This window comes from Xiphophorus couchianus, chromosome 17 (assembly GCF_001444195.1).
Source record: "Xiphophorus couchianus chromosome 17, X_couchianus-1.0, whole genome shotgun sequence".
Taxonomy (NCBI): domain Eukaryota; kingdom Metazoa; phylum Chordata; class Actinopteri; order Cyprinodontiformes; family Poeciliidae; genus Xiphophorus; species Xiphophorus couchianus.
The window spans coordinates 11599792-11726591 of NC_040244.1; the positions used below are offsets into that span (position 1 = coordinate 11599792).

Here is a 126800-nt window from a genome sequence, read left to right on the forward strand (position 1 = left end):
GCAGATACAAGACAGAAGACAATCGCCAAAAAATAAAAATATTCTTCCAAATAATGACCATTTTCACATTCATTAAGTAAAAATTAACAGAACTTTTTAGTAGTCTTTTGTTCTCATGAAATTACCAATTCGTTCAGTATATTTGTAAAAAAGCAAACCTCTATGTGTCTTTGATTTTGTCTACATCTGTTTCGTAAAAAGGATGCAAAACTGGGTGCAGGATTGCCCCTCATCTGTTAACCCGATGGCCATGCTTGCTTTGTATTTAATAAAATCAAATTCTGCAACAACTTGGCGAACAAATCTCAGACATTTTGCCATAAGCAACTTCAAAGTTGAACAAGAAAACTTTGGAGTCCCTGATGGCAACGTGGTCCGTCAGGTCATTCTTCATCACAAGAAGGAGACCTCTATAAATCAAAATAAGCTACTCCTCTTGTTTTCTTAGGAGAAGTAAACAAAATGTATTTTGCTTTTCCCAGTTAATACAAAACTGAAGTTGCTTTTCATCATGACAAAATTCAAATGTTGTCTTTCTTTCCACAAATAATTTCAACATTAACCCCAAGGTAAGAGTGTAGTTTCTTCTGGTTAAAACCCTGGTATGGCAACTGTTCATACTGAGACCAATAGGTTTCATAAATTCAGAAGAAACTTATTAATGTCGAAATAAACTTGCTTAAAGAACATTGGAAAATCTGTGTTTCTTCAGGGGCAGCTACTGAGCAGTTAGTTATTTTCTGTTTTTGTGTTATGAAAGGGTTCCAAGTCTCACTAAAAATACCAGCTGATCATTAAAACATGCTTCTGCACATTTTCCTTCCAACTTTCAGCAAATATAAATACATCACCAACTGTATCCTTTGGGATTTGTAGAATGGTGTCTGTAATGGAGCTTACCTAAGGCTTAAATGCGACGCATAATTGCATGTCTGCACGTATGAGTAAATATGTTAATGGCTGTTCTTTCGAGCTAGAATAACAGTTACAGAAGTGGTTGTGGGTGGCTGGATAAGGGCGCTGCAGACATTACACTCACTAGGCTCAAGCATTTGCTGTACAAGGCGAAGCATGGCCAACACCTACTGGGCTTCTTAGTACGACTAATTTCAAACACAACTCTCTCAAACTCTCCGTCAAGAGCACCAACTCTGAAAACTACACTAAAACCCTAAAATATCTCGATTTAGATTTTCTGTATAAACACCGCTAGAGTGTAAACAAAGCAGCTGACATTCTACATTATTTCTACTTCACTGAAGTGTATCAAATTGTCAAGGACGTGTAGCTAAAAGTTCTGTTCAGAGCTGTGAAAACGTACTTCATCTCAGAGAGTTTATATATGTTTTGATTTGTCACACGTGAATATTTCGAATCAAACTAATTTCACACAAAGAAAACCTGAGTGAAAACAAACTACAGTAATGAAAAGATGCTTTCCTTTTTCAAGGAACAAAAGCTATCCAAACCAACCTGGCATGATGTAAAAAAATAAAATAAATATTGTCCACAAGTTTTATTTTGCCACAACAGCAAAAATTACCATGCAACATTAACATGAATTGACAATCTTTGCACAAGCATTGTCTGTGGTCTAATTGTAGCCACTACAAATTAGCTTTCCCTGGTATCTTTGTTCACAAAACTGCATGTGAATTCTCAGAATGGTCATCAAACAAAAGTGCTTCGGCTTACTGTATTTTTTCCCCTTTCTAAGAACAAAGTGTTCACTAAGAAATGGAGGCAGAGGGAGTGAGAATGATAGGAAATTAAAAAAAGAGGGTGAAGCAGGTTAGACAGAGCCGGATGAAGGGGAGAAAAAACCTTAGTGAGGATAAGCAAGAATAAGAAATGAGATCATGCTAATTATCTGTCACCTTTAGCCCTATGGCAGTTCTTAGCTACTATTGCTTTCATACAGAACTTTTCAAAACTCCTAGCCCAATGTGTTAATATGGCTCAGTGTACACTGTCTTCAAGGTGTTGAAGCTCTGGGCGTGTGCGTGGAGGTGTGGGTGTGATAAAGTCTACTGAGGATGCTAAACAAAACAAAAAAAAGGAGACAATTACTTCCAATTGTTTCCAAATACTGAGGTACATGATGGTACATGATTGTTGTTATGTACCTTAGCATACAGATTTAAAATGTTGCTTTCATTAAGTACCTGTGCAACTTTGAAGTTTTAACGTGAGAACACGAATAACACAGTGCATCAGATATTACAACCCCACTATTCCTACTTTTGTATTCTTTCTCAAAAAACATTTAGAACTAGCGGTCATTTTCCATTCTGACCATGCCTTTCCTCCTGTCTGCTTTTATTCTTAATGTACAGGGTTTTTCTCTCCCACCCTCAACACTACCATCCTAAAATGGCTCCTTGTTCTCTTCAACCTCTCTCTCCCATGTTACACAATCAGATGTTCCTCTGCCTGCCAGAGATCCAGAATATCAATAGACCAATAGACCATAGCGCTCTGTCTCCCCGTTATCCAAATCTTGTCTGCAACACACATGCACAGAGTGTCTACACTCTCGTAAAGTATGAACCCAACCATAATATGATCTTATAAATTCATGCATTCATATATAATCTTCAGCCGAACATGCTGTAGAAGTCATAAAACACCCCACATCTGCCTTTAGACATTCAAATAAAGACCTATATAGAATACACATCCAGCTCTTCTGTAGTAACTTTCACACCCATAGCAGCAGGCCTCTTATCAATTTGCACTTAAAAAGCAGTTTTACCTTTCCCTTTGGTGGTTCCGTGTCCCCAGCTACTTTCATTGCTATTTTCATACCCCCACCTTTTTCTTAAACCACAATTTCTTACTCCGTACCACCTCCTGTCATGCTTCAACCACTCTACCCACTCTTTTACTTTTAAAGCTGCATTTCTCTTTCATTGCTGCCAAAAGCAGGCAACGGTGCGCTTCTCTGCATTTTATCTTCACACAAGGCCACACCACCTGTGGATCAATACCATGTAGAGACCACACAAGCTTTCTTTGTCTTTTTTTATTCTTTGTTGACATGTGTAGTAAACCTACAGTATTTGCGCACCTAACCTTTTCTTACACTGAATAGATAAGCGTAATTTGATCAGTTAGAGAGGGGAAAGGTGGAAAAAGACATAAGGGAAAATAAATGGTGTGTTCCATGATCTACAAATCATAAAAACATTCCTGGCAACACACTGACCAACAGTTTACAAACTGTAAAAGGCAATGCATTATATATGGCATATAATATGTATATTGTTTTTTATGTGAAGGAAAAGCTTTCCGCATATTGTTTAAAATATGCATAAATCAATACGTTACAGTGCATATTTTGTAGGTATACCCATTACCTTTCAGTGAGAGAAGTGATAAGGTCAGTTTATTGATGTTTCTCAGCTTGTGTTTATAGTTCAGGACAGTGTAGGCAAACACAAATATGGGGTCATGAGTAGCAATTCTACTCAAAATAGCCAGCAGATAACAGAAGAGTATGCTAATCAAAATCAAATCTATTACATTTAAATACAAGGTTGAAAGAGTTTGAAAAACTTGTGTATGGTTCAGAAAGCGCACACAATATCATAAAAGTAATCTTGTGTAAGAAGTAGAAACGGGATGGCTGGAGATATCTGGGGTGCAGTAACATTGCAGTTGGGATTTTTATTCACAACTTCCATTAAAGAGGCGCTACGATGCACTTTCCAGGGACATAGTGCCATTTTATAGCCCAATCAAGTAGCTGTGCTACTTTCAGTTGTTATACAAATGCGTCATATATACATTTTACACTTTGAAATTGGCTCCAAAGAGGGGGAGCTATATGTAAAGCAGCACTTTGTATGAGAAGGCGCTTAGGCACCCCTGAAAGGCTGCCACAGGAAATTCAAGGGTTTCTCAAACATGCATGAATGAATCAAGGTAAAACTCCATGTATGTTTTAGATGGCTTTATGCTGGGTAATGTGCATATGCTCATTTTGTAATGTGAAGATGCTTGAATTTGTATCAACCTATTTTTTTTTTTTTTTTTTGCGAAAATGATTCGTTCTCTCTTACATCAGAAATGATAGATTTTTAAAGCGGGTTACAGGCTTACAGTTAGCATGACCACACAAATAATTATGAAAACTGATCCTTTGTGCTAACTGACAACTCTTGAGTATGGTTTATCTAAAACGGCTGCTGTACACTGTATGGTGTCAGTGGTGGGATAAGAATATTTTAGCAACAAAATCAAAAACATAAACAACCATGAAAGGATGGAATGAATGATAAAACTTTACAAAGTGCAACGGTGTTGGGTTTTGGAGGGAGCTTTTTATTTTACCCATTCACCATTTTGTACATTTGGGCTTTTTGTACTTTTTGGTAACAAAAAGGAACATTCTGACAGGTTATTTCATACAGAGGCTTCAGTAAATTGTACCTTTTAAAATACAATCTATTCAGTGGTTCATTGTTCGCCAATAAATAATACCTAGCGGCAGGGAGTAAATGCCTTGATTCTTTTGGATAAATCTGGGATCATAATCTGTATTCATAATCACAATAGATGGAAATAGAGTGTATATTTGTTCATTTAATTCAGAAGATGTTAATCAAATGGCAATAGACTTAGAATGCATCTACCCAATTGCAGATTTCTTCAGATTTAACTTTTGTTATTCCAAATGTTTCATAAAAGATGTTTTAATTTTGAAAGGTGATTTAATTTATCAAACAGACTAAACCAACCAGGCCCGATATGGGAAGTAATTGCCCTCTTAAGTTAATAACCGGTAGTAGCACCCTTGGTGGCAGCAACTGCCATCAAATGGTTCTAATAACTGGCAGCCAGTTTTTTACATCTTGGTGGTTCGTTACTAATGGCTTTCTGACATTTTCACAGTAATAGATGTCACTTACTGTTTTTCATCTGTTCAGTGCAGGATGCTTTACTTTTGAGATATTATACCACATCATAATACCAGAAAGGTTCTCCTTAGGTCCACATTTTGCATCTACACACACCATCTTTGTCTGTAAATCACTGCCTACCAAAAATGTCAACAGCTTCATAATTATCAGTCTTCATTTTTCTTTAATCAATAATGCAATTCTATCAACTCATTGGCAATTATCCTGAACATGAGCACAGAATGCTTGTTTATGGTTACAAAATGGAAGAAGGTTGGAACTAAATGTCAATGAGAGGGTAGAAAATAGAGGTAAGAATATTTTCTTTGAATTTACCCAAATCTGTTATACTGAATTACAATCCAGTCCTTTTAATTACTGTATTTTAATTCACTAATTAAAATTCTACATGAAGAAAAAAGGGAAGAACTATTGTTTCTACAATAAAAAAAACAGCTCTACAAATGATTGAGAAATTTTACAATACATTGCTAATCTCCAAGGCAGGATGGTGGGGCATATTTTCTGTTATTGCAATTTACTAACTTGAAATAAGATTCTATTTTGCCCTAAATATATGCAATGATTCCTGCAAGACATTACAATTTGTATTGTGCATTCTTCCTATGTACTACAAACTGATCAATCTAAACAGTATGATTTTAATTATATAGATGATCTCACATTGCACTGCAAATAAATAAGGAATTCTATTGGTTTTAGATACAACTGCAAAACATTTGAGTGACTTTAAACTTTGTAATACTTACAATTCTTGCAGTTTAAATATGAATTTTTAGTAAATTAACCTGTTTCTCAGTGGTTACCTTAAAGCAAAAATACTTCGCATTTGCACTAATTTAAGATTTGTGTATTTGCATAAAAGTAATTCCATCAGAATATTAAGCATTTATTCTGAGGGTTTGCTCATGGTACAGAAGTATTATATTGTCTTCTCTTTGCGTCCAAACTGTGGGTGGATGAAAAGGCTCGCAAATCCTCCTCAGCTGCTCCTGGAATATTTTTTTCCACAGACTTTTCCCTGATGAAGCCTTCACATGACACTCAGACTTTAATTCATCACATTAATTATTTCTCTTCCAAATTACAAACAAGTGCATCAGTTCACCATGGCTGCCATCCATGGTGCCGACAACAAGATCATTTACTTGAGAAATGGAGGTACATCAGAGTTTTTACACTTGCAATCTTTTGTCATTTATACAAGTACGACACAGTGCAGCATTGTGTCCTGCATGGCATGTTTAAGGTTCATTATGATGAACTTAGATGTTATTAAACATAGTATCTCACCTTTCTGTGAGGTGACAGCTCCACAGATGAATATTAATAAGAGTTTAGTTTCCAATCACCTTCTAATAGTTGCTATGGTGAAATAGCAGGTAAAAATTCAGTTCGTCCTGAAATTGTAAATTTCAAGATGTCTATTCAGCAGCTAGATTTATTAAAAAGGGTGAACACAAAAAGAGTAAATGTAAGACAAGATAAATGTTTTGTCTTACATTTATCTTAATTTGTCTACCAACCCTGAATAGGAGTATCTAGTCTACTTCAGATCAACATTAGATTCTTTTTCTTCTTTTGCTCTTTCCTTTGTTATTTTGTTTGTATTTCTTTTTAATTCCTGTAAAGCACTTTGTATTGCCTTGTTGCTGAAAACGTGCCATATAAATAAAATTACCTTTACCTTCAGGTTTATATGGGCTTTGAAAAGTCTGACTATTCTGCAGCAGGTAACACTGAGTGTTAACAGCAAATGCACTGTCAAAACTCCAGTCTAGGGTGACTCTTTAAATACATTTCCTCAAAAATCTGAATCTACTTTGCCGCAATTTTGCTCTGAAATAATTAAAGTGCAACTCAGAACATGACGCCATTCCAAACTGGATCAAAGTTTGTGTTCTAATCTCAATTTCCCATGGAAATCAGTCCTAAAAGATGTTCACTGATAAGAGTGTGAGATTGGATGGCCCAAATTACAAAATCAAAGATATATTCAAAGCAAACGGCTTAAATCTTTCTTCCTGGTTAAGCTTTTTAATGAATTAAAACATCCTACAGACACTCCCTGGAAAGGAGACAAGGGAGCCATTTCGCAACATGATTCACATTCTAATTAAGAAGACAAGGCATTAACTACTCCAACAGCTGGCTGATAAACATTAGCTGAATCTGTCTTGACCACCCACAGCTGCAAAACTGAAATGAATTCACGTCCAAATTAGATTAAAAACTACCACTCACCTCTCCGTTCCTAACTAGAAGTCTTGAAGGCAACTTTGTAGTGTGTTAGTGTGAACTTTGTAAAATAAGTGTATGAAAGAAAATAAACGACCAAGTGTATGTCTTGGTCGTATGACCAAGTATGCAGTCTTCAACAAATTAAATGTATTTATCTCATAATATACAATCATTTACTATTCATAAAGCTATTTTCAAATCAGTAATCAGTCATAAGAAATATGTGTGACAAATTCTATACCAATAGTAATCTAAGCAAATTATGTGCTCAGAATTAAAGTATTTGTTTCCATTTCCTTCTCTGTTCGATAGATGCTTTAATTATTGGTCTCAAGACTAATCATTGTTGGAATTACATGCATTACAATTGCTGCCACTTTTCAGATAGTTTCTTTTACTTGTACCGTTCGCTTGTCTCTACAGCAGTTTAACACTTTGTGTGTGAAGTGTTTCTGACTTTGACAGTGGGTGACGTGCAAAAATGAGAAACTGAGACTTTACAAGCTCCCGTCTTTCCCAATGGTGGAGCACGAGCATTTGCTCGCCCCGTGTTACCATGGCAACAGCACCCCATTAGGTGGCACGAGGGTGAGCGAATGAATGGGCAGGCATGCGGACAGAAAGGGGGAGAAGTGGAGAACAAAGGGAGGGGGGCACAGAGGTGATGGAGATGGAGAGATGGAAGATAAAACACAAAGGTGTGGAAAGGAAGGAAGGAGTTGTTGTCACTGCAGAGATGAAAGGATGGAGAAAATAAAAATGGTTGATAGACCTGAGATAAAGGTGGGATAAAAAAAAACTTGTGAACACAGAGGACAATCAAAATGATAAAAGTGAACTGAACCTTCAAAGAAATGCTACTTGCTATATGTTGGACACATTTTTTAACAATTTACATCAAACACATACTGTATGCACAAAACTAATCTCTTTACCTGTGCAAGACTTATTTTTCTAACTACTACAGGGTCCTTAAGTTTAGCTTTTTTTATTATCTGTTCTTTAGAGAAATCCGTACTCAAACGATCAATTTGAGGAACATAAATTAACATTTATATGGAATATTATAAAGCAAGTAAGTCTAGAATATGAATTGGAACCATTTACCTGCTGCAGTTAAAGAATAAAGCTTGTTTTACATTTATTTGAAACAATATTGGATCTGGCATTGTTAATGACAGAACAATTTACTGAAGGAACTTGAGAAACCAAACTTTTCATAATTCGAATTAATAGTCTGTAATCTTTAAAATATTCTAGAGTCTTCACAAGGGGGGGCAGAGATAATGCATGCAAGCTGAATATAAAGGAATATAAAGGACTGTTATTGCTTTTTTCATTAAATTGAATGATTTTCCATTATTACAAAACTTCATTAATACATTAAACTTCATTGCAATGTTTCATAGACAGAATGAAATTGGAATTTGTGTTTGACTCTGACTTTGACTTGATTTATTTAAAGCTGCTTTTGAATCTGTGCTATATTAATAAAATTTGATTTTGCTTTCCTCCAGCACACTACTTCAGGTTTTTAATGTCACAAGTTGACAGGTAAAAACATGATCACACGTTGTGTCTTAATCTGGCATTTGTCTTCTTTTTTCCCGCATTTTATTGCATCTGCGCCATCTTACCTTGTACATCTCGTTGTTCAAACGGCACAATTATTACAGATGGGTTGAATAGGTAATTCACAAGTTAAATGGCAGCCAGAGAGTGATTGTAGTTGAGAAGGTGGCGATAAAGGTGTCAAAGGATAAAGTGTATACATGAGATAAGTAGAGGGGGAAAAAAAGAGGGGGCAAGAGATGGGAAGAGAGGAGATAGTGGGGGTAATTGAAGTGAGGGACAGGCGAGACTAGAATGCTGATGGAAAGCAAATAGAAGGATAGAGCAGAAGAACAGATAAGATATGGTCTGGAGTCATTCAGGTTGGTTGTAGAGCAGAAATTGGCATTCGGATCGCTCTGCTGCACTCTGCACCAATTTGCATGCTTCTATGCCACCTATAGGCTGCGCAGAGGGGATGAGACGATGAGCAGCGAAGGGAGGAAAGCAACAGAGGGGAGGAGAGAGGAGCAGCTGAGTAAAAAGGAAACATGCAAAGAGAGCTGAAGCTGGGAGGCACATGAAAGGAAGCAGAGGAGATTTGAACTAGAGGAGTGATGTGTGATTAAAAGAATGAGGAGCTGACTTTTGATAGACTCCTTTTCCCTTTATGGTTGGTTTATTTCTAACCCACCTTGCTTTGCTGATCTGAACAACTTCAGCTGCACAGACTTGACTTGCTTTATGCCACAAAAAAAGAGGCTGACCAAGAGACTTAACACATGTCTCTTGTGACAAAAGCAAGGGGATTTAGCCTTAAAGTTCAGTTGTACGATCATTCTGAGAAAGACCGATGGTATTGTGTTTCATTTTAGATGTTCATGTAAAAAACTGAATGCTTCTTTAAAATTTACACTGGACATTTAACGCGCACAACAAAACTTCATAGGGACTAACTGGAACTTTATGTTTTGGTCAAATGAGAGTAAGATTTTAGTAACAAACATCCTGGGAGGAAATTGGTGTAAAACGACTGACTACGTGTAAGGCACCTGATGCCCAACGTTCAGTAAAAATCCAAGATCTATCAAGATCAAACCCTGGGAACTTTGCTAAGGTGCCTAGCATGTTGAACCTCTTGAAATACCAGGACTGTTAAGAAAAAACTCACAATAGGTCATCATTGGGTTTTTCAGAAGGATAATGATCCGAAATATTTTTTTACACTGACTAAATGTACTTGAATTAAAGATTGTATGTTTTCTAAATATTCCACTATGAGATAATGACAATGCAATAAAGTATGTATTTATTGTAAAGGCTTGGGTGTTGTTTTTTTTTTTTTCACACAAGGCACCACCAATTAATTTGATTGCTCAAAAGACTAATGATGAATATGATGAATGAACTGTTTGTGCTTTGTGAACTTGGTGTAAAACTCGGCCTTGCCTCCAAGTCACTCTAATTATTATCAGGGTTACTACCACACACTGGGTTTTTCCTCCCATTAGAGGAACAGCCCCCAGCTTCAGTATCCCCCAGCAAAACAAAGTCAGTGGTTCAACTCATCCCACAAGGATGCGGAGAGGAGCACGTTTTATTTCAGACCTTCTTTGTGTCATTGTTAACGTATATGCACAACGATGGGATTTTACACTTTGTCCCTTGAAGTGTGACATGTGGTGAAGCAATGATGGCAGAGGCTTGATAATTAGATGAAACACTGTCTCATTCTGTTTATCAGCTCTCTTTGCGATTGCTCCTTTTCACAGTCTCAATCCCATGACATGACTATCTCTGTATGGTTGCTGTCTGTGTCTCCACTGCTGTTACCCTCTGGCTCCTTCCTATTTTGACAAACTAGGGCATGAAAATAAGCTTCCACGTTGCCAGGAGAATGCTAAATACAAGGCTCCTTTTCTTTGGCTGTGATTCTTTAATCAACTTCCTCTTATCTCAGCCCTGCATCCCTTGTTTCTCTCTTTTCAGAATGTAATGGAGGAGAAATCTCCCCTCTGCCAACATCCTTTTCTCTCAGCAGCCCTCCTCCGCTGTCCCTCGCTTGCTGGTTCATTTGTCCACCGTTGCGTTTCTCACACTCTCTCAATCTTCAAAATTCGTCTTGCCACCTTGCTTATCCTCCGCTGAGCTGTCGTTTTCATCCTCATTTCCTCGTCCTTTCTTTTATCTCCCTTTCGCCTGTTTCCTGCCTCTTTCTTCTGCACCGAGTCTCGTGTCATTTTTCTCGTCGGTTTTTGCTCTCGTCTCTTTTCACGTCTTTCGGTTTGCCCTCATTAAAGGTTTGAAATTGCGCAAGTATATGGTGGGCTTCACACCAGCAGCTCAGTGTGAGAGAGACGTGTATGGAAAAATTATTCACATATTTAATGATTAAAATTGGCCGTGTCAAGCCATGCTGCAGCTCTTGAGTTTTCATCTGTCTCTTTCAGTTTTTAGCAGAAGACTTAGCCAAGGCCAACACGTTTGGTGATGATCATATTTTTCGACTAACAGATGTGAAAGTGATATTTTTCCAACTTTTTGAAGCACAAGTCAATTTTGAGCCTCCAGTTTCCAATGAAGTTAACTAGTGGGTATGGCATGGAGGTTCATGCCATCTGCTTAAACGCAGCATTTTTTTTTTACAAACAAATCGATTTCTTTGAGCACAGAGATTTTTATGAGGTTTCAGTTACTATTTAAAACCCTTTCGTTTATGTGTCCAAAAGTATGGAGGACGAATCCTGCTATAATTCAGAAAAAATACAGAAATAAATAAATGCTCAATAAATTAGCATACAGTTATCAAAATAATAAATAAAAGTTGGCAGTAATTAAATTATACCGTAAGCATAGTGTACACATCTTTGTTAGTGTCTTTATTTGATCACCTTTGTAATAATTACCTTATTTAACAGTTAATTTTAATCTTTATTGGTACTTTTTAAAATGCATTCTTGTGTATGTTATTTTTGTCTGTCTTATTTTTCTTTGTATTATTTACCACATTTTTTCCAACGCCATGTATTTCTGCCTGTCCTTTCTACATCTCTGTGTGCACTTGTGTCTCTTTATGTAAATTAGTTGGGGTTGTGCCATAAGGCGCCAACTTCTGACTATTGGTTGGTTAACGTTAAGGGTCCTACATGGCTGGACTCAAGTCAAACTGTCAACGCGCGGTTACATGGATTCAGGACTGCATGACTCATTAGCAGAACTCTGGAGAACGTGACTGTAAACTCAAGAAGTGATTCAGCCATTTTATTCATGTGTGTTGGACCAGAGACACATCTAAAAGTTGCGGGACATCGGACTGTGAGGCCTGAATTTGAAAATTATTGGTCTAAAAACCATTAAAGTTCATGCAGAAAACATTAAGCGGTTTTGTTTTCAACACTAATAATCTTTATGATGCTAGCTTAACTTCTGAGTTAGTGTGTGGTTCTGTCATGAAAGAATGTATTCCAAAATCACTACAGTTTCGATTTTCAGCATGAATACGTTTCCTTTTCACGTAGTCTGTCAATCATTTTGCAGGTTACCTTAAAGCTCAGCTAATAATGCTAAAAAACAATTTCACCGTGTGTTTTATGTTATCCTTAGAGAAGATAATTGATGTTTTCAGCTGCAGAGAAGTGGTTTAAAGTTGTCTGTCACTGAAAGAAAATGTCTCAAATATCCTATTAAAAATGTCAGGTCGGAGAAAAGCTTGATTTACATTTTCCACTTAAAAGTTTTTCTTTTTGAGAGCCAAACTTAAAATGGAAGATATGTCAAGTAGTTTTATTTGGATACCGCATAATGCAGGCATACATATTCTCAAAAGTATTCTGGCCATATGCCTATCATGTTTACTAGGGTTAATATATTTTTTAGACCAAAATTATATTAACTAGGCCAGTTTGAGAGAAAACTAATTAGATTTTCCCTGAAATATTCTTTGGCAACTATGAAAGTTGAAATTTTACAACCAACACTAACCAAAATTTAAAATGGCCATCTTGCACATACTAGTAAGTTGTAATAATCTAAGTCATAACCCATTCATTTCAATCAGTGCCTTATTTGATGTAATTTATGAAAATACAGAATAAAAAAAATGGGTATTAAAAGGTTTTCTTTATGCCATAGGGATGAAGCACAAGTAGAAGGCAAAGCAATAATACCAAAGTCTGCAACACCATCTCCATAACACACTGCCTCAGCCACTAAGCTTCAAAGTACACTGTGCATGAAATTTAGTTTTCTTCTGCTAACTGTCTGGACCCTAAAAGAAAATTTTTGCTTTTATCAGAATTAGAAAGAAATGACAAAATGGGTCATTTCTGTTTTGACCAACCAGTTCTTTGACAAATCATTTATCACGTGAAGTTGTCGCATAACTGTGCTGGTTTCTTGTTGACATCTTGCCATAAAATAGCAGTCTAACTGATCGAGTAGGTAACTGTAGAGCTTTGATCAGTCTGGAACTGATTATTGGCTAAGTCCATTTCAAATGGTAGTTTTGTTACGTTCACACTTTTTGGGTTGGTTTCCATGTCAAGGTATTGAAAATCATACTTTTCTATCCTCTTGTTTTCTTCTCTCTAATCAACATTTGACAATATTTTTCTTTTTTTTCTGAGAATGTTGGACAACAAATTATACTCATTTTCAGATGTGAAAATAACCAAGTCTCTTGGTTTTCTATGACTCTACTATAGAGGAAGTAAGTTCATTGCAAATATATGATTTCAACTAGAAAACCTGACATGAATATTTCTATTAAACAGCATATTATGTCTAGACAGATAGAGAGCCTCATTTTTAGGGCTGCTCTTACTGGCAACTAGAATTACTTCGCAACACTTCTTACTGCCATGGTATATTTGCTGAATTAAGAGAGTCTCCCACAGTAAGACTGTTGCATTGTGGACTTGCAAATGAGTGAAAGGAAACTGATTAAAAGAAGATTAAGGCTTATCATGTCTTAATCAGCTGTATCTCTACTCCTCTCTGTCCTCTGAAAATGTCCCCCTTTTATTCCATTTAGTGCCTGGCTCTAGCTTGGTTTCAAATCTTTTATCTTTGCGTTAAAAAATAAAAATAAAAGAAAAGGCCTGTAGCAATCACTCCCCTGAAAGAGTTCAAACTGGTGTCAAGCACCAGCCCTCCCACTTTCCCCAATTTCTCTCTCCCAGTGTGGTCAAACAAGCTTTATCAGACATTCAAAGCAGGTTCTGCCTTCACTCTTTTTAATGTTTACTTTATTAATGTAGAAAATAAATATATTTTAGACATATTGTGAATTTCTTATGGTTGGGATACAGTAGTATGTATGAATGAATTTTGCTTGAAAGCTTTTATACTTCCAAAATACATTTAAAAAAATACTGGAGAAAGTACGAAACAGAAAAAGGTTGGGTTTAAGGTTTCAAGTACTTCAGATTAAAAAAGAGAGATTTAGGCCCAAACTCAAATATTGGACATTATTTCACAAGCTGGATTAGTTGGCACTATTGTGATTAAAAGATATCTATGCTGCACAACCTACAACTTTATTTTTCTCACTAGACACACTATATTCTGTGGGAGGAATTCAGATATTATGAAAAAATGGAGCTGACCATAGCTGCAATGAAAATTGATAGTGACACATGGTCAAATTAATAATGTTACCAACACTTTTTTCTATTCATATTTCTTTGCAAGTCACATAAATAAAAAAGAAAGCTTTTATTTTCTAGAAATGACACATTTCTAGTTCAACCTGTGTCCTCCATAAAGGTTTTGCTCAGATGATGTTTAACCTTTCCATATGGGAAGCTGGTAATTTAAGTTCAGCTTGTTGGGAAAACAAAGCAAATGAAGGGAACTTTGTAAAACATGACATCCAGTCATGTCTTTAAAGTATGATTGTTCCTATTCTGAATTAGGATTAATGGTGTTGAATTCAATGCACAAGTTCATCAGGAAATGGTACATTAACCATCATGTTACATCACTTTTTATTTTCATTTGCCATGTTTAACGATCAACTGTCCATGTTGGAAATGTCAATGTCTGTAAAAGGTCACATGATCATTAGCTGAAGTAAGGAAAAAAGATCTTCAATTCAGACAACATAGCTTTATTCCTGCAACTCTCAGCTTCTTTTACATGGCGCGTGTGATCTATAGTACATATCCATCTGGATTTTAGAAAAATGCACTATCCTGGCTTATCTGTTGATCAAACTTTAAATGCTACATTGTTAAATATGTGACAAGGCATTAGTAGGACATTATTATTCCTGTGTCATTGAAATGAAATGAAGAAAAGCAACAGTGTGTCAGAGCTATTAACGCTGTTCACAAATGGTGACACCAAGTGAGATATCAGTGATATGAATATTTGGCATAACAATAATAAAATGGAAATCTTTTCACCACTGACTAGGCTACTAGAATTTGTCATTGTAAACCTACAAAATAAAGTTAAATAAAGAAAGACTTGGCTCCTTTCAGGTTTCATTTATATTATTTACAAAGATGAATGTGCTTAAGAACGTGAAGAATGGCCTTCTCAATACTTGCAATCCTGAGGGATTTTCTGAATTCTTTTATTATCGGGTACAAATCAGCTCAGCTTTGGATCAATAAGATGCTCAAATGCAAAAAGGCATCGGACCAAAGGTAAACAGGCAGAATTTCCCTCCAAGCATGAAAGGAATCGTTATCTATTTTGAATAATATGGTAACAGAAGGTCATCTTTTCCTTTATGTGTGCATGTCGGCTGATTATTTCTGGGGGAAACAAAAGACCTGCGGACAAAGAAAGTAATCCCTGTGGAGCCAGAAAAATCATAAAAAGAATGTGTTTCATTACTACCATCCCAGAACAGCTTGTTTTGAATTGTGTCTTGTTTAATTAGTGATGATATCAGAACATAAAAGAAGTCAAGAGATGTGACCTACACCACAAATCTGGAGAAAACACAAAAGTGATGGAAAGGTTTTATGATTCAGTTTGAAACTAGATTCTTGATCATCATGTCTAATTTTACCTACATATAAAAGACAGCACCAGATTCTACTGCAAAAAGTTTAATACAGTTTCAATATATTTTTTTTATATCTCAAACAATTCAAGTTAATTATTAAATTTTTAAAAAGCAGGTTATTATTTTTCATAAATTTAGCTAGTTTAGGTATACCATCTCTTCCATCGGAGCACACCGCACACTGGTTCTGGGAGAAATTCACTCGAGTTTCAAATGTGGCGTTAAATTGCCCTTTTTAGTTCTAGTGTGGTATGAGTGTCTCATGAGAATTTATGTTAATATTTGATATGTTAATGTTTGTTTTGCTTTCAGCAAATAAATAATGCAAAGACTTGAACTGAACATTTGTGGAGTGGTTTTTTCCCCTCGTTGCTGCACTTAGAATTGTTCTCTGAAGATTTTTCACCCTATATTACGTGTTGTTTTCAGGGGAAAATATATATATATATATATACATTAGTAATAATCCTATCATGTGAGTAAGCTTCCTAGTACAGAGTAGTATGTGTTAAAAACACTTATTTTACCCTAATTTGGTAAACCGTAGCCTGATCTTTATTTACTTATGGCAACAATACATTATATTATAGCTAGTATAAAAACTGCCACTACTGGCGGCCTCTAGATTTATCAGAAAATATAACAGTTAAAGAAAACGATAGGCTTTCAACTCTGAGCAGTCCTTGATAAGAGTAGAGGTGATGTCACACTGTGTGTATGCAAAAGCAGAAGCAGTAAAAAATAGAAAAAGTGATCAATATAAATGGAAGAGTCTTAGTGTACCCTTAACTCAACATTACCGAAACCAGCATGCTCTATGATAACTCAATAGGATAAGATACTTCAAAAATGTTTAGCCTTGTTATCAACCAAAATTGTTTTTTTCCCCTTATAGTAGCAGGTTGAGTCAATAATTAAAATGTCTCTGTAGAAGTTGTTTCCCTTAAAAGAGCTTCTTTTACCTTTATATTTATTTTGATGTCAGTTTTTAACACCTCACTAATACAGAAAATAACTGCCTTCTGAGTGGCAACACTGTGCTTGGTTGTGGTGTATTCACCATACTTAGAAAGATTTTTGAATTTCTGATCAATCTTGCTTTATATGTCAATGTCTCTTGCACAAGCCAGAGTTTGGACAGTTCTGTTGAGAAAAAAAAAATCAACTGAGATATGAGCACATTTGTTTCTGTCACTCTACTCCAGGCAAAGGTACTGTAATAAGCTACCTTGTCATACTTTTCACTTGTAGCAATATTATATTTAACATTCTTATCCAAAATGGTGGTAGAGTTTGGAGAGTTGAGATGATAAACCCAGAGTTTCCTTTCAGAAAATCTATGATATGTAGTTGGGAAGTTACTGGAGTTAGCACAGCATGAACCAGTAAGACTGCAACTATAGATGATTAACTGAGGAAGTTTATCAAAGAAACTTTTTTCCTCTTGTAGATCATGCCAGAATGATATGGTATTTTCTTTGGACAATTGTTTTCTTGAGTTTTATATACACTACAATCACTATTCCTTGAAACATTTTGAGAAAATCTAGGGGCTGTCATGGTTTTATAAGCTTCTGACCAGTTAATTCACAACATTAGAGATGTATTTTAAAATATTAAGCATGTTTCTTCCTTGCTAATTATTTTCACATGCAGGAAGGGGTTTAATTCATCACAGGTTCTGTGTCAAATGTTTGACGTTTTGATGAGAAAGGTGCAGATCAGGCACAGAACAGTAAAAAACCTCGTCAACACTCTATGAAGTTGGTGAAAGAGGGATGTTAGCCACAGTGAAAAGATTGTGCAGACTTGTACGGTGGCCTGGAAGGGTCAACAAAAACGCCACAACACTCCAGACAAAACGGCATGGCAGCAAAAAATCACAACAGACAAAATGAAGCTGAGGTGAAGATGGCAATGTATAACTTACGTCTTAGCATTCCTTGTTACTGTTGTGACTTTTTGATGTGATGTTGGGGCTTGTGATTTTGTTGGCCATTCTGGGCCACCGTAGAATTGGACTGAAAAGCCACTCAGAACAACGATTCCTTACACCAATACAGCATGAAGATGTTTGGTCAACAGTCAATGACCATCATTACATTTGGAAGAAAAAAATAGGGGAAAATAATGTTTCAGGAAGTTTAACACTGGGCGATATGATTAACAACGTGGCTTGATGACAACAAATGTTGTAATGGTCATCACAAAACCTCATCTTAGTCCACAGAAAATTTGTAGCCACAGCTAAACAGGTGTGAGAACGGCCCAAATATGACCTAAATAAGGAAAATATACATATGGTTCTGACTTTAAAGGTACAAAAAGAAAAAGAAATCTCTCATTCTTGCATTTAAGTACAAAGAATTTTGATAATCCTAAAATATCTAAAAAATATATATATATATTTTTTTCATTTTAATAAAAAAAATATCTCTGTGTATGTAACTTACGGCTTTGAAACTAACATTCATGTGCTGCAGGTCAAAAGTAAGAAACCAAGTAATTATTTGTGGGAAGACTGAAACATTACAGTTTGCTTCCATTCTACAACACATGAGCTTAAGCTATTTTAAAAAGGAGAAACAATAAATAACATCCTGGATTTACATTTACATCACAAGCTGTAGAAAGCACCAGTTCATTAGGACATAATTTAACATAATGGCTATCCCTAAGCAAGTGTTCATTATTTGCTTTATCTTTTAATGAAACAGAAGAAGAAATAGGCTTCACTCCACCTAATTTACAGTGATGAAGAAGCATCTGCTCTGTGAGTCACAGCCTGTGATGGACCAGCATGGCTAAAGTTTGATAGATCTTTGTCTAATGAGGGTGGAACAGTTTTGACCTGTGCGCATGTTGTTTAGTCTCAACTCGGGCGCTGTAAATAAACACTTATTAGCACACTTACTTTTAATCAACTGGCTTAAAACATTAATTAGCATAGGATTTTTATTAACATGGAAGTGGGGCACCAGCAACTCTCATTAAGTGAATGAAATGCTGACTTGTTTGCCGTTCGCAGTATGATTTGATGTGACATGACAGACTGAGAAGAAAGCAAGGAGGATGGAGGGTTTAATATGCAAATGATCTACACTTAATAAACAACAAATATGATCTCCTGAAGTAAAATGTCTACAGCGGTGTTTGATGTTAAGAGTTTCTTTAAACTTTTAGATATTACTTTGAAGTTATCCATAAATTCACCTTAGGCATTTGTATAACATATTTCTTTTAAAAGTGCTAATATAAAGATGATTAAAAATATAAGTAGTGTGTGTGAAACTGATAAAGCAACCAGAATATGGAACTTCAATGTGACTCCCCCAACCAAATAGCTGCATTTTGCTTTGCCAATGATGGGAACTCAGTTTTTCCCCAAGCACAAACAAACAAACAGACTGCAGTGATTTAAGAAGTCCGCTGCACCTTTCACAAGACTTAAGAAATTACAGAAGACTCTGCTTCATCAGCTGAATACAGGTGGCCTGGAAGAATGTTATCTGGACAGCCTGGGCTCCCAATCATACAATAGTACAGCTGTGTAATGGTGAAAGTAGACACGGCCGATAACGAGTAAAGTGAGGACGGGTTGACAGAGAATGGTTCAGAGTGTTCAAAAAAGGGGTAAAAATTGAAAACGGTTTAAAAAGTCTAACCAAATAGATAATTCTGCTTTACCATCTGTAATTTTTGGTTGTGGAATTATTGTTTCTCCGTGAGATTAGGAATAGAAAGTGAGAAAGTTTTAGGAATGTTTACAGAGAAGTGAAGCAGATGATAAATAGTTCTGAGGATTACTAGGAAATACTATCAGAATTCAAGGTTTCCCCCAGAAAACTGGGTAAGTCTGGTGGTTGGGTGCTAGGGCAGTCATCTATGCAGCGGCTCGTCCTACTTGTGAATAAAAACTTTTTGACAAGAAATTTGAAAATGTCACTTGATAATAATGTGTTATTGAAAAATTAACACCTGAACACCAAATATAAAGTCTTAAAAAATGCAAACATTTTAAAAAGACTTAAATAAATAAGCAATGCTCAGCCTGCTGGGGGCCTGGAGGCCCGCCAGGCTTATAATACACTGGGGGAAACCCTGGAATTTACTTTTACCCAACACTGCATTTGTCTTTTATCGGGCCTTAAAGACTCTCTGTCCTTTCAGTCAACATGAGACAGGATGTTTTAAACAAATGTCTCCCTGGTTGCCTCAAAACTGTGGAAAAGTCTATATAAGACTTTTCCACAAGTCTATATAAGACTTTTCCACAAGTCTATATAAGACTTCTGGAGTCATCTGGGCTTTAAAGAACCAACCTAACCCGTTGGTTGATGTAAAAAATAGAGATTTTAACTCATGCATTATTTTACTGTTATGTCTTTTTTTTCCTTCTTTTTTTTTACTACCCTTGCATTACTATTATCCTTGGGGTGCAGCGTTTTGTTGCAAAATATTTGTTATAAAGTGTTATTTACAGTTTACCAAGGGCACAAGGAATTTCATAAAATACAGTACTAAAACATTCTGAATGTTTAATAGCTATGATTGAGGGATCATAAAAAAATGTATTACAGCGTACTTCTTGTTTTGTAAAGTTTTAGTTATTAAACTGTTCAGACCTCTTCCATGAACTTTTTATAAATCATGTTTTTTTTTTAGAAATGCTTGAAATGTTCTCTAAAAAGAATGGCAAAAAGGGTTTTTTTTAATTGGATTTTTTAAATTCATTCTACTAAACCATCTCAGTGAGAAGTGGCTATGTCAATGTCAAAATCTGACCTTAGACATAATTATTGCAAATAGTTATAGTTCAGCCTGTCACAAAGTGGATCAAGATCTTTTATACAATTCAGAAAATAGCCCTACGCAAGAAACAAGTAGAGAGGTTTTATTTTAAACGGTGCACAATATTAGCATGCCACATGCTTTGTCAGTTTGCACAGGACAGAATGAATCTCTTTTGCAATCTACAGGCAGGAAACTGTGCCGTACCTAAGATCTTTCTACCTTTATTCATCTGGTGTCAAATAGTCATCTTTTACTTTTGTTCATGGATTTCTATTTTCATTTGATGCAAATCAGCCACATCCAGGCTGCTCTCTAAGGTGCAACAGCTGGGAGCCCATGCATATTTATTCATTGGTTATACCTTTTCCTCTTTGTAAGGCAGCAGGTGGAAAACCCGTTTTCTCGCAAAGACTTTCCCCTGGTGTTTCATAAGGCTCAGTTAGTTCTTTGTTGTTCACTCCTTGTGGTTTAAATAGGGGATTGCAATATTCGTAAGCGCCTGTAATGCAATTATTTTTATGAGTAAAAAAAATTATCTATAAAAGAACAGTCACTTCACTTTCACATGAATTCTAGTTGAGATTAAGTATAATGTAAAATTAAGAAACAACTATATCACCATGTCGCCTGAACAAACCAGAAAAGAAGATTTGAGAGTCTTCGGATCTTATTGAACTGCTATTTTAGGTTTACATTTTTTTTGTGTGTTTACTTTGAATTTCAGTTGACAGGCTTCCTGACATAAAGGACATTGTTGTTTCTCTGTAATAATGTTTTGCGTTTTGACAGACATTTCTTTCACTTTCTTTACCAGACTTTTCTTCCAGCTTTCCCCTTTGAAAAAACTCCAAATGTGGCCTGCTAGATTCAAGTCAGGCATGAGGTCAGGAGAGGCTTTCACTGTCTTCTCCTTGCAAAGTCTTCTGAGAGTGCAGCTTTGTAAGCGTAATCTTGCTAGAATAAGGCCCTTCTGCCAAACTTTTAGGAAATAGACACCATGTCTTGGTTGTGGTATCTACAAATGTCATTGCTTCAACTCTGGTTAGTCCCTAAAGAAACCTGAAGGTGTATAGTCTTTATAAATAATATTTTTTGTTGAACTTTAAAATCTGATTTGACCGTGGAAAGAAAAGCCAATAATCATCAGATTTTATTTCATTCTACAAAAGAGCCAGGGAAGCTTTTCTTTAGGAGCTGCCAAGAGTTGACGTTTGCAAGGGTGCTTTGCTTTGTCCGAGCTTTCGCGGAAATAAAGTAGATTTTTGTAAATGCACATTTGTGAATCTGCAAGTGTTTAAAGGGCTGACATTTTCATTGGTAAACCTGAAATCCACCTCACTTCCACTTCAGGAATTAGGAACTTTCAGTAATTGGCGTAGCAATGCCTCAGCTGTTTGTGAAATCGACAAAGCCCGTTAGATCCCATTTTTTTTGGACATGAAATGTTTCAATCAATTAAAAGTTTCAAGACAAATTTTGCTGACCATAAAGAACAGACAAGGGCCCATCTCACATTATCCACAAAATATTCTGATCATCCTTTGACTTTTGGGAGAACGGTAGACTGACGGGACAAAAGCGGAACATTTCAGAACGTGTCTACCCAGTTACATCTGAACATTGATAATAAATTAACTCTTAATAGTTTGCAAGCTGAAATGTCATACTGGCTTTTTTGCGAGCTTCTGCTTCAACATTTTTACATGATATCAAACGTTTTTTGCAGTCAGTTACTTCTGAGTATATGCACAATAGAAACAGCCACATATCTGCTGTTTCATAATCATCCCCTCACAGGGTTTTTGCTGTTTAATTCGTTGGTTCCTAAAGTAAATCTTGCTCTGCCATGTATGGAAATGTGTTTATTTTTCATGTATGAATTCATGTTGAACATCTATGTTGTGTTGGGAACATTGATTGACAGGTCTGCTTTGGTAGGGTTAGTCTGCCACTGAGCAGAGGCCAGCTGAGAAAAGGTTGACTCAGCAGGGAAAAATACAAACATTTCTAAAACAGTCAACCTACACTTTTGAAAACAACTTAGACATGCAGAACAGATTTCCAGATCTCTAATATTTCTGAACCTTTGCTCTTAAATTCAAATGACACACCATCACATTGTGTACACAAATATAGCAAGTTAGATTTTTAAAAAACAAAACAAACCCTGCAGCAATACAGAGTCTTCCTTTATAAGTTGCTCTTTTGTCTTATAGTCTCACAAGCTTAAGCTTGCATAATATTTTTTTCCTCTTTGTTAACTTTGAGGTCAAGTGCATGATAATGATATTCTAATGAAGTGCTTAGATTCCACTAGTTTGGCTCCACACTTAAAAGCACTCGACCAATCCATTTTAATTAGTTGCTGTGTGTGAATACAAGAATCTTCACTCTAAAAAACCAAAACAGAAGTACATCTTTTGACCTTTGTGTTCCTTAACAGTCTTCACTCTGTTGAGGAAAAGGTAACAGCAACTAATGAGCTGAAAAATTACATGTTACTGTAATTTTAGAGTGGTGTTTGCGCTAAGCATTTATTATTATTTATTTTTACTGTTGTGTCCTCTACAATTTTTGGTATCTGTAATAAAGATATGTAATGGTCTGAGATAAAATTTCTTTCAGTAGCATAATTTTGCACTAAGTATTTTAGAAAAATCTAAGCTTTTCTTTGACCAAATTTTAGGGAGTAGGTGTCCGATGTTGTACTATCGACACACTTTAGCATCCCAATAATTTTCCCTTGTACGACCACTTTATGCTAAAAGGACAGTGCTTGGCCTGTAAATAACATTTCACAAAGGTGTGGCATACATATTCATTTCATCTAATGTTTGCATCTTATATGTTATGTTCTCTTCATTTTGTAAAGGGGTTGTGATAGTCACAGAAGACTGCTCATGATATCATACACTAGTTAGAATAGTTAGAGGTGCCAGTAACTGTACTTTTATTAATAATGTGTGCGAACATGAAGAAATTATTTCTCAGTGGCAATTTATGCTAAAAGAGGATTTTTTACACGTTTAAAACAGCAGCACCAAAAGGCTTTGAGGGCCCGGTCACTGGTCAATGCTGTGCAGTCTAAACTTGCTTAATGTTTATTAGTATGGCCGTTTCAATCTACTCTTCCACATATAACTGGGGAAAGGCCTTTTTGTGTGAAAACAATTTTTCCTACAGACACTTGCTATGGTTTTTGCACCTTTATAATTTACAACTAAAGTAATATAACTAGTTTTTAATGACAAATTAATCTATTTGAATAGTGATTCCATTCTCTAATATTCATTCAATAGAATTCAGTGGTACATATTCACTTCCTTTTCAAGAAAAATAAAACTCATTCTGGTATTTTATTACTATTGAAATAAACTAAGGTATCAAATAAAAAAAAAAACTGCTTTTGATGGGCTAATAAAATTTTTTCCCCTAAAGTAAGATTTAAATTGTACAAGACCACTACAATTTAACATTATGGATCATTTTAAATTAATACTGTCGAAAATGACAAATATCAATAATGTCACAGTGTATGTGACATTACTGTCACATACACTGGGATAGGTCTTGTTTTTATTTTTGTATGCAATGTTTGGTGAATTAATGACTTTATGAAGCCATTTCTTTATTTCCATATTCCCTGCTATTTTTGCCATGATCGATCCTCCATATAAAGCCAAACAGCTGAAGATAATGTTTAAAGACGTATTTTATGGCGTTGACAGCAACAGCCAAATAGGAGAATGCAAATACTTTGCATTATTACCTGAACTTAAGTTCTACTTAAAATATTTAAATTAAGTAAATTGGATTAAGACCAGGGGCTGCACAGTGGCGCAGTTGGTAGCACTGTTGCCTTGCAGCAAGAAGGTCCTGGGTTCGATTCCCGGCCGGGGTCTTTCTGCATGGAGTTTGCATGTTCTCCCTGTGCATGCGTGGGTTCTCTCCGGGTACTCCGGCTTCCTCCCACAGTCCAAAAACATGACTGTTAGGTTGATTGGTCTATCTAAATTCTCCCTAGGTGTGAGTGTGTGTGTGAATGGTTGTTTGTCCTGTATGTCTTTGTGTTGCCCTGCGACAGACTGGCGACCTGTCCAGGGCGAACCCCGCCTCCCGCCTGGAACGTAGCTGGAGATGGGCACCAGCAACCCTCCCGACCCCATTAGGGACAAGGGTGAACAGACAATGGATGGATGGATGGATGGATTAAGACCAACTTGAAATGAGAGACAAGTGTATTAAGATATAAATTCCCGTCAATGTGGGAGAATTTTCAATGAGGTTGTTTAAAGATAATTGCAAATTTGCTGGACCTTCACATTTAATTTGTACATATTTCTTTTTTTTTTTTAGTTTACACCATCTCGTTTGAACCTACTTCTACACTAGATCCCTTGGCCATATTGCAAAACTGTTCTATTAAATCATTTTCATAATTTATTCTGTCATTCCTTCATTACACCCAGACACACAAACGTTATGGTATAATTCATCATGACTATTACTCCATAACCGAAGCTCTCTCTTGTCATTTTGCTGCAACAATGGGTATTCAACTAACCAATTAAAAGGCTTAATATCTTATCAGGCGGCAGCATATTAGTATAACAAAGGGGTTTTGACTGCATACACATGTATGTGCTTTTGTCCGGTTGCGCCCTTTGAGGTGTGGTGTGTTTTGTGTGCAGGTTACAGTTGGAAGGTGCACAAAATGAAGTCTGTTATGATGCTTTTGGCACCACTTGGCCCTGTGAAACAATGGTCAGCAGAGCTCCCAGACGCTGCTGCCAAACCATTTAATGTTAATTAAATACTGTGTCCATTACCCTGTTAATTTTTTTCTTATTGGCTTCTGTCATTCCCCATAATTTTTCATACCTCCCTCAAATCTATCATGCTTCTCACATTCTTTGGATTGAGCATGCTGGTGGAAAAGCTTGTTTGCTTTGGAAAAGCTAATTATACTGGCTTAAGGGACAGTAGAGGGAAAGCCTGGCAGGCAAAATTATCTGGGTAACTTTGCTGACTGCCTCAGTTGTTGACTGCAAGCCTGACCGACCACCAAATGACAAGAAGATTTGCAGCCAAATGATTGGTTTGCTTTGCAATGCAGGAGGGTGATTAGAAAATTCCCTTTATTGCAGGCTAGGTAGCTCATCATCTAGTTTATTCTATATACTTGTCTGTTGAAATGGATGTTTGCATGACTATATTTTATGTAATGTTTGCCACCTATATACATTACAATTAGTCATATCCAGACCAGCAGCTCAAAGGGAATGTCATGAACCATAAATTAATTTATGTAGCCAGACAAAATGCCAGAGAGATAGAGCTGCAAGATGCAACAAAAGCAGACGTACGCAGTCTACCGCATCCCATAGTTATCATCAACATGGCAAAGAGAAAAAGTGTCCAGGGATAATCCTCTTTAATTGTTTCTTCTGAGAACTATGCGTAAAGCAAGGAGCAGGATACGGAAGAGTGAGACAGAATTTCTGCACATTCTGAAAAAGTATGAAATTTAAATTTTGTAATTTTTTTCCCTGTAGATATATGAAGCAAGAAAATAAGATCAAGATTTGTATTGGCAGACTGCACTGCTTTTTGTATTTTTAGGATTCCTCCTTTTGTTGAGTCCTGTCTTCCTTTATTTTGTCCTTCATTCTTTCCTTGTGTCCTTCCCTCATACCAAAGACCACATGAGAATTGCAGCTCACTTTGTTTACCCCTTTGCAACCATAACTTCATTGTACTCCAACAGTTTCCACAGTCATTTGACTTTAATCTAAAGAGAGCAGCTTTGGCTTTTGTTGGAACTGTAGATTCCCTTCATTAAGGTATAATTGACAACTCTGCTGCTGCAACTAGATGATGCCATCATGTCAACAAGGAGCAAAGACCCTAAATGTTTAATATCTTGCTGAGCAGATGCCATTAAGAATTAAGGCTGTTCCTGATCCAAAACTGGGTACAAGTACGGTGTGCCTAATAAAGTGCCTAATAAATGTGTGTGGAAAAGCTCTTCACAGGATTTGATGTTTAACAACATGCATTTAATTTCTGCATGTGTGGACCCAGGTGAAAACCACTTAAATACAGCAACATGCAGGAAGTTAACAATAAGCATATACACAGCTGAAAAAGATTCAGATTTTGCTTTCCACACATAAATGTTTCAGTTGTAGTCCTCCTTGGCAGCCACAGTTCCTATAAAACATTTACAGTGAGTCTCTAAATGTTGTGGAGGAATTTTGGCCAGCTCTTCCTTAAAGAAAGTTTTGGTTATGGTCACAGTGGACGGTTTCTGATAGTGAATAATATGTCTATTGTCCACCCAGAGAATCTTTGTCAGATTCAAGTTGGCATTGTTTCTGCAAAATCCTTTTGTAATTTTTTAAGCTATTTAGAGGTGAACTTGCTGGCAATCTTGCAACAAAATGACACAGCTCTGCTATAACTCTGCTACTTATAACGTAAAACATTCTTGACAGAAAAACAAGGAAAAATGAGATGGTCTAATGTATGTGCACATACCATGCTTGTGTGTGGCTGTAGGTGGGAGTATTAGCAGATTTACCCCAAAGGTTAACAGTTTTCATTGAAAAGAGCCAAGCTCAGCTATCTGACGAGCCTGACAGTTGCAATTCCAAGAAATGACAACCAAGTTAATCAGGAAAAATTGAAAGGGATTAGTCTAATTTAATTCTTAGAAAAATAGGGCAGTTCCCTTCCTTAGACGTGGAAAGGTAAGGAACAGAATTGTTCTCAGTTTCAGCATTGAAACTGAGGAAAATGCAAAATGGATGAAAGAGTGCAGTGAGGGGCGTGCCGTGGTGGCGCAGATGATAGCACGACCACGTTTGGAGGCCTTGAGTCCTCGACGCGGCCATCGCGGGTTCGATTCCCGGACCCGGCGATATTTGCATTTTGTCTTCCCCCTTCTGCTTCCCCCTTTCCTGTCAGCCTACTTTCATATAAGGGACACTAGAGCCCACTTTTACCCCTGGAGGGGTAAAAGAAAAAAAAAGGAAAGAAAGAGTGCAGTGAAACAGTATTTCTCTCCTTTTGTATTTCTTCTTTTTGTGTTATTTGGCAAATTTGCTTCAGATTAAATATCCTTTCATATCCTACAAAAATACCCTAAGTAATGACAACATGACTTATTTATTTAAGGGGAAAACAACTCAAATGAAACTGCCTCTGTGTGAAAATATAATTGCACTCTTTGTTAAACAGACAATTAACTGTGATTGTCCACATTTTTAATTCAGTTTCACCATCACAATTCCAGAGCTAATTGCTACCAGACCCGACGAATCAAGAAATCGTTTAAACAGGATCTGTCTGATGTGAATTAATAATAGGAATACATTATGACCTGAACTATGGAATAGAAATTGGAAAAATAAAATGAGAATTTTTTGACACCATCAGCTGAAAAACAGCTACAAAGACATTTTCTAAGCTTTGTGAGTCCAGTTAACCACATATGCAAGTCGTCATTCACAATTGGAGAAAATGTGGAGCATTGGGGAAACCTTCCCAACCTAACCAGGAAGTCGAAAAAACACCAGGACGAGATCTAAAGCACTAAAGTCTCACTTGTCTCAGTTGAGTTTTCTCATTTCATTTCATCTGATGTAAAACCAACTGCATTTGGAAAAAAGGACATCATGCCAAAGTCAAACAAACCGTAGCGATGGTAGTTTAATGACCTAGAGCTGCTTCGGGATATAGACAATTTTTCATAATTTATGAAACCACGAATTCTGCCCTCTGGCAGAAAATCCTGAGAGAGCTTCTCGGTTATGCAGTAGAAAAATATTCCAAAACACCCAAGCACGACCACCACCGCTAAATGGATCAACAAAAGAAAAAATATTTTGGAGTGGCCAAAGGTCTGGACATGAATCAAATTGAGAAGCTACAACTTGACCTTCAACAGGCTGTCCGTGCATGGAAATCAATACATTTTACAAACAAGAGTCAGTGTTAAATTTCTCAGTGATTTGAAAAACTCAGTTATTATTGATGCTAATGGCGGTTTTTGGAGGCAACCTAACAGGCAGCTGTTGGGTTTTACGGCTTTTTGTTCTATTTACTTTCTTACTCTTAATTGAAATCATTTGAAAAATCCTATTTTATTAACTCCACTTTCTCTGATATTAAAATGTATTTTTATGTTCTGAAATATTTAAGTTCAACAAAGTGGAACAAACATACTTTTTTTTTTTAAAGCACTGCATAAGATTCAACAATTACCATTAAAATCGATAAACTATGGTCAAAGGTAAAATGGTAGAGAGAATAATTATTTGAGGTTGTGATTTCAATACGTTTTGCATATCTACCTGTAGCTGAGATAGCTTAATGATGATCTACAGCACTGCACCTAGCAGTTGTCAGGAAACCTGCTAATACTTGTAATGGTATAATGAGAAGTGTATTTTTCTTAAGTGATAACTCTTTGCTCTACACAACTGGGATTTCTCAGTTTTGGTATTTTCCTTTAGAAAATAACAGGCACTGACTAGAAGGGATAAGAAAGGATTGACCAATTGAATAAAGTGAAAGAAAACCAATATGTGTGGAAACTGAAGGACACAGGCAAAGGTTGATCAAGTAAGAGAAAAAGCAGGTGGAAAGGAAGTAGCTGACTGCAGGAAAGGAAAATATTTTCAGGAAGCTAGATTGATTTTTTTATAAGTTGGGAAATATATGTCAATATAGTCATCTGTATATCCTGAGGCAATGTTACAGAGGGCAAACAGTGGCGTTTATAGCTTTTAGTAAAAATTTAATCTTGCTTCTTTACTGAGGTTTCTACAACATATACGTTGGTTTCCTCACATTTTTCCAGGGGTTAAATGTTTTGAGGGCACTGATGGGAAATAATATTTTGTAAAAGAGTGACTCTGCATTCCAGAGTGAATCTTTTATTAATCTATCTAAACCACAACTATCTTTATCTTCTACCATATTTGAGGAAGATGGGCAAATAATTTGTCCAGACTATTTCCCTTCTTCCTTTATTCCCACGTCAAGACTTTTGGCAAGATTAAGGAAGTCACTGGAAACAAATGGATATAATGAAGCTGGCTATTCAGAGTGCCAGCTACATTGGAAGCTGAGTGGAAAGAAAAAGTCTCGTGTAAAACCATGCACAAGCAACATCCGTCTTTGAGAAGATTGTGTTACAAAGCCGATAAGTCACATTCTGACTCCTTGTTCTTGAATAGTTTTCTACAGAACCAATACCTGTTTTTTTCTGTGAATTTACATATCAAGATGTGATAAACCAGGCAATTTACAGAATTTATGTTCTACACTAATTACCTTGTTCCTGCAGGAGTGCTCTTATGTTCTAGGGACACAACCGCACCTATCGCAACATCGGACCAAATCAATCAGACCGTAGAAGCAGTAATCTCAGATTGTCTGTGCATCAGTGGTTTAAAACCCATAGACTGCCACTCCAAACTATGAGGGAATGCATAGGTAGACATGGATTTTAAATTAACCGGCCCAATACAAACTCGCAATAGTACATGGAAGGGATAAAAGGAAACAAAAACTCTGATGACGATTACAATCAGCTCTAAAAAGACAATTTCTGGGTTTCACGGTTGTTATGCTCTGAAATAAAATTAGATTTAACAGCAGAATCCAAAATATTTTTATAATATCAGCGTATGGGTGGCAGCTCATAAGAACAGAAACCATACACATTGCAAATTGTGTATAACAAAAACTCAGAGGTTTAATAGCCGCCACACACAGATGTATTCACAACAACAAATGTTGCATTCTTTGAACCAGACTTAACAAAAGAGTCTTACCTGGACTGTTGCTCAGTGGTCCAAAGACCTCTTCTCAGGTAGAAGTAAATTTAGCATGTTGTTTGAAGACCAAGGTGCTATAGTCTGGAAAAAAGTGGAGAAGCACAGAATGCAAGTCAAACAGACTGAATTTAGGCTTTTCATCAGCTTTAAGTCAAAATCTTGAAAATGAACAGAGTCATTTTAAATACGTCGCTCTGTAGAAAATAAGCTGTTATTTGGGGGTGGGGGGTTTGGCATGATTGTAGAGAGTGCAAATATTTTTATCTGGGACACTGTACGGGTCAAGACATGGTGACCAGGTCAGATTGTAATGCTGAGGAAGAGTGTTATCTCACAGAGCAGCTGACTATACTGTGAGACGGCAGGAAAGATAGAGAGGTTATTTAGCTGACACCATGCTGTAGCATAAGCAGCTCATGTGGTGCGCGAGTATAATTCTCTGTGTATAATTCAGAACAGTGTCTGGACAATCTTAATCTATAACGCGTCAACAATTATCTAATTAGGGACAGGAAATGGGTCATGTCGTCATATTAACGATCCAGCTGTTGTGATCTTGTTGACAACAAGATAAAACAACCTTTGGCTGAATTGATTGTCTTTTCTCTGCTTACACTAAGCCCTCATCTGACCATTTTTGACCAAGTCACCATTATTTTAATAAACTACTTGCAGAGAATAATCAGCTGGCTCGCGTCTTTCTTACTTAAATAAGTATGCAACATTTTTAAAACTTTACACTACCGTTTAAAACCGCAACACTTTTACCTAAACGATTCAGTCAAATAACAGCAGAAAAAAAAACATTGAATTTCTGAGCGCTCCTAGATCAAAATGAGCCACACAAACTTGCACAGACACACACACTTATAAGTGGCCCAATCAACTGTATATTGAGGAAGCCATCCTGAGTAGCATTATGTAGCTCTTGGCTCAGCATTTTCTTCACTAACAAAAAGGCAGGGAGACAATTGCTCACTACAAAAGTCCACTATTGACCAGACACTTGCTGAAATTCATATATTTTACAGGCTCAAAGCCAATTTGCAAAACAAACAAAGATTTTTCAGTTAGGCTGTCTGGAGAAGAAATACAATAACTGGTGTGGAAGGAACAAATAAATAGAACCGTACTTTTTCTTCTGATCAGTCTTAAAGCACAGTAGGTATCCAAAATGAACAAATGTTTCTGAAAAATGTACACTTACTTTATATTAAAGTAACTTAGGAATGTTCCAAAGGGATTTTTTTGGCCTGAACATGGGAAAGTGATGCAAAAACCAATTGTATGTGTGGCATTTACTATCCTTCTGTCAAATTAATTGGCTTTTTGGAGTTACATGTGGTAACTCAGAGATTTTGCATGCGTCAGACAAGAGTGAAATTTACTAGGCAATAGCTTAACAGCGCCCTCTGGCGACTTTCAAAACCACACTTAGCTTACTTTATTTCAGAGCCATGAAATTTGGTACACTTGAGGAACATCCTATCAATAGTCTCTTGCATTCATGTTGCAAAAACAAATAGGTAATTAGCCATCTTGCAATTTTGGTGCCGTTTGGGACGTTTATAGGCTCTGCATCTGATTCAGCGTCTCAGAGGTTTTAAAAATCTCGGCTTGAAAATCAATGAGCCAAGATTATTTACAGAGGACATTTCAGCAACAAGGCAGTTCAAAGTGCTTAATACAATAAAAGACACAAGAGTAAGGTGTCATAAAAACAACATACAGTTAACAGAACTGTTGAGTTTGCTCATAAGGCATGGGGTTTAACAAAATCCTGATCTTTCATACGTGTTGAAAGGGCTTGCACAGGGGGCCAGGCTTTAAACTTCAACAGAACGTAAAAAAAAATCCTCTTTTGTTTCATACAAGCAAATTAATTTTGACTTGTTGCATGGCACCAAACCATGAATGTCTGCTTGTTTTTTCTATCCGACAGTGTTGATTCAATCTTCTGCTCCTTAAAGATAAGCATAGCATATAAACGACTGGTTTAAGTTCTCCATGATCTAATGCCTTCCAATCAAAAGTAAACTTAGAAACTAGCTCAATAGTTGAAGTTGTTGAAAAAAAATTAAATAATAAAAAAATATGCTTTTTACTATTTAGATTTCTCTTCTGTGTGCATTATTTATCCCATAGGGTCATTTAAAAAGTGTACACTGGGATCAGAAGTGTTCTACTGCATAAATTACTTTTTGCCGTAATCTCACCATTTAATTTAGTATTTTCGCATTGAAATAAATCACCTGATCATCACTGAACATTCAAAGTTGAATATATAGTTAACCTAGCGCAGCAGAAGCTTCCAATATGTTTGCTGTACATTTTCAGATACATAGAAAGGCAAGTATTTACTTAACTGTGCATCATAAAGCATTAAAACAGATAACGAGTGATGGGAGTAGAGACAACTACCGTATAGTTGTGATGAGGCACTATAGTTTTATCTGTGCTGTGTCAGAGCTGAGGTTGTGTTTGACCATCATCAGAAAAACAGTGAAAAAAAGTTGAAAAGGTATAAAATTTGTGTTTCTCCCAAAGGCAGTAAGAAACCCCCATTGGTCAGCAAAACTTGCTCGTACGTGTCAAACTGTCTTGTTAGCCAGTCTGCCATATGTATGAGGGTGGGCGTGTGTGTGTGTGTGTGTGTGCGTGTGCGTGTGCGTGCGTGTGCGTGTGCGTGTGCGTGCGTGTGAGTCAGTGAGAAAGTGTTGGCAAACTATATGTTTTTTACCATATGTGAGCAGGACTTCATGAAGGCGTGCTTGAAGGGTGGGTTTAATGATGTCTTATACCGGAGGAGAAAAAGTACATATGGCATATTTTTCTGGAAAGTCAGCCAAAAGGAAACTTAAAAGAGGTACACCATAAAATATTACAAGAGGATTTTCAGTTGCCTAACTCTGCATGATGAAAAGTGGTCTGTCAAGAATCACCTACTATCTCAGTCTTCTCATTAAGCTGATGTCGTTTACTCTTGGCACGATTAAAGCTGAGCTTTTCAGAACACAGTCAGAATAAGCAATTATCTCTGGTGAGTAGTGTTGTTTGATATAAAACATGTAGAGCTAAATTTGTTGTGTTTTCAACAGTAGACAAGACTAGGCAATATAAACACTATTAGTTAGAAAATGTGAGCAGCTCATGAGATCCTTTTACCTGAGAACTGACTCGGGTTCTAAGAAGTGTTTCTAATAATTTGTCGTTTCATCCGAGAAATTATAATTAAAGAGAGAAGATATGCTGGATGCTTGTGACAGACTGGCGACCTGTCCAGGGTGAACCCCGCCTCTCGCCCGGAACGTAGCTGGAGATAGACACCGGCAACCCTCACGACCCCATTAGGGACAAGAGTGAACAGAAAATGGATGGATGGATGGATATGCTGGATGGATGGATGGATGGATGGATGGATGGATGGATGGATGGATATGCTGGATGCTACATCAGACATCTAAGGTGGAGTAGAGAGAGAATATGTTTGCAGGTGGAGCAATAAGTCCCTCCAGCAGGTCAAGTTTAAAGGCGCTATGCTAAGAATAAAACTAGATCTTTACAAATATTCTGTTGTGCCATATCTGTCCTATGAGAGGGATGTGGTCAGTTCAACATTTAAGCTCAAATTTATTATAGAACCAAAAACATTTCTAGAAGTGCATACATTTGAACAATTTCGTACTCGCAAAATCCCCCCAAATGTAACAAACCTCTTAATCCTCACTCAAATTCCCTTTGTACTTGTGAACTAGTCATTTTATGGATGTAAGCCAGTTTATTGTGGTTCTGTTTGTTGTTTTAGGTCAGTTGAACCAATTCTAAGAGAAATGTTGAGCCCTGATTAAACCAAAATAATTATAGAAACTTCTGAATATAGACATTTATTTGACTTGCATTGGGCTGTGAGTGAGAGTTGAATGAAATTGTCCATAGTCCCATGGCAGGCACCTGCTTTTCCTACCTGGAAAAAAACTGGGTCTGGAGAGACCCAAACTGCAAAGCAGCAAAATTCCAAGTTTCTGCAAAAAGTAGCATTGATGGGAAAAGACTATGGTTTGTAAGTAGAGTATCAGATCTGAGATGAGTAATACAGCCGTTCGAGCAATTCCAGACAGTTAAGAACCTTCTTTTGCAGGAAGAATGCAATCAACGTTCCAATGCAAACACTTAGAACCCCTTTTTTATCGTAAATAAAATTTACGCATTTGCAAACATATTAAGTTATCCAAAGGACAACAAGCTTTGAGAATAATCTATCACATTAAAGATATGCAAATGAACAAAGCAAGAGCAAAGCTTTTCTTTATTCTACCAAAATTTCAGTTAGGTATTGATCATGTGTGATTAGCTCGATGGGGTACAGATAAAACCTTTTCACCCTCCCTCTGATTACTACTGCATTTGCTGTATTAGTGGCTGAATAGAGGAAAAATGGCACCTTAACTCAAATAGGATAGCAGATTTTCTCCTGCATGTATATAGTACAATGTCATTTGTGAATCTAGAACAGAAAATAAAGCAAATAGCATTAAACAGTTCCAAAAAACAGCTTGTTTCTCTCCCGAATGTTTTTAAAATCTATATGGACCAACTTCATATATAATACTGTTTGTTCTCTCATGTTTTACTTTCAAAATGGATATCATGAAAGTGTATTTTAGGAGAACTCTTAAACACGAACATTTCATTTCACTTTTACTCCTTGGGAGAGCCAAAATTGGCATTAGCTTAAATTAGCAACATTAGGTAGGTGTGTGTGTGTGTTTTTATTAACATGCACGTGCCAAGGGGGAATAGAAAGCAATTTAATACTGAAAGTCTGCAAATGTATTTGAGTCATAAAAAATTATCCTTTGATTGGTCAAAACAAACCTGGCGGCACTGTGACATTTCCTAATGTGCGACAGGCTTCAGAAAAACACGATTTTAAGAATTTTCTAATCTGCAGCTTTTATTCTTTCTTACCCCGTTCACAGATTTCTACAGATATCAGAGTCGAAGCTTTGAGAGGCATGGATTTTCTTTTTTTTAAATTGATATCAAAGGTTAGGCAGAACTATGTGTTCAGAAGTAAATGGGGAAATTACCCTTTACTTTTGGCTTTCTAAGAGCACTTCAGAAAATAGGGCAATAGTGTTGTTTATGTCTCAAATGGAGAATAAAAGCAAAACGACAAACACTTCCTGTTGATTTTGTGTCCTAGAAAACAGTATAGAGAAATATTTTCCAGTTTCTCCTGTTAGAGGAAATGGTAAAATACCACAAATTGAACCTAATATTTCATAGAGATAAATGTCAAATAAGGTAATGTCCCCTGTCCTGCAGTGCATAATAACAGGGACATCCTTCAACAAGAGCTTTCTAGCATAATACTGAAGTTAATACATAGTCCTGTGAAGTAGTATCCCTACAAATTATATCCATTTGTCTTCTTTGTCTCACATACAAATTTCACAAAATTTTAATGGGATAAATAAATTCAAATGTAGTTTTCCTCTTTTTAAAAAGAGGAAAAAAGCTATCCAGACCAATCTGGATATATATATATATTTTTTTTTATAAAAAACATAATTGGATCCAAAATCTACTGCAGAACCTCTGAACACAAATTGAACTTACTTGAAAAAGTAGTTTTTATCTAGATTTGTATTTGGAAACAGGTTTCATTGATGAAAATAATGGAAGTTTAAAAAAAAAGAAAAAGAAAAATGTCATCCCAGCTCAGCACCCACACCCTATGCAAACATGCAGTTGTCATTTTCAACAAATAGTCAAAGTCAAAAAATAATTTCATTTTTGAAAGCACGGCTAATATTCATTCAAGCAACACTACGTGTTCTCTGTCCAAAAGCTTTCTGCACTGGGCCAGTAACACAAAAACTATACCAGCATTAGTGGCATTCCATGCCATGCCTGGAAACGTTGATAGAATTTGTATTGTTAGCAAACATCTACTAATGGCTGCTTTGCATGGGCCGGCTCAGGAGATTTAGGAAAACAGCACCAGAGAAAGAGCACAGAAGGGAGCCTGAGGTTTAAACTGGGAAACTACGGCAAGGCCTGGACTGTGGACGTGCTTGAGTCGTCATAGACCTTCATCTTCAGAAGAAAAATTGTAATTGGATAAGTCATGTGCATTCACACTTGGAAGAATTTGAATTCAAATGCATTCACATTTAAAGGTTTCACTAACCGGTTATCTCACCCTTGCACAAATGTCTTCAAGCATTTGTGTTAAAGTCATGCCACAGCATCTCAATTGGATTTCATACCAGACTTTGACAAGAACAGTCTGCATTTTTGGCTGGTGTTCATGACTGATTCATGTTTTTCATATATATTTATAAATATTTCTATAAATGGACAATGGCTCTCATTGTGGCTAATTGAGTTTTAAAAAATTCTTTAGCTTGGGGCATGTTGCGTTTCTTTTAGAGATTGCTTTGCGTACTTCAGGTTTTTTAAGAAACTTTCTAATTGTACTGGTGAAGAACTAATCAGAGTTGGATTAACGAGTGAATTTCTAAAATATGTGGTTAATCATATTAAGACTTATCAGTTGTCAGTGATGAAGCAAATTTACTCGAGTACTGTACTAAAGTATGGTTTTTGAGAATTTGTATTTTATAAGACTAACATTTTTTGGAAGACATTACTTTTATTCCACTACATTTTAATGATAAAAATTGTACTTTTTACATCACTAGATTTTTCGAAGGGCTTTTGTGATGCATTACTTCTGTTGGCAGTGTTGGTGTATCTTTACACACGACACCCCCTATGTGTCAGGAGGTGATATGCAGCTTTAAACCAGTTTTAAGAAGTTGAAGAAGAAGAATAATTTTTGTCCTGCTAGTATTGCCTTATAAGTCTGGCGCTCAGTAGTAATGATGGTTAGGTCTGGTATACACATGTCTGCCAGAGCATCCATGACATAAACCTAGATTTAAACCTAGATTTATGTTAGTTGAGATAAAAAACTTGGTATTATTTTAAGTGTTTGCAGCATTAAAACTAAATCACAAACAAAAGTTTTTTAAACGTGAATTAGACATGTTTCAGCTCTATTACAGGTTTTTCTTGAGATTCTGATTAGTTCTCCTGATTTTAACATTTTAACATCTGATTTAAGACACAAGTTAGACTATTCTAAACGTTTAGTTGCTTTGTTCTGTTAATCGATTTTTTACCAGGAATTGTGTTGTACAGAAATGTTTCTAGTTTATTGTAATGTGTTATTTGAAATTCAGCAAACTTGTACAAATATTACAAATAACTACCTCAGTGCAAAATGTTCCCCAAAATAGTAGAATTATCGCTCCTGAACTCATCACTTAATGCTAGGCTCTACCAAAATCTTTCTAACCCTTATCTTAAAGACTAAATGAGACAAAAAAACTCTCTGAACGACAACATAAAACTGCATTTTACAAGACATCTTGATCTGAAACATTTAAATGTCAACTAAAAAAACAACAACAACAACAACAGAGAAGAAATCTTTAAGGAGATTCCTATATGCAGTGTTTCTTTTAAAGCACTGCATATAGGAATTAACTGCTGACACCGTGTTTCCCCTCTATGCAAACCAGGGACAATCGTCAAGAGATATTTGATCAGACAGATGGACTTGAATCCAACACTAAACAGATGGCACAAATTTGTTTATAGCTGCAGCCACTGAAATAGCCCACAGATACAAAAAGGCCATCTGGATGCATGTAGGTTTTTCAGCATTTATCCATCTTTCATTTTCAATTACTATCCAGGAATCTAACAAAGTGGTCCACTGATGGGGTACTGGTAAATGAGAATTTAAAAAAACAGTAACTGTTGAGCATAGCTGACATTTAGCAATTACAGTTTATAAAAAACGTTACATCACTAAGAATAGGACTCCTCTGCTCCTAGAAAAAAAGAAATCACCTTATTACACGAGACAGTAAAATATTTCCTCCATCAAGAACACTTTTTAACATATTCTTGTGCAATTGCTTGCAATAGACAGCTGATATAGTTTCTTGCAAAGGCATTCATGACCCTTAGAAGCTTTTCACATCCTGTCACATTACAACCACAAACCTCAATATTATAAAAGTATGTCAAACTCTGAAGAGTGTGGCATGTACTTGTATTGTGGCTTTTGATCAACTCCAAACGTGACGATTTTTTGTTTTCCTGTTGGAATTATTAGCTTTTCTCATCCACTTTTTTTTTATTACTAAAGGATGGGATATATAGTATTACTTTTGTTTGCTCTCTAATGCTCTCCGAGAAACCTTTGAGGCCTTCAGTGAACAGTTGTATTTCTACTGAGACTAAAATTACCCACAGCTGGATTTTCCCTCAGACCACTGGTTGAAGTGGATTTTATTTAAGGCCAATGGGGGGAAAAACGCGCTCAACGAGTAAAAATGCTTCTCAAATTTGTGAAAATGTTCAAAAATCAAGTATTTTTTCCTCCCACTTCAGAATTGTGCATTTATTTGTGTTGATTTATCACATAAAATCTGAAAGTTTATGTTTAAGGGAAATTAGTTCTTTTGTAAGAAACTTAATTTTGTTTAGGTGTTTTAAAAGGATACAAAGAAAAGAAATGCTTTGACTATGCTGGAAATTAAAATGCTGACATGTAGGTGTCTAAGAAAATAAAATAAATATTAAATACATGTCCAAAATGTCAAATATTAATCAGAGGAACTGATTCCCCATTCAGGCTCTGTTGGGAGTCTAATAAAGGGCATACCACTGATGGTTCTGTCATGCAAGGCTTGGTGTCAACTCTCCAAACCTTTCCACCAACCTGGATCCTGCGCTCACACTGTGTTTGACCTATGAAATGTTCTGTCAGTCTCTTTTGATCCCTGCGTTTTGTGTCATTCAGCTGCGTCTGTGTGGCAAACTAACTTCTAAAGTGCCGACTCCACCTCCTTTACTGCCTACCTGTTTAGTGGAAATTGGAAGTCGTTTGTTCAGATCATCCCTAAATAATATAACACGGAATTCAACACTCATTTCTCAGTCACTTCTGACAGCTCAACAGACCCAGATAAAGTCAAATGAGTCGAAATTGAGAGGACACTTATAAACATTTTCATGAGTTTAGCACAGCACACATATTCATTCAGATCAGAGTATTGGCACACTTCATAAATCTATCTATAAACCTCAATGGCCTAACCATCCACACTTTTTTCAAAAGAAACAGAGGTCAAGCTGGCCTCCTCTGATTTGACTTGCTTTATGTTTGCACAGCGAGAATATTCAGGTCTAATGGAGTCTACGGGTTTCCTTTGATGTCTCTCCACGACGAGATAATGACTGACTGTTCAGAGAGACACGGACAGTTTGCTGTCTGTTCGAGACCAGAGACGAAGAGAGAGCTTTAGAGCATCAGGTCCACCATATGGCCATCTGATTTTTCTGCAGCAAGGACCAATCTGCTGAACCTGTGGGAGCTTGGCTGTCTGCACCTCAGGCTTCATTTCAAAGACATCGAATATCAGTGAACCAGTGGGAGAACTTTTTGCAGATGCCGCTGCCTCTGTGCCGTTACTCCTGGTCAAATAGCCCCCATGTTTATCAAAAGAAAGCTGTTGTAATTTAGAAACGTGTTAGAAGTTCTGCATCCTAAAATAAATATCATTCGCAACGAAATGAGTGAGAGGTTACAGATTTTATTTAGCATCTACTGGTGACTTGCTGAACAGATAGGAGAGTATTGATTTTCTTACTCCACACTCAGCAAGAAAGTAAGAGTAGAATATTTAGGAAAATGTCAAACAGCTCCCCTAAGAAATGACACAGTGAGGAATCAGTAACATGTATTCCCCATTGTACTTGTCTTATTGCTGAGCCTACCACAGCAGCCACAATCTGGACACAGTCAAACTTGATATTCCATAATTATCCCTTATTGAAGCCCAGCCTGTATACATCACTGGCATACCAACTACTCATAATATTTGAATTTCTCCTGCAAATGGCTCTCTGTCACATTATGACGTGTCCAGGTGTTCATTAGCAGAAAAAAAAACATACTGATTATGACCTTTTTCATCAAAAAGGGAAGAAGAAGAATAGGATTTCTGAGGCACAAGTTGCATTGCTTCAAAATCTGATATCCCTTTAATTTAGGCAGCATTTAGCTTTGTGGTTATATAATGAGAATACTGGAGAGGAGTGAGATGAGCAGTATGAGAGCTCTACAGAAAAATTTACATATTCATTTTTTTACACATTTCTCAAAAATAAAACAAATGAGATTGCAATGCATGCCTGCTTTTGTACATTTTTAAGCACATTGACCATACTGTATATATAAAACTTATTTTCCATGAATCTATAACTTGTTCATTAATTAATTGGAGCTTCCAACTATCAACCTTCTGCTGCCTTCTAACCATTTATTCCAGCTTAACAGCGACATAGAAAATGGAAACTTGTTCAGGTACCACAAGAGGGACTGACACAACTTATTCCAACCTAAACAACAAAGTAGCCAAGATCATCATAATTCTTTATAAATGACTGTAGTTCTGTCCCCCAATGCTGTGATAGCAAAGGACAGGGAAGACAAAAAGCTCAAATCAAATCTACACTTATGTACTTTAACTTTATGTACACGTGAGCATTAGCATTTAAGCACAGCTACCTGTGACATTAAGCAAAAATTAATTAACTAAGCTATTTTTTTAAGGAAACATTAATTTGGCAGGGGGCATGCATTTGTCAAGTGATTATTCTAATGTGTTCAGGATTTTTTTCATTTTATTTTAACAGAGGACACCACTTTGGTATGCATTGCATTACCAAAGTGCAAATATTTTTATGCATTAAAATATATTGATTATAACAGGTTTAATTTACCGTATAGCCCTTAAAAGATTACTCACACATGACAGTTTCTTGAAAAATCTAATGATATAATTGAGCATTACGTCAAAATTTTATTTGACTTGACTTTACCAATCTACATGAAATCTGTGCCAGAAAATAAGGAATATGCAGCCTTAATGCTTTTTCACACGTTAGCTTTTAAAACGCACCGTTCTGGATCAGGGTGTTATTCTGTTGAGTTAAAGTTATATTTATTAATGTAATTCTAAGATTTTGTAAAGCATGAGACTCTCTTCTCCAAATCAGAACAACAAAAAGTAAACGTTTTAACGTGATTATAATCTAAGGGTAATTGCAAGTACATACATCCATTCTGAAAAGCCTTGTAACAACCAAAACATTGCACAAATGAAACCTGAAGTCTGTTTCAGTGTATTTTGCAAGGAAGACAAGACAGTTGGAATGCAACTTGTTTAACCAAGCATGTAGAAGAAGAACCTGGTGGGAAATACCCTGCAGGCAAACTCCTGTTCACTTCTTCAGCTATGACTTAAAGGTGGATGGGAATATAGTGAGGCCACGCATGCATGTAAAATCAACCAATTACAGCACATTTCTTACAAAACAAGATGCGAGTGCAAATTGAACAAGCTTCTCCAGCTAATTTTCTCCATCCATCCATCCATCCATCCATCTTCTTCCGCTTATCCGAGGTCGGGTCGCGGGGGTAGCAGCTTCAGAAGGGAGGCCCAGACTTCCCTCTCCCCAGCCACTTCTTCCAGCTCCTCCGGGGGAATCCCGAGGCGTTCCCAGGCCAGCCGAGAGACATAGTCCCTCCAGCGTGTCCTGGGTCTTCCCCGGGGCCTCCTCCCGGTGGGACGTGCCCGGAACACCTCACCAGGGAGGCGTCCAGGAGGCATCCTGACCAGATGCCCAAGCCACCTCAACTGGCTCCTCTCGATGTGAAGGAGCAGCGGCTCTACTCTGAGTCCCTCCCGGATGACTGAGCTTCTCACCCTATCTCTAAGGGAGAGCCCAGCCACCCTACGGAGAAAACCCATTTCGGCCGCTTGTATCCGCGATCTCGTTCTTTCGGTCATGACCCAAAGCTCATGACCATAGATGAGGGTGGGAACGTAGATCGACCGGTAAATCGAGAGCTTCGCTTTTTGGCTCAGCTCTCTCTTCACCACGACGGACCGGTACAGCGCCCGCTTGACAGCAGACGCTGCGCCAATCCGCCTGTCGATCTCCCGCTCCCTTCTTCCCCCATTCGTGAACAAGATCCCGAGATACTTAAACTCCTCCACTTGGGGCAGGACACCCCCCCTGACCCGGAGAAGGCACTCTACCCTTTTCCGGCTCAAGACCATGGCCTCGGATTTGGAGGCACTGATCCCCATCCCGGCCGCTTCACACTCGGCTGCGAACCGATCCAGCGAGAGCTGCAGATCACGATCTGATGAAGCCAAAAGGACCACATCGTCTGCGAAAAGCAGAGATGAGATCCTGAGGCCACCAAATCGGATCCCCTCAACACCTTGGCTGCGCCTAGAAATTCTGTCCATGAAAGTGATGAACAGAATCGGTGACAAAGGGCAGCCCTGGCGGAGTCCAACTCTCACCGGAAACGAGCCCGACTTACTGCCGGCAATGCGGACCAGACTCTGACACCGGTCATACAGGGACCTGACAGCCCGTATCAAAGGGCCCGGTACCCCATACTCCCGGAGAACCCCCCACAGGGCTCCCCGAGGGACACGGTCGAACGCCTTCTCCAAGTCCACAAAACACATGTAGACTGGTTGGGCGAACTCCCATGCACCCTCCAGGACCCTGCTGAGGGTGTAGAGCTGGTCCAGTGTTCCACGACCAGGACGAAAACCACACTGCTCATCCTGAATCCGAGGTTCGACTATCCGACGGACCCTCCTCTCCAGGACCCCTGAATAGACCTTGCCAGGGAGGCTTAAGAGTGTGACCCCTCTATAATTGGAGCACACCCTCCGGTCCCCCTTTTTGAACAGGGGGACCACCACCCCAGTCTGCCAATCCAGGGGAACTGCCCCCGATGTCCATGCGATATTGCAGAGTCGCGTCAACCAACACAACCCTACAACATCCAGAGCCTTAAGGAACTCCGGGCGGATCTCATCCACCCCCGGGGCCTTGCCACCGAGGAGCTTTTTAACCACCTCGGCGACCTCGCCCCCAGAGATTGGAGAGCCCAACCCAGAGTCCCCAGGCTCCGCTTCCTCAGTGGAAGGCATGTTGGTGGGATTGAGGAGGTCTTCGAAGTACTCTGCCCACCGGCCCACAACGTCCCGAGTAGAGGTCAGCAGCACACCATCCCCACTATAAACAGTGTTGGTGCTGCACCGCTTCCCCCCCCTGAGACGCCGGATGGTGGACCAGAATCGCCTCGAAGCCGTGCGGAAGTCTTTCTCCATGGCCTCTCCAAACTCCTCCCACACCCGAGTTTTTGCCTCAGCAACCGCCCGAGCCGCATGCCGCTTCGCCCGCCGGTACCCATCAGCTGCTTCCGGAGTCCCACAGGCCAAAAAGGCTCGATAGGACTCCTTCTTCAGCCTGACGGCATCCCTCACCGAAGGTGTCCACCAACGGGTTCGAGGGTTGCCGCCGCGACAGGCACCGACAACCTTGCGGCCACAGCTCCGATCGGCCGCCTCGACAATGGAGGCACGGAACACGGTCCACTCAGACTCCATGTCCCCCACCTCCCCCGGGACGTGTTCGAAGTTTTGCCGGAGATGGGAGTTAAAGCTCCGTCTCACAGGGGATTCCGCCAGACGTTCCCAGCAGACCCTCACAACACGTTTGGGCCTGCCAGGTCTGACCGGCTTTCGCCCCCGCCACCGGAGCCAACTCACCACCAGGTAGTGGTCAGTGGACAGCTCCGCACCTCTCTTCACCCGAGTGTCCAAGACATACGGCCGCAGATCCGATGAAACGATGACAAAGTCGATCATCGAACTGCGGCCTAGGGTGTCCTGGTGCCAAGTGCACATATGGACACCCTTATGCTTGAACATGGTGTTCGTTATGGACAATCCATGGCGAGCACAGAAGTCCAGCAACAGAACACCGCTCGAGTTCAGGTCGGGTGGGCCGTTCCTCCCAACCACGCCCCTCCAGGTCTCACTGTCGTTGCCCACGTGAGCGTTGAAGTCCCCCAGCAGAACAAGGGAGTCCCCAGGAGGAGCACTCTCCAGTACCCCCTCTAAGGACTCCAAAAAGGGTGGGTAATCTGAACTGTCGTTCGGCCCGTAAGCACAAACGACAGTCAGAACCCGTCCCCCCACCCGTAGGCGGAGGGATCCTACCCTCTCGTTCACCGGGGTAAACCCCAACGTACAGGCGCCGAGATGGGGAGCAACAAGTATGCCCACTCCTGCCCGACGTCTCTCTCCCTGGGCAACTCCAGAGTGGAAGTATGTCCAGCCCCTCTCAAGGAGACTGGTTCCAGAACCAGAGCCATGCGTCGAGGTGAGACCGACTATTTCTAGCCGGAACCTCTCGACCTCATGCACTAGCTCCGGCTCCTTCCCCACCAGAGAGGTGACATTCCACGTCCCAAGAGCCAGTTTCTGCAACCGAGGATCGGACCGCCAGGGTCCCCTCCCTTGGCCGCCACCCATCACACAGTGCACCCGACCCCTTTGGCCCCTCCCACGGGTGGTGGGCCCATGGGAGGGGGGGCCCATGTTTCCTCTTCGGGCTGAGCCCGGCCGGGCTCCATGGGTAAAAGCCCGGCCACCAGACGCTCGCCATCGTGCCCCCCCTCCAGGCCTGGCTCCAGAGTGGGGCCCCGGTGACCCGCGTCCGGGCGAGGGAACACCAAGTCCAAGGTTTTCCTTCATCATTGGGGTCTTCGGGCTGCACTTTGTCTGGTCCCTCACCTAGGACCTGTCTGCCTTGGGTGACCCTACCAGGGGCATGAAGCCCCAGACAGCATAGCTCCTAGGATCATTGGGGCACTCAAACCCCTCCACCACGATAAGGTGGCAGCCCATGGAGGAGTAATTTTCTCCATGTTTATGAAAATCAAATCAACATGAAAGCCACTTAGAAAAAATGGACCCATTGCAAAGTGTCAGAGATTTATGAGTGAGGGTCTGCATGTGCAGGGCTTTTTCTCAGCAAAAGCATAATATGCATAATAATTAGAAGTTAAAACATTATGTATATAGCAAGACGTAAAATCAAAGTGTTTTGCAAGAGCAAACAAAGAGAGAAAAGGCAGATTTAAAATGTTTTTAACTTTGTTTTAAAAGAGACCCCTTCATATGGTGCCAAAACAAACCATGACATAATCTTTGCAAGAAAAAGGCTTCTAATACAGCATAAGCTTGGTGAGTTTTACCTTTAAGGGTACTTTAAATAGGCTAATGTATACTTGTCAAACTTTTTTCTCATAAGCATCAAATAAGGCATCAACATCCTTATAATTAAAGATTAAACATCTGAAAAAGCTGAAACTATCAAATCTGACCTCACACAGGAAACAAAGCCCAGTGGGAATGGTTTTAACCGACAAGAGAAAAAAGAACTGAATGGTTTGCTCAACTTCCATCCCACTGAGTATTTTTCATCAAGGCAGCAGCTTTTCATCTGGTTGCCCCAAAAAGCTTCATTTAGTACTCCACTGGCTGGTAAGCCCAGTATTAGGGTTTCAGTTTAGAAATAATACGGGTACATTTTCCTTAAACTGTTTGACTAAAGTGATTTTCTTCCTAAAGCTCACGGTGCGCTCTGCATTACATTTTTTCCTAGTTTGCATTCCACACACCAAGTCCGCAGGTGAAGTTCAGCAGCCAAAACGAAACTTTTCCACATGGTGCATTTACTGCTTCAGGACATTTGAGCACCCATACAGAACAGCTACATGACAGATTGTTTTTCAGGCAAGAAAATGAAAGAGAGATTTTGCTATTGTTTTTAAAAACTATGAACAGTAAAGCTTTTAGTTTTAACATGGAGGAACTGCATATAAAGCTACGCCTGTTTAGCTTGAACAAAAATTAGAGAGCTTACTTAGAAGATATTTTACTTTGAGTCTTTTCATGGAGGTTCAGTAGATCTCAAATTTCTATGTTTTTTCACACATTACCTCAGTTTTGTTTGCAGAGGGTTTTTATTTTTGTGGTGACTGACAATGAAATCAAATTAATATTGTCAAGTAAGGGTCTACCTTCAGGAAGCATTTAGTTTATTTTTCCCTTACTTGCTGGGAATTTTATTTATTTATTTTTTACCTTGACTTGTTTCTTTCCTCTTTCTTAGCTTTCTTTTTGTCCTTGTGGATCCTGACACATTTAAGCACATAAAATGTTATTATATTTTCTATTATTGCAATTTTGTAGGGATGTACACATTAACTTTAGCTTGCCAATCTCAGTTTCTCATCCAGTGAAAAAACACTGCATTTCTGGTGTTCTCACGAATAAAAAATAGAATTAAACAATAAGCTTTTTCATGTGCAGAATGAGGTATGTCATTACTGTGGATCTTTTCCACTCGCACAAATTGAGAGTCAAGTTGATAAACGGTCATCAATATAAATATGGACATTCAGAATTAACACAATCTGCTCACTTTGGCCCACCTGCCAAAAGAAAAAAACACCTCCATCTTGACCGAGTCCCAATAACAGCACTGACCCAATCTTCACCGCTGAAACAGGTGGGCTTCGCTAACATGTTGGGGGAGCAGCGATTGAGTGAAGAGGATTAATGAAATGATAACTGTAATTAATACTGGCAGAGCAAAACAGACGTGCATCCAAAGTCTCAAAAATTAATGCATGCTTCTCAAAGCAGCATGCTAGACTAGGAAGCACATTTTGTCTTTACTTTCAACTCTTGCATTTCAACTTAACAGCATATTTTAAACAGATAGCAAACTGCAGAGAATCCTCGTATATTCTTACCTGCTTATTCATTGAAAAAGCGAAATCAGTCCACAATGTCTTACATATTCAGCCAAGATTCTCCTCAGACAGAAACCTTGCTTTACTTTCAACTTGTCTCTCATTTTGGTCTGTGAAAGTATATTTCTGCCATTAAACTAAGCTCAAAATTGAAAACAGATAAAATAAATTATTCTTCTCTGCTGAAAAAACTGTGAAGAACTCAAAGGTGCCTGTCAGAGACGAGATCAACCAAAAATCCTATTATAATCATATCTTTCACGGTTATTCAAATACAGTCAATTAGGACTGTTAGGAGAAAAAGAAATAGTTCAATGTCATAGAATCGTCTGTCAGGAACAGGTGGAAATTTGCTATTTTGCAATAAATTAATAGGAAGGATGATTAAGTCTGGACAAATGTGAAGATATTTCTGAACCTTAAGGGGGGGGAAAACTCCTCTTTCAATATAAAGAATGAAAACCCTTAGCAGCAACCTGAGCACAACTGAACTGAATTGTCTGTTTCAATTTAGAGTTATTTTTTAATTCACCTAATCAGACCCCAACTAAAACATGCATACCATTGTAGTTCAAAGCAGTTTACACACTCTAAAAACACAAACTAGTGCTCACTGTCCAACATTAAACATTTAGGTCTCAAATTAACAAATACGAATAATTTTGCTAATCCTAAAATATTCAAAACGGGAAAACTGCAATCAATTGTAATGTGGAAAAAGTGTTTTACACACTTTGTGCAAATAAATGTTTACCTTTTACTATTTTACATTTGCACTACAATATAAAACGACTCAAAGTTTTTGTTTTATCACCCCACCTATGCATAATATGGAGTTGTGTATGCTTCCCCGCAGCTGGGACCCAATTTTGACCCGCATACCAATTTGTATGTCAAGGAATGTGAATGTGATGCAATCTCTATCAGTGAAGAGACTGCTTGGTGTTATTCGTAAAAGGATAATCCTGCTACCAGGCTCCCCAATAGAGCAACCTTGATTTACTTCCACTGCGATAAAGAACCAGCATGAGCTCATCATGCAAGTTTTGTGAATTCTCAAAAACAGTGAACTCTCCCTTTCATCCAGGTCAAGGGTAAGGGAAGAGTTCACTGCTTTCTGGATGAACCCCATGAAACCTCAGTCTAGTGTGAAAGAGGCTTTAGTAACTGCAAGGTGTATGAGTTGGCAGAAAATCAAAAAAGAAAGACATTTTGTGTAGCAATCAAAATTCTCGGTTTCAAATTTACATTCATAAACAGAGATGTCCTTTCTTTTAAATTTACTCATTATTAAATACCCTTGAATTTATTTTTTTTCTTGGTCTACTGAGGAAGGTTTCTGTATTTCCACTGGTTCCTCAACACCATCAATCATGCAACATTAAGATGATCGTAATGTAATGTAGACTAACCCGTAAAAAGTTTCACTGCCCTGCAACAGACCAGATTGCAAGCCTCAGTATTGATCCTTAAAGCCGTTTTATAACCCAGTTAAGGAACAAGGTCACCAGCTCCGCCGTCTCAAACCGGGGTACATTAAAGCCAAGCACTTTCAATCCATTTTACAGAGCTATCCACACTGTCCACAAACTCTGAGCCTCATTTTTGCTGGGGCTGCCTGGCAGCGAGTCCCTTTTGTTCATCAACAGCAAAACAAAAGCTTTATTAATCAATTTAATCAAGTTGCCAGACAGAGTTCAGCAGGTCCACTGATTTATCTGATTAAGCTTTCATCAACTGTAGCTTTGCATATTAAACAATAAAGGTGATGTGATACTAAAAAATGTAATTGATGAGAAATTATTCCCAATGGTGTTTGCAAAACAATGACTGGCCGTGGAAAAGTAAAAATCTAAGCAGGTATTGTGCCAATTATTAGAGAAGGCATTCAAAAACATAACATGAGTTTCTGGAGCCATCTGAATCAAATTATTCAAACTCCATGTCATGAAATCTCCTAATCCTGGTCAGTTCAAAGAAAAAACTAATCCATGACAAGGTCATTTAATAATCTGAACACTTCAAATCAAACAAATAACTAACAATTGCTCTACACTGTTTTATCCAGCATAGAACTTGGTCCTCGTTTTTTCAAACAGCAACAGTTTAGATATCTCAAGAACTGATGGCTAAATGTAGTGTTACATTGACAACACTTTTAAACTATGCAAACCTCAGTGTATATTATTGACATTTTATTTAGGAGCGTCAAAACAAAGTGTGAATAGATGTGCACACATCTTTAAGATTTTTATTTTTAAAGTGTTTTGAAAACCATGTATGATTTTTCCTTTGCTTCACAATTACTTCTAGATTCCATGCTACCACATGGAATCCAAATAAAACACAGTAAAGAGTGTAGTTGTAAAGGGACAGAATGTGATACGTTTAAGTGGTATGAATGTTTCTGCAAGGCTGTAAGTCTATTGTGCCTTTAACGGCAAAGCTGCTTTAAATGTAAAAGTCTTAAGGAAGGACAACACAGGAAGGGATTTATAGCTTTCCAATGCTTTGGGAAGGTTAATTATTTTAATTTTCACAGTGCTAGGAAGCCACTTACAAAACTTTAGAGCTTCTGATTGTGTGTCTATATAAAGTTTGACATCGGCTCGTATTTAATCACAATCGTTCTTCAGCTTTGGTTTTAACGAGCAAATTAAAGTCAGGAAATTACGGTTATTAGGGTATCTTACAGAGCAACCCTCACAGTTTTGCACGTGTGTTTATGTGAGGGAATCTTTTATGTGGTTTCTTACTTTACTGTGAACATCTAACTTTTTATGTGTTGTGCAATTTAGTTTTTCTAATTTAAGCTATGTTGACTAAGTTTACTGTACAACACACTCCAACTTCCCCGAAAAAGACTCTTCTGCAAAAAAAAATAAAATAAAATGTGGTCAAAACTGAGCATGTATTTTCCAGTGAAAACTTCGTACAAGACCGAACTTTTTCTGCTTGTTTTAGTCTAACGTGGTCCAAAAGCACCAACAAAAAAAAATGCTTTTGTGTGTTCTCTTAAACAGAACAAATTTAAACATTTGTTTATAGATTTCCCCAAAATTTTATTCTGTTGTGATCATACCCAAACCTTCTAAGCCAACCAAATGTGGTCTAGAGTCTAAAACAACTTGAAAACTTCAAATAGGAAGTCAACTTCAGAAAACATAACAAGCCACAGTCTAGAGACATTTTTTTTACAGCATTTACACGGTAAAAAACCGATGATGGAGCACCTCGCTCCATCATTATTCCAGAAAGAAACTGACAATTTTATTTTTATTTGAGTGCTAATGCTGCTGGTCATTGACCTTGTATGAATAAAACCCTTCTTGGCAAATTATTTCAAATGGAAGTCACCCTCTTTGTCCTGCATGCAATATTAACCTTAAGGTACAAAGTGTAATTCAAGTCACAGAATCTTATAAAGTTCTTATTAATTTAAGAAAAGGCTTATTCCATCTTGACTCTCTATCTGACAATTAGGTCTCTTGGTGAATTTTAGCTCCCTGGCAGCTACTCCTTCCTCTAGCTGCTGTGTTTAAATGATATTGACTGAGGAAACAAGAAGAGAAAGGTCCCAACTGGGAGCCTGTGAAGGAACTTAATTTGACAGTGGGATTGATAAACTAATGTCATCCAAACTTGCCCTAAATTGTAAAACCGGAGCTCAGTTTGGGTGAATCAGAGCAGAGAAGTGGAATTATTCTAAGTGAGAGCTGGATATAATCCAATGTGAAGTTTCCCAAAATGTTGAAAACAAAACTTTGGGAAAATTGACATGAACAAATTCTTTAGTTCTCAAAAGGCTAAATAGTCAATGTGAACAAATCCTTGAAGACTAGATCACGCTTGATCTCAAAGTCGTGACCCTGTGCAATTATAAGCCAAAAACATTCATGTGACAGGTTCAAAATGGAGTTCAGATGGATTTGCCATCCATTTTGTATCTGAAGGGAGGGTAGTTTGTCAGTGAAAACTGCCATTAAATGACTCTGCTGGGTCACATCTGACTGGTCATATCTGCTATCTGTACATCAGCCTTGTACTGCTGATGGCAGAGCACTGACAGACAGCAGACTGTCGATTTCCAGACCAAAAAAATCCAATCTTTTTTAAAGCTGCTACAAGGTAAAACGAACACACTGTTGAGCTGCAAAATGCTTCCACTCAAGCAAACTTTCCACAAAAGTTTGCTTGAATTTTCTAATTTCATCCTTTCAAAGAACATACATCACGGCGGGTACATATATCTATATATATATATATATCTATATAGATGTGTATAAAGCCCTCCTGGGGCCCCAGATATTTTTGTTTGGTTTTCTGAATTCAGTAGACTGATACATGTTTCTAAAGCAATCTTTAAAATAGCATTTGTTGTGTTTCCAAGGGACGCAGGTGGATCAATTCACTTACAAATTACGATACACAAAAAGTAAACATAGATCAGAATCTGCGTTTGACTCATATTTAATCCTTTTTAAAAAATTCAATTTGGATGTTTAGAGTGGGAAAATAACATTTAAAAAAAATAATACAGATTTTTATCAGCAAAACTTACATTACAGCTATAAACACATCCAACTGAAGTAACCGGGTTGCAATGAATCTATGTTTGTATAAAACTATGGGCTGTGTGGACAGCTGCACAGGGTGGCATTGGAAAGGGGAGTGCACAAGCAACAGATAAAAAGATATTGATTATCTGCCAAATGTTCACCTTGCTTTTATGCATATACAGTCAATGGGGACTTGGCTCCTTCATGTGAAGAGGAGCCTTCTTGCTGCTGAGATAAGGAAAACTAGGTTACTATCCCTACACAGGACTACACTGTGTTTATCTCACCAAATTTCAGATAGCAGAATGGGGTTGGGAGAGTTGCCCAGGGTGCCATTTCTGATTAAGATGAGATACACAGATTATTAATTTGCCTCTGACGGTTCAATTGATAGAAAAAGCACCTTATTTGAAACCAGACCTCAAGTCGCTACTTGTAAATTATCTATTAACATTTAAATATAGACCTGCATAAGGATTAAAATATTGAACCAATTTGTCCAACTTCAGTGAGAACCAAAGAGATGTTCACTCTCAGTAAACTTGGCAACCATCCAGAATTAGTGGGGTGTAAAACAAAAACAAATGTGAACTTTGTGATAAAAACATGAAATCTGGTGGGATTTTTACCCATGAGCATTGCTAAACCAACTGCATATGTGAAACTAATAATATGAAAGCCATAATTTTCTGAGAGTGGATGGATAGAATTTGAGATATTTTGCCTTCAAATTTATTTACCATGCCCTTATGAATCGCCTTTTCCATACACCCCCATCAGAGAAAGTTACCAGTTGTTTATGTTTGTAATAAAATATAATAAACACAGCTAGTGGCACACTGGCAACAGAACTGCTGTGAAACTTAGCAAAGCATATAGCTTTGGTTGACATTTGACCATGACCTAAAAGAACATCTGATCACTCGTAACCCAAACCTGCAGCAGGGCTAGTCAAGCAATGAACTTCTGCCCTGCAAAAGTAAGAAGATGTGTTGCGTTAGGATGTGCAAAATAAAATAAAAAAAGTTACTTTAGAATGCACAGCCTTTTGTTTGTGTCTGTGGAAAAAAAATCCCTTTGAAAACTACTGGTCTGGCTGGGGCATCGTTGAAACCTTTTAGAGATGGAAGGAAACTTCTCAAAAATATAGTCTTCCAGTTTCAAATTCTGCATCTACAAAAATAATCAAAATCAGCTAAAAACTGAAAGCCGTTTCAAATTTTCAACAATTGAGAAGTGAGCATGCAAATGCAACTCAATAGTCAATTTCTAAATAAATTTAAAACATATTCAAAAAGTAAATCTATTTCAGTATGGCAACTCAAAACGTCAAACCAATTGACCATTGAATAGGTTGAGTGCATTTCTGACATTTTTATTTCTTTGATGAATGATTATTATGACTTGTATATAATGAAAACTAAGACGCCAGTATCTCGGAAAATTTGAGTATTAGATACGACAATAAAGAAAATGTAAAAAGATTTTAATCCGTGTAATTTTAATGCTTTTGTCATCTAATGCTCTAAATTGCCATAGGGAAGAATGCTGATTGGACAGATACTCAACAATGTACAATTAAGCGGAAGGAGGAAAAAGTTGTACATCAACAGGGAGAATTGCAGTTTTTAGATTAAAAAAGAACAAAAAAAATCAGGAATTTATCAAATCCTGGTTCAATATCCATAACATCACTGTGGTGTGCTGGCAAAAAACATAACTTTTTTTTTAACACTTCAGCAGTGCTACAGGCTGATCAACTTTGTGCATGTCATAGATAAAAATTACTTCAATAAATCTGAATGAGTAGAAATAAATTCATTCAACGTTTGGAAGTAACACCGAGTTAAAGGAGTCTATCAAATCTGCTCTAGATGAAAGTTCTGGTTGTGTTTTACAGGTTCTGGCCAGTAGATGTGACAGCAGAGCGTCACTGTTTGTGGGTGTTTCCCAACAAAGGGAAGAGAGGCTGGACTGAACTATGAACATGAAGTTTTGGATTGCTGTGCACTAAGGACTTTGTGGAGCTCAACACAGAGGGGCTAGCCATTTGTTTGTCTGTTTGATGTAAAACTATTTAGAGAAACCAATTAACCTAATAGTCGTGGTTTTGGACGATGCCCGTGTATCTGGGGAGAACCCACTCATGCACAGGGAGAAAATACAAACCTCATGCAGAGCGACCTCAGGCCAGGATTTGAACCCACGACCTTCCCGCTGCAAGGCAACAGTGCTGTCAAAAGTGCTCCAGGAACAGTTCTAATGATTTACAATTCCCCAGCTACAGGCCCCCAAAAAGGACTCACGAAAGCTTAACATTGAGTAAAATTTAGAGGTACAATCCTCTGACTTTCCCCATCACTGAATCTAAAGGTCTCAGCATTGCATACAATTGGCTTTCACTGGAATTCATTGAATCCTCAAGAGATATGTGTTCTGTATTTCTGGTAATTGGCTTAAAAATGTTTCAAAGAGTCATTGGATCCTGTCACATCCTGTCCGTCATTTTAGCACCTAAGGTTTCAACCTTTCAAAGGCTAAGTCTGCAGCTAAAAAGGCAGAGGTCTAAAGAAACCGAAGAAATAATGATGGACCCTTTTTTACTCATTTTAAATACCCATGTGTTGTCATCTTTTATGTTTACCAACCCCTTATGGTGTAGCTAAATCAGATTCGAGGCAAACTGCTACCATATTTCAGTAGTGACACTTTTATTCTTAATTAGTTGAATAAACTGAAAACCTGTTTAGCAGCTAGTATCCAGCCCGGACGTATTAGCAGTATTTCACCAACATACAATCCTGTCAGTGGTAAATGATGACAGGAGGAGTACGAGCTAATGTGTAAAATATACTCTCTGGGCCACTCAGTCCTCCAATTTGACTGATAAAGAACCAATTCAGAAGGAGACAACAGTCCGTTCCTATCAGTTACTCCATATGGCTTCTGTACTAAAACGGGAAATTGGGATTTATCAAAGAAACAAAACAACGTTTTAAGCGAGTATAGCAAATATTGTCTTGTTGAGGTTTAGTGGAGATCAGTCCGTTACTTTTAAAAAATCTAAACATTTTAGCGGTTCAATTGAGTGAAATTTGATTATTGCTTGATTATACACTGCTTTACATAAGCACCAAATAGTCAAATTTTTTAAATTAAATTACATTTAATAGAATAGAATAGAAGAATAGAAGTACTTTATTCATCCCAGCAGGGAAATTACTACGCAGTTACAGCATAGAGACAAGACACAATAACAACTACCACTGAGTAGCAGTTGCAGATAAAATAAAAAATAAAATATAAAATGCTATAAATTGTAAAAATATAAAATGCTGTTAATATAAAAAGCAACTTAAGAGCAGTCCTTGCAAAGATTCAAAAATACAGATATGTATATGTAAATATATGTACAGCAAGTGTGCCACAGTGCAGTTGTGCGAAATCGGACTGATTAGTGCAGAACAATGATTTAGCTTTTATTGTACAGTGAGATGGCATGTGGCAGGAAGGATTTCCTGTATCTGTCCCTACGACAGCGGAGCTGGAGCAGCCTATGTGAGAAGGTGCTCCGCTGTCTGTCCACTATGTGGTGGAGAGGGTGCTGTTTATTGTCCATAATAGGCAGAACCTTCTTCAGTATGAAGCCGTATGAAGATCAGGAAACATGAGTGTGTACTGATCAAAAACTCTCCTATGTGGTTTAAACAAAATTATTTAAAACAGCAATTCTAAAGTTTGATCATGATAACTTGATAATGTTATTTAAACCTTTGTGTATATGCCCAACAAAACACATCAAATCTTGATTAATCAAAGAAACCCACTAGTGGTTTTGCTGATAATTCAAATTTTATCAATGCTTCTATTAATTCAAACACAGCTAATTTCGCTGGAGCACCTGGCTGCCTTGGACAAAAAAACAATGACACACCCTGGCTGTAGGATCTAGGACACACAGCAGGAGGATCTCATTTGTGTGTGCTAATGAGCATGATGTCAGTGCTGCCTATTAATGAACACGCAAACTAAATAAAGCAATCTGATTTTCCCCAGGAGAAAATAATAACATCATTACACCATTATTAGGGACAAATAACCTTCACATTAAATTATTTACCAAATGCAAATTAGCTTCATATAAATGACAATATGAAATTGTGTTGTCATAGTTACCGCATCTTTTAAAAGTTTTAAGATGACTTTGGGATGAAATCAGCGACAGAGTGCATGTTCCCCATCTGCAACAGGTCAAGTTAATTAAATTAGAGTAAAATCTAAAGTATGTAATCAAGGTGCATAAATTAAGTAATGACATAGTTGCCACATCAAAAAAAGCTGACAATGTTTCCCATTTACCTGTTTTTCTCTTTTAGTTTAAGTTCAATGTTCATTTTAAAGCATTGTCCCCTTGTGGCCAGATGACGCACATTCAAACAAAACCACTTAATTGAGAGCTCTTCAATAAGAACAACCAGTCATTTTATCCCATGGGGAGTTAACACACACCTAACTGAAGAATATACGGTTTTAGTGATATTACAGAGAAAACACCCCAATCTTAAGATCTAAAAACTAAAGTCATTTCATGCCAATGGTGTGTGGTGAACAAGAGGGACATTGAAATATTTTGATAGCAACTTCACTAAGTTTTTTCTTCATTTAGTTCGGACATAGAGATACAAATTATATTGCTGAGAATTGGGGAAAGAATTTGATAAACTTTAGACTCACATTAGCCTGTTTATGCTTTCTGGCATAGCTCATAGCATTACCTGTGTTGTGTCCTCTTTCCTCAGTTTTGGTTTTCTCCCAAAACAAATGTTTTAATTGTTTCATGATCCTGGAAGGGGGTGGGGGGATCATATTTCCAAGATGGAGACTAAGATTAGTAGATTTGGAAAACTAATTTCCCATATTTATCATCTTTTTATTGTTAAGAAACGAATCTGTTCTTTGTTTACAGCCATAAGGAGCATTGCATTCATATATAGAGGTGCATATCCAGATTTGAGGTTGTGACTCAGAAATCTCTATGTATTAGAAAAATGTGTTTCAAAATTGTTTGCTTTGAAAAACAATAAAAAGGCAAATTGCAAATTGTTTATCTTTTATGCATTTATTCAATTTTTTTGGCTTTTAAATTGGCCTTTACAAATGCATCTGTGAATCACAATGCAGGTCAAGTATGCAGAAATAATATCATGAAATATATGATTTTTGTTTGCAACATATAAAGATATTGATTTGAATGCATTCCCTTATTAAACTTTCCATCATGCTCAGCTATTAGGATTTAAATATGTATATTGAGGAGGTGGTGGCTCACAGCTTGCACAATGTTGAAATGGCTCTGGGGAAATGAGGTTGCATCTATATTCTTGTCAGGATTCAAAGCCGACGAGGGCATGGTGATAGCAGAGTGCTGAAAATCAAGGAAACAAACCTATTGGAGGCACGGGTGTGACTTCCCATGTGTCCTAAATGAAGAATACGTATGCTTCCAACACAAGACCATACCCAGGTACTCAATCATGAATACCACACAACATGAAAGTAGTTGTCAGAGCGACGCAGTGTAATTTAGTGGGAGTACAAAATGGGTTTTGATTATAAGCCTGTGGAAGAATAGGTGACCCTCTTTTAGTGCACTGAGAATATGTAGTTCATCCACTCAGTTTCTCTGGTCCTTCACAGAGTAATGAGAGCCTGACTGAACCAGTGGACCTTAGTCCCAGAGCTGTTAACCTCTCACAGCTTGAAGTACGACAGCCACAAAGGTTTCACAATGAGAGCTAAAGGTCCCAAAGGCCTTGTGAGCCCTTCCAGGATTCTGCCAACTGGCAGAGGAGTAATTAACACTTGACTGTTATTTTCCTCATTAGAACTGAGAGAGTACTGATTAGTATGGACACACGCCCTTAAATCACACCAGATGTTAAACTCTGACTACATAAAACAGTTCCTTTTAGCTTGATTGTTGGATGCAGATAGGATGCAGATAAAAATGATGAACCTATTTTAACAATCACCAGGCAGTCCAGCACAGAAGCTAAATTTGAAATATATTCTCTGAACTACACAGCTGTTTCAGTAATGAATGCCATTTTCACACAATTCAGATGTTTAGCTATAGAGGTTAGATCTGCTTCAAGGTCACAAAATGCTAAAGCAATTTTTTATTTTTATTTATTTTTTGGTTGAAATTCCCTGAAATGAAGAAGAGTGCACTAAAAATTTTAGATCTAAAAGTCTCACAGTCAGTTACAGAAATCGCTTAATGGCAATTGCTGCTGCCAAGGGAAACACAACCAGTAATTAGGTTTAGAGGGAATAACATTTTTACATACGGCCAACCTGGTTTGGTTGCATTTTCTATATTTTAACCATCTACATGTTGTTATGCGTTTCCCAGCTTTATTTTTACCTTGTTTAGTATACTAACTCTGCTATCCTTTTAGGATACTACTTATTTGTTTTTTGTTTATAATAAAGTCACAATGGGGATTATTGATCCTTGAATACCCTCCCATTTTCTTTAGAGTCTGACTCTAATAATAGGAATATAACATCAATAACTGCTGCCACCACAAATCGTATTCTGCCATCTTCCATCATACAGTGAGACAAGAGTGACTATCAGGACTTTTGAATATTGAGAGCACGCAGTGGGACACATTCAAGTCCTGCATGATTTTGGAAAAGCCTTTACGTGCCAGGCTTTGCATAATACATAAGGGTTACATGATTGTACTCTTGCTTGTCCAAAACGAGCTAGTCAACAAAAAAGGTTTTATTTCAAAGAAATTATTTTCCTTGTATTGACCCAGCTGGACCTTTATGGATTTCTTTTACAGTTAGATACTCAGGCGTCCAGGATGACGGATGAGAAGGACGCCCAAGTTTGTCAGAAGCTATTCTGCACTCACATCTGTCAACAAACAGTTCTTTTAAGGCAGATAGGAAGAGAAAGACAGAACCACAGAGAGAGGATGAAATGACAGAGATGGAGAGAATATGAAAATGAAAAATATGAAATAAATGGAGACCAAAGACAACATGATAATGGAAACCTGAAGGTGAGAAAACAGGTGGGAAAGATGAGTCAAGGTAGAGGGAAAAAGATTAATAGAGACAATGGAGTCCCGTGATTGCGAACCTAGTCTGCCGCTCAATTTAGGAAAAAAAAGAAATGAAATAACCTTTTTTAATAGCACTACAGCAAACAGATGAACACTGGCACACTCTGAGCTCAGAGTAAAGAAACCGAATGCTCAGAGAGATGTGTGATGACCTTCAAGCAGGACTCAGGATTCTTTCAGCGTCTCATTAGCAAGCTGATTAGAGAATGCTCCGTTAGGAAATATTGCTTTATTCAGTGAAGTAAATATTCCTGCAGTTGCTAGAACCTTGATTGAACACAACCCACTAAAAGTGAGCTTTTATGAAACACAAAACAAAGCAAAAGCAGTTTGGCCCAGTAGAAAACACTTTGGTGCTTTTAGTGGACTGGAGATAGTGACATGTTTTATACCATTTCCTCTTAAAAAATATACAGGAAATCTATTTAAGTGGTACTGATATAGTAATGTGTGTGTGTGTGTTTTTTTTGGTCATCTCCAAGTAGTCAAACATCCCAAATATTCCTCCTAATTTAAGTTCTAAAGAAGAAACAGAACGACGTGGTTTAAGATGGTGATGGTTCTGCACTGTTTGATTTTGTCTACGCCACATGCACTTACATTCTTTTAAAGATTTGTGAAAAGGCAGCCATGACATATCTCCTTTAAGATTTTGCACGTTAGGACGTCTGAACGTTGTATCTTGCTTCAAATTGATAACATAGTCGGTCATGCAACTCAACAACAAATTCAATCTTGAGAAAGTGTCAAAGCTGCCACATCTTTATTAGTTTTATCTTCTACTTTATTAAAAGAAGTACAATATTTGGAAAGGTCTCAAAGGCTCATGCCTTGTGTTGAGCCATTATTTCTAAAAAAATTAAACAAGAAACTACATTCACTGAGTTTCCAAATTGTTCTGCGAGCAACCTTGAGCAATCTCAGCAATAGTACATCTAAATCAACAAGTAAATTGTTTTTTGTCAAGTCTAAGTACAAAATATGTTCCAATGTATCTTACTAAGGCTCAGTTTAGCGAATAATTGAAAGAGTCTGCAAAAAAAATCTGAATGAACAGAGTGAGATGTATTCTTTTCAGAAGCAGGAAAGGTTTTTGTTCATTTTAACAATGAGAGAATAAGACGTACGAGAAAAGTTAAATGTTATGGCTCTGAAACAATCCAAATTTATCTAATATAGCATTTAGTTGGAGAGTGTGGTCATTATTATGAAGCTGCAATTACTGCTTGAAAACAACCATGTAAAGGCAGATTGTTTTATTCATACTTTTAAAATTTAACATTTGCCTTGTAAGAGCAAATTTCTTAAAGATTCAGTTATGATCTGTTAATGTGTAAATTTTTTATTCTGCTATAAATGTCTAATATATCAATACCACTTTCTGCATACTGCAGTGAGCAAGCTGAATTTGTTGGTGGCTGCACTGCAGTGGCAATACTCTTTATAACTTTACCTTCCCTGCCTGTTAGTATAACACATACACATCTATGGCCTTATTCTGCCAAACAAACTCCACAGAGACCAAAGTTTGAATTTATTAATGAATCTAAAAATCTGCCAAAAACTTCTGTCTCTTGACCTCAGAACTCAATTTCCCATGGTACCTGATTGGATTGGAATCGGAGCCCCACCAGAAACGGTGGAAAATCTAATGCATCTCAAGTAAAGAAACATGCTGACCGTCCCCAGTGAAAGAAACACTGTGCTCTGTTCTCGCAAAGCGCAAGCCCAGCACTAAGAGGAGTTGTGAAGAAGATGGGTGTGGTTGATTTTCTATCCAAAGGGGGAAAAAAAACTAAACTTATTTTACAGCAACTGTTGTACGGTTGTATAACACTAGCAGCTTTATTGTATGTGAAGCACTTTGGTCTTGCTGAAAGTTTAAATCCAGGTTAGGAGAGGCTCAGTGGAAGGAACTCTTCTGACTACTTCAATTTGTGGGTTCAGATGAAGATTTACCCAATGTGTTTGTGCAATCCTGGGAACATCTAACCCTTGTTCTTTTTGATGAACATTGGTTTTGGCCTTGCAGCTTCCCAATGGATGTAGTTTCTGGATGGTCTTGCTCTTCTAATTGACCAATGATTAAACTATATTTTTTTGTTCAAACAAATATAAATTTTAAATGGCTTTCTATGAACATGAGGCTAAGCAATGTCTATACATTAACCCACAAAAAAATCAAGTAATTTGACTACAAACTAATTAAATCACTGCAAATTCATTTGTAGTCAAATTAATATTAAATGTTGCTTCTAACATCAAATAAGATATTGTTTGCCGTCTACGTATGTTTGCATTTGAAAATGTGTAAAAGCCCACATTTGTCCATCCTTATAATTAGTTAATTGATTAATTGTGAACAAGCACAAGCTTTTATGCAGCGGAATGAATCAGTTGTGGACATAAGGATATCCCAATATCTATTTTTTTGATGGAGTTAAGCCTCTTTAGTAATACACTGAACTGTGCTAAAAAAAACTAATAGGATTAAGAAACTCATTCATTTTCATTCATATGTGACATTAATGACGTTTCCAACCTTTGCTCCATTCCTTATTACCAGGAAAGTTAGTGAATTCCCAGAAGCTGAAACTTTGCTCATTTTTATCCATCTGAGCTAAGGAAATGTAAAGTTTTATTTGTTTACTAAAATGTATACATCTGTTCTCTTGGGCTTTTGCTAACAAATACTGATAGGAGAAATGTAACCAATGGGATTTGGAGAACTTGCAAAAAAAAACAAAAAACCTGAAAATACTTCTTAACCCTGACTTTTAAATGACATGAATTGGTAACATGCATGATTTGTTGAAGAAATGACTGTAAAGCAATTGTTTTTAATGTGTGTGTGACACAGTCGGTCCAGCTCTCCCCAGAATGTTTTCTGCTGCTGTGAATTCGGTTTAATAGGTGTGCCTGCACTGCTTCCTGCTTATCGCAGCTTGAGATAAAACGTTATATAATTTCTTTACCTATTAGGACTATCACAAGAAAGTCAACAAAAATAATGAATGTCTGTCTATCAAATACTGTAAGTCTGTAGTTCATACCTTTCTTTAAAAATTATACTAGAAAAGGGGAAAAAATATTTTGCAAGTCTGTGCCCTCTGTCACAAGCTGTTAACGCAAAAATTAATAATTTAATTAAACAAGCAAAACACTTCAGATAGCTTAATAAAAAAAACAAGAAAGTCTACTCTAAATGTCTCATATCTCTGGTCTGTATGCTCAATAGTAGCAGGCTCAGTGTTTGCCGCACTCTCAGCATCTGGACAGAGGTTAAATAATGAGGAAAAAAACCTTGTTTTGTACTTCTTGGTAGGATTTCAAAGTGCAAGCAAAAAAACCTTTGTTCCATAAAGTGAAAGAAAACCAAAGGAGATCATTATAAACAAACAAAGCACTATCACAACTTTGATTGACCTCAGTGATCTTTTGTTCTTAACCAATTTTATCTCCTGAGCTGCAGGCATCTGCAGCTCCAAGCTCATCTGGCTTCATATGCTGGTACACTGTTCTCTGTGACCCTAATATGCTGCAAGGAAAGGACAATTCAGGTTTCTAATCAGTCGAGGTTAAATTCCAAGCAGGTTCCCAATGGGTTTTAAGATGAATCCGTAACTTCCTGCCTACTGTCAGCTTGACCATGAAGCCTCTTTTAATGTAAATTCATCTATACCAGCTAGTGATGGTGGTGTGAGACTTTGACTTGAGTTGCAACAAAGAAAACTGACTAGTGTTTTTAAGATTCAATACTTGATATAATATAGAAAATAGTAATATATATATATATATATATATATATATATATGTATATATATATATATACGACCAAAGACATTATTAAAGTGTTGAATAAGAATACAAAGTGTTGGTATTTATTGGTTTAATGAAAAACATTTATACTTCAGAAATTGGATAATCTTAGCAAATTCAGATGTGAGATGTACAGGTTGTTGCTATTGCTGTGTCTCCCTTTACATTGTCTGCAGTTAAGTGTGTTTAGATGGAGATTGTGCTCTACGTAATATTTTGTTTTGTTATTTTTTATAAGTCTGTGTAAAGGCCCGGTGTAATGTGTTCTCCCTTCGAGCAAAAAGTGCCAATTGGAACAATGAAGTAACTATCGTGTTCTGCTTTATCCTTTTAGATCTATTTCAATATAGAGAATTGAATGTATGAGGTGAACTTTCTTCCAACACTTAAGTTATTTTGAAACTCAAACATAATTGCCATGCAAGAAACACCCTATAAATTAGAACTGCACATTAAACTCTCAGCTGTTGTTCCAATACTGCCTCAGGAACGGTATCACCTGTCGCTGTAGTGAGTGGAATCCCTTCCAAAAAAAAATTTACTCTCACCAAGATGTCTGTCTAATCAAGAATATCCAATAAATTTAATGAAGAACTTATTTGTTGAATTTTATGGCTGCTTTAGACACTTTGAGGCATTCAATGATTATTATTTTATCTTATGTGTTCCTTTTGTCTTTCTTTCCTGACACTAATTGTTCAAAAACCGTTTGAACTGCACTGATCATGTCTGGACTAGCTTGTGAACATGAACAGTCTGTGGGGACTCAGAGAAAATTAAACTCCCAAAGTAGTTAAAGCTCAAAAAATAAATAATGGAAGCTCACAACAGAGTTGGGGTTTTGGGGTTTTTTCAAACAGAAGTGTTTCCAGTGGAATAAACAATGCAGCAAAATGAGTGGAATTAAACACTTAAAATACATCTGGGTGTGTCGAAATAGGTTTATTAGACAAAGTTTGAAATGTGGTCTTTTTTGGAGGGTGGGAGGCGTTTGGTTGTAATGTCAGCAGAGTGGCTTATAGGGTGAAGTGTTCAGAGCGGGCAAAAAAGAAGTGTAGGCAGCGTTGTTTGCATGATTGGCTGTGAAATACAGTCAGTTTCCTCTGCAGCTGTTTCTCCCCCCACTCAGCATTTCAGATTTACAGCCATTGCATCTCACATGCATTGGTTGTTTGTGATTTGTAACTACACGAAAAGAGTTTTCAGCCAGTCAGATTGATAACTTCCCTCCACTCTAAATGGATTTACTTCCAGACATGTGCAGGGTTTTGAATTGCACGTGTTCAGGTAGGCAACGTCACACTTTTATATCGTAATCCCTTTTCAGGAATGCAGCTGCCTTGCCTTACAAGGCTACAGAGTGACATGTAATAATGACTTACAATGAGATAAAAAGCCCTTCACCACCCAGCCTTGGAAGACTTAGATGGGAGGATGGATGGAGGCGGAGGAAGGGAGACATCTCTTGCTACTCTTATTACCTGCTGGCAGGATTTTGGCACTGGCGGTGCTCCACGTTTCATTCTGACCTGGCAGAGAAATGGAAGGTTGTGTTTGTCCAATTATGGTTTCTTCTTCATCTCTATCAAATCCTACACGGCTTTGACTTTCTTCTCTCCTGTCTTACCGATTGGGTTTTTTGCTTTAATGATGCGTTCGGGAGGATTTTAATTGCACAACGCAATGTTCAATTTCAGGAATTTTTAAAAAAGGGAACTGTTTGAACAGGAATAAAAAGAACAAGTTTGGACTTAATGTGGATTTTCTCTAACATTCATAAGAACGTTACAACAGAATTATAAATACCGGTTTAAATATTGACACACCGATGTCGCTAAATGAGCTTCACCTCAATGTCATGCATTAGGTTCAAAATTGCTTTTCCTAAACAGTAATCCATATAACATCATGACATATCACCATGTCTAATGTATGATTGGGCCATACTGTGTTAAAAGCCTTTAGTGCTAACAAGTTATCTCTTTTTTGTCCTACAAAATGTCCAGCAGTTGCTTTTAGCTTCCTATTTTTTCAGGAAGCCACAAAATATTTAAATTGACATGAACAACTACGTTGCAACAAGTGGCTAAAAAAAGGCTGGAATGCATTGAAAGGTTTCAGTTGTCATTCTGTTGACACGAGCAATCATCCTCTAAAAAAACATATGCATCCAGTAGAGCACTGCTGAAGTTATTATCTCACACACACACTGTACACTCATATAATTGCTTTGTAACTGTGTGTGTGACAGTCTACCATCCTGATCAGAATGGTGAAACAAGTTTATCTTTAACACAATCCACCACACTGTTCATCATTTACTTCCTTCCTGTTAATTAGGACTTATCCTGCTGTTGAGTAAAGGATGGCATACGCTCCTGACATTTCTTACTGCTTCCATTATTTTGTTCATCCACAACTTTTAATTGTGTCATCAGCAGTTGTAATAAAAGCAAACTCAGCACATCTGAGGATGAGGGTTTTTTTTAACCAGAATGCTCACAGTAGGGGTGTGTAGGGTGAGTTCAAAAATAAGACAGGGGAGCAAATTGTTTTCCTCTGCCAACCGTTTAGAAAGTTAGATAAAATATAGTATGAACTAATTGAATATATACAAATTAAATTATTAATTAGACTCCAGTGGCTTTTATCGTGGACAGAAAATAGGGAAAAGCGGCACCGAGCCACCGCAGTTTCAACAGATTAGTCCGTTCCACATGCTATAAGCCAAATGCAGAAAGATCATAGCTCTTATGGTATAGCATAAAGAGCTATGCCACTTTATTTGGTAGGAAGTGTCAACCAGTTGAAATAGCACCCTGGAAATGATCAGGCAGCTCTTGTCATCACTCTAAGCTGGAGAATTATGAATATTGGGAAACTATTTTCTAAATCCACATTTAAAACTTTCTCGTGTCAATTCTAAATTGCAAATAAGTTAAAATACAACCTGATTGAACAGGACATTTATTTTTGAAATATTCAGCCAGATATGCCCTTGTAATTATTGGAGCTAGCTTAATTAAGAGAGGCCGTAAATTCAGATTATTTTGTGTCTGATGCAAAAGTTGTTTAATACAGTGTTACTTTGAAGACACATTTCTGTATGTGGTCATTATGGTCAACCTTTAGTTGACATGAACAAATTATTAGGACCCATTAACAGTCTTGAATCCACAAACAACACTTGCTAATAATCAAGCTCATAGTAAAATATATGACAGCAGCTCCAATCTGTAGTTCACAAAACTTCCATGAGATAAAAACTGGTAGCTGAACTCCAGGGATTGGTGCTTCGATGCACAGGACAAAAGTTAGTCCTTGTGAAATCTATTATGTTGGTCTCATTACTGCCTGTATTGTGTCTTTAAGCCTATTCAGACTTTTTAACTTGACTGTTCCAGAAATAATGATTTTCTCAATAGTCTCCTGACTCTATTAAGCCTACTCTTGTAGCACCTTGTCATCTTCCATCGAACACCCCATTTGTTTGGACCTATCAATTTAAAAACTAACTGATCCAGTCTGCGTAATTTGGACAGGCTTTGGAGTTTTTGAACCTTTTATATGGAAAACAGTTGTGAAGAACAGAGTTTGCCCAAACTGACTAATGGGTGCATCTTTAGTGGTTGTTATGTTGACTCAGCATCAATATGAACAAATAAAAGGAAGCAGTCCTAATGTGGAATCTCAAACAACAATTGGCTAAGAAGATTTTCTTTGAGATAAGCCTAGTTTTGTTCTGGTATAACGTTTGTCTGAATAATAGTCAAACATACGGTTTATGTCGAAGCTTACTTTCAGCACATAAACAAGCCACAGATTCCTGGAAACCAATATCAAAATTGTGTTTTGTTAGAGCGGCAGTTTTATCACAAAGTCTTACTAAAGTAATTTCACACTTTTATTTGATCCAAAACTGAGGTAGTTTATCAAAAGAAACAGGTTTACATTACAGTAAAAAAACAACAAAAAAACAAATTCTCCGTTGTATCACATGAATAATTTTCCTGCTTCCCAGATCATCGTTTGTTTCTCTGCCTCTATTTATTTATTTATTTATTTATTTATTTAGATTGTGGCTCATGTCTGGGAGATGTGAAAATCTCAATCAAATGCTCATCATGTAAGCACACCGCCAAATAAACTTATCTCACAGAGCGAGACACATCCAGACTTAATAACACCATCAGTCTTCAAAGAGTAAACAGCGAGTTCTCATTACATTTGTGTAGAGTGTGTGCCTTGGTGTGTGTGAGAGAGGTGGAAGCTTGCATGGCAGAGGACTTATGTTTGTTGTGGCTGTGTGTGAGAGAGATTGTGTCTCATTAACAGTGTTGTTTACAGGCCAGAGATGAAGAGTTGTGAGTTGGAAAGAAACAGATGATCATTTCCAAAGACTATATTTTATTTAATTTGCTGAAAAAGAAAAAAAAAAGACTCGGTGGGTCTTTTGACATTTGCTCTCCCTGCTGTCGCCCTCTCTTTATATTTACTTGTCTTTACCTCAATCTGGCTATTTCTCGGTCTGTTTTCACACTATATTTATACGAAAATTGCCCAACTAGCATGTGTCTACTTGGCCTGAGGACTGGTACGTTCCCAGCTTTGGCAGAACCTCTTATGTGCTGTCAGCCCAGAAGGCCAGTACAACTGGCAGCAGGCGAGGTGGGCTGCTCCAAGTCTGCCGAATGAAAAGGAGGTGAGCAAAAATCAGCAGCAGGGCAACAAACTCATTTGGGTGTGAAGGAAATGTCAACTCAGTCCTTTTCACTTCTGCCTTTCATCCAGATTTTTTTCTAAATTTACATTTTTGCAGCAGCCTTTTGGAAATTCTTTGTATATTAGAAGATTTAGTAGCAGCTCAGGAATATTTTGGGACATTTTTTCCCTAAAATTTAAGAAAGAAATATAAAGGCATAGATCAGTGGCAGGTTCAGACCAAATGTACAAAGGCATCAGGGTTTTTACATGGGTGCTCAGTTCTACCGAGACACTGGTCCCTGTTGGGCCCCATCTAAAACCTCCCATGGAATCGATACAGAATTAAAAAGTTATTTTTTGGGGTTTTTTGAGGTCTTTTTCCAGGGATTCTGTATCGACCCATCCAAGCAGTTCTAAGCAACTTCCCTGTCCCAACTGAGGAAAAGCATCCCACACAGCTGCCAACTCAACATTTTACAGTGTGAATTAGAAAACAGTTTGATCTAAAACATTTTAAGTATATTTTGAATCATGGATATCATCCAGAAAAGAGGAATTATTGATTTTTTTTTAATGTATTCAACACTGTCATCTACTCCTTACAAAGATCATCCAAGTAAATACACTGTTGATGTTGCTGATGGTGATTTAATTTATTAAGAGAAAGAAAAGTTATCCAAACCAATCTGACCCTATGTGAAAATGCCACAGTAGTCATTCTTGGTGTCAGTGGTGAAATTAATCAAAGAAATATGATTATTTTATAAACAATAAAGAGGGTTTTTTGTGTTATATTAAAATATATTTGATGATCTTTAACCTTTCAGTGTTGAAACTTGCTTCCTCGATAGCAGCATTTTAGGAGTTCAGTGTTATTTGTCACTAACCCACCAATGTATCCAATGGGAGCATCTTGAAACAAGCTAGCTTAGCTACTTCATAATGTCATAGTGATAAAGAAAATTACTGTAAAAAAAAAGTCAGATTTTTTAACTCTAAGATACAGTTGACTGATTCAATTTCCAATTCCAGTCTAGCAAGTTGGGAAAATTAAATAAATATGTTACAAACTACTTTGACAGTAATACACTTAGGTATTACTGTAGGTAAACCTAAGGGTATTATGTTCTTATTTTTTCTGCTTTATGATTGCACTGACATTCTTTAACTGCGTTATTATGTGGAGCATCTCTGAATGGGAGTTTCATCAAAGTACATGAAGCAATGAAAACAGAAATCTAGTTTATTAAAGGGCTTAAGGTGATGCCAGAGGTTGTTGTTCTTTAGCATTAATCTCAAAGTGTTTCAGTGTAACTATATAAAAGTAGAAATACACCTCTATGTTCTGTCGCATTAACGTTTAAAAAAAAAATAAAGAGGTGGAAACCCAGCTAAATATTTTTTTCTTGATATGGGTTAATTTCTTACTCCAGTGCAAAAACGCAAGGACAGTGTAAAAGCCTTAATACATTATTCAGCACCATCTGTCCACAGCACATGTTGTGCAATAAAAGCTGTCTTGTACCCTCTTCTCCTCTTGTCTTGTTTCTGTCTACCTCTCTCTCTCACTTCTGTGCACATTTTTCTATAATCTACCTCTTTCTTGCAGTTACTCACATTGTTCTCATGTAGCCTGTGTCTGACTACACTGTCAAATCTCCCTCGTCTCATTTCCCTTCGACACGTTCTTCTCCTGATTCCCTCCCATGCACGAGCGTATCTGGATTTCAGCAACTCTTCCTTCGTTATCTGCCTCCAAACTCCTCTCTTTCTTGGACTTCCTCTCTCTGTCTCGCTCCCCACTTAACCGTGCTGTCATTTCATAACACATCTATGTCATTGCTACCCCAACCTGCGGGTCAATTACGATTGTTATCAACTCATCAGGACTATTGTGCAGGACTTAGCGAGTGTCTCTGTGTGTAGGTGAGGCTCACACAGTCTCGGTTTCATCAAGTCTATTGTAGAGGCTGACAATGCAGCAACCCTGAGAATCAGTTTCTTTTGTAGTCCTCATAGAGTCAGAGGCTACAGTATGTGGGTGGTTAAGTGTCTGACTATACGGATGCACACGTGTGTGTGGGTAGCATGTCAGTTTAGTACAGGGAAACTGACACTGGCAGCCCTTCTTCACCATGGGAGGTAGTGATATTCCTCAAAGTAGTGCAGTCTAATGCAAGAAAATTATGGGAGCAAGGACAGGTAGAAAAGGGGATGTTTGATCTATATCCACTGTTCAGTCAAGCTAAACACTATTTATACCCCAGGCAGGTGTAGATTTAAAATCCAAAATGGCTGCAAAAACATTGAATTTATGTGCTGCACAGTCTCTATGAGATAAAAATAAAATAAAAATGTTCTTGTAAATAAAACCTGGAGTGCTTCTTTCTCTCTTTTTTTCCAAAAAATGCAAGCCACTAAGACTTTCAATGACATTGGTGATAGTTTATAGAGACAGCACTAAGTCCTGGTCTTGGATGTGCTGACTGTTTTCCAACTCCTTTTTTTTTACAATTACAACCAGCAGAGAATAATAGGTTTAAACTCATGTAATAATAAGTCTAGTAGCTTATCAATCTTTCCAGATCAACATGGGAAATAAAATATTTCTTAGTAAAGAACAGCCGCTAAGCGACAAGTATATTAAAATGCAATGTTAAGATTTCAGGAAATAGAAATGTATTATAAATTGCTATTGGCAAGGGAAGAAAAAAAAATAAATCAAAAAAGCAATTTCAGACATGTCTCAGTTTGTATTTTTCTATGTTCAGACAAAAGTGAGCAAGAATTAATCTATTTAGCTCTTTTACTATTTATTTTTGTGTGACTGCCATTTTGTTCTTTTTTTCTGAAATTGAATCTGAAAAATACTTTTGGGTCTCTCTGTTCTGCCCAGGCAGTTTCCAACTGCAGTAATTTACAGCAATTGAGGTCAAGGAGTACGCCGTACAAGAAGGATTCATCTTTCCAATCCTTGAGCCTCACATTTTATTGCCAGCAGTTTAAGAGCATGTTTAATGTCCAGCTCCAATTGAGAATTGGCCTTGTAGATTACCAGCTCAAAATTTACCTTCTTGCTAAGACCTCCAGTGGCATGTCTCTGCTAATTAAGGCAATGTCCATATAAAACAGATCGACCTATTTTGGTTTAAAAGTTGTCCCAGCTCCTTTATTTTGTTCCTCATTACAATAATGACAACTTGCTTTTATCTAACTAAACAAACTAAAAAGAATATTAGTGCTAAGCAAGGCAAAAAGTGATCTGGATATGTCATGCTTGTTGGTGCTACATAAACTGTTCTGCTACTTCTGGAAAAATTTGGATCTACTAGAACTTGGTATGGAAGGTGAAGTTAAACTCAATGTACAGTATTGTTGACTTGTTTTATATCAGCAGAAGAATCTCTTCTTACAACACCAGAGTCATCTGGGGATCGAGATTATGTCATAGATCTTGATGAAAATATTTTCAGCAGAATGCTTGGTTCTATTCAGATGATTCTTTGGCGTTTACACAAATTTAACCTGTTTTCTTTTTTTTTTTTTTACATGGGCTGGAAAAAATGATTTCCAAAATAACTTCTAAAGACAATGTGAAGGACTTCAATGAAGTCTGGAGGACAGTGGCATCTAGTAAATCCAAGCAGTTTTTAAACTATTAAAAAAACATCAGATGTTGCAAATACATGCCTTGAACCAAAGGCCCCACAAAAGGGAAGGTAAAGTAAACTAACCTTGGGGTCCCCAAACCATCAGGATCTGCCGTAATTTGACTTTGCTTCCACACTTGGAAAGGATTGTATTTCCTTCCACTGTAATGCAGACGACAAAGAGGTCCCTCTCAAAAAGACAGATCCGAACTCTGTCAAACCATGACTCAAGTGTCTTCGTGATATAAAAGCCTGGAAGGCCATAAAGACGTCAGGGGTTTTTTGTTGGTGCCCCTACGGCCCTCTGAAGTTTCGGGCTTCTTAGTCCAGTTCATTGAGCCAAAGTTCACAAATTTTGGGGTAAAACTGATCTCAAGCTTTACTGCCAGATAAGTCCAGTTGTTAAATCAAGCTTTCATTGCGGAGCTGGCAAAAAATAAACCTATTCTTTCAAGGCGTTGAAACAATAATCCACGTCTTTGTGACGACTAGGCTGGATTACTGTATTGGCCTTTATGTGGGGATCAGTGGGTTCTTCATCGCCCATTTTCAGATGGTGAAAAATGCTGCTGTACATCTTTTGACTGGTACACAGCAAAACAAGCATATTCCCCCCATTTTGGTCCCATGCGATCTTGGGCCAACCATTATTCAGGTCACAGTTTGTCATCAAGGCCCTGTGCCAATTTGTGGCATTGTGTTATGATTTTGGAGAAGTCTGAACAAGTTTTCTCCGTGCTATCTTACACCATCGCTTTTCTTTCAACCTCTGGTTTACCATTTTTTTGGACAACACTAAATCTTTTTTACTCTCCGAAGCTTGAGAAGTGCTATGCTTATAAAATATTTAAAAAACAACTCTCACTTTAGTTATAAAGGGGCTTCATTCAATTTGAGTGCCCAGGAAGCTGGGATAAGTGTAGCCTGGGGTGTGCTCTATTTGGTGTTCTTTCTGTTGTATTCAAAAAATAAATAAAGCGCAGACAGGAAGTCACACAACACTAAAGTAACAAAGTGCAATTGGTTCTTAGGAGACAGAAATCTTGTGAAAGAGGCAAGTTTTATTTTTATAAGGTAAAAGGAGTATAATAAGTGGAAGACGAGCTTCAAAAGAGGGTGAATGAAAACGGAAGTAACTACCAAAATAAATAAATAAGCAGAAAACATATAGTGTGTTGTTCTGTACCTAGAAAACATTTGTTTATTAGTACATCTTTTTTTTTGCTTCTGGTGAAGCTACAAACTAACAAAGAGTGTTGCCTCTACTGTTTTAGAATCGAATGGCATGAAGTCTCATTTGTTCCTTTACTGTGAATTTGCCATTATTGTAGCTGTAAGCAATAGACAAAAGTTTACAGCAACAAACAACCAAACAGAAAAGACACTAAGAAAAAAATATCACACAATTAAATACCTATACGCAAAGAACAAAATTAAAATTAGATAAAAGAAAGGAAAAAAGTATTTCTAGCTACACGAAGGAATTTATATTCCAGTTTAGCCTACTCATTGCCTTCCTATGCAATTCCTGTTTAATTCTCGTGTCTCTTCAATGTAACTGAATTCGATTTCTGTACTTTAATTTTGACCGGGTCAATCAGTGAACAGTAGGAGGAGTTGTGAACGATGACGTCAATTTTCTGTGCCGTTTTAAAATAGTAGCCTGAAGATGTAGCGTGGCAATGGCAAACAATGGAAGTAGAGTACGTGCTATTTTTGGTAAGCTTCATAGCATCATACTGCCATTTACATATCTCATGGCTAAATGTTAGTGCTCCAGTAAAATGTAAAACTTCAACAGAAACCTGTGGTATAATATACGCTTTCACAAGTCTCTAAAAATTTAAATTGCATACACTGTTCTACAAGGATTGTCAATTATAAAAAAAACATATTTGGATAATAACTAATAATAATATACTATTGTTTTAAAATGTCATGGTTTCCTCTTCACTTCTTCAAAGTAATGCCTGTATGGGATTTTGTCCAGTTATGTGAAACGTACAATAAAGCTCACCCTCCCTAACTTCTACTGCAAGTTTGTTTCAACACCATGAAACTTTAGCATTTCAACTGAAGGTCATCATGCCATAGGAATTTCCCACGAAGATTTGGGATTGGCATTCTAACAAATCACAAATATCTTATGTCTGCTGTAAAAATTGCCTGAACGTTCCTTCATACACACAGACATATATTAGACTCACTCTTAGCGGAGAAAGTGTATGGAGCCGTGTGCTCAGAGGGTAGCTTGACCTGTCTGGGTTGGTAACAGGGAACAAGATGTCTTGGTGGGCATATCATTTAACTTTTAAGCACAGTATGGACAGGCCTCCTCCATACAGGTGTAACTCTGTTATTCAGAATATTATCAAAAATTTCATTTTCAGGAATTCAGTAAAAAAAAAAAAAAAGGCTACACGCAGGAATTATATAAATTCATTGCCAAAATGATAAAATACTTTAAGCATATATTTTAATTTTCATGGCTTGCAGCTAACTTGAAGCAAAATCAGTTTGCCAAAAGATTTTATTGATTTTATTCACTTTGTTGAAACAAGTAAGCAAGGATAACTTTATTAAGTTGGTGTTTTTCAGCTCTGCTATATGATTAGTGGGGCTTTATAGTTCTGTCAATGTCAAGTGCAATATTGTAAACTCCACATGGAATGAATAAATATCATCAAATCATATCTCAAAAATAAAAAAGTCAATAATAGAAGCAATGGATGAACAACTATACCAAGATCCAACTAAAGGCAATTTAAGATCTTCACTTGGCCGTGTTTCTTGGCTCCGACCACCTCGGTGGACTTTTTCCAAATTTGCCAGGGTTGGGGCGATGCTTTCACAGGGTGTTAGTTACACTTTAAAATTAACTCAAAATTAATGTTCAAATTAACAACATGCAATTATCATTTCTATGATACTCATTTAGAGACACCGATAGTTAATCAAATGTGAGTTTATCTGAAATTAATCAAAATCTCTTGCCTCGGAGTCTGAAATGATTTGGCATGCATTGAATGAAAATATAGAACAACCTAAAAGTTGTAAACTTCAGATTTGTTTCATTTTTCAAGTTTTTTTTTTAAAATTAGCAGTTTCCAGTATATAGAAAAACAAACCAAAGCAGCATCCACGGTTGTCTCCTTCATAAATGATTTGTGTTTTGTGTTCAAAACAGGATTAGAAGTATTCTCACAGCAATCCTGTTTAGCATTCATTGCAAATCCAGTTGAAAGGATTAAGGGAACTAAAGGGTAAATACATACAGTGAGTCTGTAATGACATTAGCCAACAAAGGAAATGGGGGCACATCACAGGTAAGTGACTCACACATTTCCTTGGTATTAGCTGCAAATCTAAAGGTGAAGCCATGCATAAGCATTGTTATTTTTTTTTTTTCCTTTTTATTCAAAACACTCTTTTTATGTCTAAATCATAACCTTTCATTCAGAACTGACCAATTATTCCCTCAAAAGGGCAATATTTATGAAATTATAGGTCAGTCACCCAAACAGGTTTGGTGTTTGCACACACTCTTCTGGTCAAGCTTGAAAAACTTTGGTTAACAAGGCTGCTTCATTCGCATAAATATATTTGCAACAACTTCCTACAAGAAAGCTGGAAACTAGGTTAGAGAAAAACCAAGGAGGGGCAACACCTCCAGAGAAATTTCTCGCTATTCACTAAGTTTCTTCGAATGACACATCTGTCATTTCCTGTAATTATTGCTGCATTATGGCTTTTATGGCAGGCCTTAAACTGCTTGAAAGGCTGCTTTCTGCACAGGCTTCTCGGTAATGCTCGCCATTAGAAATGACATTTTAAATCTGAACAAGGAGACAATTAAAAGAATTGTCCTCTTGTTCGACTTTAAAATCCGCGGACTAATTAAAACCGCGTTGCAATACAACATGGGAGTCATGAACACTTTATCCTTCTCTGTATTGTTCTCAGTAATGTCATTTCATGTGCCTTTTTCATAGTTTTATCTCTTCCACTGTGTGTATGTGTGTGTGTGTATTGTTGTCTTTACTTTCAGTGAGGGAAAAAGACCTTTTAAAAGACAGCAGCTGAGGCCACATAAGCACAAAGCAGATACTGAAAAAGTTGGTAGGTGGGACTTCTGCCACTTAAAGCACATCAGCAGATGCAACACTTATACACTTTGAGATCAGTCACGACATCAAACAAATGGTCTAGATCTTGCCCTGGATGCACAGATGCAGTGTTGTGTCATCAAGCAGATGTACATTATGTGGGAGGAATTATCTGCTAAGTGTGGGCCAGTGCAACAGCTTTTTGTGTTCTGGGTTTTGTTGGTGTAAAAGTGCCTCTTATCTGTGTGAATACACAGCCTTTGTAATCGCTGGCTGAGTGTGTATTCCAGACTTTATCAGTGGTTGTAAAGTAGTGCGTCTGCGGCTCCGGACTGTTATCTGATATTATGTTTTTACTGACTGATAATCACTTTGCCCTTGAAATGTCACATCTTCTCTCAGCTATAATGCTGACCAGTTCTACGTTTACAATATGTAATTGTTATGTAGATCTTTGTTTGTTGATTTTGTGTTTGGTGGATCACAAATCCATTGAATATTAACATGCTTGTCATATTTATTCCCAGCGGATAAGAAGAAAAGGACTGAAAAGGAAAAACAAACAAATATTCTGGCACAATATCAAAGCTTTTCACTTTTTGTTGTCTGTGAGAGATAAATTGTCCAGATCGGGTAAGAAGTCAATCTCTCAAATCTCTCAATAGTATATATATTTATTAAATCTCTAACCTTAAGTTTATTGTTAGGGTTATATTTGTAACCCTAACAATACGTTTATTCAAAAGATAAAGTTTTAAATCTAATGTTACAACTGGTTCTGCTGGAAAAAGGGCTCTACACATCATAGTACTTTACACAGTGTGAACAGATATTGACTTGCATGTTTGATATTTGTATTGAAACAATTTATATGTATTTTTCATCAAAGCACTCTTTCTTTTCAGGAACTATAAGTAAAGGAGGTCATTACTTTCTCACTGGTCACTTCCGTCTGATTTTAGTACAGGTCTATAGCATGAGTGACTTTGAAAGTTAATCTTAAAACAGAAAGGACATGTTTCCAATTTTCTCTGGGGCCCAAAGAGGTGATGTGGGAGGAATTTATACAGGGAGGTTAGATCGGCTGAGAAGAACGGAGAGACAGATGCTGAATGTACATGAGAGGATGACTCAGTGGTGAGTGTTGGGAGAGTGAGGGCAAAATAGGAGGGAAACAGATAATCTTTATTGTTGACTATGTGAAAGTCGCTACATGTACTTTCTTTTATTTTGTGTGTCTGTGTTCAGTTTTTCTTATTTTGCCTTCATTCCTTTTCTAATGTCTAATTCCCTAATATGAAAAATTCATTGGGGCAAACGTGGAGATGTCCTGCTGCTGCCTTTGCTAAAACAGATCCATCCTCCTACAGAGTTTCTGAATAAGTCATCAATGTGACAATGACGGAAGCTGTAAACTCAGTTTGAATCCATAGAAGCAAAAATACTCAAATGTGTCTCTCTTCAAGTTGCACGCTTATGCCACTAAAATAGTTTTGTTGAAACTTTCTTGTGCAAAAGCAAAAGGAAACTTTAAGAAGAATGAATAGCTTCATTACCATCTTCCGTTAAAGACATGATGGCTTTGGCAGCAAATTCAAGAAGAATGCACGATGCATTATTAAGAGAAAGGAGAAATACTGTATGATGACATGAACATCGATGCTAGAAGACAGGACAATGGGATGTCAACTCAAAGACACAATAAGTATTATCTTAATGTTTAATAAACCAACAGATAAAATCGTATTTCTCCCTCTATTGATAGTAGCATGCAACTCTGCAAGGATAGGTAGGTATAGATAACGGATGAATGTTTACAGTGGTCACTGTTGGAGTTTTTGTCCAATTCATGAAACACTTGATAAGGTCTATAACCTCAACAGGATCATTGAGGGTGCCTGGCAGTACACCAAACTTTTTTACATATATTTATTAGAGTTAGAAAAGGCATTCAAGCATGTGTAGTTCTATGGGACTATTTTGGAAGTGGACGCTTCAAAGCCCCTTAGTATGGGCTGAGTCAGATTTGTTACGAATAAGCGTTGGACAAGTTTACAAAAAGCTTGGCATTTGATTCTGAGTCTTTTATGCTTAGTTGTGCTTGTGTTTTCTGGCTTTAGCAATTTCTGTTTTTGCTGTGGATGTTTTTTTAAGTTCAAAGGCAGAATCAATCGAGATATGTTCAGAGAAGCTTAAAAATAGTTCACTGACAATAATTCGAGACACCAATTGACGTTGTTATCGCTGGCTGAGTGATGGGACAAACACAACTTAACTTACTAGAATAGGACATTTCTCAGTAAATTAGGTCCACAATAGCCAACTGTATTCTGTTTTTATATTGAATTAATGGCTTCTTACTCAAAAAGCATTATTTTAACCCATGACACACTCCAACCAATGTTAGACTGGCATTTGGCTAAACAGGGATAATTTTAGAAATGCTTCAACATTAAATCAAACTGAACTTTTTCTCTTTCAGGTGGCTGACTGTAAAGAAAAATTAAATTTGTCTCATTTTGTATTTAATTGTGGTTCCAGCTGTTAGCATTTAGCATTACATTACAACTTTCTTTTGCCTCACAGTAATCCTACTCAGTTTATTGAAAGACATGATGATGCATGTTAAAACCTTTGCTGATGAGGGAGATGGAGACTCTCATGTCATCTTCTCTTGTAATGCAGTCCGTCTTGAGGCTGCAAACTCGGGTTTTGTTTATTTCCGCTTCGGCCGTTGTTCCGGTTAAGTGTGGAAAATTGTATATGCTACAAAGTTTGGAACATTCTGCAGCGTAATGGTGCCTGAAATGGGTGACAGCGCTCCGTGTTGCTGGCTGCATGAGCCTCTCAGCCCATGGGTCTTACTGATACTCTGACAAATGGAAAGTGCATTTGAGAGGACAGCATCCACCTCTAACTGACCTAAAGAGTTTTTTCCTCTACTCCCTGTGATTCTTCTTTTCTGTTTAAATTTGTGTGTCCCTATTTTCCCACCTCTCTCCAAAGTTACAGGAGCTTGGTGTCAACTTAGTTCTTTTTTAAGTTCTACAAGATATGTGAGATTGATTTAGAGCGACATAGTTGCAAAACAAAATAAAACAAAAAAGAAAAATCTGTTTTTCTCCAAATGTTAATTTTTTCACACCACCTGATTTGTGGTATTCGAAATACCTCATCTTCCTTATTGTGGCTACATAATGGAGGCAGAATTCGATTAATTAAATTTGTCACCATGTGAGAAGACTGTTTACAATTCTGCCAGAGGCGATGAATTTCTCTGTGCTACTCCTAGCAACACTGCATACCAGCGCCAGAGTGTAGATGTGCCTGCAACATGATCCTAAGAATCACAGTGCAGCTGATTGTAAAATATCTGAGGTATATCTTTACGTCGTTAGGTTGTAACTGTCAGAAGGCAAAATGCTTTCACAACATAGAAAACAACAGGGCAAGCTAACATGGACGTAAGGTGATTGTCCTGTTAAGACACTGACCATCTAGAAGCAGACTCTGCTGGACACTTTTCCTTTTACTCTGACATTCTGGATGCCAGCTCTCTGAATGAAACCAGATGTTTAGTAATTTTATTTGTATATTTCTTTCTGTCTATTCTTTCATTCTTTTCTGCAAGCAAAATGAATACATATTTATTCAAAATGAATAAATGTGAAAGCTGTTTTCTGATTTGTTTCCAGCCATCCTGTGCGCCTGTGTATGTGTCCTTTATTTCTGGGCTTCATCAGTATTCGGATCTGATCATTATTCAGCAAGGGAGCCATTCACCTTTACAGCAACTCTTCTGCTCGTTCCCGTTTGCCGCTTTTTGTTGATGCGTCTGACGTTTTCACTCTAATGACTTCTCCCACTTTTTCTCGGATTCGCGCCGTATTGTTATGTCCCTCTCCCTTTGTTTCTTATTTCTTCCATCTTTCCCGGCTCCCTCGCCTCATTTCTGCTTGTCCATAAACACCTCTTATTTTCTGCTTCTCTCTTGTCCTCTCTGTAGCGCTCCCTCCGTAGTGAATGGCTCTTGTGGAGCTCTGAGGGGAGATGAGTCAGTGTGCACGCACACCCCTGCAGGCGTTATGAATGTGTGTGGGAATCTCTGCTACTGTGCATGTGGGTAAGGTGTGTGAGCATCTGTCCGCCTGCGTGTACATGCACAAAGGTCAGTCATGTCCCTCTGGCTCTAAAGCATTGAAGGTTATATTGAATAATTATTTCTTTCCTCTCTGACTTAACTCTACAGTGGATGTGTGTATGATTGCAGCCCTTGAAATTAGTTTGTCTCTCTTGTTTTTAGTCCCAACCAATTTTGTGCAACTTAATCCACCTCCAATGTGGATGTAGTCATAGGAAGTGAAAGTAATTACATGTGTTACTATATAGCACCAATTATTTTATACCGACACAGATGCCTTACCGTCGTCATTCATTAAACAACATAATTGATGAAAGTCAAGCTAGAGAAAGTGCTACACCAAATATCTATACACTCTGTTGAACAATCTTCAGCAGCAGTTATTGAAAAAATAATCTCAGTTTTTCTGGTGTATCTATGATCACTGTCCCGTTGACACGGTTATGGTCAATTTTTTTACCTTCACATGCCTGTCAAAAACATTATCGTAGTTAAGATTTGAATGCTCACTCTATGACTGCAAGGTGCCTGGGTCCATTACCTTCAAAATAAGCCCAGATCATCAGCCTTCCAGCACCATGATTGACAGCTGCAATAAGCAGTTTGCGCTGTATGCCGTGTGTTTTAGGGCTGCATGATGTCAGCGAAACATTTCATTGCAATGCCATATTGCATATTATTTATGATTAACTTGCATACTCCTGACACTTTCCTTTCTTTACAGAAAGTCTGCTCCACTCTCAGCCGCTAGAGGTGTACTGTAGATCAGGTGTGGGGATTGAAGAAAGTCAGAGTTCATGCAACTAGCTAAAAGCCAAACTATGTTATTAGTAGGCAGTGCTTGTAACTTTAACTGTATTGCAGATACTGATCCTTCAATTTAAGTTGTGAATTCAATATAAATTCAATATACTGGAAAGTTAAACTGTGTTTGTTTCATCAAATGCTGCCACTGTGCATTATACTCAAACATTTTTTCTCAAGCATGTTTTTAAGTAGTATTTTAAGCTGTGCTACCAATTTTCCCTCTCATGAAAAAAATGCTCTTTCCAGTACTAAGCACCTTCTTTACTGTAAATAAGCTTGAGAAGTCTGAGAAATACATCTTGGGCTTCCTCATGTTTCTCTGGGAATAGTGCAGTCTTGTCTTGGGTTGAATTTGGCGAGAACATTTTTGAACATTTTTAGGTGAAAATATTGGTTTGAAAATGACCTTTTCAGATTAATGACAAACAGAAGTTGCTAATCTAATATCTTTGCTGTTGGCATTTTGACATTTTGTGTATGGTGCAGAAAAGAATGGTGTAGTAAAGTACCAAACATCCAATGCTTACTCTCTTAAGACCTATTAAAACAGCAAGGGTGAGTTTATTAATTTTGCACACAACTTTCCGATTTTTAAAATTATTTTGTTTAATAAATGACCAAAATATAGTGCCTATTTTGTGGGTTGGACTTAAATAATGTTAGAACCTGTTAAATAATAGATCATTTCAAAAATATTTACTCTTTTTACATAGATAACAAATCATGAAAATCCAAATAGCAATCATAATAGTATGAACTTGTCAGCAGCCATGTTTCTGCTGATACCAATACATTATTAGGAACCAATAATATTTTAATAAGTTGGACAACCTGATAAGCCAGTGAAATAATTTGTTTAAATTCTGTTTGCCTTCATGATTACATCAAATGTATATAATATTCACTTGATAACACTAGAAAAATCTTAAAAATAGAATAAGGATTATATCAGAAGTCCATACATCAACAGGAGACACATTTTGGTATTTCTCTAAATACAAAACCATAGTAGTGTAGCAATACTGTGCTTGTCAATAATAGTAGTTTATGAACATTGAAAGATATAAATCATAATTTCTTGTATTTGCAGTTCCCATTTTCAAAGTGGTAATTGAACCATTTTGCTCTTTTGGAAGGAGACAAGAAGACGGGGCAAGAGAGGAAAGAGCAAACACTGGAAACACGGCCGCATTTTGATAAATAAGTGGTAAGTTTATAGAATTTTACTTGATTAACATGTTTGCTCTCTGTGTGAAGAAATGAATGCATTTAATATCAACCCATAAGGCTGAGCCAAGAATTAGTAGAGATGTCAGAGAATGGTAATGCATCTTCTTAAACCTATTTTTACATTTTAGAGACTCATGCACCATTTATATGAGTCAGAGGTTATTTCAAGAATAAGCATCTTACCTGTCTTGACATTAGCAATTTTATGCTCGTCTTTCTTCCCATTTCAAGCAATCCAAATGTTACTTATTTATGTGTTCGCGTTCACATTTTCTTGGGCTGCTTATATAATGTCACTATATTGGAAGTTCTGCGTAAATGTAACCAAAGTCTCAAAGTTAAAAAAAAAAATCTATTTAAACTTAATAAGCCCTTCAGGTAAAAATACAGACTTCAAGCTAAGTTTTTGGTGTCTACTTACCATTTTGCACTTCTTAATGGATCAATGTTGGAATATCATCATATAGCATTTTTAGTTATTTAACTAAGCTGTGTGTGAATTAGTGCGAGGTTGCAATGAAGAAAAAGTAATGACACTAGATCTGCGGATGATCTACTAATTTTGTTCCAACTTGTCTTGAGTTGCTTATGTAATGTCATTATTTTGGAACTTGTCAAAACCACAGACTCAGTTTCAGTTATTGAAAAACATGACCATTGGTAAATCATGAACAATTAAGATGTCTTTAATTCATTTTGGTATGAACTAATACATGAATGTATTTTTTGAACAACCTCCAAATTTAAAATGGCAACATTATTTTTATATGGCATTAATCATACTGAAGGTTTTTGTATGAATTGAGTTTTAATTATCTACAGCTGTTTTTGTTTTATTTTTGACCTAAACAATAATTTATACTTTGGACACATTGATTCAGTAACTGCTACAGACTGTGATTATATGCAGATAGATAGTGATATAGTAAGATATACAGCACTTTGAGCTGTTTAAATAAAAAACAGTTTGAGAATGGAGTCTTGAGGAATCCCACTTTTGATTTTATGGTTATAAAATGTGCCTAATTACAAAAAGTAGTGTTAATTTAGATATAGAGTGTTAAAGTAAATTGGTGGGGTGGTCACCTCTTCAAACGTTGACCATTAGCTGAAATAGCTTTTTAACTCTTTCCAAACAGAGAGATATATCAGTAACTTTTACATCTGTTACGTTTACTTGCGTATATGTTGCTTTGAAAATCTTCTAACCTACTTTATGATTTCAGAAAGTTTCTGTTTCAGTTGTTTATTTGATTCTATGGGTCTGGCAAAAACAAGATGTGTGTCTGTAAAAGTTAACTTGAATTCCTAAAAAATGTGGCCAATCACAATTGAGGAATAATTTAGCAATCACGTTTTGTACGTGTTCTCCCTTAAAGAATGAAATGATCACTTAAAAACTGTATTTTCTATTTCCTTTGGTTTCTTTGTGAGACATTAAAATCACTTTGATAATCTGAAGTGTGACATAAGGTAAAAACAGAAGAAATTTATTAACAGCTCTTAAATTAAATTTGTCTCATATTACTCTGAAAACGGATGTCAATATGGTGTGTGAGATTTTCAAAGAGCTATTTGGTTTCTGATCTCTAGAAAGTTTATACCCTGCGCAATACAATAGATTCCTTTACATACTGTATAAACACCGGCTGGGGAATACAGTATTTTGAAGAACGAACTCCATAATACTCGTAACCAAACATTTTAGATATACACTGACGCTCTGGGGGGAAAGGAAGCAGCTGACAGAGCGAGTGACAGAATATTGCAGGGGAGGATAAAAGAGTAAAGGGAACCAACAAAGAAAGGCAACAGCAATTAAATATGAATGACGCAAAAATACTGAAGGAAGATAAAACAGTAAGGGAATGACAAATAATGTGAGGGAGAAATTATGCACAGAGACTGCCAAAGCACATTCATAAAGTATAAGTGGGTGGCATAAGAAAAACAACAACAAATGAACACTTAATATGTTGTCTACTGGGAACACTCTGACTTAGAAGAATCGATAAGAAATGCAATATTTAGTCATCGGATCACAAAAGGTTGATAGAAGCAAACCTGAAATCATGCAAAGGAAGTCGCGGGGAATGCAAAGCAATGTGGTTATCGTTTGGAGGATGGCTGCCAGCCGAACAGTGTCGACACTCGCCTACTCTCCCTCTCTGTTGCTTCGCAGAGCAGAGACACAGTCGTGTCATGCACCAACATATTGCATGTTGGTGCTGAGCCATATGGACCGCTGGGGCCATCTTTTCCTTTAGGAAATAATAATATAAGGGGGCAGGAGGCTGTAAAGAGGAAAAAGCACGGGAAAAAAGGGCTGACGAAGCAAATTCAACATTGAAAAAAAAGACAGAGCGGCTAGGAGAGGTGTGGCTTTTGAAAGAAGAAACACAAAGACGACAAGCAGCAGAAAGAGAAACAGTGAGATGAGAGACGATCGGAGCACGTAGGAGAGAGGAGGGGAAGAGAGTGGAGCTGTGACAGTATGTTGAATTATAAATGTGTTGGAAGCACGGTCTCACACTCCAAGCTCCCTCTGCCTGTGTGGGTAGTTCATTGATGTGATCCGGCATGCAGACGCACACACACACAAATACTGTAGCAAGCCACTACTAAACAGTGAAATTGCTCGAAACTAACTCGTCTTACATATCAATTCATTATGCTCAATTATAAAGCCGGAAATGTTGACGTGTCGCATAAGAAACACTAAAAGAGCAACACGTTATATTTCTTAAAACATTTCAGCCATTTCTAAAATTTTAATCAGATTGCCATGGAATATCCATTGTGAAACTGTGTGTAATTTACTGTCAGTACAGCAGTTCTGTGAAGGCCTCAGAGGTTTGTCGGAGAACACGAAGACCAAGGAACACAGTGGAAAAGTCAGCTTCATTACTCATAAAGTTGTGGGAATGTTTAAATCCGGGTAAGGTCTTGAAAGATTATCAAAATTATTCCAAGTTGGAATTAATATTGCACAACTTCGAACTTACCAAAACAAAACTTTCCTACTCTGGAGAGATTGGAGAGATTGATGAGTGGGAGAATGTGTTGGGACAACATGAAAAATATTCAAAACAAAGCAGGTTCCCTTCCCCACAGTGACATGTGGCAGTAGCAACATCATCCTGTGGCACTGCTTTTCTGCATCAGGGACAGGGAAGACTATCAGAGGTTACATAACTCTGCTCTAAATGTTCTCCTTCAGCAGGACAACAGCCCTATGCATACAGATAGTGCCACAATGGAATGGTTTAGATCAGAGCATATTCGTGTGTTAGACCTTAATCCTTGTTGAGAATCTGTGGCAAGACTTTAAAGGGAATAACAGAGGACAACAACAAACTTCCTTTTCATTAAGCCCATATTTTTGTATTAAAAATGTTGAGCTGATGGAATAATCTTACGCACTGTTTACATTCATGATTTTCAGGTGGAAAATCATGATAGCTAGCCAAAATAAAGGCCTAAGCAAAAAAAAAAAATCGATTTAATATCTTTCATTTAGTGAATCGAGTTACTGAAGTAAATGAACTTTTATTTGCTAAAAAATAAACTGTGGTTCTTCTAAATGTATTTTTTTTAAGTTAACAACTGGCTACATTGAGAAATCTGCAGTCATCCATTTAATGTGTTGCAGAAGGGACAAGCTTTGCCAAAGGAATCCAGAGCAGGTGACCAGACCTTTATGTTGCAAGAAAACGTCATCTGACAATCAGGTGCTGAGTAGCAAATTTAGAAAATGATATTCTGGCAAAGGCATGTAAGAAAACAGTGAGAAATACATATTTTTTCATTGGAAAATGTATCTTGAGTGTGCTGCTCTTCACAAAATTATACTCTAAAGTTATGACACAGTTAATTCAATGAAGCATTCAAAAGCTCTCAAGCTGCTTTCACTGACAGCTGTCATGCCTAATACCCATGCGTAACTGCCAGCGAAAAGGATCTTGAATGGTCTGCGGTGATGTAGCTTGGATTCCAGCTGCTTGGCAAGATAAACAATATTCCCTAATAAGCTGCTTTGGGAGAAACAAATCTCACATGGTTTGCAAATTTAGTGAGCTAAGTTTTTTCAAAGACTAATGATGAACTGAGTCACTGTAGTATTTAATTTTTATATTAAGTATGTTTTTGCAGAAGTAAAACAGTGACTACTTGATTCATGTATCTCCCAGGGCAATTGCTCAGCTTTAAACAAGACCTCAGCACAACTGGTTTAAATTTTAATTTGAAATGATTGGTCCGATTATATAAACGTCTAATTTTGGAAGACGCTCCAATGACACAGAGTTTGACCGGTCTGAGATTTTGCTTGTTTCATAACAAAGAATAAAAATTTGACAGTTTTAAAGTACTTATTGTGCATATTGTTCTACTTTTTTTTTTAAAACTAACTAGCTAATCCAACTACTAACTAGCTAATCCAACTAGCTGGCTAATTAGTTGGATTAGTTACCTGCTCAGATATCCAGCCTGCAGTTTGTTGTTCAGGCTTTAGCTTAGTGGCAGTAAAGGTCGATGATATTATCCAGGCTCATCTGAGCTGCAGGAGGTCCAGAAAGCAGGATAATGTTCAATATAAATGCACAGGCCATAGAATTAAAAGGTAAAACATCTTAAGTTATATCCTCTAAAAGTTGCAGGCATTATTGTCAGCGTTTTTCTGACTTTATAAATTAAAACCACAGGTTTTTTTTTGTTTGATTTTTTTACATCGTCACAAATAAAAAGTTTTTCAGTGTTATTTCATTGTGTTTTGTACAATGTATTCGTCTTTTTTGCTTTGAAAGTTGTTAACAGACTTAATGGCACTTTGAAGATTGAAAAACCATCTTAAGTATTTGAACTTTCATATAGGACAAATATGAGTCATCTTGTAATAGCATGTGGGATGGCGTGATGGAAATTATGCACAACACTGACATTTTTATCTAAGCTCCCCATTTATTCACAGGGTCTGTCATGATGTAATTGAGGTTTTTTTTCTCGGTTTTGATCAACTAAGAGATGGAAAGAGAGGAAGAATACAGAAATAAAAGTGACAAAGAGGGAAGAGGACAAACGCAGACAGGATAAAATTGGCTTAGATACTGAAAAATGGCAGATAGCAATAAACAAACAAAAAGTACAGCACAGTAGCAAGCAGCAGAAAGTTAAGTGATAAAGAAAAAAAAGATAAAAACAAAACCACCAAGAAATTAGATGAGTAACACTTCTTCTCTACTTGCCATTTCTTCATATTCCCACCTGGGAGCCATACTCCACAAGTTAAACGGATTCTTCTATTCGACCCAAGACTCGGTTATTCTGCTGCCACAGTAAAGATCTGAAACATTTATGCCCAAAACAAGCTGAAAACGCTTGATTGTTTTCTGATTCCTCCAGAAAGACCTCTTTAAGGCCCAGCAAAAACCATTTGTGCTGGAATTGTTTTTAATGATGTGGTGAATTCTGACTGATGTAAAGGAGGTCTATGAAAGTTGACAAGTTTAGGCAATTCCATCAATTATTCAGAGTTATTTTGAACATATAAATGTTGTTCTTCAATCATGAGGCTACATGTTCCCAAAATGTAACAAAAATTAAGACAAATTTGATTTAGATATGATAGGCAAGAGCTAAACTGAAAAATAATGTCTGGATGAGAGCACTTGTCAGGTATTAATGGAAATGTCATAGATTTGTAATTTGCCCATTTAGGAACATAATCCTCCTCCTGCTCTGAGTCATTTTTTACTGGTTGGCAGGCAGGATGTCCTTTTCGAAACCTTTAAAAACTCCTTTTACCTTAACTAAACATAGTTTTAAAATATGGAAATGACTTCCAATTTAGCACTTGGATTAATTCTAGTGCAATGACGAGCCAGAAAAACTCAAATCCATCCCAAGTGGAAGATCAAATACTTCTTAGGTTCTTAGGCATCTGGGTCACAGTGATAATTTCCTCACCGAGCAAAGACGGCGCCATGACTGAGATCTTAAATAGCTGGCTGTTACCTACACTGTTCTATAAACCTAAGTTTGTGAGAGCTGCAAATGTGGAAAGGAAGATGTAGAGTCTTAAATTTAAAGTATTTTAAATTCATCTCTTATCATCCGTAAAGATCATAATGAAACTTCCTTTCATTCCCCATCACATCATAAATTTTGTTTGAGTTTTGTGAAAAATAAGTCATTGAAGCTCTTCTGTCAACTATAATTAGTTGAAAATATGATGCACTGTAAATGTAAAGCACAAATGGGCAACACAAAAGGGTGAGATCAAAAACTAGGTAGTTCTACTAAACCTATTTATATATATAGAGAGAGAAAAACTATACTGCAGCCCCTTAAAGGCTTCAACGAGTTATTTACCTGAAGTACAATCAAAGAAAATAGTGCAATCTATGCTCACAGCAAGGGAACCTATGGGAGTATATATTTGTCCAACACATCTTGAAAATACACATTTTGTTTAATGTCAGTGTCTAGCCATAAGGTAAATCTAACTGAGATTATCTGCTGAACAATAACAGGCCTTAGCTAATTGGTTTGTCCATTTTCAGTCCTCAGTTATACCTGTTTTTTTTCCTGCAACATCGCTGCAGCAGTTTTGTTAGATTATATAAAAAAGAAAAAGGGTCCCTTATGAAGCGCTATTTTTTTCTCATGTTGGACAGAGAACAGATGGGAAACTACAGCAACTCATGAGGAACTAATTGGCATTAACAGGTACAAACCAGCACATGGTGATCATTTATTTTGTAGCTATGTGTCTCTACATTTGTCAGTGATTATTTCTGCAATGGTCTTTTTCTTTTTAAGTAACACTCTAACTTAGTGTACCATATGCAATCAATTACAGAACCTTATAAGAGTATTTAAACTATTACTGATCTTGTTTTGCTTTTTGTTATAGTGACATGCATCACAGCAAACAAATTAGAGGTTATGCTACAATGGGAGATAAGAATAACTGGTACATGTGTACTTTCCATGGAAAGGAAAAGAAAACGGGGGAACCCCAAGTTACCTGGCTTCCAAAGGAATAATACGTAAGCATAAAATGTTTATCCCTTAGAACAGCAGGGAGAATCAAGTGGCAATTTCAGGGAGAACTCAAAGCACTTTCTCCCAGACAGGTCACAAAGGATAAAACTTCCTGAGGCGAAAAGGTTTACTTCTCAAATTTTTATCCTTCATTGTTGGAAAGTCAAAGTCTGTGTCTGAGTGTATCATAGTGATGGAAAAGAAAAGGGCTTTTCTCAATGGTAAAATGGCTCTGCACTTTATAAAGCATAAATAAAACGTACTGATAATTTTTTTTTTCCTTACATTGAGTTAAAAGACTGCATAAGTAAGCTGAAAGAAGTGGTGGGATAGAAGGAGAATGTAAAAATTATAATACATAAGAAAAAAGTAGCAAATAATTAAAATTAACCTGAAAATATACAGAAATAAGAAATGCGAATGCTACAAATACTTTACAAATCCACATTACAAATACATTCAATTTAAAAACCTATTTTCTAAAACGCATGAGTGTTGCCTATGCATAAATACAGTTATTAATACAAGTAGTGAAAAGAAACCAATTTTACTCAAGAAAAAATGGAAGGATTGTGAAACTGAAAAAATTATTAAAATTTTGTTTGTGTGCATCAAGACCGTAAAGGTTACTGTAGTTCTAAATTTTACATGCAATTTATTGTCTTTATTTAAAATGCAGCTATTTTACACTCAGCTTCTCCAGGTAGCCCCGGTAACACTTTTGCAACACATTTTATGCTTAAAGTGCACGTTTTTCTAAATCAAGATACCTGCAGGTAACCTTTGTATTTTTTATCCCAAAACTTGGTTTCATGCTTCAAGTACTAATAACACCACTTCTTTGTTACACTTACTTCAAAACTTTCAAAGATTATTGGCTGCTCAGACAGAGGATTTGGGTAAGCTGCCGTTAGTTAGTTGTGCCTGTGTGGGCATTTTCTCACTTAATATAATCACAATCTGTTTTACTTAAATTCTTTTCTAAACGTTCACATTTTCATGAGTAGCGAAGTGAAGTTTGTCTCTGAAGAAACAGGAACTCGTGATTTACTGATAAAATCTTCTTAAACATTGGTGATCTCATAAAAAATAAGTATAAATTTTACTAGAACTGCAAGCAGTTAACAAGTTTCAAGCCCAACCCAGGAAGTTTGACCCTCATCCTTCCTTTCTTGCACACATCCCACCCAGCGTCCTGCCATCCCGGTGTTGACGGGTCTCTCTGCATATCGACCGAGTTGGGAATTTGCAGGACAGTACTCGCTGTTGAAAGGTGTTGCTATTACAATACATTTTGCCTATGGGTGCTAGTGTAACACATTTAAACATGTCTGTGGTGCAGAAATGTATTAAATCCTTTCACTAATCTCCATAATGCAAAATGTTTATCAACACTTGGATTATTCAGACTTCTAAAACTTGTAAAAAGTAAAGAATAATGATTGGTGCACCACTGGGGAGTCACTGTACAAAGTGCTCACAAAATTGCCTACAAATGTTCCTCTTTTGATGCTGGATCTCTTTATGAAACAAATTCAGGTCAGCTGTCACTTTATCTTTCTAGCTCAGAGAAAAATAAACCAATTTTAATCCTCCTTTTCAGTACATTTCCCCCCCTCAAGATTTTGGCTCTCCTAACGAAAAAGTAGATATTCAAGATGAGTGTTGATGACTGCGTCCACAATCTCCAGGAGCGTGTGTAATAACTCATTCCTCTGAGCTACTGACTCATATAAATTCAATTTCCTCTCAGCCAAAGTTGTCAACACTCTAATATTCCTGCAGGGAGGGTGCTTCAAAACACAACTCCTGACCTTCTGACAAGTTGTTTATCCTGTTCTAATGCAAGAAATTTACTTTTAACAGGGCATCACGAGAATACAAAATGGAATTTTGCTCCAAAATGAACGTCGAACTGCACAATACCATCACTCACAAAAATACTCCAGATGAGTTATTCTAATTTATCAAGACATACTTATAACCCCACTATCATGGCAGGGCTCTCAGTAGTATGAAAGTGGAATTCATTTCATTCAATCTGTATCACCGTAGCTATTGTGATTGTACACTATCTTGCAAAACAGGAATAATGTAATAATTACACATAAAAACTGTGGTTGCACCTCAGCTTTAAGCCTGAATTATGATAGAAAAACAACTCACTATGTCCTACAGCACACAAAAGAAGCCACACAGTCAAAATTTTGGTAGCAATTCAAGTAATACATTAAGAAAGAATTTACTTAACTGAAGGGTGTCTGGTATGTCAAGGTTTCATTTTTGCTCTTGAAATTGATTTGGTTCAAGCAAAGATCTCAGTCGTGCAGTGGGTCAATTTTTAGATCAATGCAAAAAAACTGGGATGAGTGACTCAGCCGATTTAGATCTGAAGCTACAGTTTTTAGCGGAAAAGCTCTGGGCACCCAAGCGCAAGGGTCAGGATCCGCTTAAGTGGAGGAGATTGGTGTATCTTGTGCACAAGTTATGCTGGGATGTAGCATAAAATGAATGCTTTGGGATTATGTCTGCAGTAAAACGGGTGCAGCTCTGGTCTGGCGTGGTGAAGAAAAAGGAGAACCATTAAGTGAGGTTCTCTGTTTAGGAGTAGGTCCATTTTCAGGCCCTTACCTAGGGACATGAGACACGGATAATGACCGAAAGAACAAGATAAGAGCGACTGAAATAAACTTCTTTATCTAATTGGAAGCTACTTTTAGAAAAAAGTGACCACAGCTGCTTTCTACCAAGCAGTTACTTTGGTTTATTAATTTTCTCCAGCCATCTGAAGTCTGATTTGAGGTGTGCTCGACTCGATTGCTGTGCAATTAAGCATGGCTGTACACTAAGTTTACCTTGATTAAATCATCTGTAAATGGCAAAAGACTACTACAGAGCGCAAAGACCAACTGCCTTCTAAATAGGGCCCTGATGGCACAGCCGGAGTGAAATGTGTTTCTCGCGTATTTGTATGTGGAAGTAAGTGTGACAAATTCACTCCAGCTTTTGGCTGTCTCCTTCGCTTCAGGGAAGCTTCAGTCTGATTTAACTAGTAGCTGGAAAATTGTGTGGCTGTTCAATATTTAATTAGTTTGACAAGGAGGTGTGAGACCGAACTCTAATTCCGGAAATATTGCCTGATTGCCATCTTGGTTCCAAATGTTGCAGAAAAATAATACACAAATAAATAAATGGATAATAAGGGGTACGGATAAGCCCCTTACCTAACTGATTTTCCTACCCTTCTCTGCCTTTGGCCACAGCATGTGAACTCATTTCAGTAAGCACAATTTGTTTTGATTGTGCAGGCATGCGCAGATATGGTGCAACCAAAAAAAGAAAAATTATACACATGCCAACATGTTCATGTTAGTACATATACAGTATATATAGAAACTAATTTATTTTGTCAAAATGCTGACAACAGGCCAGGAGAGAGTATAACATACTAAACTTGTTCAAGGTAGGTACGAAACTAAAATTAAATCTTTAACTACTGGAGTCGGCTCTACACTGGGGAGAACAATCATTTTTATGGTGGTTTTATTTTTATTGAAAAAGATAGAATAGCAACTTGAAACTGAATAGAAAAAAAAGATGAGAAATAACTATTTGATCCAGAAGCCATACATCTTAAATCACTGAAGAAATATTTGTTAGCACAAGTAGACGTTTTCCTGTAGTTGGACAATAGGTTTGCACACCACCATTTATAGATGTCAGGGAACTTATTTGTTGTGTTCTGCAAACGGCTGGTTAGAATAATATTGTTCCGTCGGTCACTCCTTTGTTGCCTTGGTGATGGGTTTTTTTACTGTATGACCCTATCCAAAACTTTAGTATTTTGAATGGAATAAGGTTCTTGTCTGATGCTACATAAGACCTTTGCCATCCAAGGTCCATCCATTACCCATTAATGTGGTTCTGTTCTTCAGTACTTTTACAAAAAAAAAAACTGCCACTCATAATCCTTCCTCTCTTATGCTTGGATATGGAAATTGTGTTTTTCAAGTCAAGCTTAGTCTTTTCCTCAATGACAGCAAGTTATATTTGGTGCCAAAGTAAATGCACAAGCAGGCCCTCTGACCACCACCAGCAGTTGGAGCGTTCTGCCCAAGGACTCAATGGCTGAGACAAACTACAGTACTTCCTCCTGAGTCACTATAGCCCAAACAGTTCAGTTTGGTTATTCACCTGATCACAGTGTTCTCTCTCAATAACTTTATTTTTATGTTAACCTGCAAACTAAAAACAGGCCCCTATGCAAGTTTTCTAGATAATGGCTGTGATCCATTATATAATGACTGGTGGTCTTCATAGTTACTGCTGTCATGGCTGATCCTGATCTTTCTAATCGCATAAGGCGTGTTTACTCCACTGTTGAATATATACAACGTTTGTCACCTATTCAGAAATCTTCTTGCTGCAAGTCAATTTCAGCCTTCTTTAGATCAACTGTGTAAACAGCTTTTTGTGTTTTGGAAACGTGCTGGAGAGGTTAAAGTGAACCACCTAACAGCCAGAGATCAGCATTAAATTTATCTGACCAACTGACTCCCAAAATGAACTTAGCAGCTTATTTTACTGAGGCGTCTCATTTTTCTGCATTCTACGTAGCTAATCAATAGGGCTCTGCTTGAAAAGGATGAGATCATTGCCCTTACCTCCATACACATTTATCACAGGAGTAGCAACCCTGAAGCACACGCTCCATTAGTTCTTCTTTGTTTTAGCTTTACTTCAGTGACTTTGTAATATTACCACACAAAGAATAACTTACTATAATATTTTTAGAAGATATTTTTGACAGGATAAAGAGTTTTCTAGAAATAAAATGAACTGTTTACAAGGAATAAAACCAAAGGTCTCAGAAAAATAAAACATTCAGAATGAGATGGAATTTCAGCTCAAATTTAATGTTCCTTAAAAATTAAATAATGGCCTGTCATGATTTAATTCAGTTTGCTTCTGACTGTTGCAGTGAGTGTTAATACCATAGTACAATCTCAAGAGCTGTCTGGGACCTTCTGAATGAGCAGCTTATAATTATAAGGTAAAAGGTATATACATTTTTTTTTTTTAATTAGTCATTTGGTTGTTTTTGACTGGAGGAATTCAAAACAACTGCTACATGGTTTAGGTCTGACTGCAAAAAGAAAAAGATTTTTGCTTTTTGTGGATATGAAAATGCTCGTCTGTGCAATCAGAGAGTAGCTGACATGCTACAGTGGGAATAATATTCACACAGTAGCTAACCAAAGTCACATTACAAATACTAAAAACATACCAAGAAATCCACTAAGGACGGAAAACTAAGTGGAAAATTTGTTGGACTATTGTTTTATAAAGTTTAGAAATAATCCTGCTAGTGCTACCGCAAAGCAACAGTAAGGTAATGGCAAGTTGAGTTATTGGATGTGACTAAATGCATGTGAAAGAAAAGTCAGTTCCTACTGTATTTATTGGTGCTTTTCATCCTCATTCTCCATGTAAAGCACTTAGCATCGCTGCTGTTGACGCCTTGTCATGTTGTTGATTTACTTGCATGTACACAAGCTAGCCATGAACAGACCAAATTACTCATGCAAATCTCTTACAATCCTTCTGGTTTCCCCTATTCCTCATCTCTGTTTGTATACCTCTTATTTTATTTGAGCGAGTGTGTGCTTGTGTATGTGAGTCCAAGGGTGGTTTCAGTCTGTAATTGGATTTGGCAGATTATGCTACATTGTTGTAATGTCCATGTTTTACAAATCTCTCCCTCCTCGGGAACCCCAGCGCCAGCAGCCTCGCAGACGATAGGAGATGAGGTAACAGCTATCCCTTTTTCTTCACCCCCTACTCTTCTGTTCCGACTTCATTTACGTTTTCTTTTCAAACTTCAGGTGTAAACAGTTTAATGGAGTTATGATCTGCCTCCAACATCCTCTCACCGGCTGGCGAAAGCCTCATAGTTGTCCAGCATCCAAATAGGAAAGTGGCAGGCACCAATACATTTTTCAGAAGCCATTCTTTTGCAATTGATATATTATGGGACCATAGCAGCACTCTTACATTTGCACTTTTATGCAGTCCAGAGGAGGTTAATGAGGGTCCTTTCACACTGCACCACCACAGCTCCTGCCAAGTGAATGATTACCGGGATATTTCATTGTAGGCAGAAAACACTCATCTAGTGGCTTACACACAGCAACTGCACAGGAGCTATCAAATAGGGCAATGCTGTCATCTGTTGTGCACTGGAAAAGTATTCAAACCCATTTAATTTTCCACATTTTGTGACATTACAACCACAATTTTCAGTGTCTTTTAGTAGGATTATATAGATTAACAAAAAGTTGGGCGTACCTATGGCGTAGAAGGGAAACCTGCATGACTTTCCGACATTGCAGGTGTTAGCTATTTAGTTACACTAAGCACAAAATGCTTCCCCCCCCACAAGAAGTGATGAAACGTTCTGGTCTAACTGTATTAGTGTTTCAGTTGAAATATCTACAATAGAGATGATGGAACTGCAGACGCATAATATTGGAAAAAAGGTGAATAGAGGCAGAAGTTATTTTTCAAAATAAAAGTATAAAAAATACTCCAGAAACTGCAGTTAAAATGAGGAACAAGACAGAGAAAAGCTGCATGCAGATCACAAATAGGCAGAAATTTCAACCTGTGGCTAAAGGGGGCTCGGGAAACTAAACTTAGGAGGCGGAATAGAAATGCACGGCACACGCTTCATATGTTAATTTGAAAAAAACTTTTGAAAACAATGTAAATTTTCCTTTACACTTAATTATGATCATATTGGCTTTTATTTATCACATAAAGTGTTCTGGTTATTTAAAAACAACTTTACTTTTAGATACTTTTTAACTTTTAATTCTTAGTATAATGTTTGATTTTAATCATCTTTGTTATCCCTTATAATCTCCAGAACATGATTTTTTTATTTTTTATTTTTATTTGTCTCGACTGGTTTGGCTTTGCAAAAAAAAAAACAATGGCAGTCAATCCTTCCCAGAATGAAAAAAAAGGTTAAGCATAATAATAACACATAATGTAAATTTAAGAATCTGTGGAGTCTGCCACTGATATATATATACATATGTATACATTCCTAAGCATATTATTGGCACAGGCACCCTCTTGATCAAATGTTAAGCCACAGAAGGTTTTTTTTTTTGGTTTTTTTTCCATTTCCCACTGTTCCACACACATAATGAGCTCTTCTCAACTTTCCCGACCATTATCTGAGCTTGGAACTTTTATAGCAGCCTCTTCCAAGCATGATTAATGATGTGTTTCCAAGATTAAATACCAGAAGATACTGAGGCTATTTCTATGCCTGGGGCTTCTTTTTATTGCAAATGTACCTGTGTTTGTATCTCTCTTGTGTTCTGCATAATGTATGCTCAAAGTGTCACCTTTTTAGCTCAAAAGCATCGACCAAAAAGAGCTCAGATACTTTCTTTCATCCTACCACCTGACTTAACAAGTTAATCTCAAATTCTGTTTGCACACACAGATAGAGACACGGACCATCTTCCAGGAAGTAACTTCTAAGGGAAAACTGGCTAAGGATAAAATACAGGAACATCTGCTCTGGATCACAGTCTCAGCTGGATCTGGGCTACTTGTGCATAAACCCATTACACAGCTTGTCCTTGCTAAGATAGATTACTACCTGCGCACATAAAACACATTTGCTCTATTTCACACGGATGCGCAGGTGCACAGATGCAGGAACATTTTTGAAGGAACCAAAACTACATCACACGGGGAGGCTCCTGCTGACCCCTGCCACCGAGTGAATGCAATTTTTAGTTTTCTCAGTTACATTTCACTGAACCCTTGCTGGGGGTCGCAGATTTCTCACAGCATAATACTGTTTAGTCATGCTTCAGCTGGCTGGAAACGTCACAGACAACTAGACTATAGGGCAAAAAGTGTGTTGATACACCCCAGTCTTTTATTTACACTTACAGTAAATAATAAGGTATGTGACACATTCAGTTACTGAAGAAGGAATTTGCAGTGAAGGTTCCTGAAGTTGCATCATACATGTATTTCTTGATTCTTTCTCCTCAGAACTACAAAGAGTTTGAGTAGAAAAGCATAGCTTCAGTTTTGTAAACATATATATATTACCATTCAAGCAGGATTCGCTGCCTACATTCCTTCTGAAATCCCAAGTTCATAATTAATTATGAATTGGCTAATAGGAAAATGCAGGATATGCCTATAATATGTACATATTTAATAATTGTAGACTGGTAACAGCAGAGGAAGGTCAGCACCAGATTTTTACATACACTGTACCAAGGATACAAGGCTATTTTATTCTCACTTAAATCAGAATAAACTTTTCCTGTTTTGTGCAACTTAGTTTTACCTACAGTATGTCAGAATAATGCAAAAAACTGTCACTATGTCCTGACAGTATGATATGAGAAGTAATTTGTGAAATAGCAATTATTCTTTTCCGCATAAAGCATATGACCACATTCCAACACAAGTTTTTCTCTTTAAGTTCAAAAGTCTAACAGGTTTTGTGAGAATAAAGGCTAAATAAAGAAGCACCAAAGTTTTAGAAGTGGTCAGTTGAAACAAAGTTGCATTTCATGTGCCGGTTATTTTCTGCTCTGCTGTCTTTTTTTAGCATTACTGTTTAGCAGCTGGGACTACAAGGAATTGTTCTTACAAATCCTGTTCTGTCCAGATGAAATCCTACTGGATTTTGTTTCGTTTTACACGTTTTACACCCTCAGTGTCCAAACTCAAGTCCCATGATCATTCAGCCATTCGCTGCAGTCCACTATCCACCTTCTGTTTGAGAGGTTGGTGTGAAACATTTGGTGACAAAAGAAAAAAATGAAATATTTGTTTTTTCATTTCTATTAACACTATGCAATATATTCCTACAGGGAAGCATGTTATTCTGGCTAAATGTTTATCATATGTGGTGCCCGGCTTTACAAGCTGCCACATTTGATCTAATTCGGTTATCTACTTCAGTTATGTAAAATTTTAAACGTTCATTTTCTTGAATCTGTCTGCTTACATTGCTCTCTCCTGTGTCTCCACAGTTTGTCATTGTGTTCATTTGCTCATGTTATCCAATTATCTCTGTCCTCAGTCAGACTCAGTCTTTCAATCAGTCTTTTCCAAGCCACCAGTCTGCAAGTCAACACAATTAGATCCCGACTCCATTACAGCCTTCTCCTCCAAAGTTCACGGCCTGTTCTCTGCCTGTCACTTAGGAATCTGTTTTTTTATAGATACAATATATGAGTGTCTGTGTGGCATTATGTGTATGTGGCCAGTTATGTTAAATGCAACCAGAAGGCATGACCAGAGTTAAGCCACAAACTTTAGATGCTATGCTAACTTTCAACATTACACTTCTTTTCCATTATTAATCCCTGTGCTGTAAGCACTGTTTAATAAATAATCAAACCTTCAGAATAATGCTCCTGTTTAATTAGTTAGCATTAGTGCTGCAGTGCAGTGCTGCAGTGCAGCTGGCTGATACAGCAAGTAAGAAAAGTAATATTCAATACTGGTAAAAATGTGTTTTAAAATCGTACAACTCTTATTTGTTGTTCCAGTGATAGTTCATTGCATCTGTCAATGCAATACAAACAAGATAATATTATAAACCACTAGATTGGTGGGAGCACCTCCTATGCAACCAGTTCTATGGAAAACACACATGAATACAAACATCATGGTTTGTAGTTGTAATTTACCCAAATGCAGTTAGACCACAAGCAGCATGGAATAAAAAAAAAAAAAAAAAAGAGTTAATAATAAAAACAAAGAAACTTACAGTTTATGGCTTGAAGTGAACAGGACATCTAACACAAGACGAATCCAGGAAGGAGCCGTGGCAATTGGAAAGCTTAAATAAAAGAGAAGTATGGGAGAGAGTCATTGAAAGCAGGTGAGACTAATCAGAGGATGGTTGAACAGCTGAGGAAGAATGCTGTGTAGAGAGTAAGACGACTAATTAACACAGAGAGCACAGGGGTAGCTAAACCAAAACATTAAAGAAACTAAAAATACTAATGTAAGAGTAAAAACAAAAAGGCAGAAATTAGATAAGAGATAGATAATAAGAAAAGCAAGATAATGAATAAACTTGCATTAAAAAAAACCTGAAATAGAAAATAAACTAAGAGTTGACTTCACTGTTATGACCTGACTCAAAGGCCACAAAAAGCACCCTATGCAAGATTTCTGAAATTAGTTTGTGTTGATTAAATCAACACAAACTAAGCTTAAAATGAAAGTTTCTAACAAGAAGTATGAAAGTCAGTGACAAAAGTGGTATATGTTGTGCATAATTTGAGGATTTGAGGTGTAATGTGTACAAGCAAAGTTATCTTCAAAGCAATGGTGGTGGCATGAATGTATAGGAGAGCAGAGAAAAGTTAGTTGATATAAATACAACCAGAACCTTAGCTCAGGTAACCCCTCTCAGTACTCAGTGGCATATATGAAGCATAAATATTAATCTAAGCACAAGGCTCCTGCAGAGGTCACAACCATAACTCTTTCTACTAATAATAAAAAACCCAGAAAGGATCAGAATAAAAACACAAGAGAAAACCAAAGTATTTCATAACAGTAAATCATAACAAAACATTGCCCATGGTTGCAGTAGATCCATTTACCCTTTTTGTCCTATTTTTGTTTTCATTAACATGTTTTGCTTCATATACATCTTTTCTTTTTATAAAATAGGCAATTACATATACTACAATCACTGAGTAAAACAAAAAAACATTGGAGACATATGACAATTATTAATGCTAATACTATTTTGGGTTTAGTCTTATAAATTCTTACCTGAAATGTTGCCATCTTCTTCACTATCTTAGTTTTATTGTTATGTCTGGTACTCTGTCGTTATGAGTTTTTCTTGTCTGGGCCTCCAAAATAAACCTGCTTGTCTGCTTGGCAACAGGCAGCTTGGGTTGGTGATTCTCCAGGTCGAGTTGGACAGGGATGAAAGCTCAGTGTTTACAGCAAGGAGTGGGACTGAGGGAGACAACAGGTAGGAGGTTTTCTTATGGGCTATATCTTGGCATGACAGTGTCTGTTTTCACACGTCATTGTGGGATTACATGTGTCTAAGTTGGTGTAGGTCCGCTGGTCTTGCTGTGGCCTCTGCAAGAGGACAGAGGATGGATTTCCTTTTGACCCCTGATAGGTGGAGACATGTCAAGTTGACAGCAGCAGCAACACCCACAGCGAGAGTCTGTTTGTGACTGCACCATTTCACGGCGCAGGGAATGATGGAGCACTGATGTGTTTCGTCGAAAAGCACACAGGCATGCCTGTCCTCCTGTTTTGGTCTTGCTTTCTTCTTGCCTCCATCCTCTTCTTTTCCCGCTACTTTAACTGAGACAGGTGTCTTCTGTCCCACCTGGAATCTGTCACAAAAACGTGTGGGGATTCGGCTTCACTGTCCCCCCTGAAAGCTCTTGTCGATGACGGAGGGTCGATGAGCAGCTTTACTTTCTCCCTTCCTTTTTTTTTCCCTCTCCACTGGGTCCGACTTTCTGACAAGAGAGAAATGCAACAATGAGTGCACTCAAGACCCTTATCAAGGGAGGTTGAAACATAAGATGGACAGAATCAGCTTGACACAGGCAGACAGGCAGATAATGAGGATAGATGGTAGCAGGAGGCAGCATCCCCCTATACACGGTGACACAAAAAAAAGAATAATTCACCCCAATCAGGTCACAATAGCTGACAAGCTCTTATACAGTGTTGTTTTCAATCATCAGTCTTGTTTTCTGAACCTCTGTCCCCTCCCCCGTGAGACACCACTTTGCAATGAAAACACTTCTTGGCAGCCATATAGTCCTGTATATTGCACCAAAATAATTTACGAGTGACAGAAACATTGTGTTGGACCTACAGAGGGAAATGTGTTGCTAAGATGCCCACTTGTTGGTAGTGCCACATTGCATCCACCGAGTCGGTTTGCCATTATTAGCCGACTGAGACTCACTCCTGCTGGAAGCGGCGGTGCCAGCCAAGACAAGCTGACAGCCAAGACGCCCTTGTTACAGTAAGCAAGGAAGCTCAGTGGAAACTGATGGAGATACTCTGAATGCTTACAAAATGAAGTAATCTTTCAACTATTAAATAAATTGGTTAGGGTCAGTGTCCCCGTCTGGGCAGACTGGCCTGAATGTGATTTGCATTTAAGGAAAACAAGCCAACTTCTAAAAAAACAAAAAAAAACAACCTTCCATTTCAAGTGGGGACAAGAAACCCCCTTGATGATCTTAAACATCTGTTGGCCTCTCCTGTTTCTCCTTTCAAAATCATTCACTTCCCTCTGCCAGTGCACTTAACCACATTTTTACAATCCCCTCAGTCACGATTGCACTCACACTTCTTCCCCAAATGCCTTCAGATAAAATATTCAGGTTGTGCTCGAGTATCCTCGAGGATGATATAGCACAGGGATAGCGTGTTGCTTTGTTGGAACCAAGTAAAAAATGCTGTGACGTTGGATTAAATGCTTAATCCGAAGTCCCTTGGCTCCCTCTCAAAGACCAATGACCCTCTTGTCATATTCCAAACATACTGTTAGCATATCTCTCCTCCCAGTTTGCTGCTACTTATCTGTGAATTTCCTTAGTTGGGGCATACTTAAATCTTGAAAAGCTACTAGATTTGCAATACCTTAAGCAGTTTCTGTTTAACATAAAACTAAATTGAAATACAGCTCAAAGACAATCAAAAATAAGCAGTCTTATTGTTAAAGTAGCTACTAGGGTTAAAGTAGTGTTAAAGTAGCTACTATAGCTGATGTCATGCAAAATTAAGGACATTTTCATGTCAATTTGTATTTAAGGAAATATCAACTTTTAAAATAAAAAAGGTATTTTATTCCTTGCAAGAGAAACTATCTATTGGAGTGTAGCAGTGTGCATGTGTGCAGCAGTTTTTCTAGAAAAAGTAGCTTTACAACAGGTGGTTATCGTAGACACACACGAGGCTGGACAGAAATTGACAATCTCCTGCGGTATTGGAGGAAAAGTGAAAAAGATTTCTTCAGACAAAGGAATTCAGTTTCATTTCCTTGCATATGTTTTTTTTAGTAGATGACATAAAATGAGAATAAATTGTTTGTTGCACAGTGTAAGAAAGACAATAGTTAACTTATGTAGAAAAAGAAACAACCCCAAAACTAAAGCTGCTCTATTTTGCTTGTGACATCAAGATGATGATTGCTGTTCCTTCATCAGTCTTTAAACTAACCTTACAGAAAAAGAAAACTATTCCAAATAGGTGACCTAAACGTGTTGTTCAATACCGATTTAAAAGAAAACACTTTACTGCAGACTGCTTTAGTGCCCCAAGGTACATTAGTGTCTATTGTTCAGCAAAGACTTTATCTATTGCTTTAGATAAGAAATGTGTCAGTTGTGAAAGTCTTTTATTTTATGCAAAGCAATGGAAAAAAATGACTTAAGACAATTTTACTTATTCCAGTCCAGCTAATATTTTGTGTATTGCTTAAGATTATTTTACAATGCCATAAATAATTAAAGGTTTAGGATGAATGACCATATTTCTCTTTTTTTTTAATTCTCCGGGGCATTTTTATATTGCAAGACTAGAAGCTTGTGCCCACACACCCTATATGGGAAAAAATGATCTTTTTTTTCCTCGCTCTCAAGTCTTCCAAGGTCAGCATACTTGTGAAAATAACTGCTGAGTTCCATGACAGCAACTAAGAGTGAGTACACCGCTATCAACAATTTGGCCTTGTGTTGGCTTTGGCCTCACAAATCATCCTGAGCTGTATTCAACACAAAATCAGAGAGTGGATGTGCCCTTCTGGGTAACACCAGCCCTATTACAGAGCACCACTTCATTCTCCTTCAAAAGCAATAGGTGATTTATTTCTAGACCCTCCCACTATATGGTAATGAAACAATTAGCCAGTGTACACAGTGATTTAGGAACAATTAATTAGCAGAAAGCAAAGCAGTGTAGCATATGGCCTTTCTCATCATTTCATTTTCATGTCTCCATTTGCATTATAGTTCTAGTCGACATTGAGAAATAGGAAAATAACAGAAAAAGTTTTTGATTCTTCACAATTGTAACCAGTCATTACACAATGGTTCTAATTAAACCATAATTTTAATTAGTAACCTTTTATTTTAACAATAAAAAAATATGAAAACTAATTGCAGACAGCAGGTGGGAAGGTTTATGATGAATGTTGCAACCACTAAAGAAAAAATAAGAAGTGCATAACCCAAGAGTCTGGAGCAGGAAACAAAGAAATAAGGAATCTCAGGTCAGGCAGAACTGCTGGAAAAACTCAGAATTAAACAGAATCTTGATGAGAAGATGGGGAGGATGATTACTGAAACTCAAAATAGGTGACAGAAGCTGGGAAACTGTGAAAAAAGTTAAGAAATTACTAATAAACACTTCAATTGGATCACTGAAAAAATGACTAAAAATAAACTGGCTATAAGTCTGACTTTTACATAAAAACTAAACGGAAACAATAAAACTCAGAAACAAGAGTGACTGAAAAACATGATGTAAGAGAACTCTGTTCACAATGGACCTAAACCACCAAAGTAAAACAAGAATAAAGTTATTAAGATTGTTGTGCCAAAAATCCATAATTTTCCAAGCAGGAATATGAGTGTTGGAACCACATGTGAACCAAGAGACAGAAACCGAATCCATGACAGTCTAAGTAGCAACACATGTTCCAGATTCTGATTTGATCTCTGTCTTAACATTAGATATTATGGTCTAATTTTGAAATTTAAAACATCTCTTTTTTGGCTTAATAAATGGCATTGAGATCCAGTTCTTGTAGTTTGCTTAATGTTAAATAATTGTTGTTTCTAGAAATCAAAGAAAGCTATAATTTCTACCTAAACCCGAGGCAACTGTGCATGGTTGGACGTCACTTTCTGCTTTCAATATACATCGAAGTGATCAGAAAAAACTTATTTAGATCTGCAGTTGCAATAAAAATTTTGACGCCTATTATCCTTTGACAACCTCATGTTTATTTTTTGTGTACTTTGGAATCAGAACCCAAAGTGCCATTTGGTGTCCTTATCCAATTTTAATATTATAATATTTTCTTTAGGCCTCGAGTTGTTTGGAAACCCAGCAGTCTGCAGTCTCTGCAGGGACACCTTGCTTTTGTCCGAGGTCACTTAACAAAAGGCAATGATAAGTATGTCCTCAAATTAAATGGAAACATGAGTTTTTGTGAATACATTATTAAAATTAGCAGAAAGGATTGATTTGAAAGTACCATTCATGAGAGTTTAACAACTTGTCTTTATTACGCAGCAGGCATCAGTGTGTGATAGACATTGATCACATCTTTTGCTATTTTTACACGGTGTAGGTGCTTGCATTTATTTTTTGGCAATTGTTTATTTCTGCTGTACATTTAAAAAGGCTAATGTCTAATTAGTTTGTGAAAATATATGCGTACACGTAACATATGTAGTACTTGTGTTTAATGCCAACTCAACAAGGAAAACAAACTTATATTTCTTTATCGACACTGCAGTTACTTTATAAGGCACACCTTGCTACTGGACTGCCTTTGGCCATTTGAATGCCTGATTTATGTGTGACATTGATTTAATAGTGTTCAAGACATTTCTCAAAGATTTTGGCCCATTTTGACATATCATCTCAAGTTTTTGTGATTTCCAAATTACAAACATACTGCTCCACCACAAAGGTGCTCAGTTAGATTGACATGTGGAGGCCACTGGAGTACAGTGACTTCATTTTCCTGTTCAAAGTCCCAGTTTGAGATTTTTCAAGCTTCGTCATAACGATGCGTTTTTCTGCAGAAAGTCACCATCATAAGGATGGGTACACCGCAGTTATACCAAGATGGAAATGGTCAACAACAATCCCCAAGAATGTTCTGGAAATTCAATGACGCTCAGCTGGTAATGAGAGGTCCACAGAATATTTACTACACCTTTACCAAACCACCCCCACTTGAACCTGTAATGCAAGACAAAAAGAATTGCTCACACCAAGTTATGACCCTACAATCTGAATTTTGCAGCTGTTCTAAGCCAATTTTCTTGAGACTGCGTGAACTGTGGTCTCAATTTTCTCTTCTCAGCTGACAATATTGGAACCCAGTGTGATCATCAACTGCTGAGGGTTCCACATCTGGCGTGTTGTTCAGAGATGATGTTCCTTGTGTCTTGGTGGCTCAAACAACCACTCTTAACACTGCAGGGTTTTTGAGCTACTGTTCTCTCTTCTCAAACCAGTTTTTTTTTTATTTTTCCTCTTAAAACACCCAGAAGCCAAGTGGTTTGAGAGACTCAGACCAGTCTGTACAAAAGTTCTAACTTTGCTTTAACATTTAAATAAAAATATAAAAGATATATAAAAACAATGAAAATTGATGGAGTATATTTAAATTTTAATATATGGATTCGAAATTAAAATCAGATCAGAACTAAAGATTTATCTATTAATCTATAATAAAACATCAAATGCAAATGGAACAGCATCGACAAAAAGCACAATTATAATTTTTTTAAAACACAAGGACAGAATGTGCTTTTCTGAATCTTGGATCCTGCATTGAATTGAAAAACCTTGGATATGCATTGAATTAAAAAATAAGAGCAGTCAGTTTCAATGTCAACAAGTCTCCAGTGCATTTTCTAGTCATATAATTACACCATTGTCATTTAAAAATTAAAACATTCCTATATAAGGGACGTATTTTTATCCTGTATTTTGTTTCTCTGTGCAGTTTACAGTGTTTTTATTCCAGTAACTTACAAAAAGGCTTCCAAGCATTCTCAGCAACTTGTAATGTGGGCAGGTGTAAAAAGAAGACACCAAAAATATCACTACCACTTACCCACTCAAAAATGGCCTTCAAGCACCAAGGTCTTACACTCATGTTGTCACAAGGGACACATGCTTTCAAATATGCAAATGCTCTCATTCATCTATATTGTAAGAGATTTAGGTTCAGCCTAAGGCATAAAATAGAAGCAGTTTTGCTAATTCAACCTATCATGGCTCTTTAACATCAATTTGTCCCTTATCGTTGTCCCTTCTCATGTCTTCGCTGAATCACTCCCTCTTATCTCTTTTTTTCCTTTTTCCTCTTAATGTAAGATATGTCTCCCATTTGCCCTGTCTTTATGTTTCTGCCTTGATTTACAACCCTCCCTGAGGGAATCCTGCTAATACTGTGGAATTAAGTCTATATTCCCATTTTATGGTGAACAGTAAAATCAATTTATCCCAGATAATTGTTTGAGTGAGACTATTTAATACAACTGTAAGCTAAAATTTAGCCATTAATATGTGTTATTGGAGTGTTACCCAATTAACCCAGTTTCAAATAACAAAATGCAACAAAATGGATAGCAGTAATTCAGGACTGATTCCGATGAATGTGCTGTTTTCTCAGGGTGGAAATTTAGCTTATACGCACTGGACCAAAACATTTGTTTTAATGTCTTTGAAAGTTACAAAGGAATCATACTTTTTCAAGACTTTATCATGATTCTGCGTCAATTTTCCTTGCCAGAATTGGTCAATTTCACGGCTTGGGCCCGAGGCAGACGTTTTGGGAGCAGCTTTGGTCTGGTATAAATCCTGGATACAGTTTGGCGCTCTAACAGCACACTGATCATAAAAATGCATCAAAACTGATTTTATGAATGGATAAAAGGAGTGAACTTTAACCTCAACCATACTATTTAATACATGACATTAAACTTACTAGGTTAAATTAATTTGAGTGATCAGATATCTATCCAGAATTAGTCCAGCATCCCTGTTGATGCAAACACAAAGTGTGTTGTGTCTCTGCAGCTTGCAAAGGGACATTTGACAAAATAAAAAACAATGTAGCAAAAAACTGCGGGTTTCAATCAATTGAGCTTAAGCAATGAAATTTATTGTGTTCACTACCATATCCACTGAATTAAAATTAATTATAGAGCATTTTTAATTGCATCTGTAGTCATTGTACTTTGATTAAACTTGTCCTGCATTCTAATAGAAGATCTAATGTGTTTCATCTCTCCAAAAAGTAGTTTTTTGTTCTTTTTTGGTTAAACATTTTAAAACATTCCAACAATTTCAATTAAATGTAAATGAAAAATTAATTTACTACATAGGCATAAAATATAAAGTTAAACCATATTCAAACATGGCATGGGGGATGTAGGGGATGATACAGTTTTCAAACAAAGCAAATTTGCAGGAAATCTAAATGTATCCCAATTCTTGCGTTTCAAATTAATTCAAGTTATTCGTCATTTAATCATTCCACCTCAATGAAAAAGCTCAAATGCCTCAATAAAACCCCCAAATTAATCTGATGTCAATGCCAGTAATAAATGAATGAGAGAGTGGGATTGTAAATGTAAATCTCGCAGTAAATCTGTAGAAGAAAGGTTTATTCAGTAGCATTTAAAGTACATTTTGAACATTTGCATGTGGACACCCTTGAATTTGCCGTGTTTATTTAACCAAGCCCTCTCTCACACTTAATATCTAGAGATATTTGTACATTTCATCAGGGTGTGACATTTAGCACTGCATAAGAAGGTCCCTGGAGCATCACAGAGCAAGCTCAAACTCAAGCCATGCATCACTGTTGCCTCCAAAACATAGAAATTAGCCTTTTTCATCATTACTTTTGGACAAGGTCAACCCATTGGTAAGGTTTATTGGCCTTAAGGAGACTCACTTGGGTTCTGACAGAACAATTACTCTGTGAAATGTGTGGGAGGGAGAACATTTGCTTGGTCTCTGGTGTGTAGTATCTTCAAAGATGCATTTCTATAGTCTTCATCATTGCTTGTGTCATTAAAGGGGAACTAGTGTTTTTCAAGTGTGAGGCATACAAGAGGTTAGATCAGGGAACGTTTCTTACCTACCCATCTCTGTTTATCTGTATTTACTTGAATGAAGATTTCATTTTGATAGGATTCAGGGTAATATGCAACACCTATGCTCAATATCAGTTTTTGTGAAAGTACTCACAATATAGATTTAAAAAAGCATTGTTCTTTGGTGAAATAATTATATGAAAGAGTTTTTTGACATCTTCCTATATGATTTTGATTGAAACTATCTGCCATGACAACTTCTTCAATGCTTTTTTTTAAAAATAAAACATTACCCTAGAGTTGATTTTCCATAAATGAAAGAGATAAAATTTTAGTGTCACCTACTAAAACAACTCTTCGGAGTATGAATTTTATTGATAGGATTAAAATAACAGCCAATGTTCCTGGAAATAAAATCCTGTTTCCCCATCTGCCTATAGTTACTCAAAAAACAAGATAAAAGAGGAATAGCACTGCAAATGCCAATGCATCTGACGCGTTACACTTCAGACCCGGAAGGATAAAAAGTCCCTCCAGCAAGTTTTGGTCTTTTGTCAGAGTCTCCTCCTAGTGGGACGATTACAGAAAACCTTCAAAGGGAAGTAACCCAGTAGGCAACCTGATCAATTGCCCAAGCCATGACAGCTGATCCCTTTCAGTGTAGAGCAGCAGGGGCTGCACTTAATGATGGAGCAGCTCTCATTACCTGTACCACATTTCTTCATATCCATTTTCATACATGCATTTTCAACAACTAACTTTCTCATTTTCTATATCACAATCTTTTTTCTGGCTTATGCACTACCATCTTTGCTTGTGGGAGTAGTAAACTTTGAATTAACAACTCAAGCTATATAGTTATTCTAGATTTTGGTAGGGTATTAGGAAAATGCATTTCGCTTCATAAAACACTTTACATCAGTGGTCCCCAAACTACGGCCCGCGGGCCAGATGCGGCCCGCCTCCACATTTGGTCCGGCCCCCTGAACAATACCAGAGTATTTTCATATATGTGCATTTTTATTTGATAAGTTGGACTTTTGCAATAAAATGTTCCTTAGTAATGAACTTTATTTATTATTAACTATTAGTTAGTAACTATTTTATACATGCATATAATTGACCCTAACCCTTTTTTTTATGTGGAGAACCCAGTGTTATTTGGTTATTATTTATTTCATAAATAGTGTTATTTCCTGACTTTTGTTCTCTGAAGAATCCAGAAAAGGTTATTTGATTGTGCTTTCTGAAAAACAATACATTTTTATGTTTAGCACTCTTACAATCGTCACACTCTTTCTGTTACAAACAGACCCCGGCCCCCCATCAGAGAAGGGACAAGTTATGTGGCCCTCACAGGAGAAAGTTTGGGGACCCCTGCTTTACATGATAAGACATATGATGCAAACAAAAACTGAATCCCAACCTACCTTAACTTTACCCTATGACACCTGAATATCCTCACTAGCAGTTGCAGTTTTTTGGCTGATCCCCGATTACTGATTTTAAAAAAGCTTGACCTGCCGATTTCGATACCATTTCTTTGTCTGAAATGTTGCTAAATACAGCAAGAAAGTTGCTGAGTTGGCAACAGTGGGGTGACTATTGTTAACTGCAAACATGCAGACATGATCTGGTGGGCCGATCTGTCAGTCAGATATCTCTCAAGGGACAGCAAAAGAGGACAGTGATTGACTTTTAGGCCAACCATTTGACCCCCAATTTTATGTAAAATTGGGGGCCAAGATCGGATTGAAATGTAAATATTGGTCGATCACCAATCTCCCAAAATTAAGGAAATCGACACTGGTACATCGGTGTACCTGTAGTAATCACTGTAGAACAACAAAGGATTTTACTATAATTTCTAAGAAATCTAAATGTAGACCTGCTTGATTGAAAAACAAAATCTAAACAGGACTGTGAGTTGGACTCAAATTCTAAATTACTTACACATCATCTGTACTTGAGGTACATAATCACATAATTCATAACCAGCAAATAATATATAGGTAAAGAATTTTCCATGGGTACCAGCCACGGCTATATTGTTACTGCTAGACATATTTACTACAATTTTCTCAATCGATTTTCAGCAATTAAATAGCAACTATGTTTTCTACACAATGAAATCACAACTGAAAAAAGTTGAAGGAAGCTGTCTTTGTTGCGTCACTTTTATTTTTGCTTTCTGTAACGTATTATTACAAACTTTTCAGCGACCATATGAAGTCTAAGCTTAGTACAAATTTGGAATACTTTAAATCAGGCCGTTTTGTTTGGTGTAAAACTAGAATAAACACATACATCTAAATCAAGACAACACAGACTCAACTTTGACTCATGTTTAAGTCAAGTTTAGCCTGAACATTGGACATCAGGTCTACTAATTATTGTGGAAACTATGAGTAGTCAATGTAAACTTCTTAAGCAACAAATTGTGAAAAATCTGCATGTAATGTGTAAGCATAATTTAGACAAAGGAATGATAACTTAGCATTACTCTACATCTAAAATGGCATGAGTACAGATTTATTTCCACATTGTACAGCCTGTTTTAGCTGCATTTTGCAACAAATGCATCCACAGCTTATTCTTGACACTGCAAACAAAATGCATTTCCAAGCTCTTTGCAAGACTTCAGACAATTATGTAGAAAATGTGTAGAATGAGATACGATGTGCTGTATTTTTTTCTGTAAGGTGCAATTTCACCAGCTGGCAGTGCATAAAAATAATGATTCACAAAGCTTTCATTTAAAAAAAAAAAAAAAAAAAGCTTGTCAAAATCATGTCTTTCTCAGAACTGAAGATACAGATCAGTCAATTTCAGCTTCAGTTAGAAATGCAAAATACTTTTTGACTGCAGTTTACCTAACATCACCATCTGTTAAACTGGCCTTTCTGGACCCTCAGTTTTCTCAAAAGGAGCATAAACAGGCTGCCATTCAAAATGCAAAAGCTTTTCTTTAAAAAAATAAATAAATGTATTTTTTAATGTAATGCAATTAAACCCTTTAATGTCGAATTGCAATGTCCCCACTGAAATTTAGTCACATTTAAGGTGATAATGCACATGGTGGACCAGATTGTTTTCTGATTTATGTTCTGCCTCAGAGCAGAGCACTCATTCAGCTCTGTTGATTGCACAGCAATAAGGCAAATATTTCTCTTTTTTTTTTTTTTTTTTTTTTTTTACAATATTTTGAATTCTTCTCGAATGTTTTGCTGCTGCTGCTGCTCTGCTTCCCGCTAAGCATAAGGCGTGCCCTTTAGAAATAACACAAAGATTTCAATAACTGCTGTTATTTAAAGCAACGTTTTCCTAAGGGCAACATACACAATCACAATCCAAAGCATTAACTGATCAAACAAGGCTTCATGATGTTTCTTTTGTAGGAAATTTAACCCAAAGCAAGTTACAGACCCCACACTCGTTTATCATCATCATTTAGTTTCCATTTCCAGCGCAGAGCTCAACACTGAACACAAAAGGCAACGGACTTTCTACCCATCTCTAGTCTGTTCATTATGAGATGTGCATATCAGTAAATCTGCCTCTTACTGTATTTATCTTCAAGTGTCAGAGATGAGCATGCACGCTGTCACTCACTCCCAACATTTCTCTGTTCGCCATCCTCTGTTCTCTCTGTGTACAGCACACGAGGGCGCATTGAGTCCCCCGAGGGTTTGGATCACATATCATCATGTTCACTGAGCCTCAGCACTCCACTTCATGAAAGACTCCAGTTTTGTTCCAGCATGTCACAATCCTTGTTTACTGGGATCTGCCTTCCCTTGCAATTTCATGGAGGATTCTGCAGTCAGTTCCAGTCTCTGTATTGTTCGGCTGAACGTGTATCTGAGAGCTAGCATGAGCGCTGGTGTTGTACCTTTCCGCAGCTTTGTAGCATGTCAGTATGCATGTGTGATTGTGCATACGAGAAGTTATCGCAGCTAGAGTCGGCTTGTGTAAGCAATCACACTGCTCAACATTTTTATTTATTAGGATTTTATGTGGCCAACCAACACAAGGTGTCCCATAAAATGAAAGGAAAAGGACAGGTTATGATGTTGTCAATTTTTTTGTTTACTAATGAAAATCTAAAAAGTGTACCAGAAATTTCTAACTCTCCCGCGGTCTTAACGGGTTCATTTGGACCCCCACAAGTTTTTTTACCCTGTGCACTGTCCGGCATGTTCGTACTGACCCTGCTTTTTATTTTTATTTTTTAATTGTTTCAGTTAGTGACAGTCTGATGGGACAACCTCTTCCTCCTCCCCGCTGTCTGACTGTAACATCTGCCGCGCTCGTCCTGAGCATCGTGCTAAGACTGCGGGAGTGTTAATCACCTTGCTTTACTTTTAAACCCCTAAATGAAATAAAGCATAACAGACTGCATTTTTAACTACTTCCTAAATAAATATTGTAACTTATGGGCAAAGGATACATTGAATAACTACTCTTTGTCCAATATGACAGAGCTGAAGTTATATTGTAGGGAAGAATGGGTAAAACATTCATCTCCAAACTAAATGTATAATGTAGATTCCCAATAGAGTATCCTGAAGTTATTGGTTGCAGTTGAAAAAAATAATTAATACCACAAAGGCATTATTTGGGCTAGCACTTCTATTCCTATTCCTAGGAGAAGACTGAACATCAACAGAATCAGGCCCTTTCATCACTACCAAGTGAGACGAGACGAAATAAAACGGGTTTCAAACCGGCAACCCACCTGTTACAGAAAGAGTCGCTGTCTGAAAATAGAAGTTCCGGATTCTCATTTGTTCCCACAAGTTTAATACGGATTAATTAATTAGGACAGCAAATGATCTTTTAAAATGCAATGAAAAATATATAGAAAGACAAAAATATGGAATGTAGTAAGTTGAGTTGGTTACTTCCATTGTCTTTGAAGTGAAGTCTTTGAAGTTTTGGTAAGACACAAAAAAGGAAAAACAGACTTGAAAGAGGATGAAACTGGAGAGACAGAAAAGGGAGGAATGAGAGAAAAGATCGAAAAAGACTGCAAAAGGATGAGGATGAAACAAGGTGCAGTAGAGCAACAAATGCTTGCAGACAGTAGTGGTGATGGAGTCTTGAGATAACAGATACAGTTTTAAACATGGTGCTTGAAAGCTAGAGAAAAGATATGGAGACAATAATATGATTGGAGATCCAATTAACATTTCAAAAGATACTGAAGCAGGATGTAATGTTTGCAGTGCATGAGCAGCAAACTTCCAAAGGTCTCATTTCATGATGATGTGTTATTGCACTGGGTTTTTTTTTATATTACAACAAAAACCTGATCTGCTGTTCAGCTCAGCAAAAAGGGCAGAGAAGGGAGAACATTTTTGGACAAAGTGTCATGTAGGTCTAATTAACTCTGTGTCACTATGAATGCTACATTCCCAGACAGCACCTTCTGACTTCCTAAGTAATTACTGTACCATAGAAGTGAATAATTTGAAAAGATTTGGGGCAGTAATTAACTTTGTGTGATCAAACACTATCCTGCTCTACTTCAGGTAGTCGGCTCTAACTAAGGCTGCTACCTGTGCCTGGCCATCAAACTAAGCCCCCTCATATAATGAGAACATGTCTGCTTTCTGGCCTCATAATTTCCACTAAATGTTACAAGCAGCTTCAGAAAAGAGGCAGACAAAATGCTATGCAAAACTTGACTACAGGTAATTTGTTCATGTTAATTTCTTCTTAGTTGCCCATGTGCATGGCAGAATCACAGCACAGCAGAGTGTCTGTAGGATGGTGTGTGATATGTGGAGTTAATGTTGAAATTAAAATCAGAAGATTCTCTCAAACAGGAGCTTTTTGTCTTCTTAGTCAAAAATGCCAATATTTGTATCAGAAACACTGGTTTTATGGTAAGCAATACGAGTGTGGTGATGCCTCATAGCATGAGAACTCATGAAATTTGAATGCTACCATATTTTCTGTTTATAATACGACTGACTAAGTAACTGTGTGTGAATACCGTTAGAGAAGTAGTTTTTGTAATACCAATTAATCTAAAACAGGAATGGTTTTGTCTAGCTGGGACTTTATATAAACAAATATCTCTGCAAAAGTGATTAAAAAAATATTGTGTGCATAGGATTGGTTTGAGAAAACTTTTCATCCACCTGAATCTACATATATCAGCGTTGTTTTAAACATGCCAAATGCAAATATGATTGTAGGTTTCAGGAGAAATGGGAATATGACAAAAAACATTTTCATCATAGGAGTATTAGTAGCGGTGGAGGAGTATAAATATCCAGACAACTGGACTGGACTGGAGACAACAGTTACACAAAATATTCATATGCACTTCTTCCTCCTTAGCTTACAAGAAGGACCAGAGTAATGTACTTATTGAGCAGTTTTGGTCCTTTGATCTTTGTAGCAAATGCTGCAGATCTTTGAGAAATCTGCGGTGCCGAGTGCAATCTCTTCTGAAATCCTCTGTAGCAACATCAGATCTAGCGATAGATAGAAAAACCCGAGCTGGAAAAAAGGCAGGTTGTTGCCTTCCCCGGGACTTCTAGAGACGACTGTCCAAAAAGGGGATTATTCATAAAAAAGAAGAACACTACGGACCACTCTGTGCATCCTCCTTTTGAAACAACAGTGTTTTCAGCAAGAGGCTTCTTTAGATCTGCTGTATTTCTGAGCACTACAGGAGATCCTTCCTGCCCACAGCCATCACACCATCTACACCAACTTTTTGAAGAAACTTGTATAATATGAGTCACAACATAAAATTTCTCCTTGAGATTAATATAGTACTTGTGAATTCAATTGCAAATGCCATATACAAAGTATTTTAAAACTCTGAAAACACCAGGACTAGGTAACTTTCAGTCCTATATATGCTAAAGTTGGTATTTGACTTAGTCTTGAACAAAACAATTGACACACTTAATGGATACTATTCTTTTATTTTAGACCTCTATTAATCTAAAATGAGTCCTCAAGGGTCATTGTTGTTATGTTTTAGCTCAGTAGCCCATAGCAGAAACTGTTGTCACAGTGAATAGTCCAACAAAACGTCCAACAAATGCAAGACATCAATCCTTTAGGAATGGAGTTATACCATGTTATATGGTAGCACAAGGATAAAACAATATCAACTGGTTAATTGGTTGGGCTATTTTCTTAAGGAGGCTTTTAAAAAATGCCCTGCTTGGATAATAGATGGTCCTTCAACAGCACCAGATCATTATAAATAAGATGCGTTTTATGTGTTGAGATAAAATACACTCTTTTAAAATAGTTTTCTAGATCCTAAACACAGCATAATTGCTTTTGCAAAATATTCATATGCACTTATTAACCAGAATGAGTTTCAGAGAAGAAAGCCTCTCCCATAAAGAATGGATTTAATGACTTAACTACATCCTTTGTACAAGCATCTTCTTATTTAAAAGAACAAACACAAACAGATGATAGATAAAAGAAGGTGCCCCTCCCTCCCACTTTATTGCTAAATGCTAGATATAATTTCGGGGGGGGGTGAAGTTGGTGTCAGTTTATGAGACTCAACATTTCTAGAGGAATTTGGGGGTTGGTGGGGTGCAGAGAGCAAAGGAAAAGCTGACAGTTAGAAAATGGAAAGCGTAGGATTTAGAAAGACAGAGAAAAAAGATAAATACAAGGCATGTGCTGACTGAGACACAGAATGTGCTGGAGTATCCAGAAATCAGCTTTTTTTTTCTAAACCCTTGCCCACCCCTCACCCACACACTCCGTTATCTTAACATGGCTGAAAAGAGGAAAGCAGGAGATTTGTTATGTAATTCTGTGTCTAAGCTGCTCACTACTTTTATATTTAGCTGAGGTCTTGTCTGTAAACTCAATCAGGTGGGCTTGTGCTCCAACTCTCTGTTTTCGTCTGGTGATTTTTATTGCTGGTAATAAGTTGCACCTGAAGAGCCACAGCACCATCTGTTGACTGAACAGAGAATAGCAGCAGAGACACTGGATTGTGCACCGAAACAAGATTTTCAGAAACTCTTGGATGCTGACTGGGTGTAATATTAAAAAAGGACAAAAGCTTAACACTTAACCTTCATTGTAAAGCTTAATATAAATGATTTATGTTCTTCATTTTATATTTAATGTTCTGAAGTGCATTCAGTTCTTCTCTAAATTCGGTTTCTAATCTGAGAATCTATTACCAATGTCTCATTTGCTGTGTCATTGCTGCCAGAGTCTATCCCTCTAATCTCCATCTTTCTATCATTTATCTCCCTATCTCATCTTCAGCTCCCTGTGGGCACTGACAGCATGAAGCTCTTATCAGGGGACTGAACAGACAGTCTGTGAGGATAAGCCGGCTATTCCAGAAACATGTTGATGAATTATTTTCAGTCAACTCGTGAGAATCAGTCATTGGATATCATACAGTGAGTGGTTGAAAACAAGTGCTCTAAATAAAAACAAGTTACAAATTTTTAATTGCTTCTGTGTCGCATTGGTTGATTTTTTTTTCTTTTTTGCCCAAAACCTACAGCTACATGTTTATACCATAAAACTGCTGCTGCAATAGCAGGTCTATAAGACAAATATTCTATTGTTTCCAAACCCTAATCATGCGTCCTTCCTTATGTACAGTGCTTACCACCTCCCCGATTTATTCTATTTTTTCATTTTAATCTTTCAGACCATCAAATAAATGTCAAGATATTCTGAGCAAATACAAAAAGGAGTTGGTTTTATAAAACATGCAATAATATTTTTTGGCTGCAGCAAAACGTAGTGTTTGAAGGCGGAGGGTGACAGACATTCAAAACGGGACGCTATGAAGAGCATAAAAGTTAGATTAAAAATAATGAACTAAATTAATTTAGCAATTAATCAAATTCATGAATAGCCATCTCCCATATCCAGTACCCTCCACCTCTACCCCCCCAGCTTAGCTTTGTGGCTCTGTGGATAAAATGTCTAGCCTAATAAGAGCTGCAAATTAACAGTGCAAGTGAGACTTTTTGTGCAGAAAAATAAGCTGTTGGCCATTTCTGAAAATGGCATTTTCTAAGCAATAAGCCTCACTCCACCAACTTAATCTTTTGAATCTCCCTGGGTTAGAGTGAAATCTGTGATACTAAAACTTACAATAAAATAAACTACTGCTCTCAATTCAAGGACTGTTTTTCAATTAGAGCTTGCAGTCCTTTCTGAAAGTTTGTGATGCGTTCATTGTGAAACATTTCCCAAGAAAGAACTAAACATTTAAAAGTAACCAAAAGAATATAGGTCTGACTAAAAGAAAAAATGGTTGCCATTTATATATTTAGATTTAATTTTTTTTCTTGGTACAAATGCTTTGAGTTAAATGTAAACAATGGAAAAAAGAAAAGAAAAAAACATTTGTTCCAAAGGATTTTCTTTTTGACATTTGAACAAAGTTACTAAATATTAAATGCTGTGTGTTTTGGGAGGGGGGAATGAAGTTCTATTCCCCCCTACCAAATGAAACAGAACTTCACTTCTTCATTTCATGAAGATGAGACTTAAAACACACACACATTTTCTCTAGTCTTAGGAATAAAAACACCATAAATGTCTGTCCTTATTCTTTCCATTTTCATATAAAGGTCTGTGCAATATCATTTCAGGTCATTTAGGTGGTTATTCAACTCATTTAGCCCATGAATGGCCCCACTTCTTTAGATTTTCTGCCTTGTTGCACTCTTGTTCCACCATTTAGAGTCTCCATTTTTGCACAGAAAAACTATGAAAGCATTTGTGTTTTTTATTTCTGCTCGTCACTGCAGAGGTTGTGGATAAGCTTGTTTTTCCCAATCAGATTTTAATGACTGAAATTAGCATGTCAAGGTTTCTCCTCCTTGCCTGCTACCTAGTCCAACCTGAACATCTTCTATCTTTGTACTGGGTCTAGATTTAAAAGGCTTCCTATTATCTTTTCTTGTTGACCCCAGACAAGTCCCAGGAGCCAAGGCTTGACTGCCATGAACTTCCCAGCTAAATAACCCCATTGTCTGGAACAAGAAGGGTAACATGTTTTCCCTGTAGGCTAGCCTACCTTTGTGCTGAGCCATTATCAAGATTGTCAGTTGCTCAATGTCCATTTGATAATTGGTCAACAGTGCATCCAAATCTGAATAGTAAATGAAAAAATGAGGTCTGAGAAACAAGAAGCTAAAATGAACTTTGTCTCATCTAGACGAACTTAACTGTCGTTCTCCGGGCCCACTGCCATGCCTGTTCTAGGCATTTTCTTAAACTCACACACACTTGAGTGATTGACAAGCTTCTGCAGCACTTGGTGGCATGGTGTGAAGGAAATGCAATCACAGAATTAGTTGTGTTAGAGCAGGAACACATCAAAAATTTGCAGGACAGTGGGCCTTGAGAACCATGTTGCGCTATTATTTGAGTAGCACAGGAGAAAGAAAACTTGCTCAATGTTGTTGAAACTCAGCAACGCCATAGTGTCCAATACTTTAAAAACTACCAGCCACACAGAATAAGAAGATTAAAACACCAAAAGGGCATCAAGAGAATAAAAGTCTCTTAAATATAAAGCAAAGTGTAGCATTAAAAGAGTGTCATTCTGCCATCTTCCCTTGGGTGTTCATCAGCAGTCTTGATCTCTCAACTATCAATCCAGCTCAGTTCAGTCTGCCTCTGGCATCTCTCCTAATCCTCTCTCCACCCTGTCTTTTTAACAGTCTCACTTGCACTGTTAAAAAGCCTGGACGAATCCACACCATCCAGCATACGTGCATAGAACCTGTTGAGTACTGTGCTTCAGCTTGTGGGAGTATTTCTGTGGATACACAACAGGCCTCGCTATTTGCAATCTTCCCAGGGTCACCTCTTACTCATCTCCAAAATGCTAGTTCCTCACCCTCCCTCTGCTACTAATAATTGCTGTACCCTTCCCATTCCTGCGGTTTGTCTCAGTCTGCCGACCAGCTTGTCCCCGGCTACTGGGCTTGCTGGTTTTTTCCCCATCTAATGGCCCCAGCTGCTGGCCCCAGCTTCTGGCTCCAGCTGCTGGAACCGGCCTCCTTTTGCTCTGAACACTGGAACTGGCCAGCTGCCTCTTTTGGTCTGTCTCTATCAGCCCTGCTGCTCACTCCTGTCGGCTTGTCAACCTGCCTTTTATATTTCCGGTTTCTCCTGCTTGCCACTACAGCTGATGGAAAACACCGGTGCAGTCAGTAAGTGGAAGCCTCAGGCTTGGGCAGTGCAAGGGGAAAGGCTCAAACCTCAACAACATGCATAAAAACAGAACAACATAAACATCCAACACAGCAAATGTAAATAAACCCAATGTGGGAAAAAAACCCTGAATCATCCAAGTACCACAAAAGATCATATTCCCACAAGAGAACTACAGCTGTGTAGGATAGCTGGGCTCAACCTTAGAGGAGCTTTGTCATGTAGAGGGAGATAAGAGTGGAGTCAGTGCCTCACCGCATCAAAAGGTACCTATTGAATCCAGATGCTTGAGCCCCTTGGGTACCTTCCTTTTGGTTTGCAGGGTACATCCAATTAAAGACCCAGAACTGATGCAAGCTCTGGGTTTGTGCTGAAGTTTTCTGAAGGTTGGAGAGACCTCTTCTAGTCATACCAACCTCTCAAAGTATTTCAGCGTTCACACATTGGGGTTAAAAGGTTTGCCCCAGAATATGTAGATATGTGGTGTGGAAAGGTGGAATGTAACTCACAATATTCCAACTGCAAGAGGACTATTCTTTCCAGGGAGTCACACCCGCTCCAAAAGGCTCCTGTTGGAATTGGGATGCTAGTCTAAGTCCTAGACCCACCACCTCGATGACGCAATCTGTAAAAAGCACAAAACAATACGTGAATAAAGAGAGCTTTGTTTATGCAGCATTGTCTTGTCATTATTGTGTTTTGCAACACAACTTTTCATAATATCACACACGTTTTAACTGACTAATTCACATCTTCAGACATGAGGCAACAGGATCACACCCGCCATTGCAACAATTGATTAGAGTGCACCGGTGCAGAAACAGACATGGTTAAGAGGTGAATACGGACCAATAATTGGCAACAAGTATCAGTGGAATTATTCTATCAAGGGTTACATTGGATTTCTGCCTTTTCCCCAGAAAGGCAGGGGATTTCAAACTGTGTCAAATATTGAGGCTGACACAGATGCTCTTATTGTCTCTGCCACTTATTAGAAGCCTCCTTGTTCCCATTTTTAAATTTAAGCAATCATGTCCTCTGCAAGCTGAGGAGGCCATATGCCAAAGCTGGGATAGGTGAAACAGGATTATCAGAATCTGTTCAGTTTGTTTCTTTTGTGTTCACAAAGAAAAATTTTGATGCTGAAAGATACTCAAAATAATTGGTTTCATTGGGATTGTGTGCGATATGCTGTTCTAAAGACTGGAATTTGATCTCACTGGAATAATAATGTCCACAACTTATGCAAAGAAAATGACAACAACTATGACACATATTACAATGTTTTCTTTTTTTGCCATTATTTATTAGTGTATTTATGGATTGTGCTGTGTGACCCGTTAGGTTATATGTTGTTGGTTTTGAATGATGTTTGATTATTTCAACACTTCTCCATTTTTGCCAGAACCTAAGCCACAATCTGGATAATGATGCATTTGCTCTGAAACACATAAACACACACACACACACACCCACACACATAGATATAATTATGTTACATGAATTACAGCTTGTGTTTTGTGGAACACATTCATAGGTTTGAACCGTTGGATAAAAATGTTGGTAACACCTCTTACTTTTTTTGTCATGCCCCTGCAAATGGAAAGGATTTTCCAAACATTTTCTAAATATAACTGGGTTTATGCTGTACTATGTGGTGACATATTGTAATGTACCAGTATTGCTAGCAGAAAGTAGAGGGAAACTCTGTGGTGCGTCTGCTAAATTGAAAGACGTCAATTGTCACCTTCAAGTGACAAGTTTCAGTGTGATGAGACAGATTGCTTGACTTCAGTAGTGGATGGTTTTATCTGAAGCACTGACACTACTGAATGAACCAAACAAACAGAATTGCTGGATGAGTTGCTTTGATCATTAGCTGTAGATCAGATGCTGCCAAAGAGAGTTGCCTCACAGGTCTGAATAATCAGATAAAGTGTGTTCTATGACATAAAAAATAAGCCATAAATTAATGATATCTGCAAGGTTTAGAGAAAGTCATCAGGGATGTTGTAGATCCTTCATCAAGCATTACCAAATAGCGTATATGGAAATCAAGAATGTCAAGCAGAATTGGTCTGGCTTACTATGTGAATAGGGTCAGATCCCATCACAACCAAAACAGACAGACAGTACACAAAGAAATGTACCTACTGATCCATACATGAGATGTAACAATAAAAACAGTATGCTTAAGCTCATCATGTAAAGTGATATGAAGCATTACACGCTGTGAATGGTGCTCAAGTTTGGGGGCATAACTCTAAATAGTTTATCCAACATAGATAACCGAGTGAGAAAAAAAAAAAAATCAGTGAGGGGTTCAGACTGCAACTTGATTGCAGTGCGTATCTGTCAGTCTCTCATAGAAAGCCCCGAGGATTGTAGCCATGGCTACAAGATGACAAAGTAGAAGGCAATGCAACAGTCTGATGGTGTGCATGAGGCTCGGAGAGAAGTGACTTCAGACTTTAGTGCCTCAGAGTGAATATTTACCAGTGATTCATACACAACCCCACCAACATTTTGGATTATGTGTGAATGATTCCTTCTAACTGGACCCACTAATGCATCATAAAATTGTTTTTAAATTGGGTGCAGTTCACAAGGAGGTTAGGTTTTATGGAGGGTTTTATCTACTAAAAACCCCTTAATCTGCATCCTTTGATTTTGGTCAGATAACGTAAACTGCCACTTGTGTTTGCTCACACACATTAAGACTAAAACTGATTGTAGAGTTGCAGAGGAAAAATATTTAACTTTCCATATCAACAAATATTTTGTTTGACATGGAAAGTTAAGAGCCATCTTAAATTTGTGTGAAGGGGGCCCAAGTTATAGTTGTGTAGTTGACATATGAATACTCACTTAATGTAGAAAAATCCACATTTTAAGGTCAAGTTAAAAGATACTCATGCTGTAAAAATAGAGGAAATTAATCCCAAAAAAAAGTTTTTTGTGCTTGTTTTTAGCCATTATGTCCAGATTAATCACTTAGCCTTTCATTTTTCCTGGTACATTTTGTTAGGCTAAAGCCTAACAAAATGTGGCTTTGCAAAGACCAACTAAAACTTTCCCAGCCGTCCAATTAGTTTTTATATATTCAATTAAAAACCATATCTAAAATCTGGCCAGGAAATTACGCACGAAATGAGGACAATGATACCTCAATAGCACTATGGTCAAATGCAGTTTCACGTATCTAATCTAGTCACCTCAGTGAGTGTGTGTTTCTGTGTGAAATTGTGCATTTGTCTGCATTGCCAAAGCCACTAATAATCTTTCCTGTCCCAAATGTCACATGATCCCAAGACTCCAACGTGAAAGGGCAACACCTTCCTTTCGTCCTTTTCTCAGAGGAATGCACACACGCCATCAGTAGCGCATAAATATGACTTCTCTGTGCCGGTTAAAAGACCAAGATTTGGCATATGTAAAATAAAAAAGATTTTCAAAAAACTTGCTATTGTTCATCATATATTTAATAAACATAAAATGAGCTCCTGATTTTTGTAGAGAGGAAAATGCTGTTTTTGGAGTAATGAAATGCAGTTTGCATGAATCTGAAAATGGGGAATCTTTGTGGTGTGGTGAATATAAATATAGTGTAATGCTAAACAAAGAAAATTAACATTACATATTGTAAATTATCTTTTGCAATTGAAAGCAGGATGCAGTAAAGTTTGAATGATGATTGTGTGAATGACTGAAATATATACTCACATACACACCTAATGGCTGTGATGAATAAATAACACATACCAAGTATCATATTGGAAGCACTTTGCTGCCATCTAGTGGTAGGAGTCATGCCCACTTACACCAACTTTAGCTAATTTGTGTCTGGATTTCTAAGATGTATATTTGCTGCAGTCAAACTAATAATAAAAATTAATTTAGAATCTGTTTGAAGGAAAAGCACAAAAATAACTAAGACATGTTTTGTTGTAAAGCCTTGTTGCTGAAATGTGCAATACCAGTAAACTTGACTTGACTGACTTGATTTGACATGAATAACAACAAGTTGATGGTAAGGTTGAGGTTAATATATTTCGAGGGCATACACATCCTTGCAAAGAGAGAAGAAACTTGTCTCTCGTCCTTTATTTAATCTGAATAAACCCTTTTGATTTGTCTCAAACACGATTTCTAATCTCATCAACTCAACAGAATTAATCCCTAATGTCTGCACATGCTGCAAATCCCCAACTAAAATACCAAACAGATTATGTGTTTTGTCACATTTTATGCCATTCAATCATTTTTCAAATCACATACACTGGGAGACAGGGAATTACATAAAAGTTTGATGATTCATCCACTGCATTCTACATGAATCAGTCTCAGGGGTGCAAAAGTGTAACGACGGATACAAATCAGCGTTCAGACGTCATGCTGCCGGAGTGTGTGGTCAAGACCCAGGCTAACGGCAAGCAATTACAGCAATGATCAGCTGATGACAGGTTGACGGTCACTCATCGTGATTAGGGTCTGCCCTCAGTATAACGAGTATAATGTACAGGTCTTTAATATTTATCATCCATAACCCACAGAGAGTAAGAGAGACTCCTGTGTTTTCTGTGAAATGTTATGGAAGCAACTAAAATAATTTATAGTTTAACACTACTGTATATTACCAACACGTTGGTTGGATTCAGACTCGCAACAATGAAATAAATGAGGTCAACACACCTAGTCATGCTGAGTCTCACACAAATCTCCTATTACAAGAAGACCCTGACACAAATGGGTTTTTTTTACTATTATTTCAGTTATACAATGTCATTTCATTAAAAAACCCAGCTGTATTGCAATAAAATGTGGCAGCAGAATTTAGTTATCTTTAATAATTTAGGAGAACACAGAACTTTCTCTGGGAGGCGTTTTATTTATCCAAAAGTTCTGTTTTGTGCAGTATATAAGGCACTTCTAACAAGTTCAACAACAAAAGTGTGGGAGGGTAAACTGGAGGATAGAGACGATGCTCTCAGCATGATTATCCCTTGTACTTAATTATCACGCAGCTGGTGCAAACACTTAACCACAGTGGGGAAAGTGTTGATTTAATTCCAGGGAAATCAGCATCAACACTCATAATATGTTCCCGACAAGCCATTGCTGAGAAGGATGAAAGCGCCATGTGCCAATTCAAGCTCAACTTTCTTCTTTTTCAGGTGAGTGCTCAACATGAGGATTTCTCTTTCCTAATTTGCATCTCTCGCTCTCATGAAACCAAGCAGTGAGAGCGGTTACGTGAGCCACGCTCTCACTGCTGTTTGGTTCCTTACATCTATGGGGAAGGCTTAGCAAACAATGATATACCGCTATATGTCATAATATTTATATAATTGGTAGGCTTTTCAGAGTGCAGAAGTGGTAAAACATTGTAATACAATTGTAATCTTTGCACGCCCTGACATGAATGTGAAGTTTTAGAAAACATTTTGGGAAAAGGTTACCATACACATGAACAAAGTTAGCTGAAAAAGCAGAATAACCCAATATGATGAATCACATGGCAAGAATCCTAATAACGTTGCATAAAATTGTACATACTGAAATTGCTAAATGTCATTGAAAGATCTGAAAGTCTTTTTTCAGACCTTTGGTTTTATGAAAAAAATCTCCAAAAAGCTTCAGTGAAGAATTCTCAATATAAGGTCAAACTAGAACAAATCAAAAATCAAGCAACACAGAGAAAGAGCTCTGATGACAGAAGAATTTAGTGCAAGAAGGTTTTAATCTGCCAACATGACCACTTAGGTCCCTGACAGAAACTTTCAGTCTGGAACTGGGTATCAGACTGACATCTGCATCTTTTATCTGGAACAAATGATTGTAACCTTTTCTAAAATGACTTCACATTCATGAGCAAATTATAAAGGCCACCTTTCAAACATTAGTTACCCAAAACATCTATTTCATGCCTATTTTAGGTTGGTCAGTCATTGTCTTATAAGGTCATAACTTTGTAAACGTTCACCTCCTTCAATGATTATGTAATTTCCTATAATTTATTGCTTCGATCCATTTCCTTTTGATTTGTGGCATATTTTACCTTTACTTTGGAGTAAAGATGAAATGACTTGCTACCTACTGAAATCGAAGCAGTTTTGCTGCAATCTAGCCAAATCTTGGAGACTTTGGTGTGGTTTTATTTCTGTGTCAAGGACACCTTAGCATGGAAAACCGATGTCTAATCTAATCTTCAGTCCGTTTCATTCTCTCATTCTCCTTGCACTTCTTTCCGTTTAGAATTTAAAATTTGATCTCATGACGTTTGTCAAGGCTTCCCATATCTGTAGCAGTTTGTCAAAACAAAATGATTTGGTATTATGGAGACAGAATGAAAAGTAATAGAAGAAAATGCCAGTTTCTTGTCACTTTCTGATATTCTGTAACATAGCGTTGGATGCTTCACTGAGGAATGAAGGTCATCAACACTTAAAACCCATTCAGGTAGACACAATTCTCCGAACGCCTAAATGAGAGTGACTGTGCGTCTGTCAGTGGAGGAGTGGGATGGGGGTGGTTGGATGAGACGACAAGGACATTCGAGATCTGTCAAAACTCAAGTGAATGTACATGGATTCAAATCAGAGTTAGATTCATGTTGTGTAGGTGTGATGTTGTAGGAGTCAGCCATCATCAGTGCTCAAAAGTAACCATAAAGTTTCATTTAAATGAGCTCCTCTTTCTGCATGTAGATTGGCCAGACCCTACAAGAAGTGTGGAGAAACTCATTGATTATAGGTCACCCATAACGACATACCACAAGAATAGATTTCATCTCGTCTTCCAGACTTAGTGAAGTGCAATTTCTTTGCTGTCAGATCTTAGCTTGATAAAAATGTTCAGGAAGTTTTAGAATTTGAAGAGGTAAAACTCTGAAATCAAAGCAGAAAAAAAGCTCATTAAGCAGTAGAGGACACAGTCTGGTACCAATTAAAGTGGCAAAAGGCAACAAATTTGCAGGGGAAAAAAATTAATCTTTATAAAGTTTTTTTTTAATCAACAAAAAAAAACTTTTTGGGAAAATTAACAAAGGGAATGCTTTGGTAGCTGTGCAGTTGTGACAGTTTGTCTGTGTATTCACATTACTTGTTCTGCAAAATAAATGTTTAAATACTTTAATGAACCACTGCATATGGATAAAGATGCTAAAACGAAGCAATGTGTATGAAGTGAAAGAATCAGAGACAGTTTATGTTGATTTCTGTTTTTCTCTGTCTCATCACTCATCTTTTATTCTGTGTTCTAAAAACAAGCACTGACAAAGAATCAATACTATAGATTACTGAGGAAGCACAAAGTGAATATCTACATAAATCTATGTAATTATGACAGAAATTTGTAGTCATAATTTGCAGCCTGTAGATCAGGCTGCATCGATGCAGCCTGATCTAGTAGAGGATATGTATTTCCTGTTTTTTATTTATTATTTAGAATTGAGTTTCAAAAATCATTTGCAACTCATCACTGAAGAATGCTATACAGTTAATGCTGTCCAGCGGCCACCAATAGAGATTCAAGTTCAACCAGAAACTATCTGTATCTGCTGTCCGTGTAGGGTGACGTGTTTTAATAATCAATGTCAGGCTGTGGGAGGAAGCAGCTTTGCCGTATGCCGATTTCCTCAGGCCTCAGCGCAGAGACTTCGGTTATCGGAGAGGAGTACAAACAGTACAGCCGAAGCAAAAGGAGATAAATCAACAAAGATGTGTAGCAGTGATTGAGGGAAGTTGGAGAGAGCCTCCAGACACTGAGAAGGAAAGGCGGTACAAAAGTGAGACGGAACCAAGCATAGAAATATGGAGAAGCAAGTAAACAGTGAGACAGGCAAAACTCTTCCAAACTCAATCATATCCTCTGCATTTATTCTGTGGCTTCACCTGGAGCTCAAGTTTGTGGTGCAAACAAGAAAAAAAAGTCTCAAGAAATCTCAACCAATAAACCTTTTAACTTACTTTGTTATTTTAACGTCAAACAAATTAATTAAATGTTAAACACAAAGCTATTCTAAAAGGCTTTACAGGCAGTAACATTGTTAAAGTTGATAAATGCAACATTTCTGATGCTTAGGGAAATCTAATGGCCCCCAGAAGACGAGTGCAGGAATATGAGCAGGTTTGGTGGAGTAAATTACCTGCTAGATGTGTCTGCAGAAATGCTATAAATTCTTTGGACTGCCACTGCAAATCATTAAAAATAAAAACTACAGGATCTGGTACATATCTACAGAGAAAGAATGTTTTCAGGATGAGCTTCAGAGTGGACATTGAAAATACTGTCTACATGTCATTACTCGTACAC

At 37.3% G+C, this 126800-nt stretch overlaps 1 long non-coding RNA gene across 1 annotated transcript; it reads right to left on the minus strand.

Moving 5' to 3' along the window:
* Positions 1 to 29873: 29873 nt before the first annotated feature.
* On the minus strand, positions 29874 to 119106 carry LOC114161173 (uncharacterized). The gene is made up of 5 exons (XR_003598955.1): positions 118997 to 119106; positions 99220 to 99935; positions 98198 to 98269; positions 30378 to 30461; positions 29874 to 29920 (listed from the first exon to the last, which is right to left on the minus strand). It is a non-coding gene; the product is annotated as an uncharacterized LOC114161173 (long non-coding RNA).
* Between the last annotated feature and the right edge of the window lie 7694 nt (positions 119107 to 126800).